Source organism: Hemitrygon akajei, chromosome 12, assembly GCF_048418815.1.
Source record: "Hemitrygon akajei chromosome 12, sHemAka1.3, whole genome shotgun sequence".
Taxonomy (NCBI): domain Eukaryota; kingdom Metazoa; phylum Chordata; class Chondrichthyes; order Myliobatiformes; family Dasyatidae; genus Hemitrygon; species Hemitrygon akajei.
The window spans coordinates 40,572,858-40,680,542 of record NC_133135.1 but is presented as its reverse complement, the minus strand read 5'-3'; the positions used below and the strand labels follow the sequence as shown (position 1 = coordinate 40,680,542).

General features: G+C 41.3%; 3 protein-coding genes across 6 annotated transcripts; 2 read left to right on the top strand and 1 right to left on the bottom strand.

Moving 5' to 3' along the window:
- Positions 1-1,446: 1,446 nt before the first annotated feature.
- On the top strand, positions 1,447-46,488 carry LOC140736624 (riboflavin-binding protein-like; the record flags this gene model as incomplete). The annotated part of the gene is made up of 8 exons (XM_073062444.1): positions 1,447-1,494; positions 3,562-3,607; positions 7,796-7,957; positions 11,474-11,573; positions 25,500-25,628; positions 28,619-28,727; positions 38,054-38,289; positions 46,372-46,488. Coding segments are annotated over 7 exons (801 nt in total), but the record flags the coding sequence as incomplete, so codon positions are not given.
- A 4,734-nt stretch (positions 46,489-51,222) lies between these two features.
- On the top strand, positions 51,223-75,177 carry ipp (intracisternal A particle-promoted polypeptide). The gene is made up of 8 exons (XM_073062964.1): positions 51,223-51,648; positions 53,197-53,628; positions 62,479-62,634; positions 66,025-66,192; positions 68,386-68,523; positions 69,197-69,319; positions 69,883-70,103; positions 73,901-75,177. The coding sequence occupies exons 1-8, from the start codon at positions 51,324-51,326 to the stop codon at positions 74,123-74,125; spliced, it is 1,788 nt and encodes a 595-aa protein (XP_072919065.1). The 5' UTR covers positions 51,223-51,323; the 3' UTR covers positions 74,126-75,177.
- On the bottom strand, positions 74,440-106,718 carry tmem69 (transmembrane protein 69). Of its 4 annotated transcripts, XM_073062965.1 has the most exons (4): positions 105,890-106,152; positions 91,598-91,801; positions 82,432-82,492; positions 74,440-81,495 (listed from the first exon to the last, which is right to left on the bottom strand). In XM_073062965.1, exons 2-4 carry the CDS (start codon positions 91,603-91,605, stop codon positions 80,797-80,799), a joined length of 768 nt encoding a protein of 255 aa, XP_072919066.1. In that variant the 5' UTR covers positions 91,606-91,801; positions 105,890-106,152; the 3' UTR covers positions 74,440-80,796. The 4 variants fall into 4 exon arrangements, with proteins under 4 accessions (XP_072919066.1, XP_072919069.1, XP_072919067.1 ...); XM_073062968.1 differs by lacking the exons at positions 91,598-91,801; positions 105,890-106,152 and adding an exon at positions 106,625-106,718; XM_073062966.1 differs by lacking the exon at positions 91,598-91,801 and having other exon boundaries at positions 105,890-106,150.
- Positions 106,719-107,685: the final 967 nt, after the last annotated feature.

Sequence of the window (107,685 nt, the reverse complement as noted above, 5' to 3'; positions counted from 1 at the left end):
GTCTATCAAACCGATTGGCCTTCTGTATCAATAGTCCACTTACTTGACTGGAATATCTATTTTGTTTGAGGTGATTAAGTGGTCTTTTCTCATACTATCACTGTTGCTGGACATGTGACTGTGGGGGGTTAGCTAGAAATTGTTTTCTGCATACGTGACAAAGATGGTATAAAACGTCTGTATCTCTGTGCTTCTACAGAGAGACCTCCGTGGCTGACTCTGTGAGAGTGCAGGAGGGTTCTCTCTTGTAGCTTGCTACTAATGAAGGTGGAAAAGAAGCAACTTGTTTCATTACATCGGGTTGATCACCGTTAACAATACATGCATGCCTCACTTAAAGTAAACACAATGTTAGACTCCCATACCTTCCTTTGAATTAACTTAAAGTTTTGAAGTTACAAAACTTAACAGAGAATACACTTAAATGTTGGTAAATGTAGTCCTATTTTTTCATCAAGGTCCTTTACATAAGCAGTTCTCTCCTCACTCCTGAGGAACCAAAATGAAGTAGTGGGGCTTCAGCCCATCAACTTCTGAATGAAAGTGAAAATGTTTCCATTAAGCCATGTTTCATATCAACTAGAAAAAATGGAACAATGCCTTGCATTTATATAGTGCCTTTGGTAAGCAAAATGATCTATATGCATGAAATAATTTTTGAAGTATGAAAACTTCTCTGATTAGAAGAGCAGGAGTCAATTTACATACAGCCACTTTCCATAAACATGAATGTAATAATGGCCACATAAACAGTTTTATTATTGGTGTTGATTAAAAGATTAATGTTTACCCAATACTGCTGTTAACTTCTCTTCAGTGACCCAAATGGTACTTTCTATTAGCAGGGCAGTTGCTATTTAAATAATCTGAAATATGGCACTCCTGATAGCACATTTTCTCTAACCTGTACTAACCTGTCTGTTTGATTTTTGTACTTGAGTTCCTGAAAAAGGAATTGGGCCCAGAATTGTCTGTGTTACATGCTAGAATTCACCAAATGAGTCTCAGCTAATATCTGATTAACTAACTGTGCATTTAAATTTGGACGGGAGGAGATGTGTTGCAAACTAACTCAGGTTGCTGAACTCTGATCAACTAAAAATCTTATATAAATGTTTGACAGATCAAAAGGGTTGAAAGTCAATCTGAACATGGCTTTAAGATGTTGCAGTATGTTTTATGGCATGGAATTGAGTTTCTCATCAAACATTGAGAAAATTTCTCATACAGTTGAATTAAAAAAGGCAAGGAACAAACTGTTTATCTACTTCAAATAAAGTGGTGAACTATTTATCTCCAACTCTTAGTCAATACTCGTAATGATGACATTAGCATTTCAGATTATCCAAAGTTCAGAAGGTACATTTATGGTCAGTGACAACCACTTCAGCAAATCATCCAATGAGAGAGCGAACAAATTATACAACTCATCCATTATAAAAGTGACGGACACATGACAAAGAGGGGTTTCCAATTCTTCTGTCACATCAACAGGTAATAGTTGGCGATGGTAACAATCATTTGTAGTTTATTATAGTTGCATTATATGTATTCAGAGCAGACTGAAGTGGGCAGTAATATATGATTGTATATTGACTGTGGATAGAAGCCTTCTGTACGTTTTCTGTCTGAACTTAAAAATGATATGAGAAACAAGGAAAAAGATTAAAAAGGGAAAAAACTTAATAAATTTAGATTATAAATATTTGAAAATGAGATTTTAATTTTATGAAGGTTTAATCATTTGATTTTTAAATAGTCAGATTGTCTCTTTTTCCTCATTTTAGCATTGTTCTCTGTAAATGAGTAATTTATATTTCTTGCCTGCTGTTTACTCTGCTATTTGGTTTCATGTCTGCAATCACTCTATCTTTGCTCAGCCCCTCTGTATTTACTCTAATCTGTTTGTTTCTCTGTGACACTATTTCTTCTGCAAATATTGCATTTTTGTGAGATTTCTTGAATGCTGGAAATATAAATCCTTGTGAAAAAAATTAACCATGTGAATTTTTGAACTGTTTCTCATTTTACTAATACCTACTCTCCAGTGCAAACATTTATTAATGGCTACTTTCTCATAGAAACATAGAAAATAGGTGCAGGAGTAGGCCATTCGGCCCTTCGAGCCTGCACCGCCATTCAGTATGATCATGACTGATCATCCAACTCAGAACCCTGTACCTGCTTTCTCTCCATACCCCCTGATCCCTTTAGCCACAAGGGCAATATCTAACTCCCTCTTAAATATAGCCAAAGAACTGGCCTCAACTGTTTCCTGTGGCAGAGAATTCCACAGATTCACCACTCTCTGTGTGAAGAAGTTTCTCCTCATCTCAGTCCTAAAAGGCTTCCCCTTTATCCTTAAACTGTGACCCCTCATTCTGGACTTCCCCAACATCGGGAACAATCTTCCTGCATCTGGCCTGTCCAATCCCTTTAGAATTTTATATGTTTCAATAAGGTCCCCCCTCAATCTTCTAAATTCCAGTGAGTATAAGCCCAGTTGATCCAGGTCATTTCAAGTCACCTGCATCCTCCTCACAGCTAACACCACCGCCCAGCTTTGTGTCATCCGCAAACTTGGAGATGCTGCATTTAATTCCCTCATCTAAATCATTAATATATATTGTAAACAACTGGGGTCCCAGCACTGAGCCTTGCAGTACCCCACTAGTCACTGCCTGCCATTCTGAAAAGGTCCCGTTTACTCCCACTCTTTGCTTCCTGTGTGCCAACCAATTCTCTATCCACATCAATACCATACCCCCAATACCGTGTGCTTTAAGTTTGCACACTAATCTCCTGTGTGAGACCTTGTCAAAAGCCTTTTGAAAATCTAAATATACCACATCCACTGGCTCTCCCCTATCCACTCTACTAGTTACATCTTCAAAAAATTCTATAAGATTCGTCAGACGTGATTTTCCTTTCACAAATCCATGCTGACTTTGTCCGATGATTCCACCTCTTTCCAAATGTGCTGTTATCACATCTTTGATAACCGACTCTAGCATTTTCCCCACCACCGATGTCAAACTAACCGGTCTATAATTCCCTGGTTTCTCTCTCCCTCCTTTTTTAAAAAGTGGGGTTACATTAGCCACCCTCCAATCCTCAGGAACTAATCCAGAATCTAAGGAGTTTTGAAAAATTATCACTAATGCATCCACTATTTCTTGGGCTACTTCCTTAAGCACTCTGGAATGCAGACCATCTGGCCCTGGGGATTTATCTGCCTTTAATCCCTTCAATTTACCTAACACCACTTCCCTACTAACATGTATTTCCCTCAGTTCCTCCGTCCCACTAGACCCTCGGTCCCTTACTATTTCCGGAAGATTATTTATGTCCTCCTTAGTGAAGACAGAACCAAAGTAGTTATTCAATTGGTCTGCCATGTCTTTGTTCCCTATGATCAATTCACCTGTTTCTGACTGTAAAGGACCTACATTTGGCTTGACCAATCTTTTTCTTTTCACGTATCTATAAAAGCTTTTACAGTCAGTTTTTATGTTCTCTGCCAGCTTTCTCTCATAATCTTTTTTCCCTTTCTTAATTAAGCTCTTTGTCCTCCTCTGCTGGTCTCTGAATTTCTCCCAGTCCTCAGGTATGCCACTTTTTTTTGCTAATTTATATGTTTCTTCTTTGGACTTGATACTATCCCTAATTTCCCTTGTCAGCCACTGGTTCACTACCTTCCCTGGTTTATTCTTTTGCCAAACTGGGATGAACAATTGTTGTAGTTCATCCATGCGATCTTTAAATGCTTGCCATTGCATATCCACCATCAACCCTTTAAGTATCATTTGCCAGTCTGTCTTAGCTAATTCACGTCTCATACCTTCAAAGTTACCCTTCTTTAAGTTCAGAACCTTTGTTTCTGAATTAACTATGTCACTCTCCATCTTAATGAAGAATTCCACCATATTATGGTGGCTCTTACCCAAGGGGCCTCGCACGACAAGATTGCTAACTAACCCTTCCTCATTGCTTAATATCCAATCTAGAATGGCCTGCTCTCTAGTTGGTTCCTCGACATGTTGGTTCAGAAAACCATCCCACATACATTCCAAGAAATCCTCTTCCTCAGCACCCTTACCAATTTGGTTCACCCAATCTATATGTAGATTGAAGTCACCCATTATAACTACTGTTCCTTTATTGCACGCATTTCTAATTTCCTGTTTAATGCCATCCCCAACCTCTCTACTACTGTTAGGTGGCCTGTACACAACTCCCACCAGCGTTTTCTGCCCCTTAGTGTTATGCAGCTCTACCCATATCGATTCCACATCCTCCAGGCTAATGACCTTCTATTGTGTTAATCTCCTCTCTAACCAGCAATGCTACCCCACCTCCTTTTCTTTCCTGTCTATCCCTCCTGAATATTGAATATCCCTGGATGTTGAGCTCCCATCCTTGGTCACCCTGGAGCCATGTCTCTGTGATCCCAACTATATTATATTCATTAATAACTATCTGCACATTCAATTCATCCACCTTGTTACGAATGCTCCTTGCATTGACACACAAAACCTTCAGGCTTGTTTTTACAACACTCTTAGCCCTTATACAATTATGTTGAAAAATGGCCCTTTTTGCTTTTTGCCCTGGATTTGCCTGCCTGCCACTTTTACTTTTCACCTTACTATTTTTTGCTTCTACCCTCATTTTACACCCCTCTGTCTCTCTGCACTTGTTCCCATCCCCCTGCCACATTAGTTTAAAGCCTCCTGAACAGCAGTAGCAAACGCTTCCCCTAGGATATTGGTTCCAGTCCAGCCCAGGTGCAGACCGGTTCCTGTTTATACCGGTCCCACCTCCCCCAGAACTGGTTCCAATGCTCCAGAAATTTGAATCCCTCCCCCTTGCACCATTTTTCAAGCCACGTATTCATCTGAAATATCCTCCTATTTCTACTCTGACTAGCACGTGGCACTGGTAGTAATCCAGAGATTATTACCTTTGTGGTCCTACTTTTTAGTTTATCTCCTAACTCCTTAAATTCACCTTGTAGGACCTCATCCCATTTTTTACATATCGTTGGTACCTATGTGCACCATGACCACTGGCTGTTCTCTCAGCCATCCACATCAGAAAAGGGATCTTTTATTTCACGAACTATGTATTTTGAATTTTTTTAAAAATTCAAATAATTTTGCTTTTCCTTTTTCAATCTTTTTATTAATATCAACATGATAAGATTAGTACATAGATAATGGGATTACAAACTTATAAAATTAAAATGAACATAAAAGGATACACAAGCAATAAGTACATTATAGTTAAGTCTTCCCAAATCATGAATGATACAAATATCATATAAATGAAACAAAAAAACTAAATAATTTATGTTGGGAAAAAAAACAGAAAAGAGAAAAAGAAAAAAAATATTAATACCCTAGGAAAAACTAAACTAACAAACTAACCACTAACTATTAAGAAAAAAAAGAAAGAAGAGAAATAAATAAATAAATAAATAAAAATGGGCTGTTTATAGTATCTATAAAAAAAATTACAAAATCATCAGTGTCCCCAACTCTGATCCTCTCTCTCTCTCTCTCTCTCTCTCTCTCTCTCTCTCTCTCTCTCTCTCTCGCTCTCTCTCGCTCTCTCTCGCTCTCTCTCGCTCTCTCTCGCTCTCTCTCTCTCTCTCTCTCTCTCTCTCTCTCTCTCTCTCTCTCTCTCTCTCGCTCTCTCGCTCTCTCGCTCTCGCTTCAAAACCAGAAAAACAAATAGGATTGGAACAGGGTCAAATTACATCATGTGAAAATGTTGAATAAATGGCCTCTAAATCTTTTCAAATTTAATAGAAGGGTCATATACGATACTTCTAATTTTCTCCAAATTTAGACATAACATAGTTTGAGAAAACCAATGAAATACGGTAGGGGGATTAATTTCTTTCCAATTCAACAAAATAGATCTTCTAGCCATTAATGTAAGAAATGCAATAATCCAACAAGCAGAAGAAGATAAATGGATTGACCCCATTATTGGTAAACTAAAGATTGCAGTAATAGGATGTGGTTGTAAATCAATGTTCAATACCGTGGAAATAATATCGAAAATGTCTTTCCAATATTTTTTCAAAAGCGGACATGACCAAAACATATGAGTTAAAGAAGCCATCTCAGAATGACATCTGTCATATATAGGATTTATATGGGAATAAAAACGAGGCAATTTATCCTTGGACATATGAGCCCTGTGCACAACTTTAAACTGTATCAATGAATGTTTAGCACATATAGAGGATAAATTAACTAATTGAAGAATTTTATCCCAATTCTCTAGGGGTAATAAAGTTAAGTTCTCTTTCCCAATCATTTTTAATCTTATAAAAGGCCTCTGAATGTATTTTCATAATTATATTGTAAACATTTGATATTACACCTTTCTGAAAAGGATTTAATTCTAACAATTTCTCCAAAATACCCAAAGAATCAAGATTTGGAAAGGTAGGAAGTACAGTGTTTAAGAAATTCCTAATCTGTAAATATCTAAAAAACTGAGATCTGGGCAAATTATATTTATTAGATAATTGTTCAAAAGACATAAAACAATTATCCAAAAATAGATCAGAAAACCATAGTATTCCTTTAGTCTTCCAAGCTGAATAAGCTTGGTCCATAATAGAAGGATGAAAAAAGAAATTGGATACAATAGGAATAGTTAAAACAAATTGATTCAACCCAAAAGAATTCCGAAATTGAAACCATATACATAAAGTGTGTTTGACTATCGGATTGTCAATTCGTTTATGCAATTTAGAAAGAGCAAAGGGAAGAGAAGTCCTTAAGATAGAACCCAATGAAAATCCTTGTACAGATTTAGTTTCCAGATTTACCCAATGAGGGCTAGGAGATAAATCCCAATCCCTTAACCAACATTTCAAATATCGAATATTAATTGCCCAATAATAAAATCTAAAATTAGGCAATGCCAATCCACCTTCCTTCCTTGCCTTCTGTAAATATCTTTTGCCTAATCTAGGATTTTTGTTCTGCCATATATATGAGGAAATTTTTGAATCAACATTGTCAAAAAAGGATTTTGTTCAATTTCCTTGCAATTCATAAAATACCAGATTTATTTTTGATTGTCACACTAGAGGAACTGCAGAAGCTGGAAATGTTGAGCAATACAGAGAAAATGCTGATAAAGGGTCTTGGCCTGAAATGTTGATTGTTCATTTCCCGCCAGAGATGCTGCCTGACTTGCAGAGTTCCTCCAGCATTTTGTGTGTGCTGTTTTTGATTGTCACTGCATTATTCCTTGTTAAGTGTTGTTGCCCCCTACTGAGATAACAAGCTTCCTCTCAGTGTTCAGAACCCTTTTCTTAACTAGAGAATGTGTCATTTAGATTTAACAATCCTATTTACAAGTGATTCAATTTGAAGCCACCATTCCCTTCAATGCCATCACATCGAAGATGCAGTGCATTCAAACTACAAAATGTATTGTAGACTCCAATGAAAAGTCATAGTTGAAAAATTATCTTGTCTCCACAGATGCTGCCTGACTGGTTAAGTACTTACAACATTACAATATTTTCTGTTTTTCTTTTTAAATTTGAACGGGGAAGATAATGTGAAATGAATCCAGGATCTGAGTTTATAGTCATCAATCTTTGTTCATTGGTGAAAACTAAGCATGGAAGCAGGATACTCTTAAGTGATTAAGAAATTAAAATTCATTACAAAATGAATCTACTGTGTGAAGTCACTTTGAACAAACAATTAAAAAAACTAATAATAATACAGGTCGATGTCTATTCTGCTATCATTTGCAGGTTTGAAGTCAATAATCAAAATGATAACTTTGCTGGGTATCTCTATTGCAATATTGTCACTGGCAAATAGTTGCAAAGGAGAAAATTGTCTGAGCGGAAAATATCACAAATCAACATCTGCTCCTGAGCCAGGAATGAGGGCGTGCCAACGTTTCTCTCAATGTAAGTTGGTGTGCAAGTAATAGATAAAATGCTGTAAAGTCATGTCATTAATCACAAAAAAGGGGAAACCAAGTCAAAATTCATATTACAAGTTATGTATTGAAGAAAACTACACATCTACCATGTCCAATCTAGTTCCTATACATCTGTTTTCATGCCTCTCCTCCTGACAAGAAAAAGGATCTTCATCTTTAATCCCAGCAGCCTTTGCAAGCAACAAATTACCCTTTATAACTTCTGGCATGTTCAATGAGATTGCACCATCAAACATCTTCTGCTCCCTTTTCCTTTCAGCATCCCAAATGGACCATTTCCTTCACAACTCTCTGGTTCACATTTATATTTCTATCAACAGCTCTCCTCTCTTAGCACTTTGCCACATAACTGAAGAAAATCTTTCCCTACCATCCATTCACCTAAACTGTCCTTGTGGAAGAAGCTGCAATTCACTTGCACTTCTTCTGATGAAGTGTATTCCATTAGGAGCTCATGATTGAAGAAACCAAAACACAGAGTTGCATTACCGCATTTCAGAGCACTCATTTACAGACTGCAGCGGCAACCCAGAGCTTCATATTGCCCATCACTTCGACTCTCTCATCCATTCTCACAATGACCCCTCTACTTGTGGCATCCTCCAATGAGGTACAATATAAGCTTGAGGAAGAGAACCTCAACTTCTGGACATGCTGCAGATTGCCAGACTCAATACCAAGTTTAAAATTTATTGGTAAATTAGTTTCTCTGGTCAATAAAGCTCTATGAAAGTACTATAAAACTCAGTTTTCTCTCTTCAGAGATAGCACGTAATCTATTGGACATTTCCAAAGTTCTAAGTTCTAAGTAAATTTAAAGTTCAAAGTATATATGTGTCACTGTAGACAACCCTGATATTTATTTTCTTGTGGGCATACTCAATAGAATAAATGAAAGACCGCCAAACTTGGGCATTCAACCAGAGTGCAGGAGACAACAAGCTGCAAATACAAAAAGAAAGAAATAATAATAATAATAATAATAATAATAAATAAGCAATAAGTATCAAAAACATGAGATGAAGAGTTCTTAAAGGTGAGTCCATTGGTTGTGGAAACATTTCAATAATGGGGCAAGTAAAGTTGAATGAAGTCATTCTCTTTCATTCAAGAGCCTGATGGTTGAGGGGTAATAACAGTTCCTGAACCTGACAGTGTGTGTCCTGAGGTTCCTGTATTTTCTTCTTGATGGCAGCAGTGAGAAGAGAGCATGGCCAGGGTGGCAGGGGTCCCTAATGATTAATGCTGCTTTGCTGCGACAATGCTGTGTGTAAATATGCTTTACCCATGATGGACTGCACTGTATCCACTACTCTTTGTAGGATTTTCCATTCAAGGATATTGGTGTTTCCAGACCAGGCTGTTATGCATCCAGTTAATATATTCTCCACTGTAAAAGTCTTAGATGTCATACCGAATCTCCGTAAACTCCTAAGGAAGTAGAGGTGCTTCCATGCTTTCTTCATAATTGCACATACGTGCTGGGCCCAGGAACCAAGGAATTTAAAGTTGCTGACCCTCTCCGCCTCTGATCTTCCAATGAGGAATGGCTCATGGACTCTGGTTTCCTTCTCCTAAAATCAACAATTAGCTCCTTAGTCTTGCTGACATTGAGTGAGAGGTTGTTGTTGTGGCACCACTCAGCCAGATTTTCAATCTCCCTCCTATATGCTGAATCATCACTATGCTTGAGTTGGCCTATGACAGTGGGGTCATCAGCAAACTTGAATATGGCATTGGAGCTGCACTTAGCCTCACAGTCAGAAGTGTAAAGCTAGTACAGCAGGAGGATAAGCACCCAGCCTTGAGGTGCTCCTTCTGATTTCAGGTTTCTGCAAAGCTCTTATCTGCATTTCACAACTGTAACCTGCCAATTTGTTTCTTTTCTCTTTTGCTTCAAGTTTGCTTTAATAATCTTCAAGCAGCAGGATCTCAGCAAATCTGGAATGTCATCCCTTCAGGGGTATTTCATAGAACTAGAAAGATTTATAGCTCAGATAACAGGCATTTTTTTTTTTACCCAACAAGTCCATACTGAACACGGTACCAATCATCTCGTATCAATTTCCTTCATCCGAGCCTTCCCCTTCGTCTACCTATCCAATTATATTATTATATCTGCTTCCACCACTTCCTCTGGAAGCTCATTCCATATACTCTCCTCCACCTGAATGAAAACATTACCCCTCAGGACCCTTTTAAATATTTACCCCTCATCCTAAGTCTATGTCCCCTAGTTTCACTACCATGGGGAAAAGATTGTTACCATCTGGCTTCTCTTGTAATTACTCATTCCAAGAAGCAACCTTCTGCCACCATCCTCTGTTGCCTACCTGTGAGCTAATTTTAAACCCACCTAACTATCTCTCCCTGGATTCCATGGGGTCTAACTGTCCAGACCAGCCTACCATGCAAGACCTTGCTAAATTCCAAACATCCTCCACTGACTTACCTCCTTCTACTTTGAGGTTAAAATAAAACACTAAAAGGTTCATCAAATGTGACTTCATTTGTATAAAGACATGCTGACTTCTCTTAATCAGACTCTGACTATCTGAATGCTGATAGATCGTGTCTCTCAAAATTCCCTTGGTAGCTTCCTCACTACTGCTATCAGGCTGACCAGGTTGTAGTTCCCTGGCTTGACCTTATTACCTATTTTAAACAGTGGAACAACATTTGGGAACTTCACCAGTGGCTAACTTTGAAGCAAGTATCTCCACAAGGGCTTCTGTAATTTCCTCTCTAACCTGCCACAAAGTCCAAGGACATACCTGGTCAAGCACTGGGATTTACCCTCTTTAATGTGCTGTAAGGCTGTAAATACCTTCTCCTTGATGACATCCAATTTCCTTTAACATCCATCTCTCCTCCCAACCCTTCTGGAATTTAGCTTGCTTGCTCATTTCTCTTTCTAATGAGGGGCCAAGAACCCAAAAATAATAACCATTTTTCTCTCCACAGATGTTGCCTGACTTGTTGGAGTTTCTAGCATTTTCTGGTTTTACAAAATTCCAACCTCTTGAATCACTATCCAATTCTCCTTTAAAATTCATAAGACAGTGCCTTTCTGTGCAAAACTTTCCATATATTTCTAAAACTTTGTATAAATTGAATATAAAATATAAAATTAACTTTGACTTTTCTTTCATCTACTTATTTCTTTGTTTCCTGGGTATAATTTGCAGAATCTTCTTCATTGTGCTCAGGTGCCTGGACTCCATCCTACTTCTACTCATGGTGACTGATAGAGAAGTCATTAGAATACCAGATTATACTCCATTGCTCTCTGTTGTAATATTGTCCTTTTTAAAAATATGTTGTTTTGATACAGATGTTCATGAGAGTTTTATAACATGTAGACTTTACAGATTAAGTAATCTCAGAAATATTTCCATGTTGTTGGTATTTCTTTTATACAAGTTTTGGAGAAGGCTAGCCAGTGGAAACCTTATTGAGGTTAATTTCCTTCTTTCAACAGCTGCTTGTTGCTTTTCCAACTATACTGAACTGCTTGCTGTAAGCCCAGTGTCTAAGATAGATAATACATATTGGGACCGATGTGGACAACTTAGTCCAAGGTAAACCAACATCTTATTCAATATCTTCAGGTTCTTTGAGTAAAAGATGTGTTCAATATAAAAAGCTGGAATGTGTTTAACTAAACCAGGTGCAAGATGTCTTGAGTTCAAACCGGAACATGGAAGACTGTGAAATTGAAATTTTTTTAAATGTCAATTTGTGTGCTGTTACCAGGATGTGGGTGCTGGATAGGCAAATAGCATTCCTTAAAGTCCTTCATCCATCCCTCATTTGCCTACCCAAAATGTAATGCTTTTTCTGGTCTCAGGACAATAACTTGCTCTTACATAGCACCCTTAATGTAAAGAACACACCAGAAAGAGGTTTCATCAGAATGAAAGAAAGAGCCAGATGAAGAATGACAAGTTATAAAAGGTGTATAATTATAAGGGAGAAGAGACATGGGATTGAAGAAAGGAATGGTGGGATTTAGTTTGTTCAGGCATGGCCATCAATAGTGATATTAAGGGAGAGGAGAATTCACAACAGGCTGGTTTGTAAAAGCAGTAAAATATTATATTTTACTTTGATTTGCTGTTTATCCTCTTGAAATATTCCTCTTGAATAGGAGCAGGAATCAGCCACTGAGCCTTGCCACTCAATATGATCATGCTTCATCTGCCCATTACTTCATCTCCATTTTGTCCCTGTTCCTCATCTCTTTTAATTCTCTATCTTTCAAAAATGTATCTCTTCCACTTGAAATACCTCCAATTATACTTCACAACTATATCTGTGACTCTTCTAATGCCCTGCATGGTTTTGACTGTTACCATTTCCCTTTCCCAACAAACTCTTCTTTTCCATGCACATCTCTATATATCTTTATCCCACATCAGGATGGTCTGAGAGCATACCATTTCTTGCTTGAAGGGAAGCCCAAACAGTTCTTCTCCACCAATCCACACATTCACCTGGCTGAATTGGTTCTCATACTGAGCAACTCTTTACTCCACTCTCATCCTCCAGATCAACGGTGTAGATTAGTCTCTTGCAAGTGTCCAAGTTATGTTTGCCTTATAGTGGAATATGTGGAAAAGTCTTTGTTCCAGTCCCACCTGTGTCCACTCTCTTAACACTTTCTCTGGTACTTCATGGACCTCATTGGTGCCACCTCCTGCCCTCAAGCCAAACTCAACAATTTCATTGTATTTGCCTCCGATTTCTGCCCTACATTCACACAGCCAATCTCCTGTAGTGCGGTGACTAGTACTGCATGCAATATTCCAAAGGTGTCCTCATCAGAGTTTTATGCAGCTACCACATGACTTTCTGACATTTATACTCAAGGCCCTGACCAATGAAAGGAAGTATGCCCTGTGCCTTCTTTACCACACGGTCAAGTTCTGTTGTCATCTTCAGGGAGCTGTCAATTTGCAACTCAAGATCCCTCAGTGCACCAATGCTTCTTAGGGTCCTGCCATTTCCGGTATACTTCCCTTTTACATTTGACTTCCCAATGTGCAACTCTTCACACTTGTCCAGATTAAGTAATTGAATTCTACAGTTTGAAGTACCTTGAATTCTCAATCTTCATTTGACATTCATCTTTAAGATTAGGTTGTTTTTTTTTTCTTTTGGAACTGAAGGATGTGCCCAACTTCTGGGATGTTTTCCTCTTCTGCATTTTACAACTCCCGTATTCTTTTTTTTTAATAGTCTTTTTTGTCGATGCTCTTCCTTTTTAATTGCTGCCATTCATTCATGAACCAGAGAGAATCAGAGAGCAATGCAGCACAGATACAAGCCCTTCAGCCCAATTAGTCTATGCTGACCACATTGTCTCCCGAGCTCGTCCCAATTTTCTGCATTCTGCACTTATCTCTCCAAGGCCTTCTCCTCCATATACCTATCCAAATGCTCCTTAAATTACACTATTCTACCTGCCTCAATCATACTCAGCATCCTCTGCATGGAAAGTTGCCCCTCAGGTCCTCATTAAGCTCATTAACCCTAAATCTATATCCCATCATTTTGGATTGTCCTGCCCTGAGGGTAAAGTCTGTTACCATCCACCTTATCTATGCCTCTCACAAATTTAAACACTTCTTTAATTTTGCCATTATTCTCCTATGTTCCAAGGAATAAAGACCTGTTGCAGTCTATCACCATGGGCATCCCAGTTTTAAATTCTAGGAGACATCTACCCTCCCTGCAGCTCTGCAAGTTCCTTTGTTCTTCTTTTCAGTTTTGGTAGAGGGACTCCGACTTGACTCTTGTGTCATGAGTTCCTGAGTATTTTCAGCATTTTATGATTTTTTTAGATTTCCGGCATCTGCAGATTTATTTATTTTTACCCCCTATTAATTAGCCTCCAGAAATCTCTGGGGTGGAGCATTCCAGAGATCCAGTGTCCTCTACAAGTGTATCTTCCCATGCACCTCCATTTTAAACAACTGTTCCGTAATCTTGTAACTATGTCCCTGTATTCAGGATTCTTCAGTTAGTGAATTCACTATCCTACCCCACTCTTTCATATGTTTCAGTACTGAGAATGGGGGGTAACCTTATGGAACTGTTTGAAATTAGGAAAGGTGTAGATAAGATGGGCAGTAACAGATCTCTCCAGGGTAGGGGAGTCCAAAATAGGGGACATAGACTGAGGGTGAGAGGGAAAAGATTTTAAAGGGGTTTGAGGGGCAACATTTTCATGCAGTGGATGGTGAGGCTATGGAATGAGCTGCCAGATGAAGTGGGTAGGCAGGTACATTAGTATCATTTAAGAAACAATTAGATAGCACATGGAGGGGCAGGGCTTAGAGGGATAATCAATGAACCAAGGAAATTGGATCTAGCTGGATGGGCACTATGGTTGGCCTTGACTTAGTGGGCTGAAGGGCCTGTATCCATGCTCTATTGGTCTAATAAAATCACTCCTCGTTTTCCAAACTCCGAAGTAGCAATTACAGATATATCTTTCGTGAAGTAGGGAGACAAGATTACATGATATCCAGGTGCATTCTATTCAGTATGCTTTGTAATTGAAGTAAATCATCTTTACTGTTCTGCTTCTTGTTATTATTGATACTAGCAATGTGCATTGAAATTAAGCCATACTTCTATGATATCATGGGAAAAGAAAAGATGAAAGTGGGTCAGCCTGTCTTTGCTATGTCAGGGGACAGAAGTGCTATTATTAAAGAGAAGGTGTTTGGGGAGCTAAAAGGTCTGGAGGTAGATAAAACTTTTGTACCAAATAGACTCCATCCCAGGGCTCTGAAAGTGGTAGCCATTGTGGAGATATGAATAATGGTCTTTCAAGAATCACTAGATTTTGGAATGATTCCAGAGGACAGAAAATTGCAAAAGTCACTCTACTCTTTAAGAAGGGAAGAAGGCAAAAGACAGCAATTTATAAGCCCGTTAGCCTGACTTAAGAGGTTGGCAAGGTGTTGGAGTCCACTTTTAACTCTGAGGTCTTGGGATAGTGGGAGTCACATGATAAAGTACTGTATGTCAAAGTCTGCATGGTTTCCTTAAAGGAAAATCTTGCCTTTTGGAATTCTTTGAAGAAATGACGGGTATGATAGACAAAGGAAAGTCAAAGTTCAAAGTATGCATACGGTATACAGTCTTGAGATTTCTCTTCATGCAGACGACCACAAAACAAAAAAACACAATAGAACATATTCAAAGAAAAAAACCACAAAAACCATCAAACACCCAAAGTGTGAAAGAAGAACAAATCATGCAAGCAATACAAAGTAAACAATACCCCACAAGTGAGTCTTCAGCGCTGTGCCATTGGCTGCACGCCATAGCTGCAGAGTTAGCTTGGCACATTAAATTGTACAAATATTTTTTTTAAAAGAGCTTTACAAAGGAACATGAACATGAACTGCAGAATCCCTGAAGCTAGTCCACAATTGTGGAGCACATTCAGAAGACCAATGGTTGCAGGCAACAGCCAGCAGTGTGGGACCCAACACTCCTGCATGTTCCACCCACCAGCAGTAGCAAGAGAGACCAGTCAGACACAGGCAGACGGCGCTGAATATCTGTTCATGTCCTTGATAACTTTATCTTGCTTAATGCTTTAATCCGTGTGGAGTAATGGAGCCAAGCACGGGTTTGTGTTCCGCCATTAGGAATCGACACAGAATCTCATCCACACCCAACAGGCTGCAGAAGCACCAGATCGTTCAGTCAGCCCAAAAATATATTCTTAAAAGGGAAATGACAGGCTGCAGTTAATCGCAGTTCAGAAGAAGAAGAGTATCCTGAAGTTTTGTAAGCTGTCTGCAAGATGTCGCTGTTGGTCACCAGTGCCATCTTGCTGTTTGCCAGTGGATGTTGTTTACTTGGATTTTCAGAAGCGCTTTGACAAGGATTTTTGACGGAAGGGGAACAAAGCACAGCTGTTAATTGCTGAAGGTACAGCCACTATTCTTCATTCCCCAGCTAGAAAGAGCATCTGATCACAGTGCCCATGTTCAATCCACATATAACCGTTGTGGATGTCCCCTCCTTCCTTGCCTGTTTCATCGAGGGTGCAGGAAACTGTGTGGGCATTAAGGATATGTTCGGGATCTAGACAAGCAAGTTCCAGATGAGGATTCGAATAGCTCCGACATCCACCCTCCTACAGTCTTTGCCATTGGAAGGAACTGCGGTGGAGCTAAGAGAAAACAGCGCCTATCAGCGACTCCTTTGCTTGCATCTTCGGAAACAGTTCTATTTCTATCTTTAATAACTTTATTTTTCTTTTGAAGACCCTGACCTGGAGTTTCATGCTGACTTCGATTCACTCTCGGGGTCTCACGATGAGCTGTTATTCGATATGCCAAGGACGCGGCCCAGATTAGCTTGCTTTTGGAGTTGCGGGATTTCGTGGCTTCGGAGGCAGGCAGACTCGTGGTCGGTGCTTCTGCAGGGAATCAGTAGGAGATGGAAGATCGGAAGCAGCAAATTCGCTGCTGGATGTGTGTCCAGAGACTCGAGCTCTTTGGGCACAGAGCTCGGAAAATGTGACACAACGGACTTGTAACATCTTAAATCAGTGAGTTGTTTGTTATGTCTCCCCTCTCGCTGTGAAACGGAGACACTGCTTTTTCCCTTATTAGGGAGGGGGGAGCGGGAGAGAGAGAGGGAGGGAGACACACACACATGTCGAATTACCGGGTGTACGAGTAGTCTTTGGGGTACTGCAGGTCTGTGTCTTTATTGATGCTTTGCTGCACGCTTCAATGCTCGGTGGGGGCATGATGCATTCTTTGTGGGTGGGGGAGGGGATCTTTGATTTGCTGCTGCTTACGCATGGGAAGGGGAGCTGGGGGGGCACTTTGGGTTCTAACATTTAACTGTCATTCGTTCTCTGGGGCACTCCTCTGTTTTTGTGGATGGTTGCGAAGAAAAAATATCTCAGGATGTATATTGTATACATTTCCCTGACATTAAATGTGCCTTTGAAATCTTTTGAATGCTGGTGAACCCAGGGTGTGTGGTAACTGGAAAAGGTCTCGCATGTCGTACCCAAAATGCATTGCAGTGATCTGCAAGGACTGCAAACGGGAAGGACACCAGACAAGGGACTGCCAGGAGAGCAAATGCTGCAACCTCTGTGGAGAGGACAAAGCCTGCCCGAGGTATCCCATGCACGGGCAACGAGAGGGGGAGCTGGCAATGGCAATGCTCAGGCAAACGCCAACGAGCCGACCATCAGCACAGAGGCCACGGCCAGACTGTGACCAAAGAGAGGCTGATCGCTTTGAGCTCCCAAAGCCGCCACTACCAGAAAACCCCTGACAAGATGAGAAGGAGACCATGGAGGAGGGGAGGGCAGAGGGGCAAAAAGAGGAGGGGCGGCCGGTGAAAGGAAGTCGCCACCCAAGCAACAATGGGCTGATGAAAATAAACGGAACAGGGGAAAAGGGCAGAGCAGCAACCTCTCCTTGTCAGATGATGAAGCCAGTGCAAGAAACTGGTGACACATGGGCAGAGGAAGCACCAAAAGGGAGAGGAAAAGGCAGGAGGGGAAAATATGGATGTACTGCTGACACCCCCCAGCTCCGGGAGACTGGGATCAGCATGGTGCCCAGTCAACACCGGCTCTGGGAAACTGGGAGTTGCGCAGCGGCCTTTCAGCCCCGGCTCTAGGAGAACGGGAGCAGCACAGGAGCCACCACCTCCCAGCTCCAGCAGTCTGGGAGCAGACCAGTGTCCTGTGCACCCCAGCTCAGAGGTGGAGGGTGTTGGTTGACCAGTGCAGGATGTTAGAGGAGAAGCAGCGACCAGCCTCCCCCCCGCCCCCCCCCCCCCAGTCTCACCACCAGCATCGCCACACCAGAGGGGGGATTATCGTCAGTACCTGACCCCACAAAATGTCCAGCAACTCACCAAGGCATGACGGCTCAGGCTGAGTGACCAGGATGAGAAATGTGCTTCAACAGCTAATCATGTATTTAAAACTGGCATCTTTGAATCTGCGCAGTGTAAAGAGAACAGTTCCATGTACCTTACAGTACCTGGCCAAGGTCCAGGCCATCGTGACTTTCTGACAGGAGTGAGGGTTGTCATGGTGGCCTATGGTCAGGTGTAATAATTGTCGTGCTTCTGGCCTGGGGATTTTGCTACGGGGAGGCAACTTCTCAATCACTCAAGTTAAAGAGGTGGTTGAGGGCGCCCCCTTGTGGCAGACATAATGCACTACAACAGACTGCTCCATCTAATTTATGTGTACATCTCACCTAGGCAGAGCGAGCAACTGGCTGTCCTTGAGCAGCTCCCACCACTGCTGCCAGCTGGTCGTTCTGGCGATAACTTCAACTGCATCATCGATGCGGCTGGAAGATCTGGCTGAACAGCACCTCCAGCTTCCTGATGGAAATGATTAAAATACCCAAGCAACAACACACACAAAATGCTGGTGGAACACAGCAGGCCAGGCAGCATCTATAGGGAGAAGCGCTGTCGACGTTTCGGGCCGAGACCCTTCATCAGGACCCGAAACGTCGACAGCGCTTCTCCCTATAGATGCTGCCTGGCCTGCCGTGTTCCACCAGCATTTTGTGTGTGTTGTTGCTTGAATTTCCAGCATCTGCAGATTTCCTCGTGTTTGCTCTTTAAAAATACCCAAGCCACAGCCACAACCCACCTGGTGACAGCTGGATGACTCGGCCTGCCCTCAGATCGATGTCCTCTTCATATCAGAGCCCATCATGGTCGGATCCACCGACATCACACCAACGTTCTTCTCTGACCACTGCCTCCTCCAAACCTCCTGTCACCCACGGGAGGACCAGAAGGCAGAGCGGGGGACATGAAAGCTGAACATATAGCTGCTGACCCTGGAGAACATTAAGAAACTAGAGAGGGAACACGCAGGCTGGAGAACCTTGAAACCCTTCTTTTATTCCCCCGTTCACTGGTAGGAAGCATCCAAGGAGAACATAAGATGATAAGACCATAAGACATTGGAGCAGTTTTAGGCCATTTGGCCCATTTAACCTGCTACATCATTTAATCATGACTGATCCATTTCCCTCTCAACCCCATAAGCTTTTACACCCTGACATCAAGAATCTATCATCATCCACCTTAAATACACCCAATAACCTAGCCTCCACAGCTGCCTGTGGCTATGAATTTCACAGATTCACCACTCTTTGGCCAAAGAAATTCCTTTTCATCTCCATTCTATATGGACATCCCCCTATTCTGAGATTTTGTGCCCTCTAGTCCTAGACTCCCCCTCCAAAGGAAACATCCTCTCCACATTCACTCTATCTCAGCCTTTCAACATTTTAATGAGATTCCCCCCTCATTCTTCTAAATTCCACCAAGTACAGGTGTACAGCCATCAAATGCTCCTTGGATGATAGGCCATTCAATCACGGAATCATTTTTGTGAACCTTCTTTGAACTTTCTGCAATGTCAGCACATCCTTTCTTAGATAACAGGCCTAAAACAGCTCACAATACTCCGTGAGACCTCACTAGGGCTTTATAAAGCCTCAACATTACATCCTTATTTTTGAAATTCTGGTCCTCCTGAACGAATGCTAAAATTGCATTTGCCTTCCTTACCACTGATTCAACTTGCAAGTTAACCTTTAAGGAATCATTGCACGAGGACTCCCAAGTCCCTTTGCACCTCGGATTTTCAAATTTAGAAAATAGTCTATGCTTTTATTCCTTCTACCCAAACGCATGACCATACATTTCCCTACACTGTATTCCATCTGTCACTCTTTGCCCATTCTCCTAATCTGTCTAAGTCCTTCTGCATCTACCTGTTTCCTCAACACTACCTGTCCCTCCACCAATCTTTGTATCATCTGCTATCTTAGCAACAAAGCCATCTATTTCATCATCTAAATCATTTATACACAGCATAAAAAGAAATGGTCCCAACACTGACCCCTGCAGAACACCACTAGTCACTGTCACTGGCAGCCAATCACAAAAGGATGCTTTTATTTCCATTCGCTGCTTTCTTCCAATCAGCCAATGCTCTAAACATACTAGTAACTTTTCTGTAAATCCATGCACTCTTAACTTGGTAAGCAGCCTCATGTGTGGCATCTTGTCAAAGGCCTTCTAAAAGTCCAAATATACAACATCCACTACATCCCCTTTATCTATCCTACTTGTAATCTCCTCAAAGAATTCCAACAGGTTCATTAGGCAAGATTTTCCCTGAAGGAAACCATGCTGACTTTGTCCTATCTTATCCTGTGTCACCAAGTACTCCATCAACTCATCATTAACAGTTGACTCTAACATCTTCCCAACCACTGAGGTCAGGCTAACTGGGCTATAATACCCTTTCTGCTGCCTTCCTCCTTTCTTAAAGAGTGGAGTGACATTTGCAATTTTCTAGTCCTCTGGCACCATGCCAGAGGCTAATGATTTTTGAAAGATCATTTTGAATGCTGCCACAATCTCGAACACAACCTCTTTCAGAACCCTAGGGTGCAGTTCATCACATATGTACTTTTAGGTCTTCCAGCCTTTTGGGCACCTTCTCTCTTGTAATGGTAACTGCACCCACTTCTCTTCCTTCACACACTACAACATCAGGCATACTGCTAGTGTCTTCCACAGTGAAGACTGACGCAAAATACTCACTTAGTTCATCAGCCATCTCCTTTTCCCCCATTATTATTTCTCTGGCCTCATTTTCTAGCCGTCCTATATCCACTCTCATCTCTTTTTTATTTTTTACATGATTGAAAAAGCTTTTACAATCCACTTCGATACTATTTGCTAGCTTGCTTTCATATTTTGTCTTCTCCCTTCTAATGATTCTTCCAGTTGCTCTCTGTAGGTTTTTAAAAATTCCCAATCCTCTATCTTCCCACTAATTTTTGCTTTGTAATATCTGTTCTCTTTTGTTTTTACATTATCTTTGACTTCCCTTGTCAGCCATGGTTATACTATTTTGCCATTTGAGTATTGCTCCACTCCTGGAATACATGTCCTGCAGCTTCCTCATTTTCCCCAGAAATTTATGCCATCGCTGCTCTGCTGACATCTCTGCTGGCAGCTCCTTCCAATTTACTTTAGCCAACTCCTCTCTCATACCACCATAATTTCCCTTACTCCACTGAAATACTGCTACATCAGACTTTACTTGCTCCCTATCAAATTTCAAGTTGAACTCAATCATATTGTGATCACTGGCTCCTAAGGGTTCTTTTACCTTAAGCTCCCTAATTGCCTCCGGTTCATTGCATAACACCCAATCCAGTATAGCTGATCCTATAGTAGGCTCAACAACAAACTGTTCTAAAAAGCCATCTCTTAGGCATTCAACAAACTTACTGTCTTGAGATCCATTTCCAACTTGATTTTCCCAATTGACCTGCATGTTAAAATTTCCCATAACTATCATTACGTTGCCCTTTTGACATACCTTTTCTATTTCCTGTTGTAATCTGTGGTCCACCTCCCAGCCACTGTTGGGAGGCCTGCATATAACTGCCACCAGGGTTCCTTTACCTTTGCAGTTTCTGAACTTAACCTACAAGGATTCAACATCTTCCGATCCTACATCACATCTTTCTACTGATTTGATGCCATTCTTTACCAGTAGAGCCATGCCTCCCCATCTTCCTACCTTCCTATCCCTCTGATACAATGTGTAACCTTGGAGATTCAGCCCCCAACTACAACCATCCTTCAGCCATCTCATAGATGCTTCAAATTCACCCCCTTGTGATCCAAAATCAGTACCGACCTGATTTTCCCAGTTTACATGCACATTGAAATCCTCCATGACTATTGTAACATTGCCTATTTGACATGCATTTTCTATCTCCCATTATAAATTTTAACTCATATCTTGGCTACTGTTCAGAGTCCTGTATATAATTCCCATCAGATCCTTTTTTACCCTTGCATTTCCTTATCTCTACCCACAATGGTTCTACATATTCCAATCCTATATCACTTCTTTCTTCAGATTTGATTTCATTTTTTTGTCAACGGAGCTGTGCCAACCCTTTTTGCTACCTGTCTGTCTTTTTAATACAATGTGTGTCCTTGGATGTTAAGTTCACAACTATAATCTTCTTTCAGCCACGACTTAGTGATGCCCACAACGCAATAGCTTCCAATCTCTAACTGCACTAGAGGATCGTTGTTATTTTGTGTACTGCATGCAAAGAAATAAAATACCTTCAGTCCTGTATTCATCATCCTTTTTGATTTTGTTCTCCTGTTACACTGCAACTCATCCCACTGACTGCATTTTTGTCCTGTCATCAGCTTGTCCTTCCTGACAGTTTCACTACATACTGCCTCTGCCAGTGCCTGTGAGTACCTCCTCTTTCAGTCCGGAAAAACACTGAAAGCCCGTGAACACTCTTTTCTAAGTCTCACTCATGGGCCAGTGATAGCCTCCTCCCTAGTTCCCAATTCAACTGAGTCGCTGGAAAAAAACCCAAGACGTTCTTCATCTGCCAAGTGTTTCAGAAAGCAAGAAGGATCAGAGGGAACTGTGTAAACTCCAGACAGAGTTGCAGTAACTTCTTCCCTGTAGTTCAAGAGGGTGGATGTGAGGGAGGAACTATGAGAGCTGAAAGGCTAGCAAACCCAGCACTTCACCACTGATTCCTTCAAGATCGTCTTCTGATCCAGGATGAGGTGTGCTCATGTTTCTTCTTCCAATAGGTTCATGGGGGGGGGGGGGGGGGGGGGAGGGCAGAGCTCCGTGATCCACAGACTTAAGGAAGTGGATGGCTTAGTAGCATCCTCATAGACAGACATATTGAAGATCTGTAGATTCTTATATGTCAGAAAGAAAGGCCACAGATACCACAGCCTCCCAGAACTTCCTGTAATCTATCATGCAGGTGTTAGATAGCTGCCATTAAAAAAAAAACCTTGCCCAGGCTTGTGCCCTGGAAACTTTCCAAGGCGCAAATCCATGGTCTATCGAGACTAACGGAGGCCTACAAAAAAGATAGCAGCAAGTGAGAGAGTCTGAACTATCCACTAACCCTGGAAGAGCTGACTAGCTCCATCCATTCCTTTGACTCAAATAAAACTCCCAGCAACAACGGCTTGCTGACCAAGTTGTACTCGGCTCTCTGGGACTGGATGGGCCCAGACTTGCTGGAAGGGTACAATGCTCTGCTTCAAGACTGCATGGGGAAGGGCACCATTATCCCCATCTACAGGCAGAAGGGGAAAAAGAGATGACCTCAAGAATCGGAGACTCAGTTTGCTCTTCAATGTGGACTATAAGATCCTGTTGAAGGCCATCGGCAACACGGTCAAGTCTGTTATGAGAATGGTGATCAACAGGGCCCAAACCTGTGCTGTACTGGGCTGGGAGATTTTTCACAGCTTTGTGCTGCTGAGGGACACCATTGCCTAGGTGCAGTACAAGGAGGTGGATGCCTGGCTGGTTAGTTTGGACTAGGAGAAAGCCTTTGACAGGGTATCACACATGTACATGATGGACATAAAATGGGATTTATTGAGGGAATAAAGAATTGGATCCAATTGCTTTACACAGACATCTGTAGTGCAGTCCATATCAAAGGGTGGGAAACAGACAGCTTCCCCATAAAGTCTGGAGTCAGGCAGGGTTGCCCACTCTCCCCTGATTTGTTTGTGTACTATACAGAACCCTTGCAGAAGCCATCGGGAAAGATGAGAGCATAAGAGGAGTGACGTTGTCAGGCAATAGGGGGACCTAATTGATAACTTCCCTGTACATGGATGATGTCACTACCTTCTACTCAGATCTGAGGCCTTTTCACAGATTGATCAGCATCTACGGCCAGTTTGAATTGGCATCGGGCCAGGATTAACCGCACGAAGAGTGAGGTCATACTCTTCAGCAACTGGCCCAACCAATCCAGTGTCCCCTGCACCATCATGGCCAATTACGTGAAGGTGCTGGGGATCTGGTTTGGAGGGGCTGAGGCATACAACAAGAACTGGCTGGAGCGACCTGAGAAGGTAAAGCAGAAATTGGGACTGTGGGGAGGGCGCTCCTATCGATAACTGGGAAGAACCTGGTCATTGGCTGTGAGGTTCTCTCAGGGCTGCAGGACTTGGTGCAGTGGTGGCCCACTCACTCCTCCACCTTGGGAATCAGCTGGTGTTGTGAAGGTTGAGTTTGGCCCCATTGCTGTGTAATGTCCCAGGCAGCTGGATGGTGCCCACTATCTGTCCTTTGTGGAAAAGTTCTTCTGGACGATCACCTAAGTCCATCAGGCAGTGGTCAGCACAGAACGTCCTGCAGACACTGCAGGAGGACGTGATGGACACAGTGGGGTGGTTCTCTGAGCTGACTGTCCAGACCATCTTGCAGAATGCCTCATCACCAGGCCCCACCAACAGACACCAAGACCTTGCCTGGCTGGTGATGAGAGGGGCCCTCCCAGTTAGATCCTTCCTGCATGCCTGAAGCATCACTCCCACAACACACTACCAGCAGGATGACTATATTGGGGAAGAAACAATGGCTCACCTCTTTGTGAACTGTGGGTTCGTAAAGAGGGTCTGGAGAGAACAGAAAGACCTGTTCGCGTGTATCCTGTGCAGTAGTGTGATGTAGGACTCTCTGATCTCCAGGCTGTTCCCAGGGACGCACAGAGAGACAAACATCAGGTGCTGCTGGTGGATCATCAGCTTGGTATAAGACACTCTATGGTCTGCCAACACATTGAAATGTCTGTGAGCGAACGCTGCCAACTGGTACATTTCAGGCTGTAGGAGTACGTGCTGAGGGATGCACTGGAGCTTAGTGCAGCCACTGAAAGGGCTTGGAAGGAAAGGACCACGGAGTAGGGATCTTCCCCATTGCAGAGGGAGCAACGAGGTGGGCGGCGGGGGTGAAGCCCCTCGATTATTGTAGCAGTTAGTGTACCACCCCAGACTGCCACATGAGAGGCAACAGTGCTATATATAATGTGTATAAATGTAATAGAACAGCAGGGAAAGCATTGGCTATGTATGTAAAGAATGAAAAGGCACTGAATGGTTTATTCTTTTCAATTTTTTTATTGTTAAAATGTATTTGATGGCTCTGAACCTATTCTCGCTGGAGTTTAGAAAAAATGAGTGGAAATCTCATTGAATATTGAAAGGCTCAGATGGAGAGGATGTTTCCTTTTGTAGGGGACTCTAGGACCAGGGCATAGCCTCAGAATACAAGAACAGAGATGAAAAGGAATTTCGTTAGCCAGTATCTATGAAATTTATTGCCACGGAAGCCAATTCATTGGGTATGCTTAAAGTGGAGGTTCTTGATGAGTAAGGGTGTCAAAGGTTATAGGGGGAGAGGATAATAAATCAGCCATGATGGAATGGCAAAGCAGACTCAATGGGCTGAATGGTCTAATTCTGCTCCTATGTCTTATGGTCCTATTGATCAGCAGACTGAAAATGTTATAAAAATATTTTTAATACCAAATTATTGTTTCCTATTTCTGGTTATATCACTATGTTGTTATTCATTACTACAGATGTGAAGAGTACATGAAAAAGGTAGATTGTTTTTACCATTGCTCACCCCTTGCCTTCAACTGGATCAATCCCAATAACTCGTATTCAATTCTTCATGTCCCAATCTGTGAGAGCTTTTGTGATGACTGGTAAGTTTATTTTTCTGTTTAAACACAATTTTGCCTTGGAGGAATTCTAATTTTAATCAAATATTGTCTTTTTCTCTCTGTTCAGACTTAAAATAAGGTTTAAATCATTTATCAGTATATATTTCACCAACATATACTCACTACTACTTACCACCTGCTACGTCGCTGGCCTTTAGCGCATCAATGAAGGTCCTTCCTCTCTGGCGGTGTCTTGGCAGGGCTTTGACCTGAAACATCTTTTCCTAGATGCTGCCTGGCCTGTTGAGTTCCTCGAGCACTCTGTGCGTGTTGCTGAAACCTCATATTATGTGGTTTGATCAAAATGAGTGAGGGAGTCTGTGAGCAATACAGTTTTTAAAATGTTTCATCTGGTATCTATCTCTTGTGATGTTTGAATTGAGTGATGTTCACAGTTTTGAAGGCGATATCAAACACATGGCTACAGTACATAATGCAAGCACAAATCTCTCTGTGCTGACAACCAATAACGCACCTCAAATCCAATCTCAGAAAGCCACCAATTCATCACCTGGCTCAGCCACTATATGAATCAAGTTGGGGTTTGCCAATTAATAAATTTTCCTGATATCCAGGTACTAATCTGGAATTATCATGAAATAAAGCAGTATGAATGTCATAGAGCACTGCAGCACTGAAACAGGCCTTCAGCCTAAGTAGTCCATGCCGAACCCTTAATCTGCCGAGTCCCATCATACTGCATCCAAACCAGAGCCCTCCCATCCATGTACCTCTCCAATTTTCTCTTAAACGTTGAAGTCAAACCTGCATTCACTCTTTCAATGGCAGCTCATTCCACACTGTCACAACCCTGTGAATGAATAAGTTCTTCCTCACATACCCTTTAAACATTTCTTCTTTCACCCTTAACCCATGACCTCTAGTTCTAGTCTTACCCAATCTCAGTGGGAAAAGCCTGCTTATATTTACCCTATCTATACCCCTCATAATTTTGTATACCTCTATCAAATCTTCTCTCAATCTTCTAAATTCTAGAGAATCTAGTCCTAACCTATTCCTTTCCCTATAACTCAGGTCCTCAAGTCCCAGCAACATCCTTGTAAATTTTCTCTGTACTCTTCCAATCTTATTTACATCTTTTCTTTTAGTAAGTGACCAAAACTGGACACAGTACTCCAAATTAGGCCTCACCATCTTCTCATACAATTTCAACATAACATCCTAACTCTTGTACTCAATACTTTTACTTATGAAGGTCAATGTGCCAAAAGCTTTCTTATGACCCAATCTACCTGTGAAGAACTATGGAACTGTATTCCCAGATCCCTCTGCTCTACCTCACTCCTCAGTGCCCTCCTGCTCACCGTGTAAGACCTACTGGTTGGTCCTCCCAGAGCGCAGCGCCTCATACAAGTCTGCATTTAACTTCATCTGCCATTTTTCAGCCCATTTCACCAGCTGGTCCAGATCCTGCTGCAAGCTTACATTGTCTTCCTCACTGTCCACTACATCCCCAGTCTTGGTGTCATCTACAGATTTGCTGATCCAGTAAACCACATCATCATCCAGATCACTGATATAGACGACAAACAATGGACCCAACACTGATCCTTGCGGCACACCACCAGTCCAGGCCTGCAGTCAGAGAGGCAACCATCTACAATCACACTCTGGCTTCTTCCGCAAAGTCAATGTCTAATCCAATTTACTACCTCATCTTGAATGTTGAGCAACTGAACCTTCTTGACCTACCTCCCATGTGGGACCTTGTCAAAGCCCTTGCTATAATCCATATAGACAACATCCATTGCCTTGCCTTCATTGACTTTCCAGACCTGGCTTAGATGTAGCACCTTTCCTGAGATCAGGGCAAACCAAAATGCTTCACAACCAATGAAGTGGCAATTAAACATATATAGCTGATGCTATAGTTTTCGAAAGGCAGCTGTGAATATATTTTAAGGCAAGTCCAAATAACAGCAAGATCATTACCTAAGGGATGCTGATTGAGAAATACCTTTGGGCAAAAAATATGGCAATTAATCCCTGCCTGAAAGACCAGATATCATTCAAAAGAGAGAACATTTGCCAGCGTCCTGCACCCTCAGTATTAAACTACAGTGTGTGCTGTTTTTTTGTGTTCAAGTCTTGACAGTGAGACTTCTGTCCCAGTCATGGCTATTCCTGCGAGACAACTAAAGCTTCTGTTTCATTGCTTGGCAGTTCTTTCAGTGTCACACGTTCTCAACTGCAGAAGCAGCCTCAAAAGACCTCCCCCTCTATCTCCATCATCAACACACCTTTACAATCATATGTTTCCTTTCAATCTCATAATTTAGCCAGCATCATTTTCAAGAGTGCCACAAAAAAATCCCAAGGTCCCAAGGATAAATTAGAGCAGATGTCATAGTAATATTGCACAGAAGGCAGGTTCTTTGTCCCAACATGCCCATGCCAGTCATCAAGTTTTCTCTGCTAATCCCATTTTCCAGCATCAACTCATGGGCATCAATGCCATGGTGTTTCAAGTGCTCACCTGAATACTTGCAAAAATGCTGCTCCAGGGAGGAGGTTCTTGTGGGTAACGAATATTCTCTATTGGTTGATAACACACCAATAGGATGAAAGTCAGCTGATCAATGGCAGTGGTTATTAAGAGAGAAAGTCATCCATTTCAGAACATCCCAAAGCACTTAACAATTAACGTTTTATTTATGAACTGTGGTTACCATTGTTATGCAGGCTTGCACAATAAGCCCCCAGAACAAAGGAATAATAACTAAATGGCATGCTTTTGAAATCTTGATGCATGTTTACATATTAGCAGGATAAATCATGGGGCCTTGTACCTCCACTTGATAAAGCAGGTGGGACCCACTTCCACATCTAATCTAGAAAAGTGCACTGGGGTATCAAAGTTAATTTTTGTTCTTACCTTAGGGTAGCATCCGACAGACAAAAACACTTCCATCTGCTCATGCTGCAATGATCAAATATTTGTATTTCAACAGGTATACAGCTTGTAGGGATGATAGGACCTGTGTGAGAAACTGGCTCTCTGATTGGGAATGGAACGATCAAGGAAATAACTGCAGAAGTGAATGTGCTCCCTACCATGAGGTAAGAATAGTAGCATTACATAAATATTACCATATGTAGTTTTAGCAGATAAATACATATATATATTTCAAAGGGGTAGAACTTGAATTGATAAATTTTATTCATTGTTAGGCAATACTCTTAGTTTGAAGTTTTAAAAATTGTTCACACTGAAAATATGAAATAAAAAGCTAAAATGCTGGAAACTCAAGATTAGGCAGCAGCTATGGACAGAGAAAGAGTCTTAACATTTCAGGTCAAGAATCATTCATCACAACCTTCCGTAACTCTTTCCAACTAAAAGTTTGCAGATTCTGGGTCAAGTGAAATACTGAAGATTGTGCTATTATTTTTAAATAATGGTGTCAGGGCATAAGGACCAAAGGTACATAAATGGAGTTAATGTGCAGAGCTGTCACATTATTCTATTTGTTGCAGAAAACCACACAATTTTTATTTCCTTTCATCTATAGTTCAAAAATTAGGGAGAGATTTACTTTTTTCTGTTCAGTAAGGGAACCTTCAAGAGGAAAGGTTAAAAAATGATGTCCCAGAGGTAATTTCCTACCTGATTTCTAAAACAGTTAGAGAAGACCTCTCCTCCACGAGCAAGATGCTGCTCTTCAGACACTTGTCTTTGGCCATTCAATTAGATCATGGTGATCTACACCTCAATTGAATATCCCTCCCATTGCAGCATATCATTTCATGAACATGTTTGTATGGGAAGCTCTAGCACAGCCCTTTAGAAAACTGCCAGATTAATATCCCTACTCTGTGTGCATGGAAAGGTTTTTTTTCCAATTTCACTATTGAATCGGGCTCAAATTCTAGTATTGTGATCACCTGTTACAGATTTTTTTCAAATTTACTTTTGATCATTTGAAAAGCACTTTAGAAGATGGCAGTCAGTCATCTTCTTAAACAGTTCTAGTGAAAGTGTTCTCACAAAGGTGCTGCATAGAGAATTCCAGAGGTTAGACCCAGTGATAGTGAAGAAACAGGTGACTTAGATGTGAACTTGCAAGTGGTGCTGTTCCTCTGAACTTGCTGTACGTGTCTTTCTTGGTGATGGAGATAGATAGATAGATACTTTATTGATCCCGAAGGAAACTACTGTGTCACAGTACATTACAAGTACACAGATAAACAATATTAGAAGATTAGTAAGAAGGATAAATAAAAAATAAGTTACCTCAGACAGTCCAACAGAGGGGATCATCACTCCCCTGGCTAGAGGTTGACTCATTATAGAGCCTATAAGAATTACCTCATATGGCACTCTTTGGAGCAGCGCAGCTGTCTTAGTCTATTACTGAAAATGCTCTTCTGTCCAGCCAAGGCAGCATGCAAAGGGAGAGAAATATTGTTCAGAACTGCCAGGAATTTCCATAGGGCCTTTTGTTCTACCACAGCATCCAGTGTGTCCAGTTTGATTCCCATAACAGAGCCAGCCTTTCTAGTCAATTTATTGAGCCTGTTGGCATCACCCATGTTGATGCCATCGCCCCAGCACACCAGCAATTTGAAGACTGTACTTGCAACATCAGACTGCAGAACATGCGCTAAGGTGCTGTTGCAATAGCCCAGGTGGGTAACTATAGTGCATTTTGCAAATGGTGCACAACTTCAATAGTTTTGGAAGAAATAATGCCTCATGTGGTCTCACCCTCCAGCCTTAGGCTTTGTAAATGGCAGAATAGCACCTGTAGCATAAGAAACTGAGTTATCCATCACAAAATACTCAGCCATTGACATACTGTTGTAGCCTTTGTAGTAATGTGGCTGGCCAGCTGTTTCTCATCAGTAGTGACCCTGAAGAATTTGGTGGCATGTCTCAGAAATAGGAATATAGTCAAATAGACTGCCTCTGGTTGGAGATGGACATTAACTGTACTTCTGTACACATACTGACCAATGCCTGGATGTTTTGTAGGACTTGCTATACACAACCATCGATATTCCTTTTATGAGATGTGAATAGAATTAAATATTATAAAGTCATTAACAAACATCCTCACTTCTGACCTTATAATAGAAGGAAGGTATTCAATAAAGCAACTGAAGAAGTTTGAGTTACGACACTGCCTTGTAGTTCCATAACTGACTTCAGTTGACCACAACCACTTCCATTCAGTAACTCATCACCTTATTTGCTGCCACACTTGATCAGATACTGCCTGCATGTCAATCCAAATCATCTCACCTTACATCCAGAATTAAGTTCTTCCATCCATGTTTTGGCCATGGTTGTGATGTTATCAGCAGATGATGACACCTGAAGAAACAGAAAATACATAGGTGAGCTCATCAGTCTCGATGAGATGCCTTGAGATCTTACACGTGATAGCACTGGTGACACAATCTCGAGTCGTTTTGCTGATGATTCACAGTAAACTTTTTGAGTGGTAATTAGCCGAAAATTGACTTGTCCTCCATTCTGGGGATTTGATTCTTCTGGGGATTTTTCCAGGCTATCTGCTGGAGTCTGTTGTTACAAAATGCACTGAAACAACTTACTTGATCTATTTTTTTTCTTCTGATAAGATGGCGGCGCGCTCAGATGCAGCAGCCACTCCGGGTCCAATCAAAGGTGTGTTTGTTTTGTCTTGTATGTCTTTTTTATGATCGTAAGTCACTGATTGATACTAGGAACATCAAGTACTGCGGAACTATCCCATCAGCAAGTTGCTTGATAGCGATGGAGCTGTACTGTTGTTATGTTGTTGCCTGGACTTCTTGCGTACCATTGTGCTGAGATGATACGCAATCTAACAAACCGAGTGAGTGATGAGATGAGGAAAAACTTCTTCACACAGAGAGTGGTGAATCTGTGGAATTCTCTGCCACAGGAAACAGTTGAGGCCGGTTCATTGGCTCTATTTAAGAGGAAGTTAGATATGGCCCTTGTGGCTAAAGGGATCGGGGGTATGGAGAGAAAGCAAGTACAGGGTTCTGAGTTGGATGATCAGCCATGATCATACTGAATGGCGGTGCAGGCTCGAAGGGCCGAATGGCCTACTCCTACACCTATTTTCTATGTTTCTATGTTTCTATTATCTTGTACATTTTTATTGCGACCACAAGACCTTGCTGGACACTGGTAACATAGAATACTGTATGTCCAGTTCATTGGTTCATCAGCGACACCGACTGTGAGGGAGCTGCAATGCCTCAGCTGTGGCAAAGACTATGCGGAAGCTGCCATGTCGCCTATTGCAACCGACCAGGGGAGGAGAGCCAAGGCGGGAAAGGAGAGAGTAGGGGCTGGCCCCTCCCATCAGTGACATTCTTTCAGTGTTGCTCTCCAGTGTTCTGTCAGTGCTGGTCTCAGAGGAAGAACAAGCTGGATCAGGAAACACAAAGTATACTGCAGATGCTGTGGTAACAAGCTGGGTCACGAAACACAAAGTATACTGCAGATGCTGTGGTAACAATCTAGTCATTGCCACTCAGGGACTTGGACTATATTATTTTTCTTTCTCTGTGACTGCATGTTTTTCTGAAATTATAACTATATAATCTGTTTGTACTGTGTAAGACCATAAGACATGGGAGCAGAATGAGGCCATCTGGCCCAACAAGTCTGCTCCACCATTCAATCATGGCTGATCCTTTTTTTTTATCTCCTCCTCAACCCAGTTCCCGGCCTTCTCCCCGTAAGCTCTGATGCCATGTCCAATCAAGAACTTAAAAATCTCTGCCTTAAATATACTCAAAGACCTGGCCTCCACAGATGCATATGGCAACAAATTCTATAAATTCACCACCCTTTGGCTAAAGAGATTTCTCTACATCTCTGCTTTGAAAGGGCGCCCTTCTACCCTGAGGCTGTGCCCTCTTGTCCTAGATTCTCCCACCATGGGAAACATCCTTTCCACATCTGCTGTGTCTAGGCCTTTCAACATTCGAAAGGTCTCAATGAAATCCCCCCTCATCCTGATGAATTCCAGTGAGTACAGACCCAGAGTCATCAAACATTCCTCGTATGATAACCCTTTCATTCCTGGATCATCCTTGTGAACCTCTTGTGGACCCTCTCCAATGCCAGCACATCTTTTCTAAGATGAGGAGCCCAAAACTGTTCACAGTACTCAAGGTGAGGCCTCACCAGTGCCTTATAAAGCCTCAGCATCACATCCTTGCTCTTGTATTCTAGATCTCTTGAAATAAATGCTAACATGGTATTTGCCTTCCTCACCACCAACTCAAGCTGCAAGTTAACCTTCAGGGTGTATGTAGTGTGTTCTTTGCTGTTGGCTGTGTGTTTTGCACTTTGGCCCCAGAGGAATGTTATTTTGTTTGGCCACATGCATGTGTCATTGAATGGTAATTAAATTTGAACTTGAACTTTAGCTGGTGTTGGAGCATCTTTGATTTATCCAGTGCTCTCAGCTGCATCTAAATTTCATGTGAAATTAATCAATATGGCTGAACACAGGCTTCTGTGATGACAAAGATCACAGGAAAAATCTGAGACTGATTAACCACTCAGTACTTCTGACAGAATATTATTGCAAATGCTTTAGCTTTACTCCAGAAATCACACTTGGACATTCTACCCCATTCACGCAAGGTGTAACACAAGTGCAGCTCTTTCATGTACAGTAATCTGTTGTCATGGGGTCACTTGCCTCTGTAAATCAGGTAACATACACAAAATGCTGGAGGAGCTCTATGGGCCAGGCAGCATCTATGGAAAAAAGTACAGTTGATGTTTTGGGCCAAGACCCTTCGGCAGGCTGCTTTGCTGCTCAGCAAACATTGAGCCCTGTGTTACATTTTCACCCAGTTGGCATTGCACTCTGAGATAATCCTGTTGCTCTTGGTAAGCTTTCCTCGACACTGGTGTGTATAGTCAGGAACAAGCGCTGGTACTTTTATCGGTTACAATCAAACAATGTGATGAATTCTTCTAGACGAGGGCACATTGTCCAGAAAGTAAAAAAAAACTACACTACATGAGAAGGAGGTCCAGGAGCCTCAGAACTCACACCATCAGGCTCAGCAACAGTTATTCCCCCCCCAACCAGCAGGCTCTTGAACAAAAGGGGATAACAAATAAACTCTTCTTGGGCTTCAAGCCAGGTACAGGTATCGATTATAACTGATATTTCAATTATATCTGCACTGTACATAAAATTGTAGATGCTTGTTCACTGGATGTATGCATTAAGAGGCATTTTGTTAGTATGCACTATGTGTTTTCTTCCAAAATTACTATATGTAGTTAAAGTGGTGTTCCTGTAAGTACAACAAGGCTAAGCAACAACTTCCATCGGAAAATACTGTTTTAAATGAAATTATCAGCCTACTCCTAACCCGTGTAAATTTCTATTTTTCCCTATTAATTCTGTTTAGACTTATCGATTATAACCAAAATTTTGATGACAAACTCTACCGTCTTCTTCAGGGATGATGGCTGGGCATGTCTTGTCCAGTGGTATTTATACCTCAGGATTCTGTCCCTCCTGATTAGTTAGTCCTCATCCAATCAGGTTTCCACTCTATCACATTGTTTACCATTAAATTCCAGTTCTTATTAGAGCGAGACTTTCATCTTTAGTAAAACCTTTTCGTCTAGTTGTATTTCAATGGTTTCCTTCACCAGGTGGTCCCAAAAGCCATTGGTGTGTCACAGTAGTTTTGTGCCATCAAAGTTGGGACTGTTCACCTGCCAGCCCTCTCGTCTCCTAATGACCGGGAGTACATTGGCAAGTCCACCACTACCCAAAGTGAACTAGTTTCATGAAGGAACACTGGGAAACAGGTCAAGAAATATAACAAACTATCCAAACAAAATGCAGCCATCCTACCATTGGACCCAGAAAGGATTGTCATCAATCAAAATGGGCAAAGCATTCACAAGGCAACTAGATTGGTCCGCGCCAAGGGGCTAAAATTCTCTCCGGTCCCCAGAGCTATCCCTTAATGGGACTACATTGGTGGAGTAGAGCAAGCAATCCAAAAACTACCACCAGATACCATGGAGGAGGTAAGAATAGAGGTATGTATGGCCAGAAAAAGAGCCGTTTTGCCAAAACCGAACATTACATTCCAGGCACGATGGCAAAATCAGCCATCATGATTTTACCAGAGAACAAAGGAAATGCAATGGTCCTGAGGTCCTCCAAGGAGAAACACAGGAAAGTCCAACAGATTCCAGATGATTCCACTTAGAGAGTTCTACAGCAGGATCCCACGGATTCGATTGTCAGGATGACCTGTACTGAAGAAGTATGCAAGGCACTTCTGCTTCAGGTGCTGGCACCACCAAGACTTTGGACATTATAGTCAGTTTCGATGTGGTGTCCTTGTTCACAAGGGTTCCCATTAAGGACTGCTTGGTTCTCCTGTGGTCAAGGTTTGATTAGGGTACTATTGACCTTCTTGAACACACCCTTGCATCGATGTATTTCTTCTATAAGAGGACTACAATGAACAAATGGACGCAGTGGCCATGGGGTCGCCCTGTCATTGGCTTTTGCTAATTTCAACATGGAGGACTTTGAAAAGAAGGCTCCAAGTTCTTTGCCTTTAAACCCCGAATGCTTCTTCAGATATCTTCATAGTGTGGCCTCACGGACTCCAGGTACGACATTCCTACAGAATAGCTACAAGGTGAAGGAAATCACCTTAAAAACTGACAGAAAAACCAGGAAACCTAACAATGAGAAGGAATCTGTCACGACTGCCTGCCTTCCATATATTTCCACAGTTTCTAGAAGGATCACGAGGATCCTGAAGAAATACCAGATTAATAGCATTCACAAACCTGTAAGGAAGCTCAAATCACAGCTTATGTGGGTCAAAGATGAGCTGGGACGCAGGTCAGCTGCTGTTTACAGGATTCCCTGTGAATGTGGAGCAGCCTATATCAGCCAGACAGGATGCACAGCGGAAACCCGCATTAAGGAGCATCGGAGGTCTATCCATTTCAGTTTCCCAGAGAAATCAGCGATGGCCATAGGATTGACGTTGATGACACAAAACTACCGTGCCACACCAGTGGCCTGGTAAAGGAAGTCACTGAAATAAAACTAGAGGAAAGGAATTTTTAACAAAGGCAAAGTTCTCACTCTAAGTAACAATTGGAATTCGATTGTAAACAAGGTGGGAAAGTGGAAACCTGACTAGATGAGGACTAACTGATCAGGAGGGACGGACTATGGGAGTATAAATACCAGTGGACTAGATATCCCCAGGCACCATCCCTGAAGAAGATGGCAGAGTTTGTCATAGAAATGTTAGTTATAATTGATAATTTTACCCGACTGGAAGTCTGAGAAGAGTTCATTCATCATATGCGCCAGGAAAGCACTAGATTCTTTTTCAAAGTGGATAATTTCACTCAGCTTCACTTGCCCTTTCATTGAAATGTTCCCACAATCTATGGACTCACTTTCAAGGACTCTTCACTTCATGCACTTGATATTTATTATTATTATTTCTTTCTTTGTACTTGCACATTGGTTGAATGCCCAAGTTGGTTGGGTCTTTCATTGATTCTGTTATGGTTATTATTCTTCGGATTTAACAAGAAGATGAATCTCAGGGTTGTTTTTGGTGACATGCATGTACGTTGATAATGAATCTACTTTGAACCCTTGAACTTTAAAGAGAAGGATGCATTTGCTCCTTTCACCAGTTAAAAAAGCTCTAACCAAGAACAAAGGTGGCAAGTGTTTGGGGTATCTTAGGGAAGCATTTATCAAGACGAGGCAGCTACCGTAGATATGCCCTCTAAACCAGAACTCCTTGAACATAGTTGCATTGTTTTGAAGTATTTTTCTTGGAATCATTCCATTGCCAAGTAATATTTACATGTACGGTACATTCACAAATAATCAGAATACTGTTCCAAGGAAGTTGCAATAACACTTAATTTCTGGAAATGTAGTTACACATTTAGAGAACATCTGTGAGAACATATTGTGTAGAATAATTTTAGTTTGATGGCCCTTCCTTGTACTGTATGTATTTGATTGTTGTGGAGAACCTCATTGCCTGGAAAATTAGTTGTGGGATTTCACCAAAGCTATGCAGTACTGTACAGAATGATTGACTTCCTTACAATCAAGTGCAATTACTTCTGGTGAGATCCCAACATTTTTAAAAAAAATGAAAAATACAGATGCTCCAAGCAAGTACAAATATCCTATTGACATTATCTGGGCCAGATGGACTTTGAACATATGAAAGCTAGCCAAAACTGTTAACTAGGATTTATGTAGCACTTCATGACAAGATATGAGCCAGTTGCACAACCTTTATAGGTCCATGGAGAGAACAGTTGCAAAGACACAAGTCAAAAGTATTGATGTTTACACCAGAAGCAGTCATGAAAGCAAGTCATCCTTAATCTCGAAAGGCAGATAAGAGAAAAAGATTATCTTGTTCATTTGCAGCTTAATATTTTAAACCATTAAAAAATCCATGCATATTAATTATTTATCTGTAATTGTTAAAGGGGCATGCTGATTAAGTATGTTTTTAAAACAAGATTCCTGCACAAATCACTTAGCACCATAAGATATATCCCTATACCACGATCCCTATGCTTTTGGTAACTACAAACCTTGCTAATGATGGTTCATCTGCCTTCAGTATTGTTTCCAGCAGGACTCTTATACTTAGGAGCCCAAGCATGGAAGTAAAAAAAAGATTAGTTTTAGACCTCAAAAGGACATAATACTATTGTTGTTATTTTACTCCATGTTTGAGGAGAAAATTGAAATCAAATACCAGAGTTTTCTTCCCATGGAGTTACATTAACTTTCTACATGTGAAATAATGGAGCTAATGGTTCACTGTTTCTCAGTTTATTTTCAAAGGGATCTGTTACTATTTTTTTGCACCCTGTAGGAATTTCACACAAAGTGGCTGTAAGGATTGCTTACAGAATAATATGAGTGTATTTCAAATTAATTAGCTATTTGTAAAGTTGTTGGAACTTTTCTGAACGTATAATCAGACATTATATATATGTAGGCCTTTATCTGTCTCCTTATTCCTATTTTTAGGGTCATAGAAAACCATAGCACAGAAATATGCCCCTCAGCCCATCTAGACCTCCCTATCCCACCCATCCATGTAGCCATCCAAGGATGCCTTCTTCGTCACCCTTTCTATTTGTGCTGCACTTTCAAGGAGCCATGGATAGAGCACCCCAAGATCCTTCTGCGCATCAATGATCCTAAGCTACATACTGTATACTTTCCTCTTATATTTGATTTCCCAACATTTCAAACTTAATGCACATGGAAATTACAAATGTTTTTATATATAATAAACTGTAGAATAGGATGCTGAACTACTCGTTAACAATCAAATGATTCTATGTGCAGATGTATAGGAATGGAAAGGACCTCTGTGAGACCATTTGGGGTGCATCTCTCAAAATGTCTTCATGCCCTTGTCACTGTCTGATGCTGGATGATAATGATAACAAAGTGATCCAGCACTTGCAGTCCCACAGCGAAGTGACATCAGACTGTACAGAAACATCCAGACAGAGATGCTTTTCGTCAGTGGCGGCAGAGGAGTCTGCATAAAAGGAGAGACAGGAGAAAGAATTAAGAAGGTACAAAATAGCAGAAGGACAACATTTGCAGAATGGTAATATATTCAAATGAATTCCTTGCGACTTGGATGAAAATTTAGCTATGCACATCCTGCAGCTTGTTATCACAGATAAAATTCAGCATTCACCTGCAAAGTATGGCCTTAGCTCACTGTATTTTAAATAATACTTTGGGTTTTTTTGCCCTTTTGTATCTGAACTAGTTACAAGTAGTGAATCAGATACTGTATATGCAACAGTTCCAACCTCCTACATTGAAGTTACTTTTCATTCCCCTTTCATAAGCTGATTTTTCTATCAAATCATTTAGAAGCATTGGTCAGAAGATACCTTTTCTCACCAGCTTATCTATGATAATCTTTATTTTCCATAAGACCATTGCATATTGGAGCAGAATTATCCCTTTTGGCCCATTGAGTCTGCTCTGCTATTCCACCATGGCAGAATTAATATCCCTCTCACCACCATTCTTTTCCCTTCTCCCTAATCAAGAACCTATCCAACTCTGCTTTAAATGTACCCAATAACAGCCTCCAAAGCCTTCTGTGGCAATGAATTCCATAGATTCACCACACTCTGGGTAAAAAAAAATCCTCCTCTCTGTTCTAAAGGGGCGTCCCACTATTCTGAGGCTGTGCCCACTGGCCTTCGACTCCCCCCACTAAAGAATATATTCTCTCCACATCTACTGTATCTCAGCCTTTTAATATTCTATAAGTTTCAATGAGATCCCCCCCATTCTTCTAATCTCCATCATGTACAGATCCAGAGCCATCACATGCTACAAATATATTAACTCTTTCATTCCCAGAATGATTCTCGTGAATCTCTTCTGGATCCTCTCCAATGCCAATACATCATTTCTCACAATACTCCGTGCAGTCTGACCCATGCCTTATAAAGACTCAGCATTACATCCTTGCTTTTATATCCTAGTTCTCTGAAAATGAATGCTAACATTGCATTTGTCTTCCTTACCACGGACTCAATTTGCAAGTTAACCTTTAGAGAAACCTGCATGAGGACTCCCCAGTCCCTTTGCACCCCTGATTTCAGAATTTTCTCCCCATTTAGAAAATAATCTATCTTTTTATCCATTCTAGTTGACCAGACACTTCCCTACACTATACTCCATCTGCCTCTTCTTTGCCCATTCTCCTAATCTGTCTAAGTCCTTTTGCAGATTCTCAACACAACCCACCCCTCCACCTATCTTCTTATCATCTGCAAACTTGGCCACAAAGCTAACTATTTCATCACTAATATATAACATGAAAAGAAGCAGTCCTAACACTGACCACTGCGAAACACCACAGGTCACCAGCAGCCAGCAAGAAAAGGCCCCTTTATTGGCTGATTGGCCTGCCAGTCAGCCAATCCTCTATCCATGCTAGAATCTTTCATGTAATACAGTGGCCTCTTACCTTGTTTAGGAGCCTCATGAGCTGCACTTTGTCAAGGCCTTCTGAAAATCCAAGTAAACAACATTCACAAGTGCCTTCAACTACTCCAAAACCTCATCCTTAATACTGAACTCCAACATCTTCTCAACCACTGAAGTCAGACTAACAAGCCTACAGTGTCTTTTCTTTTGCCTCCCTCCTTCCTTAAAAAATAGAGTAACATTTGCAATCTTCTAGTCCTCCAGAACCTTTCCAGAATCTAGTGATACTTGAAAAATCACTACTAATGCCTTCACAGTCTTTTCAGCTATCTCTTTCAGAACCCTGGGGCACAGTCTACCTGGTCCAGGTGACTTATCTACCCTCAGACCTTTCAGCTTCCCAAGCACCTTCGCCTTAGTGATAGCAACTACGCTCACTTCTGCCTCAATACTCTTGAACTTCTAGCATACTGCTGTTGTCTTCCAGTGATGACCGACACAAAATACTTATTCAGTTTGTCTGCCATTTCTTTATCCCTTTTTCTACCTCTCCAACATAAATTTTCAGCAATCCAATAACCACTTTTGCCTCTTTTTTACTCTTTATACATCTGAAAAAAACTTTTAGTGTCCTCTTTTATGTTATTGGTTTGCTTCCATTCATACAGTATTTCATCTTTTCTTCCCTTATTTCTTATTTGCTTTCTGTTGGTTTTTAAAGGCTTCCTAATCCTGCAATTTCCCACTTATTTTGGCTATATTTTATACCCTTTCTTTTGCTTTTATACTTCCCTTGTCAGCTGCCTCATCCTCCTTTTAGAACACTTCATCTTTGGGATGTATCTATCCTGCTCATTCTGAATTGCTCCTGGAAATGCCAGCCACTGCTGTTCTGCCGTCATTCCTACTAGAGTCCCCTTCCAGTCAACTTTGGCCAGCTCCTCCCACACACGTCTGTAATTCCCTTTATTCCACTGTAATACTGCTCCACCTGATTTTAGCTTCTCACTTTCAAACTGCAGGGTGAATTCTATCATATTATGGTCACTGCCTCCTAAGGATTCATTTACCATAATTCCCTAATCAAATCTGGTTCATGACACAACACCCAATCCAGAATTGCCTTTTCCCTTATTGACTCAACCACTAACGGCACTAAAAGGCCATCTTGTAGGTGTTCTACAAATTCCCTCTCTTGAGATTAAGCACCAATTAGATTTTCCCAATGTCCCTGCTTGTTAAAATCCCCCTTGAGTATTATAACATTGCTCATTTTAAACATCTTTTCCATGTCCCATTGTAATTTGTATATCACATTCTGGCTACTGTTTGGAGGGCTGAATATAACTTGATGGGAACTGCCGTTTTCCCTGGCAGTTTCTTAACTCCACTCACAAACACATCTTCCAATTCTATGTCTCTTCTTTCTAAGGATTTGATTTCCTTTTTTTTAATTTTTCCACTGACACATAGCTATCTCTTGCCAGATAGTTAAGACATGTACTTTCCCTGATGTATATGTATGAAAGTGAGACAGAAGGTAGTGTGGTGAACTACATATACCTGTCTGGACACGCCCCTTTGCTGACTGCTCCTGTGGCTCCTCCCACAGACCCCTGTATAAAGGCGATTGGAGGCACTGCTCCCCCCTCAGTCTCCAGGATGTTGTGTGGTGGTCTTTTGCAGCTAATAAAAGCCCATTGTTCGCCTCCCGTCTCCGAGAGTTATTGATGGTGCATCAATTTTATTAGCTGCAATTTTAAAACATTGAGAGCATTTTATGACCAGATAAATTGGACATTGATCCTCAAGCTCGTGAAGCAGCCATTGCCTTTGAACTCTGGTTTGCATGCTTCCAATCGTACCTGGAAGAGATTCCCGTGACTGAGCCTACTATCATGCACAGAGTTCTCCTCTCCAGGGTCAGTCCGCGGGTGTACTCCCTAATCAGGGAACTGCTGACCTACCAAGGGGCACTGGACGCCCTCAAAAGACAATACCTGCGGCCGGTGAACACCATCTATGCAAGACATCGCTTAGCGACGCAGCGGCAGCGGGCTGGAGAGTCGAGCGCTGAGTTTGTCCGGGCCCTACAGACACTCATGCGGGCCTGCGATTGCAGGGGACTGACGGCGGAACAGCATGAAGAACTCCTGGTACGAGACACCTTCGTTACGGGGATCAGGTCAGTGTATGTGCGCCAGCGGCTGCTGGAAAACACCGATCTCACCTTACAGTTGGCGATGGATCTGGCCGACATGCTGGAGGCTGCTCTGCACAACGCTGACGCTGTCCAGCCGCGTGATTTCCCGCCGGTCCCATGGATGCTGAAGACCCCACCACCCGCCAGCGAATCGACCACAGCTGCTGCCACTCGCGAGTCCATGAACTCCCTGCAACCCTCCGGCGAATCGACCACGGCTGCTGCCAGTCGCAAGTCCATGCAGTGTTACTTCTGTGGATTCGAAAAGCACCCCCGAAAACGCTGCCCAGCCAGAGAAGCTACCTGCTCCAGCTGTGGAAAGAAGGGCCACTTTGCCAAGGCCTGTAAGTCTAAACCGCGAGCAGGGTTGAGCAGCGTCGCATGCGAGGCATGGGGGTCGCCATCTTGGTCGCCGCCATCTTGCCTGCCCGCCTCGTGTGAGGCATGGGGGCAGCCATCTTTGTTGGTGCCACCTCGCCCCACCTCCGACCCACCGGTGCTTTCCAGACACCAAGACGGCGGTTCAACTCTGGCCTCCGTAACCCTCCACACCAGCTTGCAAGGTCAATGATGGACATCCTGGTGGAGGGGCACAGGACTAGCTGCCTGTTTGACACGGGCAGCACTGAGAGTTTTATTCACCTGGACACGGTGCAATGCTGCGGACTCGTGACACAGCCAGTAAGCCAGAGGGTCACCATGGCTTCTGGATCGCATTCCACAGACATCCAGGGGGGTTGTGTAGCGACATTGGTGGTGCAGGGCACAGAATATCGGGACTTTGCGTTACTGGTCATGCCTCAACTGTGTGCCCCTGTGCTATTGGGGCTCGACTTCCAGAGCCACCTGAAAAGTGTGACAATGGAGTATGACGGGCCCCTCCCACCAATCACTGTCAGAAATCCTCAGTTTTGTGGGACTTCGTCATATACCCCGCTACTGACCACACACACACACCGACCCACACATCCCACCCAGCACCATGCCAACAGCCGCGCTACTGACACCATTTGCAGCCTCTCCACCCTCAAGATCCCTCCCCCACTGCTGTTCGCCAACCTGACCCCCGACTGTAAACCTGTGGCAACTAAAAGCAGGAGGTACAGCGCGGGGGACAGGGCCTTCATTAAGTCGGAGGTGCAGCGGCTGCTCAGGGAGGGGATCATTGAGCCAAGCACAAGCCCTTGGAGGGCCCAGGTGGTCGTTGTTCGGACAGGGCAGAAAAATAGGATGGTCGTGGACTATAGCCAGACCATCAATAGGTTCACGCAGCTTGACGCGTACCTCCTACCCCGCATTGCGGATATGGTCAATCAGATAGCTCAGTACAAGGTGTACTGGACCATAGACCTGAAATCCGCTTACCATCAGCTCCCCATCCGCCCGGAGGACCGCCCCTACACCGCCTTCGAGGCGGGCGGCAGGCTCTATCACTTCCTGCGCGTCCCCTTCGGTGTCACAAATGGTGTCTCTGTCTTCCAGAGGGAAATGGACCAGATGGTGGACCATTGCCAACTGAAGGCCACGTTCCCATATCTGGATAACATTACCATCTGCGGTCACGACTGGCAGGATCACGACACTAACCTCCAACGATTTTTCCAAGCGGCCAAAGCTCTTAACCTTACCTATAACAGGGACAAGTGTGTGTTCGGAACCACCCGACTTGCTATCCTTGGGTATGTCGTGGAGAACGGGGTCATTGGCCCTGACCCCGACCGTATGCGCCCCCTGTTGGAACTCCCTCTTCCCACCACCATCAGAGCCCTCAAACGGTGCCTGGGCTTCTTTTCCTATTACGCCCAATGGGTCCCTCACTACGCAGACAAGGCCCACCCCCTGGTCAAGTCCACCGGATTTCCCCTCTCAGCCGAGGCCCGTTCGGTCTTCAGCCGCATTAAAGGGGACATTGCCAAAGCAACGATGCATGCGGTGGACGAAACCATTCCCTTCCAAGTAGAGAGTGATGCCTCTGACTTCGCGGTGGCTGCTACCCTCAATCAGGCAGGAAGGCCGGTAGCATTCTTCTCTCATACCCTTCAGGGCCCTGAAATTCGGCACTCCGCGGTGGAGAAAGAAGCCCAGGCCATAGTGGAAGCTATTAGGCACTGGAGGCACTATCTTGCTGGCAAAAGGTTCACCTTGCTGACCGACCAGCGCTCAGTTGCATTCATGTTCAGCAACCAACAGCGGGGCAAACTCAAAAATGATAAAATTTTGAGGTGGAGAATAGAACTCTCCACCTACAACTATGACATCCTGTACCGGCCTGGAAGGCTCAATGAGCCCCCTGATGCCCTATCCCGGGGAGCGTGTGCTAGCGCACAGCTTGACCGGCTATACGCCCTCCATGCAGATCTTTGCCACCCGGGGGTCACCCGATTTTACCATTTCGTGAAAGCCCAGAACCTGCTTTACTCACTTGAGGAAATCAGGACGATGACCAGGGACTGTCAAGTCTGCGCTGAGTGCAAACCGCACTTCTACTGCCCAGCAAAGGCACAACTTATCAAGGCCACCCGCCCCTTTGAGCGACTGAGTGTCGACTTTAAGGGCCCCCTTCCCTCCACCGACTGCAATGTCTACTTTCTCAACATAATTGACGAGTACTCACGGTTCCCCTTTGCCACCCCCTGCCCTGATACCACTGCCACGCCCGTCATAAAAGCCCTGTGCCAGCTCTTCACTCTGTTCGGATATCCCTGCTATATCCACAGTGACAGAGGGTCCTCTTTTATGAGTGACGAACTGCGCCAGTACCTGCTGGCTAGGGGTATTGCTACTAGTAGGACCACGAGCTATAATCCCCGGGGAAAAGGACAGGTGGAGAGGGAGAATGCCACTGTGTGGAAGGCCACACTCTTAGCCCTTAAGTCAAAGGGATTGCCGGTCTCTCGCTGGCAGGAGGTCCTCCCCGAGGCACTCCACTCCATCCGCTCCCTGTTATGCATGTCCACCAATGCCACCCCTCATGAGAGACTCTTTTCTTTTCCCAGGAAGTCTGCTACTGGGACCACCCTACCGGTTTGGCTGACGTCCCCAGGGCCAGTGCTGCTCCAGAAACGTGAGGAGCAATAAGTATTCCCCGATGGTCGAGAGGGTTCACCTACTTCATGCGAACCCCCAGTATGCCTACGTGGTCTTACCTGATGGGCGGGAGGACACGGTCTCCGTCCGCGACCTGGCACCCGCAGGAGCACCAGGCCCCTACCCCGAACACTCCATAGTGACTATGAATCCCGTACCCACCGGGGTGTATACCCATGAGACACCGCGCACACCAAGCCCTACACAGACTCCTCACGACACTCCCATACCAGGCGCCTCGCACACGCATGAGGGATTACTGACGCCTAACGGGCTGGCACCTCAAGTCAGGCCGGAGCCAACACAACCACCGTCACCGATGCAATCACCACCGGTGCTATATAGATCGCAGTGACAGACTTGACCACCTGATAGACTTAACCTGTAAATATACTTGTAAGAAACTTCGCCCCATGGGGACCCTCTTTTAAAACAAAGGGGGGGGGGGTGAATGTGGTGAACTACATATACCTGTCTGGACACGCCCCTCTGCTGACTGCTGCTGTGGCTCCTCCATCAGACCCCTGTATAAAGGTGATTGGAGGCACTGCTCCTCCCTCAGTCTCCAGGATGTTGTGTGGTGGTCTCTTGCTGCTAATCGTGGTCTCTTGCAGCTAATAAAAGCCTATCGTTCGCCTCTCGTCTCCAAGAGTTATTGATGGTGCATCAGGTAGACTGCCTAATTTCAAAAAAAAACAATTCCTGTTGTTTTATGTTACTGCAGAATGCAGGTTTACTCTATATTTTATTCTGTGCTGGCTGCAAGGATGTGCATAGCTAGACTTCAATGAAGGTGGCAAAGAAGTAATTTGAAAATCTGCCAGCTGGCTTTTCAACTGCAACATTTGGCATACTTTCAGCAAAGAATTTGGAGCAGTTCTGAGGGAAATCTGGGCCATTATGTTAATCGATAATGTTTAAAAAATGTACTGTGAACATCAGAAACTTGAAATGAAAGCAAAAATCCCTGTGAGTAACAAACAGATGAGGTAGCATTGGTGCAGAGAGAAAAGGAGTTCTCATTTCAATTCATTCATTACGTTGAAACTTTAACTCTGTTTCTCACTCCACACATGCTTTTTGAGTTGCTTTTGGCTTCCTGTGGTTTTGTTTATGATAGTCAACAACATTTTAAAGTGATTTATTTTGATTTAGTTCATAAATTAATAGAAGCAATGGCTGAACTATCTTTGCTCATTCAGTGGGTTAGCAGAGAATCACTTCTGAACTCAAGCAACTATTAGGGCAATTTGTTGACCTTAAAGTGGGATATAATTGAGACATTAATTCACAGCTTTCTTCCGGACTTGTACCTCCTGAATCAAAGCATGATTTTGATTACTTTTATTAAATTTGTACAAGACTGACTGAGACCTTTATCAAACTTATTCATATCTTTAACTTACAGCATAGAAGATCGGAGGACATTCCTAACCAGGAAGTTTTTTGAAAAATCAGGAATAATGTTTTGACAAATGTAACATTTTACCAACAAATAAACAAAGTCAGGAAAAACTTTTCACTATTATTGGCTCTTTGATTATTATATTTTAACGTTCATTACAAGTTCTGGTGGGATATTGGTATTATTGCCTGTTACTTCTATCAATCAGCAAAGGATTCTGAATTCAATTCAGAATGTGGAAAATTCCAATTCCACACTTACATTTTTAGCCATCCAAATTTACATTGTTAAGAGTCCTTTGATGCTGAGAGAATCCAAGGATGCACTGGGGCACATCATCAGTGATGTCTCCTGGGGTCATCAGGTGCCCAATGAATCACTGGCACTAGACTACCCACCATCAAGGACATTGCTACGTACCAGCAGCCATAGACCAGACACAGATTTTAATGTTAAACAAATATATTTTCAACACCTACCCAAAATATAGATAATTAAAACAATTGCTCCCCTAACCAAAGATTAACAACGCAATGCATCTTAGCTCACAAACTGTGGAGGTCTGGAAACATCCTAGGATGGCAATCCAGAAGGTTCTGGAATCCATGGGAACAGGTACAGGTGTCTGTGAGGAAAGGTTCATAAATCCACATTAAGATAACACAAAGTGACAATCACGGAAAATTCCAGAGGACGTGATCGTCACGTAACACACTGGATCCACGCAGGGATAACGAGGTGACAGTCACAGAAGATTCCAGAAGTCGAGTGGTCGTCACTTAAGTACTAGAGTCCACACAGAGATAACAAGGTGACGCCTAGATTCCAAAATCCACATAGGGATATCATAAGGTGACGGTCATGGAATATTCCTTAACACAAGTGGTCGCCATGTAACACACTGAATCCATGTATGGATTAACAAAAAGTGGTTGCCACAGAATACTCCAGAAATCTGAGTATGGATCATACAAAATGACAGTCACGTATCCAATATCCACTGTGTGCCGCAAATTATCACAATCTTCTGGACACAGAGAAATACTGGGAACACCCACTGCTGTAGTGAACTCTTCAACTAACTCAACTCAGCTCACTCTCTTGCTGGTAACTCACAGTCCGTTGCATCGCTTGGCTGCAGAAATTTTCAGAAACCTCCCGAATTCAATAGAAAAAAAATCTACCCTCGTTTGTTATTTGACACCATCCCCACGCCCCGTCCAGGCGCACCTAAAGGACGCTTATGGTTAATCCAAGCAACGTTGACATGTAACAACATATATACAGAAAGGTGCCTTACAAAGGCCAGCAATATCATAAAGGATTCGATCCACTGTTTGTCCCACTCCCATCAGGGAGGAGGCTATGTAGCATACGTGCCACCAGACTCAAAAACAGTTACTTTCCCCAAGCAGTAAGGCTGATCAACACCTCCACCCACTAACCCATCCCACTGCTTTATCATTTCCCAACAGTCATCTTATGTACAGATACTTCTGTACCTAGCTTCACTTTATGTACATACAATCAACGTATATATACAACTTGCATATTTGTTTTTAATGTGTTTTTCTAAATTATTGTGTTTTTAGCTTATTGTTTATCTTACACTGCATCAGATCCAGAGTAACAATTATTTTGTTTGCATTTATACTTGTGTACTGGAAATTATATTAAACAATCTTGAATCTTGAATACTTTCAACATATTGCTCACCCAGTCCTGAATTCATCCAAAAATCTGCTGCCTGCATCAGATTTCACCGCTGTGCTTCCCAGCTAACATTGATCAGAACATAGAAATCTACAGCACTTTACAGGCCCTTCGGCCCACAATGTTGTGCCGACCATGTAACCCACTCTAGAAGCTACCTAGAGTTTCCCGACCGCTTAGCTCTCTATTTTACTAAGCTCCATGTACCTACCTAAGGGTCTCTTAAGGGACCCTATTGTACCCGCCTCTACCACCTTCGCTGGCAGTGCGTTCCACTCACTCACTCTCTCTGTGTGGAAAACTTACCTGTGACATCTCCCTTGTACCTGCTTCCAAGCACGTTAAAACTATGCCCTCTCATGTTAGCCATTTCAGCCCTGGGAAAAAGCCGCTGACTATCCACATGATCAATGCATCTCATCATCTTATACACCCCTATCAGGTCACCTCTCATCCTCCATCGCTCTAAGGAGAAAAGGCTGAATTCACTCAACCTATTCTGATAAGGCATGACCCCCCCAATCCAGGCAACATCCTTGTAAATCTCCTCTGCACCCTTTCTATGGTTTCCACATCCTTCCTGTAGTGAGGCAACCAGAATGAGCACAGTACTCCAAGTGGGGTTGGACCAGGGTCCTATATAGCTGTAACATTACCGCTCGGCTCTTGAACTCGATCCCATGGTTGATGAAGGCCAATGCACTGTACGCCTTCTTAACCACACAGTCAACCTGGACAGCAGCTTTGCGTGTCCTATGGACTCGGACCCCACGATCCCTCTGATCCTCCACACTGCCAAGAGTCTTAACATTAATACTATATTCTGCCATCATATTTGACTACTAAAATGAACCACCTCATACTTAACTGGGTTTAATTCTATCTGCCACTTCTCAGCCCAGTTTTGCGTCCTATCGGTGTCCCACTGTAACCTCTGACAACCCTCCACACTATCCACAACACCCCCAACCTTTGTGTCATCAGCAAACTTACTAACCCATCCCTCCACTTCCTCATCCAGGTCATTTCTAAAAATCATGAAGAGTAAGGGTCCCAGAACAGATCCCTGAGGTACACCACTGGTCACCGACCTCCATACAGAATATGACCCGTCTACAACCACTCTTTGCCTTCTGTGACCAAGCCGATTCTGGATCCACAAAGCAAGGTCCCCTGAGATCCCATGCCTCCTTAATTTCTCAATAAGCCTTGCATGGGGTACCTTATCAAATGCCTTGCTGAAATCCATATACACTACATCCACTGTTCTACTTCAGACAGTTAATTCTCAGAGAGTTAATGTCTTGATTTTAAAGTATTTGTTTGCAAATCATACCATGCTTTTCTTCATCTTATCTCTTCATCTAAGTTAAATTTCCAGTTCAAATTTATTGCTATTCATCTGTACACATGTACATCGCCAAACGAAACAATGTTCCTCTGATCCAAGGAGCTCAGCCCTAGATATAACTTACACACAAGACATGATGAAATATTACCACAAAGAAATTAACAAACAATATGGGGCATTTACGACACAAGTTAAAAACTAAACAGCATAGCTATACTGGCACTTCATACATGATGAAACCTAAGTGGTGGCAGGGACTTCAGTGGTCTCACAGCCTGGGGGATAAACGTGTTTCCCACCCTAACAGTTGTTGTCCTATTGCTATGGTACCTCCTGTCTGATGGTAGGATGTCAAAGAGATTGTTCAAAGTATGTGAGGAATCATTGACAATGCTAAGGGGCCTGTGTACACAGCACTCTTAATAAGTTATTTTGGATAGGGGAAAGAGAGACCCCAATAATCCTCTCAGACGTCCTTTGCAGGGCCTTGCAATCAGATGCTTTGCAAGTCCCATACCAGACGGTGATGCAGCTGGTCAGGACTCTCTCGATGGTGCTCCTGTAAAAATTGGTTAGAAAGGGAGAGGAGTCTCACTTGCCTCAATCTTCTCAGACGTGGAGACACTGCTGTAGTTTCTTGACTAAAGAGGTGGTGTTAAGGGACCAGGTGAGATCGTTCACTATATGCCGTCCCAGAAACTTGCTCCTTCTAACTCCTAACTCTCTCCACAGAGGAGTGGTCAGCCTGCACCCTCCTAAAGCCCATAATCATTTTGTGAAATATCCGCCACAAGAGGGACTTCCTAGTGGCCAAACATTTTAATTCCGACTCCCATTCCTGTTTCGACGTGCCAATCCACGGCCTCCTCTTGTACCTTCCAGCTGGCCTCCTTCCCCTCCTCCACCTTTTTATTCTAGCATCTTCGGCATTCTTTCTCAGTCCTGAAACGTCGACTCTTTAACCCTTTTCCATTAATGCTGCCTGCCCTGCTAAATTCCTCCAGTGTTTACAGTCTGTTGCTTTTGATTTCCAACACCTGCAGACTTTCTTATGTATCACTATTTCTGTCCGCGTTGTGACTCAAGTTGTTGTGCTCACACCATTCCACCAGCCACTCTACCTCCTCTCTGTATCATTGTTATTGTTGACGAGGTCAATCACTGTCGTTTCATCGGTGAACTTGATGATTCAGCTTGAACTGCATGTAGCAGGTCAGTCGTGCTTCAGCAGCGGACTGAGCACACAACTCTGGGGAATGCCGGTGCTCAGCATGATGAAGCTAGAGATGCTTCTGCCAACATGGACTGACAGTGGTCTTTCTGTCAAGAAGTCCAAAATCCAATTACAGAGAGCAGAGTTGAGACCCAAATGAGGACAGAATTCCTATTTTCCATCCTGATCACTTTCCTTTCTAATTTATCTCCTCCCATTTCCCACACGCAGTTATCCTTTTTCCAGTCCAGAAAAAGGGTTTTGACCCAAAATGTTACTCTCCAATTGATCTCCCACACTCTCTGCAGATGCTGCCAGACCCTCCAGCAGGTTTGTTTTTGCTCCAAACTCCAACATCGTCAGTCTCTTTTGTCCGTCTTTTCTCTTCACCCTTCAGTTCTGACTACTCTCCACCCCTTTTGATATCCTTCCTACCCCCAGCCCATTTTCCTTCAGATACAGAGCATACACGTGGTTGAGACATTGTTTCTTCTGTTTACTTTGAGTGTCGTTCGGCCAGCCACAGCGCCACCTGCTGCCTTGGAAGGCACAGTACTACCTCCGGCCATTTGTTCGATTGCTCTTCCTGCCAGCCAGGGAGAGTTAGCTGATGGTTGGTAGGTAAGGGGACCGATCGCTTTTGGTAACAGAAGGCAGAGTTCGGGGCCCGGTTACGGGATGATGGCGTCCTGCGCGTACCCGCGGCCGGGACCGGGATCGGGATCGAGCCCGGTGTCGGAGCAGGCTCAGTGGGCGAGCGACACACACGCACGGACCTTGCTGGCCCAGATGAATCGCCTGAGGGCCCGCGCCGACTTCTGCGACGTGCGGCTGCAGGTAGAGCAGCAGGTCTTCAGCGTCCACAGGCTGGTGCTGGCCGCCAGCAGCCCCTACTTCGCCGTGCTGTTCGCAGGAGGTCTGCAGGAAGCCGGCAAGAGCTTAATCCAGATCCACGGCATCGAGGCAGAAATCTTCAAGCTGCTGCTCGACTTTATTTACACTGGTTGGTACCTGAAGAGATGGTGTTCAGTCGCTTCACAGACCCAGATGAAAACTGTTGGCAATAAGTTCATTGGTTTGGGGAAGAAAAACAGTAGCCCTGTCAGCACGGGGAAGAGAAGATTCGAACGCAAATCGTAGGAGAAATTCAAACCCTTCTCTTTAATCAAACTTCTGGTCACATTCTTTAGTTTCATATCTTTGGCTGTTTGGATTAGTAGTCCGTTGCAGGCAGCTGTATGGTATTATTTCAATAAAGTTACAACACAGTACTCCTTTACCCAACATGATCAAAATCTGTGTTTCACACAAGGGCAATAGGCAATTATTTGTGGAGTGTACGTTTAAGAGATATGTATGAATTAGTAAACTGAAGTGTGAGTGGGTTTCAAGTTTCCCATGATCGTGACCTATTATTCTCGTCTAGTCAATCATTTCAGTGCAGTCAACAATAGAAATTAAAATCGGGCATTGGATTCTAACAACAGGTCAAGTGGTGATCAAGAACTGTGCTGGCATCATCAGTGTAATGAGTGATGGTATGCACTAGTCAGAGGATATTCCTCAACAATGTGCTGGCTTACTTTGACACACTTCCCTTTCTGGTTATCTGTATTAACAGGAATAATAAGACCAGCAGTGTCATTAGAGCTATCTCCAAGTTCTCTTTCTTATCGGACGTATTGATCGCCATTCAGTTTTAATCTAAAGTTCCCTCTAACTTTCTGGGAGGCCACCACCACTTTAGGTCAGATAAGATAGATAGATGGATAGATAATTTATTGATCCCAAAGGAAGTTGCAGTGTCACAGTAGCATTACAAGTGCACGGATATACAAATATTAGAAGGGAAATAAGAATAGAAAATATATTTACCTCAAACAGTCTAACGGTGGGGGGGGGGGGGGGGGGGAATCACCCCAGCTATAGGTTGAATCATTATAGAGCCTGATGGCTGAGGATAAAAATAGAGCACTCTTTGGAGCAGCACCTTTGCTCAGAAATGATTAAAATTAAATTTTTGATTGTTCCACAGAACTGCTAATTATTATTTATCACTAATATTACTAATAAACATGAGGGATATATTAACGGATACACTGGTGAATGAATTTCAATAAGCGCAGTATATGCTAATATCTGTCTACTATTGAAACAAAGTGATTTCCAGTAGAGCAACTGGATTTGCATCTTTCCTTTTGGAAGGCCTATCAGAGTGAACCTGGGGTAGAGTCTATTTTGCAAAGAAGAGAAAATCTGCAGATGCTGGAAATCCAAGCAACACACACAAAATGTTGGAGGAACTCAGCAGGCCAGGCAGCACCTATTGAAAAGAGTAAACAGTCGACACTTTGGGTGGGTCTCAGCCCAAAATATCTTTTTTTTTACTCTTTTTACATAGATGCTGCCTGGCCTGGTGAATTTCTCCAGCATTTTGTATGTGTTTCTTCTATCAGTATTGACATTGGAACTTTACCCTCACAACAGGCTATTGTAAGCTTCAAATGCAAGACCTTTAATTTGTACTTTCTTTTGTTTACTTTGTCCGCAGGTGTCATCAATGTCAGCATAAAAAATGTACAAGAGTTGATCCTTGCTGCAGATATGTTACAGTTGACTGAAATTGTGAACATGTGTAGTGAATTTTTGAAAGGACAAATTGATCCCTTGAACTGTGTTGGAATTTACCAATTTGCTGAGCAAATTGCCTGCCATGACCTTGCAGAATTCAGTGAAAGTTACATTTATGTCCACTTTTTGGAGGTCTGTAAAACTGAGGAGTTTATGGGATTAGCAAAAGATCAATTGGTTAAAATTTTAAAAAGTGAAGAACTCCAGATTGAAGATGAATATCAAGTTTTCACAGCTGCAATGGAATGGGTTCTCCAGGATATGGTGAAAAGGAAAAAATATGTGATTGAAGTTCTGGATCCTGTTCGATTCCCTTTGCTTTCTTCACGGAGATTATTCAAATATATTGAAGGTATTGTACGGATTTGAGTATTTTGTATTTCCTAGCTGATGTTGCTGATCTTTTCACAATAACATTCTGAAAAGAAACATGATAAATGTGGAAGTTGTCGTGCACAAATTGTTTGCTGTATTACCCAAAACATAATTGGAGATTATGTCTAATGTGTGGATTCTTCACATTTCAAAGGAATATATTTTTCTAGAGCTCTTTACACACAGATGCTTTGAAAATTATGATATGTTGCAGCCCACATAGCTCTTAGTCATATGATACGATTATTAAATAAGTAGTTTCCCTATAGAAATAATTATTGCTCACAATCTACATTGCACACTACTTTCCACTTTCACTTTGGATCTTCTTGCTAGTGTGGTTTCAATTACATTGAACTTGCAAATTCCCCACATATTGTTAGAATGGGTCCAACTCCAGACCCATGATGTTCTCTTATCATTGCTATTGTCAACAATATCACCGGTTGACTTCTCTTAACCATTTGTTGTTAAATTATGCTACTATGTCACCCCTTGCTGGGAAATTTAAGTTCTTGTGTGAGCTCAAATACCATCCATAAATTTGCTGCTGATATAACCATTGTTGGTAGAACCTCAAATGGAGACAAGAGGGGCTATAGGAGTGAAATATACCAACTAGTGGAGTGGTGTCACAGCAACAACCTGGCATTCAATGTCAGTAAGACAAAAGAGCTGAATGTGGACTTCAGGAAGGGTAAGATGAAGGAACACATACCAATCTTCACAGAGGGATCAGAAGTAGAGAGTGTGAGCAATTTCAAGTTCCTGGGTGTCAGGATCTCCGAGGACCTAACCTAGTCCCAGCATATAGATGCAGCTATAAAAAAGGCAAGGCAGCAACTAAACTTCATTAGGCGTTTGAAAAGATTTGTTATGTCAACAAAAACACTCAAAAACTTCTATAGACGTACTGTGGAGAGCATCCTGACAGGCTGCATTACTGTCTGGTATGGGGTGGGGACATCTTCAAGGAGCGGTGTCTCAGAAAGGCAGTGTCCATTATTAAGGACCCCCAGCACCCAGGGGCATGCTCTTTTCTCATTGTTACCATCAGGTAGGATGTACAGAAGGCAGACACTCAGTGAATCAGAAACAGCTTCTTCTCTGCCATAGGATTCCTAAGTGGACATTGAACCCGTGAACACTACCTCACTTTTTCAATATATAGTCTGTTTTTGCATGATTTTTAATCTCCGATATACATTAATTGATTTATTTATTTATTCTTGTATGTTTTGTATTACATTAAACTGTTGCTGCTAAGTTAACAAATTTCACAACACATACCAGCGATAATAAACCTGATTCTCATTCCGAGTTATGATACCTATCCTGTTTCTATTTTGTCTTTTAAGTTTTCCCTTCAAGTTATATTCAACAAGGTTTCATCTCATTCTGAGACTCCCATTCATTAACATTTCCAAAGGAATATCATAAACACAAGAAAGTCTGCAGATGCTGGAAATCCAAAGCAACACACACAAAATGCTGGAAGAACTCAGCAGGTCAGGCAGCATCTATGGAAATGAATAAACAGTCGACGTTTTGGGCTGAGACCCTTCTTCAAGCCATAATAGGTCTACAACGGATGCAATCTTACTAGCTCTCCACTCAGTTTTGAATCACCTGGATAATATTAATACCTATGTCAGCCTATTACAGCTCAGCCTTCAACAGAATCATACTTCCAGTTGTAATCAACAAGCTTTATAATCTGTGCCTCTGTACCTCCCTCCGCAACTGGATCCTTGACTTCCTCACCAGGAGATCAGAGTCTCAGTGGATTGGAAATAACATTTCCTCCTTGCTGCTTAGTATACCACTCTTCTCTGGATACCCAAAAATCTATGTGGCTAGGCACAGCTCAAACGCCATCTATAAATTTGTCGATGTCACAATATTGTTGGCAGAATTTCAGATGGTGACAAAAAGGCACAGAGGAGCGAGATAGATCAGCTGGTTGAATGGTGTCACAACAATAATCTTGCACACAACGTCAGTAAGTCTAAGGAATTGATTGTGGTCTTCAGGAAGGACGAGTTGAGGGAACATGCATAACTCCTTATCGAGTAATTAGCAATGGAAATGGTGAGCAATTTCAAGTTTCTGAGTGTCAATATCTCTGAAGATTTATCCTGGGCCCAACATATTGATGCAATTACAAGGAAGACATGACAGTGGTTATATTTAATCAGGAGTCTGAGGAGATTTGATATGTCACCAAAGACACTCGCAAATTTCTACAGATGTACCATGGAGAATATTCTAACTGGTTACATCACCATCAGATATGGAGGGGCCACTGCACAGGATTGGAAAAAGCTGCAGAAAGTTGTAAACTCAGCCAGCTCCATTATGGGCACTAGGCTCCTCAGAATCGAGGATACCTTCAAAAGGTGATGCCATTATTAAGGACCTCCCTCACCCTGGACATGCCCCCTTCTCATTGCTACCATCAAGGTGGGGGTACAGGAGCTTGATGACGTGCACTCAGCGTTTCAGGAAGAGCTTCTTCTCCCCCACCACTAGATTCCTGAATGGACAATGAACCCATGAATACCACCTCACTTTTTCCTTCTTTTTTTGCACTAATTATTTAATTTAATTAAATTTTTATATACTTATTGTAATTTATAGTTGTTTTATTATAATGTATTACAATGTACTGCTCCCACAGAACAACAAATTTCACAACATATGCCAGTGATATTAAACCTGATTCTGAGGTAATGTTGCAGCTCTATAAAACCCTGGTTGGACCACACTTGGAATATTGTCTTCAGTTCTGGTCACCTCATTAAAGGAAGAATATGGAAGCTAAAGAGAGAGTGTAACAGCATACTGCCTGGATTTGAGAGCTTTCCAGATGAGGATAGGTTGCACAAACTAGGGTTTTTCTCTTTAAAGTGGATGAGGGTGAGAGACAAATTGATAGAGGTGTACAAGATGGTAAAAGGCATAGATTGAGTGGACAGGCAAAGACTTTTTCCCAGGGCAGAAATAGTTAATACAATGAGGCATAATTTTAAAATGATTGGAGGAATGTACAGTGGTGATGTCAGAATTAAGTTTTTTTTACACAGAGTGGTGGGTGGTGGTAAAGGCAGATATATTAAGGAAATCTTTAAGAAATCTTAAAGTTTGGCACATGGATGATGAACAAAAATTGAAGGTGAGGTGGGAGAGTAGAATTAGATTGACCTTAGAGTAGGTTAAAAGGTCGCCACAATATCATGGGTCGTAGTTACTGTGTATTACTGTGCCGTAATGTTCTATGAGTTTTTCAGACAGATCATGTTGAGCTAAGATTGATGTTAATTCAATCATAAAGTCTGCTGCCATGCAAGATCCTACTTATTTGACTTAGAGCTACTTCAAATGACTATCATTTAGTCCCAACAAGTGACCCAGCATTTGGACCTTGTGGTAATGAAGTAAGATGATGCATTTCTGGGTCAAAAACGGAAATGCCAGTCAAGTAATATCTGCGGAAAACTTTTTTTTTGCCTGTTAAGCTGCTGTTGTTTTGGGCAGCACTGAAAGTCCACAACTCTGTCTATCCTTGACTAATTTTGGTCTTGGTTTTGGTCTTGCGATGTTCATGGCCCCCTTCATTATGACAGTAGCTTTCTCTCAATTTTCCCTACTGTCAACCATGCGAGCACCTGGTGGAGACTTAGGAATACTATCACATACAGATCTAGAAGGATTCTTCATTGCTGTTTGACCAGTCAAGGTTGTTAGCCCTGAGCTGAACCTGGAGGACTGGTGGACCACTCTTAGCCCGACACTACCCTTTGACCTGTTTGGCATATGTGACCCTACAAAGAGCCAAAGCATAAAGCCCTGACTGCAGCCAACATAGCTCTTGGGGTCATTAAGGTGTACAAGCCTCCAAACCACAACAAGGTTATGGTCCTCTTGGAGGATCTGTAGAAAGAGAACCCAATCAAAATTTCAGGTCGAAGAGCCTTCATCAAGAAGCAAGGAAGAGAGAAAGCAATTTAGTTTAAGTAACAGAGAAGGTGGAAGGCATTGGGTGGAATAAAGGTGTCAGTAATACAGTGAAATGACAGTTTAGCTCCTTTGTGTAACATTTTGCTAATGTTGTGAAGTCTGGGTGATGCTTTCTGGTCTGACTAACTGGTATATTCAGGGCAGACGAGAATATACAAACAAAAAGGAGAGAGGAATGGCCAGTCCTCTGTTGCATTAGGAGTTTGAGGAGATTTAGTTTGTCACCTAAAACACTCGAAAACTTCTACAGATGTAACCATGGAGAGCACTGACAGGCTACATCATTGTGTGGTACGGGGGTGGGTAGGGGGTTCTACTGTACAGGATTGAAAGAAGCTACAGAAAATTGTAAAATTAGTCATCTCCATCATGGGTATGAATCTCCGTAGTAACCAAGGCATGTTCAAGGACCAGTGCGTCAGAAAGGCGACATCCATTATTAAGAACCCCCGTCACCCAAGACATATGCTCGAGATATTAAACCTGATTTTGAAATAAAAAGTAAGAGCAAGTTATCTAAGTTGAAAAATTCGCTAGTGAGCCCTGCAGACTGCAACATGCCCAGACAAAAACTGAGTCATAGAGCAATACAGCATGGATTCAAGTCCCTTCAGCCTGATGGGTTTATGCCAGCTATGGTGCCCACTCAGCTAGTCCCCAGTTTCCTGCATTCAGCCCGAACTGAGATGAAGTCCTTCGAGCTTGTAGTAGTCCATACATGAGCCAGAGATGTCAGAGTGGAATGGTGAATAAAAATGGCAGGCTTTCTATCTATAGTGGGGTTGGGTCCAAAATTCACTGCCTGAAAGAGTGGTAAAGGCAGGATTGCTTATCATGTAAAGTCAAATTTGCCTGTGCTGCTTAAGAGCTGTGACATGGAGATCTACAAACCTAGTTTAGGAAGTTGAGATGAGGTTGGGCAACTCCTCTGATCTACAGAACTGTGCAAAAGTCTTAGGCACATATACAGTATATAGCTAGGGTGCGTAAGACATTTGCACGGTACTGTATTTGTCAACAAGGAGCGGAGAGCGAGTGTAAATCTGGCAGGAGCAAAGGATGTAGGAAATGGCAAGGGTGGATTGCTGCAGGGGGAGTGTGGGACAGGTGGCAGAGAAGGACTGTCAAGGGCAAAGAATGGCACTTGTGCATAAGCGCACAGCCCTGAGACACCAGTCAAGGTCATTTGATTCCAAACAATGTCTCTTTGATACCTCCCTCTTCCTTCCCCCTTTTCTGAACCATGATTCCCCTTTCCCTGGCCCCTTTCCACCTTCAGTCCACAATAGAGACCCATTATCAGAATCATGTTTATCATCACTCATATATGTCATTTTCTGCAGCAGCAGCAGCAGTACAGTGCAATACATAAAATTACTACAGTACTGCACAAAGGTCTTAGGCAGTTCTGTTCACTTTGCATAATGTTAACATGCTTCTGTAGTCAATACACTTGTACATTTTTGGATGACAGAGATTTAGTTATCCTATAAGCCTGTTTGAATATGGTATTTTGCGTATTTGCAAATTTGATTGGATAATTCCATCCATAAGTCCACATTTGAATCTTTCTGTCAGTGTGTGATCCAAGAATTACAATGTCGTGATGTTTTTCATTACAATTACTCCATCGCTGATCAATTCCCCTGACTTCTGATAGTTGTCCTGCACTTGCATCACTACATAATTTCTGATGGCTTGAAGTTTGAAGTGATTTTGCAGCTTTTCTGCTATTTTGTTAAATGAGACATTGAATGTAGTAGAAGATTAGGTTGATTTGCAAGCATTATAAAATTATTTGGCTCTCTTCTAAAAGGATCACATTGCTTTCATGTATGATCTTATGGGAGAATCTTTATTGATGTCTTCAATTTCAGTAATGTTTTTGGCCTAGAAAATAAATCAGTCTTTTTGATATATGAGCTACAAGGCTCTTGGACTTTGTTGTGGGCTCTGAGATAGCTATTGCTTTCAGGGACTGGTTTGTTATTTTGTATTGTCAACTGCTCTGACAGTTATGAAGCAAGTAATTTATGAGCAGTCAATTTTGTGTTTGTACTATGTTTTTGCATGCTCACCTCAGCACTTTAACTTGGCATGAGTGAGTTTTTCACGTGAGAAGATAATTCTTATTGAGATTTAACTTGTCACTTGATGTTTATTATCCTTTATTATGAAACCTTGATTACCAATGCAGAACATGCATTCTCTGTGGTTTTCTATTATCAAACTAAATCCAGTTTCAGAATGTGCAGAGAAATAGATAAGAATTTCCTGGAGGACAAACTATATCCTTTCTCGAGAGATTTTCACCAACTACCACTGAAATATTCTAAAAACCCAGTTTTGTGATACAATCTAAAAGAAAAAAACCCTCAAAAGTAGCAGTTATTGTTTGTGGAAAATAGTGTGTGTACTAAAGCTGTGAAGAAATTTTAATTTCCTTAAATTGCACAAGTTGCCTTGTAAGTGAAGACCATTCCTTCACTGTGCACAGGCGGAGATGCTAAAATTTACAACAGAGATACAGCGTGAAAGAGGTCCTTCCAGCCCGACAAGCCACACCATCACACAAACCACCTATTTAGCACTAGCCTAATCACAGGACAATTTACAATGGCCAATTAGTTTACTAACCAGTACCTCTTTGAAACCAGAGCACCTGGAGAAACCCATGTGACGTGGTTAACAAGGTGAATGTACAAACTCCTTGCAGTCAGCGGCAGAACTCTGGAATGCCTTGAGCTGCAGTAACATCACGCTAACTCCTATACTACCATGGCATACTGCCTTCCCATCGGATAGCAAATCAAAGTACTAACTAAAATAGTCATGTTTTTACTGTTAGATTTTTTTAATCAAATACAATTATTAATGCATTTGAATTGCTTGTTTTGTTTCAATTTGCTGTACTGGTACACTGGCAGTATTCCACCATTTATGTATAAGGCCTGGTGCCAGGCAAATAACCTCTTCCTCAATGTCAATAAGACAAAGGAGATGGTTATCAACTTCAGGAAAACTCAAACCACTCGCACCTTTCTTCACATTGGCTGCCCAGCAGTGGAAACTCCTGGGAGTGCACATCTCACACAACCTCTTGCAGTCCCAGAACACACCCTCCACAGTCAACACCTCTACTTTGTGAGGAAGCTGAAGAGTGCTGAACTCTATGCATCAATACTCAGGACCTTCTATGGATGCGCAGTTGAGAGCATCCTAAAATGCTGCATCACTGTGTGGTACGAAAACTGCACTGCAGCGGTTAGGAGGGCCCTACAGTGGGTAGATAAATCTGCCCAACGTATCACTGGCAACAGCCGACCCACCATATATAGAGAAAGGTGCTGGGAAAAGGGCCAGCAATATCATGAAGGATCCCAACCACCCAGCTCATCGACTGTTGGTCTCACTCCCACCAGGGCAGAGGCTATTCAGCATCCGTGCCAGGATCATCAGATTCAAAACCAGTTACTTTCCCAACCCAATCAATATGTCCAATCATTAACCCACCAAATATTGACGACCTACCACCATTTTATCAATTCCTATCAGTCACCTTACGTACAGATACTTCTGAACCGAGAGTCATTTTATGTACATACAATATATGTATATAAAAAAAGATGATCTTATTTATTTTTTGCATTTTCATTGCATACTTTATCTAGAGTAACAATCATTTCACTCTCATTTACCCTTCTATATTGTCACTCTTAAGTATACAACTTTGCATCTTGAATCTGAAATTATTGTAATATCCCTGTAAAAGAATTATTCCTAATACAGGAATATTGAATCCAATTGAAAAGTATCCCTGTCTCAAGGATACGGAGACATGGACACTTCTGAGCAGTGTCTCAGAAAGGCAGCGTCCATTATTAAGGACCTCCAGCACCCAGGGCATGCCCTTTTCTCACTGTTACCATCAGGTAGGAGGTACAGAAGCCTGAAGGCACACACTCAGTGATTCAGAAACAGCTTCTTCCCCTCTGCCATCTGATCCCTGAAATGGACACTGAATCCTTGGACACTACCTCACTTTTTTTAATATGCAGTATTTCTGTTTTTTGCACATTAAAAAATCTATTCAATATACATATACTTGTTTATTATTTTTATTTAATTTTTTTTTCTTTTAGATTATGTATTGCATTGAACTGCTGCTGCTAAGTTAACAAATTTCAGGTCACATGCCGCTGATAATAAACCTGATTCTGATTCTGATTCATACTCAAATCATTCCTTTGATCTCATGGTCTCTAGGATGTGGTGCATTTACTATTTGAGTGAAATGAGGCTCAATTCAATTAATCTTTATTTCCATAATATTAAAATAAACACTTTATGCATTTGAACTTTGTTGCTTTCCTGTCCTATTCCGTCCAACCACAAGTTTATTATTCTTCATGAGGTCTCTCTTTTTAGCATACCCAGCCACTCCTTGTGCAACATATTTTATTTAATTAAAGATAATAATGTAACTACCATATACAATTTGAATTGCCTTGAAGATGTTGTAACCCAGCTTTAGGCAATTCAGATCCTATGTGGATTGTTACGTTTTGGTTCTTGGATTTACACTGTTACTCACATTAGGATACTTAATTAGGTAGAAGCAGCCCAATTTTAGGCCGCTAAAAAACCAAGAAATAAATGTCCTTAACATTGGCGTCAATGAACTCATTACCAACTGGTTTAATCTGTCTGGGTTTACAAGTTGCAACATACATGCCTGAACTAGTTTTGAGTATGTGTTGAAGGCTTTGGTATTATATTTTATGCAAATCTTTTTTCACCCCACCAGGCATTACTGATTTTAGTCTACGAGTTGCTCTGCAAAAGTTGCTGGAGGAGTACAGGGAAGTCACTAAACCTCAGAAAGAGATTAAGTTTGGAAAAATGCCTCCTGCATCAAAGATTCGTCCTCGGAGGAAAGCCCGGAAGTTCCTCTATGCCATAGGTTACCAGCTTTACTATCATTTCTGTAATCAAATGTAAATACATTTCAGTGCCCGATGTCACATCATGCCAGGGTGCAATTGATAAATTGCCACACTTACAATGCCAGAGGGAGAAGTGTTGATGGTATTTGGAGATCAGGCCAGAATGAACAATTACATGTGTCAAAGACATAACAGCCCTTTAGCCACCAAATCCATGTTGAACTTCAACCACTCTTTTGATTTTAATTTGACTAAAATTAGGATACCTGAAAATGCAGCAGCTGAAAATTGATTCATCAGGATTAGATGTAGAATCCATTTATTTGAACTTTGTTTATACACTTCTCAGGCTGAGTTGCCTCTGCAGGAATATTGGCATTGTTTTTCTTCGTACAGATGGGGCCTGGTTTGAAGTGTATTTCCAGAATGTTCTGGGTTTTATTGTTAAGATTTCCAGTATTTGCAGTTGTTTGAAATTTTCACTTGTACATTGATGTTGTGCATTCATCTTTAAACACAACCAAATATTATTCTCTTTTTTTCCTGAAATTTCTTAAATTGTCTTATGATAAGTGATCTGCTCTATTACTTGATTTTTCACATCTGGAAGCAGCATTTCCAACAATAATTACTTTTAAAGTCATGGAGCACACAAACAGGCCTTTTGGCCTATATGGTCTATGCCAAGCTGTTATTCTGCATCATTCCATCAACCTGTACTTGGACCATAGCCCTCCATACCCTTCCCATCCATGTACTTAACCCAAATTTCTCTTAAATATTGCAATCAAACTGCATCTACCATTTCCACTTGCAACTCCTTCCACATTTCACCTTTCACCCTTAACCTGTGATCTCTAGTTCTAGTCTCATCCATCCTCAGTGAAAAAAGTCTTCATGCATTTACCCTATCTATACCCCTCATAATTTTGTATTCCTTTGTTAATTCTCACCTTATTCTCCTATGCTCTGGGGAATAGAGTCCTAACCGTTTCAACCTTTCCCTTGAACTCTGGACCTCAAGTCCCAGCAACATATAAATTTTCTCTGTATTCTTTCAATCTTATTGATATCTTTCCTGTAGATAGGTGACCAGAACTGTAAACAATATTTCAAATTTAACCTTGCCAACATCTTATACAACTTCAACATAACATCCCAGCTCCTGTACTTTGATTTAGGAAGGCTGATATGCAAAATGCATTCTTTTCAACCTTATCTCCCTGTGAATTATCTCCCTTTCAAGGAATTATGGATCTGTATTCCCAGATTCCTTTGTTCCACCACACTGCTCAGTGTCCCACTGTTCACTGCGCAAGTCATATCCTCATTTGTCCTCCCAAAGTGCAAACACCTTACACTTACCTGCTTTAAAGTTTATCTTGCATTTTCAGCTCATTTTTCCTTGATAGCTTTCCTCAGAGTACATTACACCCCTTATCTTAGTTCCATCTGCAAATTTGCTGATCCAGTTTACCAAATTATCATCTAATCCCTGAGACACATTGCTAATTACAGTCAGAGAGGCAACCATCTACTACCACACTGTTGCTTCTCCTGCAAAGCAAATGTTGAATCCAGTTTACTATTTCATCCTATACACCAAACAACTGAACCTTCTGGAGTGGCTCCTGGGAAGCCTTTGTCAAAGGCCTTGCTAAAGTCTATGTAGACAACATCCGCTACCTTTTCTCCATCAACTTTCCTGTTAACCTCCTTGATAAACTCTATAAGATTGGTTAAACATGACCTACCATGCACAAAACTACATGGATGATCCTCTATCTAGCCCTGTCTGTGCAAATACTTATACATCCTGTCACTTAGCATAGCTTCCAATAATTTACCCACTGCTGATGTCAGACTCATCGGCCTATTAATTTTCCAGCTTATTTTTGGAACCTTTCTTGAACAATGGAATAATATTAGCTATTCTCTAGTCTTCTGTCACCTCACCCCTAGCTAAGGACATTTTAAATAGCTCTGCCAGGGCTTCTGTAATTTCTGCAGTTGCCTCCCACAAGGTCCATGCAGACATCTCATCAGGTCCTGGGGACTTATCCACCTTATTTTGCCTCAAGACAGTAGGCACCTCTCTTCTGTAATCTCGTTACAGTCCATGACATCACCGCTGTTTTAACTTTTATAGACTCCATGTCCGTCTTAGTTCAAAAAGTCCATTCAAGATCTTCCCCTTCCCTTGCCTGGATGAACTAAAATATAAATCAAGTTTCAACAAATGCACCTTTGTTTGATCTTTAATTTGTTAGTGAGAAAGAGCTCAGAAATTGGGTAAGTTTTAGTAATACTCTGTTTGTTTTTTATCTACTTGTTATATATGTAGAATAATTAAATGATCATCAAAAGCATTCTCCCCATCCCCCTCAACTAAGACCCAGTGCCTTATTTCTGTGAAGGTGCAAACAAAGATGGAATTCCAATCGTCATTAACCTGACATAACTGTCAGATATTAATCAAGAAATCTCATCCCTTTGTTGATACGAATCCTCCCATTTTGTAGTGTTTGTTATTCACGTTTCCGATGAGTCGTCTCCAGAAGCAGATACTTCCTCACAAGTTTGTGTCAGATTTTCACATTTTATTGTCTTGAAGTGTAGAGCTGTCTGAACAAAATTACTGGTACTTGCCACATAAACCATGAAAAACTAGAAATTAAAATTTGTTTTTTGCTTCTCTTTTAGTTCACTGAATGAGGTGTTTTATTTATAAATGTATATTTGAAAAATGATATTGTCATGAAAAGTAGTTGACTGCAATGACATCTAGTTTCAATAACATCAAGGTGCAGTCAAAAGTTTGAAACATTAGGTTCAGATTTTCAGATTAATGTACACCAGGGTGCAATGAAATTCTTTGCTCATGTGAAGCTCACAGAGTAACCAGAAAACATAGTAATAATTAACACAGCAATTTATAGCAAAAGTGCATAACAACACAGTGGTGCAATGGTTTTAGTGAAATCTGAAGTACTGCAGAAAGAAATTCTGAAGTAACATAACCAAGGGAGGTAGAGTTAGTTTGAGAACATGGCAACAGATCAGTGGTGTGAAACAGATGATTGGTTTAGAAGCCCTTTTGTTATTTCACAACTAGTCATGATCAACACACCTTGTCACTTGCATACCGTGTTTTATCACAAGAATCCAAGCCAGTGACTTTCATTTGAGAATTTAAACTTAACATGACAGATGGTATTTTTTAAAGTTTAATTTAATTATTAAATAAAATAATTTTGAATATGTTGTTTTTTGGTCCTGAAAAAAATAGTCCAGTTGTCCAGTTAGCACATAGAAGTTGGTTTTAAAACACTTACGGAAATGAAACTCTGTAAAGAATCTGACTGGGATTTGTTTATATGTTTAATTTCTTTCCTTGATTTTGCAAGGTGGTTACACACGGCTTCAGGGAGGTCGGTGGAGTGATAGCAGAACTCTTAGCTGTGTGGAACGTTTTGATTCATTCAGTCAATACTGGACCACAGTGTCATCACTGCACCAAGCTAGAAGTGGGCTGGGTGTTGCAGTACTCGAAGGAATGATCTATGTAATAGGTGGTAAGTACAGATGTCCCCCGCTTTACAAAAGTTCGCTTTGCGCCACTTTGCTTTTATGAAAGACCTATATTAGTACCTGTTTTCGCTAACCGAAAGAAATCCGAAGAGGACTTTCACTTTTACGATAAAAGGTGCCCGCTTTAAACTTGTGCTTACCCCAAGAAAGACTACCATGACTGTGAAGCCTTGCGCGGGCAGGTGTGTGCGCATGCGTGTAGGTGCCGATTTTTTTTCTACTAAGCGGTTTTTCGTTGAATCTTCCTGATTCTGGTAAGTGAAACTACACTGTACATACATTATTTCTACTTTATATAGGCTGTGTATTTATCATATCATTCCTGCTTTTACTATATGAAAGTGTTATTTTAGGTTTTATGTGCTATTTGGTAGGTTATTTTTTGGGTCTGGGATTGCTCAGAAATTTTTCCCGTATAAATTAATGGTAATTGCTTCTTCGCTTTACACCATTTCGGCTTACAAACGGTTTCATAGGAACACTCTACTTACGGATAGCGGGGGAAACCTGTACCATTGTTACAATGTTTCCTTAGGAACAACAGCAACAATATCTCCACATGTAGAAAATAGTTTCTAAAGTTTGTATGTACTTGATCAAATTGTGAGGTGTCAGCAGGGTACTCTATTTCTGACCTGTGGCAGAAGTGCATTTTCTTCTTTCTTCAATTGCCATAGTTGATATTTCAAGGAGTTTGAACAGATAAGACCCAAAAATCTTCTGTGCTCTCAATTTTTTTTCATATAGTCATTGATTTTTTTTCCAGCTAATTCGTTGCTTCTGGTAATTGGGATGTCCATTTTTCACAGGTTGGTGGGGGAAATTAGTCTGTTAGAAATTTCCCAGTGAGTACCAGAACCATTAAAAACATTTAAGTCAGAAAATGGGTACTTGGGAGAATTTGAGGTGCTATGGACAAAAAAATAAGTTACTTTGGTACTGTTATAGTTTCTCTTCCATCAAAGATTAAAAGCAATATCGTTTATATTTTTGATCAGTCAAAATTTTAAGTTCTTCATAAAAATGGACATTTTAAATAGTTGCTTAACTTTACCATAAATTCAAAAGAAACAGATTACATTTTTAATTATACTGAAGAGGATAAGCTATAAAAGCAGTGTGATTAGCTATACTAGATATGTTTAAAGGTTCAAAGGTTCATTTATGAGGGGTGGTTGATAAGATAAGTTGATAAGGTGGTTTGAAGTTAATAACTCATCTCTTTCTCCCTTAGGCCCCAAACTTATCAATCACCCTTGATGAGTTATTAACTTCAAACTTTCCGCATAATCACTGAAAGAGTTGAACTGCATGTCCATGTAACGAGAGCTGTAAAACTCATCTCCTTCTACCTCAGGCCACAAACTTATCAATCACCCCTGCTGTGGACACTTTCTAGAGGTCCAAGATCCGTATGCTCCAAGACCGCTGGACTAAGTGTGTAAATGTAGGAGGGGACTATGTTGAAAAATAAATGTGCTAGGTTTTCTAAAATTGACTCCTTCTACCTTAGGCCACGAACTTATCAATCATTCCTCATATTATCAAAGTATACAACTCTGAAATTCTTCTTCTCCAGATAGCCATAAAGAAAAGAAAGGCAGCACAATCATCAACTCCTAAATACCTTCTCGCCACACCAAAAAACAAAAATGGAACAGACACATTGACCCCCAAACTCCCCTCCCCCACACACAAAAAAATGAGAAAGCTCAGGCAAAAAGACAAAGAATACAAACAAATCATAGGACTAAAAAAAAGTCCACCTCTAAAATGCAGAAAACTTGGGCAACATTCTCCCTCTCTGTAGCAGAGCATTCCCACCAGCGATAAAAACGCAGTCTCCTCTCTGTAACAGACTGATCTCGCCAGCGATATAAAGCAATCTCCCTTCTCCATATCAGAACGATCTCACCAGCAACAAAAAGGTAGTCTCCCTCTTTGTGCAGGATTGGGCCTTCTCACCACGAGGTTCTCAAACACTGCCTCTGCCTCCCGGAATCCTCTTGGAGACTGCAGAGCGCTGAAACATCTCAAGAATCTACAAACTGCAAATCACAGACTCTAACAGTTCCAGAATCACATTCAAGGTGAAAAACAAACATAAATGACATAAAAGACGTGAAATATATGGTTTCATGATCTATCCAAATGTGATGCATTAACATTTTTTTAAGGTGAAAGTGATTCCATGATTTTTGACTGTGCTGAGCGCTATGATCCAGTTACTAAGCAATGGGCAGCAGTAGCCTCAATGAATTTTCCTCGATGTGGACTTGCTGTATGTGCCTGTCATGCTACTATTTATGCACTAGGTAAGAATGTAAACTCATGTTTTACAGTTACTTTATAAAACTGCAATAAAAGTAATCATTGATAATGCAGAACTAGTGCAATGAAATATCCTTTCGTTGTGAATAAAAAAATCTTCATTCAGTTTTGCATACTGCTGTAAGTTACAACATAACCATGCCAACTTTGTAAATTGCATAAATTGGCAAGTAATCGCACTGGCTAATATTAGATGGCATACAATAACCAAATTTTGAACAACTGAAATATGGGATCTTCAATGGTAATTTGCTTCAAATTTTCAGCTAAACCACAGCCAAATTGAAATGAGCTTAGTTTTTCTGTTGTAAATATTTTCTCTCTTAATTGCAGGAGTATGTAATTTAACACTGTTTCTTTTGTGAGTGTAACTTAATAAAAAAGCTAATAGGGAGTCAGATGAACACTTACACGCAAGTACCATTCAGACCTCAAGACTGATACTATCGAAAGGGGGCAGGTTGTCCACAATAAACAAGGAAGTTGTGAATTGAAAACATTAAAAATAACATGAAGACTTTATTAAGAAAATTTAAAAATGTATTATTTTAATTTTGCTAATTAACAAGTGTTTTGAGTGAGATGTGTTAACAATGTAACATTTTTAAAGAATCTCCAAATCTTTTCACACAGTGTGCATCTTTTAAATATTTACAGGAGGTTGGGTTGGAGCAGATATTGGGAAGACTATGGAAAGATTTGATCCTTCTGAGAATAAGTGGGAAGTTATTGGCGAAATGGTTATCCCTCGATACTTCTTTGGTTGTTGTGAAATGCAAGGTATGGCATTATCTCCCAGTATATAATTTCTTGTGGGTGTGAGCAAATGGATTTTAATGGCATTTTCTGCTTCTATATAATTTCTTTTACCAGGTCATTTTTCTCTCAATATGTGGTTATTAAAACTACTTGCAATTGATTTTACTATTTTAGATGGTAGTATTTATTGATAAACCTAAATATTGTCTTTGTTATACTTTTATTTTCTACATTTGGAATACAGTAAATAAAAGTATAATAAGTAAGGTACAATAGATTTTTAATGATTTTTAAAAATTTTCCTCCATTCCTTCCAGCCATCCTTTACCTGAGCTAAAATACAAACAGGTATTTCTTGATTTTGAGGGATTGGCTTTGAACTGAAGATAAAATTCATTTAAATGTAAAAATAATTAGAACAATCCTCGATCATGTTCGCATGCAAGCAAATTTTTCAGATATCAATTAGGAGAAATACATTTCATGAATGCAAAGCTTATTTCATTAAGATTGATGATTAATTTCATAAAAATAAATGGAAACAAATTATCAACATGCCAGAAATATCTGCAATTGCTCCACAGGCTTTATTTATATTGTTGGAGGTTTAAGTGACTCGGGGTCAGAGCTCTCTTCAGCTGAAATGTTTGATCCTATTACAAAACGTTGGACAACATTAGACAGTATGAAAACGAGAAGAGCTTATGTTGGAGTAGCTGCTCTGAATGACTGTATTTATGCTGTTGGAGGGTGGAATGACACTCAAAATGCTTTACGTACAGTTGAAAAGTATTCCCTTCAGGAGGTGAGTGTGATTTGCTTATTATTAAGAAAGATGACATTGTATTCCCAAAAAAGAAAGATAAAATTACGTTGCATGTTGTTTGGTAAGATCACAGTAAGTAAATACAATATTTAGTGCAGTACTGTTAAGATTCATTAAGGCTTTTTTTAATATCTCTGGCCCCATTCTAGCAGAAGCCATTTTATGAATATGAAAACAGAGCCACAGTAATAGAAACATAGAAAACCTAGAGCACAATACAGGCACTTTGGCCCACAAAGTTGTGCCGAACATGTCCCTATTCTAGAAATTACTAGGCTTACCTATAGCCTTCAATTTTACTAAGCTCCATGTACCTATCTAAAAGCCTCTTAAAAGACCCTATCGTATCCGCCTTCACTACCGTTGCCGGCAGCCAATTCCACGCACTCACCATTCTCTGAGTAAAGAACTTATCCCTAACATTTCCTCTATACCTACTCACCAGCAGCTTAAACCTGTATCCTCTTGTGGCAACCATTTCAGCCCTGGGAAAAAACTTTTGACTATCAACACGATCAATACCGCTCATCATCTTGTACACCTCTATCAGGTCACCTCTCATCCTCCGTTGCTCCAAGGAGAAAAGGCTTAGTTCACTCAACCTATTCTCATAAGGCATGCTCCCCAATCCAGGCAACATCCTTGTAAATCTCCTCTGCACCCTTTCTATGGCTTCAACATCCTTCCTGTAGTGAAGTGACCAGAACTGAGCACAGTACTCCAAGTGGGGTCTAACCAGGGTCCTATATAGCTGCAACATTGCCTCTCGGCTCCTAAGTTCAATTCCACGATTGATGAAGGCCAATACACCATATGCCGCTTTAACCACAGAGTCAACCTGTGCAGCTGCTTTGAGCGTCGTATGGACTTGGACCCTAAGATCCCTCTGATCCTCCACACTGCCAAGAGTCTTATCATTAATACTATATTCTGCCATCATATTTGACCTACCAAAATGAACCACTTCACACTTATCTGGATTGAACTCCATCTGCCACTTCTCAGCCCAGTTTTGCATCCCATCAATGTTCCGCTGGAACCTCTGAGAGCTCTCCACACTATCCACAACACCTCCAACCTTTGTGTCATCAGCAAATTTACTAACCCATCCCTCCACTTCCTCATCCAAGTCATTTATAAAAATCACAAAGAGTAAGGGTCCCAGAACAGATCCCTGAGGCACTCCACTAGTGACCAACCTCCATGCAGAATATGACCCATCTACAACCACTCTTTGCCTTTAGTGGGCAAGCCAGTTCTGGATCCATAAAGCATTATAATTTCCTGGGCTATCTCTACTCCCTTTCATGAATAAGGGAACAACATCTGCAACCCTCCAATCCTCCGGAACCTCTCCCATCCCCACTGATGATGCAAAGATCATCACCAGAGGCTCAGCAATCTCCTCCCTCGCCTCCCACACTAGCCTGGGGTACATTTCATCCAGTCCCGGCGTCTTATCCAACTTGGTGCTTTCCAAAAGCTCCAGCACATCCTCTTTCTTAATATCTACATGCTTAAGTTTTTCAGTCTGCTGCAAGTCATCATTGCAATCACTAAGATCCTTTTCCATAGTGTATACTGGAGAATTCATTAAGTACCTCTGCTATTTCCTCCAGTTCCATACACACTTTCCCACTGTCACACTTGATAGGTCCTATTCTTTCATGTCTTATCTTCTTGCTCTTCACATACCTGTAGAATGCCTAGGGGTTTTCCTTAATTCTGCTCGCCAATGCCTTCTCATGGCCCCTTCTGGCTCTCATAATTTCCTTCTAATGCTCCTTCCTAGTTGCCTTATAATCTTCTAGGTCTCTAACATTACCTAGCTCACTGAACCTTTTGTAAGCTTTTCTTTTCTTCTTGACTAGATTTATTACAGCCTTTGTACACCATGGTTCCTGTACCCTACCATAACTTCCGTCTCCTTGGAACGTACCTATGCAGAACTCCACACAAATATCCCCTGAATATTTGCCACATTTCTTCCGTACTTTTCCCTGAGAACATCTGTTTCCAATTTAAGCCTCCAATTTCCTGTCCAATAATTCCTGCCTCATAATTCCCCATATTCCAATTAAACGCTTTTCAAACTTGTCTGTTCCTATCTCTCTCCAATGCTATTGTAAAGGAGATAGAATTATGATCACTATCTCCAAAATGCTCTCCCACTGAGAGATCTGACACCCGACCAGGTTCATTTCCCAATACCAAATCAAGTACAGCCTCTCCTCTTGTAGGCTTATCTACATACTGTGTCAAGAAACCTTCCTGAACACACCTAACAAACTCCACCCCATCTAAATCCCTCGCTCTAGTAATAGGCCTAAATAGCAGAAGTAGGAAGCCACAATTTAAAATATTAATTGGGGTTATAGGGTGCTCACAAGTTGTGCTTCTGCTTTGCTGTCTTGCTTTGTCAGCTGCCCTCAAAATCTCTTAATCTTGTCAAATCCTTCAAGGACTCCAGCATCATTGTCTACTTTGATAAGCTGAAATTAAGGCAGATACTCGGGAATGTTCCCTTGGTCTCCGTAATGTATCTACTGAACGTACAACTATTGAGGGATTAAACTACTTTCCATGCATTACAAGTTCTGCAGATATCTTTTTGTAGCTCAGCAAGTGCATTGGATAGAGCAATTCAACACTTGCTGTATATATGGATATAGGAGCCCATTCATTTCATGAGATCCAGACCAGGTGAGCAATCCCATTAGTATGAATCTCCCCCTTATTTCCTTGTACATTATTGCTTCTTCCACAAGCCCATCAACTTTCTTTTGATTCTTTCTGTCATTAACCTACACTGAGGTAATCTATAGTAAAAAATCAACTTACCAGCAGTTCTTTGCAATTTTGGAGGAAACTGAACGAAACCCACATGGTCACATGAAAAACACACAAAGCACACTGAGGTCATGGTGGAACCTGAGCGCCAGGAACTGTCAGAAAGTTAGTGGTGACTACACCATTGTGCCAGCCTCATACATGATAAGGACCAGAGTTCAGTCGTTATTTTACAGTATTGAATGGCATCAGCGGGAGGTTGGAATGTTCAGTACTACGCATTTTATTCCCTAGCTATTGTAAAACGACATTCCTGGCTATTGTAGACAATATGCTGCTTGGTTAAGTAATTGGGGTTTGTTAGAGATTTTATTTATTGCATTCAAATAAACAAATATGTTCTAGTTGTATGAATGGGGTTATGTTTTCATCTACACTCCTTGTTCTTTTGAACGACTAGGGGAATTTGATGATCAAGCATAACATTTTTGGCTGTAATCAATTTGACACTGGGATGTTTTTCCTGTATGTAGGATGAATGCATTTAGACATTCACCTAACCTTAAAAATGATGGCAGGGGAATACCCATACCAACCTAACCTGACACTCCACTTACTTAGACTGAAAGCAATGGGCGTGAAATGTTGAACCATTTGACTCGCTTGGGAACGTTGCAGTAAATGCACTGCCTTTATGCTCTGCCATTCACCTGGCATTTTGCGCTGCTATGATTTTGCATGCAGGAAGTCTAGATAGAATTTTGATTTTTCCTTTTGCCTTAATGACTAATTTCAAAATGAAAAACAATTATCAATATAATTGAAAAAATGAAACCTTTCTGAAAATTAGAAATGTGATTACTGTTGTAAATTTCTGAAGTAACACCATGACAATATCTGATAAAATACATACATGTAGGAAATTTGCTTAACTTTATGAATTCAGATTTCCCTTTTTTTGTTCTCTTTTCCCATTTCTTTTTCAGGAGAAGTGGTTTGAGGTTTCTTCTATGAAAGTAGCAAGAGCAGGTGTTTCAGTCATTGCTGTTAACGGGCTGCTTTACGCAGCAGGCGGTCGAACATCAGGCAGAGATTCCTCAGCTCCGGTTACTCTCGACTCTGTAGAAGTGTATGATCCTCATACTGACACTTGGATGGAAATTGGGAACATGATAACTAGCCGCTGTGATGGCGGTGTAGCAGTGCTTTGACTGTTGATGACTTCCTAAGATTCTAAGAAAACTGTCACAGAATGCAGAAGATTGTGACATCTTGAATTGTCATCTTTATTGAGTCAAAGGAAATTTTCATGAGTTTACACAGCTACTTAACGCAGTCTCGAGTCACTGTCGTAAAACCTAAATATAAAGTGTAGGCACTGCAGGCGAGCACCTCCTTCACTTGATGAGTTGTGGCTGCTGTACTACCTCACCTGCTCTCTATTCCCAATTACTTTAGTATTTAAAAGTATTTCAATTCTGGTCTTAAATATTATCAGTGATTGAACATACACTGCTCACAAGAATGAGAGAATGGCATTTATTTAAAACCATTTGGAGGGAAAAGTTACATTTGCTGCAATGTAAAATAAAGATGTCACTCACTTTGTACACAGCACACTTGCACAAATATACATGGGACAACGTCATGATCTGTTTCAGAGAAATTAAATGTGGGATGAATGTTGGCCAGAAAATTCTCTTTGAAATGGTGTCATAAAGGAACTTCAAAAAGTGAAGCAATGGAATATTAGCCTGGACTGATATAATCCAGAATTTGGAGTGGAATTTAAATGCTCATCTCCTGAAAGAGACACACACTGGCAATCAACTAACACAGCTGCCGCAAATAGAACTTTGATCAATTAATTTTAATTTAATACTGTAAGTTGAAGTACAGGAAAAACTTGAAGCATTATTCTTTGTACAACATTTAATTTATAGCATATTATGTTAATGTTTTGAGTGAAGTTTTCAGAAGATCACAGATGCAGCACGTAAACAGGCCCTTCAATCCACTGAGTCTGTGTTGGCTGTCACCCATTCACTTGCACTAATCCTACATTAAAATCGGGGCACGTTCAGTTATCTAATTGAGCCAGTGCCTTTTAGTGATATCCAGTATCCACATTATATTTGGAGATGATTTTGGATTTTGATGTCTATTATAACCTTACTGTACACAGCTGCATTGTGAATTTAATGGAAGGGTTAGTATTAACAGGCAGTCTTTTGTATTTTTTTAATAAATGTATTAAACCATATTTAGTTGCTTTGCAGTTATATGTCTAGAGGTATAAAGTAGTGCTGTTTGATTGTATTGAAAACTATTGAAGGGAATTTATAGATTGTGGGACTATATTTCATGATTGTTTTTCAATCATCCTATAAACCAAACCTCTCTATCCTTGCCATCCTGTGGTCTTGTAACCCCAAATGGTAAGTGGTCTATCAGTACTAGCTATCTCTTAATCTACCTTAGTTAATTCGATTTGTGACAACAATTGACAAGACTGAGGAGGTGCAGTTTATGTAGCTGACAGTGCCATGGCAAACTGAAAATCACTGCATATTATTGAAAGAGTTCTGCATTACTGTTTGTACAAACACCTCAAATGAGGAAGCAATGACCTTACTTTGATATTCAACTTCTGTGTCAAAGAAACAGCACTTTTCTAAACAAATGAAGAACAGTTTTACACTTGTTAAACATTTTGAATTTACCCTCGTCGATCACCTTAATAAACATCCTTGCATTCCTGACAAAATGGCATATAGAATAGTACAGCCCAGGGACAGGCTCTTCAGCCCACAATGCCAATCTAAACCTCTCCTACCTGTTTCCACAAGCTCTTTCTCCCTCTATTTCCTGGCTGTTCATGTATCTCTCTAAATTTTTATTCAATATTATGATATCTGCTTCCACCACTTTCCTTGGCATTGTGTTCCAGGTACCTACTACTTGTTTATGTAAAAAAAAAATGGAACCTGGCTCCCAAATATCAATTAAACTTTCCCCATCTCACCAAAATATCTGACATTTCCATCCTTCTCATTCTACATCCAGTAGTTACTTTATTAGGTACACCTGCTTATTAATACAAATATCTAATCAGCCAATCATGTGGTAGAATTCAATTCATAAAAGGATGCGTACATAATCAAGCAGTTCAGTTGCTGGCCAGATCAAATATCATAATGGGGAAGAAATTTGATCTAAATGACTAACCGTGGAATGATTGTTCATGCCAGACAGGGTGAATTGAGTATCTCAGAAACTGCTGATCTCTTGGGATTTTCATGCACAGCAGTCTCCAGAGCAGGGATTCCCAAACTGGGGTCCACAGACTCCTCGGTTAATGGTAGGGGTCCACGGCATATAAAAATGCTTGGGAACCCCTGCCCGAGAGCTTACAGAAAGTGATGCAAAATGCAAAACAACAACCAATGAGCAGCAATTCTGTGGGATAAAATGCCTTGTTAATCAGAGAGATCAATGGTAAGACTGGTTCAAGCTGACTGGAAAGTGAGAATAACTCCAATAGCCAAATGTTACAACAGTGTTTTGCAGAAGGGCATAATGCAAATCTACAACATGTCAATTCTTTAAGTGGATAGGCAACAGCAGCAGTGACGTTAGCCAGTCGAGCGCAAAAGGTTTAAAAAGACCGCCATATCCAGCGGAGTGAGGGTCAGCAGAGTGATAGGGCTTTGGCTCAACAGGCTTAAGCAGTAACAGGCCGAGGCGAAGCAGGTTTAACTGTGTTATTTGCGGAAAGGAGGAAGTATGTGTGTGAGGCCAATTTTCTGTGCTCAGTGTCAGATGTGGGAGGTCCTGGAGTTTCCCAACCTCCCAAATGGCCATATCTGCACAGTGTGTCAAGCTGCAGCTCCTAAGGGACCAAATTAGGGAACTAGAGATGCAGCTCGATGACCTTCGCCTGGTCAGGGAGAGCGAGGAGGTGACAGAGAGGAGTTATAGGCAGGTGGTCACACCAGGGCCATGGGAGACAAACAAGTGGGTCACAGGAGGGGGAAGGGGAACAGTCGGGTACTAGAGAGTACCCCTGTGGCTGTACCCCTTGACAATAAGTACTCCCGTTTGCATACTGCTGGGTGAGGGGGGGGGAACAGCCTAACTCAGGGAAGCAACAGTGGCTGTGCCTTTGGCACAGAGTCTGACCCTGTGGCTCAGAAGAGTAGGGAAGGGAAGAGGAAGGCAGTAGTGATAGGGGACTCTATAGTTAAGAGGTCAGACGCATTTCTGTGGATGCAGGAAAGAAACTCGGATGGTAGTTTGCCTCCCAGGTGCTAGGGTCCGGGATGTTTTAGATCACGTCCAAGATATCCTGCAGTGGAAGGGAGAACAGCCAGAGGTCGTGGTACATATTGGTACCAATGACATAGGTAGGAAAAGGGAAGAGATCCTGAAAAAAAAACTACAAGGGGTTGGGAAGTAAGTGGAGAAGCAGAACCGCAAGGGTAGTAATCCTGGGATTACTGCCTGTGCCACGCAACAGTGAGAACAGGTATAGAATGAGGTGGAGGATAAATGCATGGCTGAGGGATTGGAGCAGGGGGCAGGGATTCAGATTTCTGGATCATTGGGACCTCTTCTGGGGTAGGTGTGACCTGTACAAAAAGGACAGGTTGCATTTGAAACCCCGGGGGACCGTTATCCTGGCGGGGAGGTTTGCTAAGGCTACCAGGGAGAGTTTAAACTAGAATTGTTGGGCGGGGGGGGGGGGGGGGGGGAACCAAACTGAAGAGACTGCGGAAGAGGCGGCTGGCTCACAAATAGAGAAAGCTAGGAGACAGTGTGTGAGGGAGGATAGCTAGGTGATAGAGAAGGGATGCGCTCAGATTGAAGGTTTGAGATGTGTCTAATGCAAGGAGTGTTGTGAACAAAGTGGATGAGCTTAGAGCGTGGATCAGTACTTGGAGCTATGATGTGGTGGCCATTACAGAGACATGGATGGCTCAGGGACAGGATTGGTTACTTCAAGTGCTGGGTTTTAGACATTTCAGAAAGGACGGGGAGGGAGGCAAAAGAGGTGGGGGCGTGGCACTGTTGATCACAGATAGTGTCACGGCTGCAGAAAAGGTGGACACCATGGAGGGATTGTCTACAGAGTCTCTGTGGGTGGAGATTAGGAACAGGAAGGGGTCAATAACTTGACTGGGTATTTTTTATAGGCTGCCCAATAGTAACAGGGATATTGAGGAGCAGATAGGGAAGCATCTTGGAAAGGTGTAATAATAACAGAGTTGTTGTGATGGGAGATTTTAATTTCCCAAATATCGATTGGCATCTTCCTAGAGCAAGGGGTTTAGATGGGGTGGAGTTTGTTAGGTGTGTTCAGAAAGGTTTCTTGTCACAATATGTAGATAAGCCTACAAGAGGAGAGGCTGTAGTTGATCTGGTATTGGGAAATGAACCTGGTCAGGTGTCAGATCTCTCAGTGGGAGAGTATTTTGGAGATAGTGATCATAATTCTAACTCTCTCTCTTCATTGGAGAGGAATAGCAACAAACAAGTTAGAAAAGTGTTTAATTGGAGTAAGGGGAATTATGAGGCAGGAAATTGGAGGCTTAAATCGGAAATAGATGTTCTCAGGGAAAAGTACAGAAGAAATGTGGCAAATATACAGGGGATATTTGTGTGGAGTTCTGCATAGGTATGTTCCAAGGAAACGGAAGTTATGGTAGGGTACAGGAACCATGGTGTTCAAAGGCTGCAATAAATCTAGTCAAGAAGAAAAGAAAAGCTTACGAAAGGTTCAGAGAGCTAGGTAATGTTAGAGGTCTAGAAGATTATAAGGCTAACAGGAAGGAGTTTAAAAGGAAATTAGGAGAGCCAGAAGGGCCTTGGGAAGGAGCCCTTCTTCCATGAGAAGGCATTGGCGGGCAGGATAAAGAAAAACCCCCAAGGCATTCTACAACTATGTGAAGAGCAAGAGGATAAGACATGAAAGAATAGGACCTATCAAGTGTGACAGTGGGAAAGTGTGTATGGAACCAATGGAAGCAGCAGAGGTACTTAATGAATACTTTACTCCAGTATACACTATGGGAAAGAATCTTAGTGATTGCGGTGATGACTTGCAGAAGACTGAAATGCTTGAGCATGTAGATATTAAGAAAGAGGATGTGCTGGAGCTTTTGGAAAGCACTAAGTTGGGTAAGTCGCCAGGACCGGATGAGATGTACCCCAGGCTACTGTGGGAGGCAAGGGAGATTTCTGAGCCTCTGGCGATGATCTTTGCATCATTAATGAGGACGGGAGAGGTTCCAGAGGATTGGAAGGGTTGCAAATGTTGTTCCCTTATTCAAGAAAGGGAATAGAGATAGCCCAGGAAATTATAGACAAGTGAGTCTTACCTCAGTGGTTGGTAAGTTAATGGAGAAGATCCTGAGAGGCAGGATTTATGAACATTTGGGGAGGTATAATATGATTAGGAATAGTCAGCATGGCTTTATCAAGGGCAGGTCGTGCCTTATGAGAATGATTGAATTTTTTGAGGATGTAAATTTAAGAGCTGAGAGGTAATGTTGCAGCTATATAGGACCCTGGTCAGACCCCACTTGGAGTACTGTGCTCAGTTTTGGCCGCCTCACTACAGGAAGGATGTGGAAGCCATAGAAAGGGTGCAGAGGAGATTTACAAGGATGTTGCCTGGATTGGGGAGCATGCCTTATGAGAAAAAGTTGAGTAAACTCAGCCTTTTCTCCTTTGTGTGAAGGAGGATGAGAGGTGAGCTGACAGAGGTGTACAAGATGATGAGAGGTATTGATCACGTTGATAGTCAGATGTTTTTCCCCAGGGCTGAATTGGTTGCCACAAGAGGACACAGGTTTCAGGTGCTGGGGAGTAGGTACAGAAGAGATGTCAGGGGTAAATTTTTTACTCAGAGAGTGGTGAGTGCCTCGAATGGGCTGCCGGCAACAGTGGTGGAGGCGGATACGATAGGGTTATTTAAGAGGCTTTTGGATAGGTACATGGAGCTTAGAAAAATAGAGGGCTATGGGTAAACCCAGTAATATCTAAGGTAGGGACATGTTTGGCACAACTTTGTGGGCCGAAGGGCCTGTATTGTGCTATAGGTTTTCTATGTTTCTAAAAGACCACAAACTCACACTCAGTGGATTTAAATACCATATCAGACAGAGGCTCAGCCTAAATGAACAGACAAATGTGGATAGAAATAAACTAGTATACATATGGTTTTGTGAACAAAAATTACTTGGAGTAAATACAAGCTTTGAAATGCAAAACACACAAGAACATCTATGGGTTGTAATCTTTTGCTTTGCTGGTAGGATGGTGTTTCCTGGCACATGATTTCCCAGCTGATAAGCAGGAGCATCTCACCTAGCTGCTATCATCTCTCAACATAAACAATGACCCTAAATTTATAGGTTTCTGACTGCAAAACTTCTTTTAAACTATCAGCGAGATTATAGTGTTGTATGTCTTTAACGTATCTTTAGATACTGATATACAAATATTGGCCAAACCTTAATGTTATATATAGTTTGCATAAATAATTGGCTTTAACATATGGATTGCGGCCAGTAATAAAGACACCAATGGATGCTCTTAAACAACAAAAATTTCTTTAACCTAAAGACATAAAATTGATTTCATGTTTAAATTATCACCAATACTTGCAACAAGTATTGGACTCAAACTAAAAAAGGGATATAATGAATGTTAATCAAAAGATTCTTACAAATAGTATAGGTGTGAACTAATTGTTAATCACCACATTTGGTTTTCTCCACACACAATCAGTTTGCTTGAATTAAGAAGATGATATTGTCTACTGTTACCCAATTTGAAGAACTCATGAAATCACTTTCCTTTAATATCGTTTTCCCATTTAAACTAACTTTTTCTCAGGATATGTACTTTTTATTATTATTGAAGCAACCAAAGAGAAAGTTGCTACCACAGTCAACACAGTTCGAAGTGCTCTGAGCCAACTGGGATAACCTGGGAGTAAATTTAAGTCATAATGTAATGCTATACCAAGACCCATGATAATCATAATTGCAGCCTCACTGAAATTGTCACGAAAGAGTAGGGCTATCCAGGCAAATAAGGAAGGAACCACGCTATTTCCCAGATTCAGCCAGTCAGGTTTTGCAGGACTGTTTTCTGGAATTGAAAATCCCCATCGTGCTCCTCCAAGGAAAGAGAGTATTGCTGCTCCATATGCTATTTGGGCAAAAGCTAGTTCAGGGAAATACATTTCTGAAATGGCCATGAAAAGAGGAACAGAGACAAAAGGAATTAATCCACCAGAAGCAAGATAGAGAGCAGGTTTGGGAGTGTTCTTCAGTTCTTTAAAGTCATATCTTAACAAGTCCAATTCACGTTTTTCTGGGTCCTCTACTTTCTTAATCTTGGATGCTGGAGAGGACAGATAAAACGAGCTCGTCTGAATCAAAAAAGGTGCAGATTTTTGCAGGTATTTCATGTTTTGCTGCAAGGTAATTCTTTGCATATAAGGGATTGATAAACAATGGGAAGTAATTTTTCTTGATTCATTTAGAAACAGTGATGTCAATTTCAGAATCTGGAATATAAAGTAAAAATGATTAATAGAAATAGTATGTGTGGTCGATTTAGCATCAGAGTTTGTTTTAGCTGCAACATGCATAGAAACTTATTTCTAAAACTCGAGACATATTGTTATCACCATATTTTTTTTAAATCCCACTCTTCCTCAAACTCAGTTGGCAAAAATACCATTATTTTCTGAATGAGAAATACAAAGAACTTTTCAAAATTAAAAACCATATAAAATTAGTTCCCCACATGAAATAGTTCAGGACTATTTTTGTTTAAATTTCATAGCAGTGAATTAAAAGATATATTCAGTTTTGGTTTGGTCTGTTGGATAATTCATAAACATAAAAGTTATTAAACAACTATATAGGATGTGTTGTTTCTATGTACTTAAAAATCATAAGTTTAGATTGCCGTATATACTGGCCACATTCATTTGCAAACGTAGAACAGATATTTCCTTCAGTCCACCAATGAACAATTTATTTCTAATGATTGCACTTCTACAGCCACATCTGCCAAATCAAATGGCAAATTACACCTCTGGAATAAAGTTACAAAGTCAGGCAACCTTGCCAACGATCCTACCGTCCACTATGTTTATTCAGCAACTTACATTTTCTATAGTTTCAATTCTGTTGATATTTCTCCCAGCTAGTCTCATCCTAACATATTTTATTGGTTAGTAAATGTCTTAATATTATATTAAGTTTGAATGAGTATTTCAGGTTCTTGAGAGCACATATTTATCTTTCAATAATACCCTTACCAATGATGACAAATTACAAAATTCCAAATGTTCTCAATTATGCCTCTGCAATTGTATAATTAACAGCATTTTTTCTACTGCATTATTACTGGAAAAGTAACATGTTTTAACATTCCTCTGAACTCCAGTCAGTGTAGTGGTGAAATTTCCATTCTCGAAATGTTTAACACTTACCTTCTTGTTGGTTTGAAAGCAGCTCCGCATCAAAAGAGCATACATATTGAGTCCTGGATGCCTGCAGAAATGAAATCAAATCTTCATATGTCTCTACATTTGAATATTATCATTCTCCAGTTAAAAGGAAAGATGTTTAGAAAATTAAGTGGAGTGGGTTCATAATTATTGGTAATAAGTATTAACTTGATTGATTCCTGTAGCTTTAAACACTTTGATTTCAGATTACTAATGTTATTGTATGTTTCTATAAATTAAACTTAGCTTCCTTTGCCCCAATGGCCCCATGAGCTCGTCCTATTTGGTCTGTATTCTTCTAAACCCGTGGTTCCAAAAGGGGGCGACATCACCCTGCTGGGGGGCAGGGTTTGATAAAGATAAAGGGTGCAGTGAGGGGGGCACACATAGCAAATGACTACAATATTCATTCTGACGAAGGGTCTCGGCCCGAAACGTCGACAGCGCTTCTCCCTATAGATGCTGCCTGGCCTGCTGTGTTCTACCAGCATTTTGTGTGTGTTATTGTTTGAATTTCCAGCATCTGCAGATTTCCTCGTGTTTGCACAATATTCATGTAATCATCTCATCTCTTGCTAACCCACTGTTCTCTGAGACTTTGCTCAAAATGCATTATAGTTGTTGAAAAGCAATGTGACACTTCTGTATTTGGCATATCATGGGAAGTCTAGACTGAAGAAATCATGCTATTTCTGGGCCAGGCCTGCACATTACTGCTGTTCACCACTGTAGTACAGTGTTAACTAGTACGATTTCCATACCAAATCACACAGTGACACAACTCCTGTAATTTAGGGTATGGCATTCATTGGGGTAAAGTTCAGGATCTGTCCTTTCATTTGGCCTTGACCACATTTGAAGGCTTCTTAACATTTGAAGAGAATACACTCTGAGAAAGCAAAAAAAACTTGGCTTACTTTCAGTCACTTTGTGAAAACTTTCAGATTCAGAAGTCACTTCAAGATTCAAGATTCAAGATTCAAAAACTTAATTGTCATTCTAACCGTACATCAGCTCTGCAGGGCAGAATGAGACAGCGTTTCCCAGGAGCAGTGCAATCATAACATAACAAGTGCAACACTAAATAATAAACATAACAATAAATAGTAAAACACAACAGCCACATGTCAGTTAAAAGCAAGTTATAAGTGTCCAGTGCAAGTTAAAAGTGTCCAAAGCAGAGTCAGGTAAAGCAGCTATTTAGCAGTCTGACTACCTATGGGAGGAAGCTGTTTAGTAGCCTTGTGGTTTTAGTTTTGATGCTCCTGTAACGTTTACCTGATGGCAGAAGAACAAACAGTTCATGGAGAGGGTGTGAGGGGTCTTTAATGATGTACCATGTCTTCTGGAGGCATCGACTCTGAAAGAGGTCTTGGACAGAAGGTAGGGAGACCCCAATAACGTTCTCTGCTCCCCTAACCACCCTCTGCAAGGCTTTTTTGTCGGAAGCACTGCAGCTGGAGTACCAGGTTGTGATGCAAAAGGTCAGCACACTCTCAACCACACCTCTGTAGAATGTAGTTAAAATGTTAGTGGGGAGTGATGCTTGTTTAAGCTTCCTCAGAAAATGCAACCTCTGCTGGGCTCGTTTCACAATCCCAGTGGTGTTCCTGGACCAGGTGAGATTGTCCGAGATCTGCACCCCAAGGAACTCGAAGTTTTCCACTCTCTCCACTGTGGAGCCGCTGATGCTGAGGGGTGTGTGCTCAGGCTGAGACCGCCTGAAATTGACGATCATCTCCTTGGTTTTGGTGACATTAAGCATCAAGTTGTTGTCACTGCACCAGCTCTCTAGGTGTTTAACCTCCTCCCTGTACATTGTTTCATCATTTTTGCTGATGAGCCCCACCACTGTGGTATCATCAGCAAATATAATGATCAGGTTCTCCTTGAATCTGGCTGCACAGTCATGTGTTAGCAGTGTAAACAGCAATGGGCTAAGTACACAGCCTTGTGGGGATCCAGTGCTCAGTGTGATGGAGTCAGAGATGTTCCTGCCAACACGGACTGACTGTGGTCTCTCTGTCAAGAAATCCAGAATCCAGCGACACATGGCAGTGTTAAGGCCAAGCAGCGACAGTTTCTCCACTAGTCTCTGCGGGATGATGGTATTGAACGCTGAACTGAAATCAATGTACAGGATTCTGGCATATGTGTCTTTGTTGTCCAAATGAGAGAGAACTGTGTGCAGTGTGGTGGATATTGCGTCTTCTGTAGAGCGATTTGGACGATAAGCAAACTGTAGAGGATCCAGCGATGAGGGTTATGGTTCTTTTTATTTTTAATTTTCTTTTTCTTTTTATTTTTCTTCAAAACATAACAATGATGAGTAAACACAAAGTGCACTACAGATGCTGTGGTCAAATCAAGACGTACAAAAAAGCTGGATGAACTCAGCAGGTCAGATGCTGCCCGACCTGCTGAGTTCATCCAGCTTTTTTGTATAACAATGATGATTTGTGTGCTTCATATAACATTTCAATGTTCATTGCTAAACCTGGAAAATCCCTTACAACTGGAGAACTGATTCTGCCGGCAGTAAGGGAGGTTCTGAGTATGGTTTTGCAAAAGTCACCAGACCAAGTAATTAAAGCAAGTGCATTCAGTGACAACTCTGTTCAAAGATGAACAATGAAATATCTGGAAAGGTGGAAAACACATTGTGCACCAATTTGCTCTGCAGTTAAATGAGTCAACTTTGCCAGGGAACAAATCTTCGCTTCTTGGTTATTTTCGCTTCATAAAAGATGAAAGTATGATTCAAGAGTTGTTATTTGCAAGGAGACAAGAAACCGATATGGAGGGGGAGTCAAGATTTCAGGTCGTTAAACAAATTTTCAAAGAGGAGGATATTCCTCTCACCAACATTCTTATCATTGATGATTTCCCATTGGTTGTACAAACAAGGCACCACCATGGGTTATTACTTTCTTGAAAACATTTGTACCTAACATATTTACCATTCTGTGTAATTCACAGACAACACTGTGTCACAAAAATCCTAAGTGATCAGCGACACATATCATTAAATACTGTTATCACAGTGGTAATTAGAATCAAGACCTATGCTCTCCATTCTTGAGTATTTTGAGAGCTTTGTACTGAAAATGATGAACTGTTTGGATGCTTGCAGTGGCACACGGAAGTCAGATAGCTCTCAAAAAGGAAAAGGAGCTGCGTTTTTTTGAAACTATAATAAAATTCTTTGAAGACTCAAATCGTTCATTCAGTGTCAACTCAAGAATATTAGGCATGACATTGCTTTTTTGTCAAAATTATTCACAAAGTTAAATGAATTCAGTCTTCAATTGCAAGAATACGATGTGAATTTTATCAAGGTCAAATCAGTTGTCTCCACATTTCTGTCTCAGTTAACCCTATTTAAGTGCAACATCGGTCATTGCAACCTTTGCCAATTTTTGAGCCTTTCCGAGTTGGAAGAGAACAAAAATACCAAATGATGATCTTGAAGTATACTGTGCCCACCTGGGTGAGCTGCATAAAGACAAATAAGAGAGATTTCAGGATGTTCTCGTGATCTAAATTCCATATTGAGTAATAAATCCCTTCCTAAACACTTGGAATGAAAAATTAACAGGAAGGAAGGAGGAAGAACCAATCTCACTACAAAATGACATTGAGCTGAATCAGAGGTTCAAAAATTCATCTCATGACTTTTGGTTGCAGAAAGCAATCTCTGAACACTATCCTACACTGTGGAAAAAGGTCAAGGTGTTCTCTACTGCCTTTCCAACAATGTATTTAGTTGAAGTCAGTTCCAGTGCAGTCACCAACTTCTTTCAAAGCAACAAAACAGACCACGGATTACTGAACATGGGTATACGAGACTCCTGAATAGCATTCCGCATGATTTTGAGAAGCTGATATCACAGCACCAAGCCATCCATCTCACTGAAAGGTGAAAAAGCAATGAACTGGTGAATAGTTGGTCTAATAATGCACTCTCTAGCATTGATGATAAAAATTGTTTTACTATAATTAAAGAAATAATTGTATTTGTAGCTTCAAACAGATTTGAATATTTTTTGCACATGATTTGTCACTGCTTTAAATTTGCAATTCCTATTTTCTCTCACTGTGCATTGTAAATCAAAAATCTTTACTGTTTTTATGTAATGTCTGGAAAGGGAGGGGGCTCTGGGGATGTGGTCTGGGAGCCAATAGGGCGACAGTCCAAAGAGGTTTGGGAACCATTGTTAGAAACCTTTCCAATTCATGTGTTTGTCTAAAAGCCTTTTAAACATTGTAACTGTATGCACCTTTACAGTATCCTACGGTAGCATGTTTTACATATTCACTTATGAAAAAGTTGCACCTCCGGTCTGTTCTGAATCTTTTCCCTCTCACCTGACCTCTAGTTTTAGACTCATCCACCCTGGGAAAAAGACAATGGCCATTCACTCTATCTATCCCCTCGTAATTGTATAAACCTCAATAAAGTCACCCCTCAGCCTCCTCCACTCTATTGATTTCACAGTTCTGAAACACAAAGCAGTTCCAAATAGCAGTGTGTTCCATGTTACAAATAACTACTAGCTTCTACACAGCTATCATCCATATTGTAATTTTACACAGCAGGGGGAAACCTATTATGGCACTTTGTATACATTTTCTACTCCAACTGCCAATGTCATTGGCCCATTTAAATAGCCTCTCTTGAACAGTCATCGTCATAAGAGAAGTAGAACACAGTAGAGCACTGGTCCATGCTGAAACCTCTTAAGCTGCCTGCTCCCAACAACCTGCACTGGGACCATAGCCCTCCATATCCCAACTATCCATGTACCTATCCAAACTTTTCTAAATGGTGAAATTGAGATCGCATGGTTCACTTGTGCTGGCACCTCATTCCACATTCTTTCGACACTCTGAGTGAAGTTTCCCCTTAAACTTCTCATCTTTCACCCTTAACACATGACCTCTGGTTGTCGTCCCACCCAAATTCAGTGGAAAAAGCCTGCTTGCATTTACCCTATCTATACCCCTCATAATATTGTAAACCTCTATCAACTCTCCTCTCAATCTTCTACATGCTAAAGAATACAGTCCTAACCTATTCAATCTTTCTTTATAACTCAGGTCCTCCAGACCTGGCAACATCCTTGTAAGTTTTCTCTGTAGTTATTAAACCTTCTTTACAGTTTTCCCGAGGTGGGCAGCCAGAACTGCAAACACTACTCCAAATTAGGCCTCAGCAACGACTTATATAACTTCAACATAACATCCCATCTCCTGTACTCAATACATTGATTTATGAAGGCCAATGTGCCAAAAACTTTCTTTACAACTCTATCTACCTGTTACACCACTTTCAATGAATTATTGACCTGTATTCCTGGATCCCTTCGTTCTACCACATTCCTCTGTGACCTACCATTCACCGTGTAGGACCTACCCTGCAAGGCCTGACCGAAGTGCAAAACTTCGCACTTGTCTGCATTAAATTTCATCTACTATTTTCAGCCCATTTTTACAGCTGATAGTGATCCTCCTGCAAGTCATGATAGCCTTCTTCACTGTCCACACTACACACCCAGCTAGGTTTCATCTGCAAATTTGTTGATCCAGTTAACCACAATATCATCCAGATCATCGATTAAGACGACAAACAACAGATGACCCAGCATCAATCCCTGCGGCACAGCACTGGTCACAGGCCTCCAGTCAAAGAGGCAACCATTTACTACCACTCTCTGGCTTCTCCCACAAAGCTAAAGTCTCATCCAATTTACTACCTCATCCTGAGTGCCAAGCAACTGAACCTTCTTGACCAGTCTCCCATGTAGGACCTTGTCAAATGCCTTGCTAAAGTCCACAGAGACAACGTCCACTGTCTTGCCTTCATCCACTTTCCTGGTAACTTCCTTGTAAAACCCTATAAGATTGGTTTGACATGATCGAACGCGCACAGAGATATGCTGACTATTTTTAATCAGTCCATGTCTATCCAATCCATTCCCTTAGAATACCTTCCAATAACTTTCCCACAACTGATGTCAGACTCGCTGGCCTATAATATCCTGGTTTACATTTAGAGTCTTGTTAAACATCGGAACAACATTGGTTATCCTCCATTCCTCTCTCCTGTTGCTAAGGATGTTTTAAATATTTCTGCTAGGACCCAGCAATAACTGCACTTGCCTCCCGCAGGGTCCGTGGGAACACCTTGTCAGACCCTGGGGATTTATCCACCATGATTTGCCTCAAGGTAGCAAACACCACCTCCTCCTCCTCTAATCTGTACGGGGTCCATGAAGTTGATTTCGCTTTGCCTCACTCTATAAATTCTGTGTCCTTCTCCAGAGTAAATATAGATGCAAAGAATTCATTTAAGATATCCCCAATCTGTTTTATCTCCACAGATGGATGACCACTCTGGTTGTCCAGAGAACCAATTTTGTCCCTTGCAATCAATCCTTTTGCTCTTAACGTATCTGTAGAATCCCTTAGGATTCTTCTTCATCTTGTCTGCTAGAGCAACTTCATGCCTTCTTTTAGACTTCCTGATTTCTTTCTTAAGTGCTCTTTTGCATTCCTTATACTCGATAAGCACCTCATTTGTTGCTCCTTGCCTATACCTACTATGCAGTTCCTTTTTTCTCTTAACCAGGGCCTCAATATCTCTTGAAAACCAAGGTTTCCTCCAATGTCATCTTTACCTTTTATTCTGCAGGCACGAAGGCCTCCCATTTTCCAAGTGCAGTTTTGCCAGAAAACAGCCTGTCCCAATCCACACTTGCCAGATCATTTCTGATACCATCAAAATTGGCTTTTCTCCAATTTGAAATCTCAGCCTGCAGACTAGACCTATATTTTTGCATATTTACTTTGAAATTAATGGCATTGTGGTCACTGGATGCAAAATGTTTCCCCTACACAAATGTCTGTCACCTGCCCTGTCTCATTCCCTAACAGCAGGACCAGCATCACACGCTCTCTCATTGGGACCTCTATGTACTGATGAAGGAAACTTTCCTGAACACATTTGACAAACTCTATCCCATCTAGTCCTTTTACATTAGGGATTCCCAGTCAATATGTGAAAAGTTAAAATCACCTTATGTTTCTTGCAACAGTTTGCGATCTCTTTACAAATTTGTTCCACTAAATCCCTTGGAGTGTTGGGTGGTCTGTAATATAGCCCCATTAATGTGGTCATACCTTTCTTATTTCTCAGTTCTACCTATAATGCCTCACATATTGAGTTCTCTAGTCTGTCTTGACAGAGCACTGCTGTGACATTTTCCCTGGCTAGTAATGCCACCCTTCCTCCGTTAATCCCTCCTGCTCCATCATGTCTAAAACAATTGAACCCTGGAACACTGAGGTGCCAGTCCTGCCCCTCCTACAACCAAGTCTCACTAATGGCCACAACATCATAATTCCACGTGTTGATCCGTGCCCACCTTTTCTGTGATATTTCTTGCACTGAAATCTACGCAGCTCAGGATACAACATGATCAACCTTTTGATTCGTGACTTTGAGGTCTTACCAGCTTCTGCTTTCACAAACTCTCCATTAAATGTTCTAGCAATCTGGTTCCCATCCCCTTGCAACTCTAGTTTAAACCCCACCATGCAGCATTAACAAACCTTCCCACTTGGATGTCAGTACCCCTCCCGTTTGTGCAAATTGTCTCTTCTCTACAGGTCCCACTTTCCCTGGAAGACAGCCCAATGATTCAAAAATCTTATGCTCTCCCTCCTACACTAACCCCTTGGCCACTTATTAAACTGCATCATCTTCCTAATTCTGGCCTCACTAGCACATGACACAGGTAGCAATCTTGAGATCACAACCCTGGAGATCCTGCCCTTTAACTTGGCATCTAACTCCCTCTGAAGAACCTCATCACTAGTCCTACCCATGTCATTGGTACCTACATGGACCATGAGCTCTGGCTGTTCAAGAATGCTGAGGACTTAATCCAAATGTCCCGAGACCTTGCACCCAGGAGGCAACATAACATCCAGGAATCTTGTTCTCGCCCACAGAATCTCCTGTCCATTTCCACAACTAACCTAGAGCTTTTCCTTTCTTTGGTTTCTCTGACAGTAGTCTCTCTTTGCTGAACCCTCGAAGAGCTAAAGCCTCAAGATCACCACTCAGATGGCAGCTGCCGTGCTTGCCCCTGCCTTCCTTTAATTTGATCTTGCTAATCAATCTCAAACATGATGAGTCGTGGTCAAAGCTCTATCATGCTGCCACAATCCGCTGCTTCCTCTTTTCTACTCAGGCAATGGACTTGAGTGAAATCCCCTCTTCTGAATCCTGATGTCCACATTGGCCACTGGTCAAAGCTCTATTACGCTACCGCAACCTGCTTTTTCTACCCTTTTTCTACTCGATAGTGGACCTTAGTGAAATCCCTTCCGCTCAAACCTCTGATGTCCAGATGGGTCACTGGTCAAAGCTCTATTACTGTCACTTCTACTTGACTAACTGCTGCCACCGATATTTCTAGAAGAATCAAAGCCAACAATGGACACTTAACCAAAACTGACACCTCAAAGGAGTCCCAAGAGAATTTTGTCTTTTGAATTAAATGTTGAATTACGACCTGGTCTGTATTGAACATAGCAGATCATGTTACAGTTTTCATATTAAGCAATAAAGTTTATTTGGTATTGGGTTTAATATTTATGCTTCAAATATTGCTACAACCAATTATCCAAACATCTGAAACCTTTGTACCTCATTTAGTTGCCAAACAGAAGCCAGAGTCAGAATTCTTTAACAAGAGGACAACAGTCAATATTTTTGTTTTTCTACTGCCTGCTAGCTTTTGCAGGTAACCTCCACTCCATCTGCCAGAAGCAGAATTTCCCGGTGGCCAAACATTTTAATTCCTATCCCCGTTCCTGTTCTGACATCAGTCCACAGCCTCCTCTTTTGCCACGATAAAGCTACTCTCAGAGTAGAGGAGCAACACTTCATATTCCGTCCAGGTAGCCTCCAACCCGATGGCATGAACACTGACTTCTATTTCCAGTAGTTTCCCCCTCCCCCTTCTTTTATTCTCCACTCTTTTCTCCTCACCTGCCTCCCACTTCCCCCAGTGCCCCTCTTTCCCTTTCTCCCATGGTCCACTCTCTTATCAGATTCTTTCTTCTCCAAGTCCCTTACCTTTCCATCCATATGGCTTCATCTATTAGCTTCCAACCAGTCCTCCTGCCCCCTTTTTATTCTGTCTTTTCCCTTTCTTTCCAGTCTCGAAGAAGGGTCTTGATCTGAAATGTCGACTGTTTATTCTTTTCCATGGATGGCGCTGAAACTGCTCAGTTCCTCCAGCATTTTGTGTGTGTCGTTTTAAGTGTATCAAATTTAGATCTAAGACGTAGGAACAGAATTAGGGCTTTTGGACCATTGATGCTGCCCCACCATTTAATCATTGCTGATCTGTTACCCCTCTCAACCGAATTCTCCCGCCTTCCCCCATAACCCTGGATCTCCTGACTAATCAAGAACCTATCAACCTCCACGTTAAATATACTTGATGCCTTGACCTCCACAGCTGCCTGTGGCAATGAATTCCACAGATTCACTGGTAAATGAAATTCCTCCACATCTCTGTTCTAAATGGACGTCTCTTTAATCTAAGGCTGTGCCCTCTGGTCCTCCTAGATTCACCCACTATAGAAAACATCTATCCCACATCCATTCTAGCCAGACCTTTCAACATCCGATATGTTAAAACGATATTCCCCTCTCAATCTCCTGAACTCCAGCGAGTACAGGTCCAGACTCATCAAATGTTCCTCATCTTAACACTTTTATTCCCAGAATCATTCTCATGAATTTCCTCTAGACCCTCTCCAATGCCAACACATCTTTCCTTAGATAAGCGGCCCCAGACTGTTCACAATACTCAAAGTACGGTCTGACCAATGCCTGATAAAACTTCAGCATCACACCCTTGCTCTGCAACTCTAGTCCACCCAAAAAAGATGTTAACATTGTATTTGCCTTCCTTACCACTGACTCAACCTGCAAGTTAACCTTTACGGAATCCTGCACAAGGACTCTCAAGCCCTAAGCACCTCTGATTTTTGAATTTTCTCTGTTTAAAAGCTAGTCTACTCCTTTATTCCTTCTACCAAGTGCATGACCATTCACTTCCCAGCACTATGCTCCATCTGCTACTTTGCCCATTCTCCCAATCTGTCTCTCCTCTGCAGTCTCCCTGCTTCCTCAACACTACTTGCGCCACCACATATCTTTCCATCATCCGCAAACCTGGCCAAAAAGTCATCAATTCCGTCATCCAAATCATTGACATATAGCATGAAAGGAAGTGACCGACCCCTGCAGAACACCACAAGTCATCAGCAGCCAACAAGTCCCCCTTTATTCACACTTTTTGCCTCCTGCCAGTCAGCCAATCTTCCATCCATCCTAGTATCTTTCCTGTAATATCATGGGCTCTTATCTTATTAAGCACCCTCATGTACCACACATTGTCAAAGGCCTTCTGAAAATCAAAGTAAATAATGTCCACTAACTCTTCCTTTTCTAGCTTGTCTGTTTTCTCCTCAAAGAATTCCAACAGATTTATCAGGCAAGATTTCTCCTGAAGGAAGCCATGCTGACTTAGGACTATTTTATCATGTGTTTCCGAGTTTCTCGAAACCTCATCCTTAAAAATGCCCTCCAACATCTTCCCAACCACTGAAGTCAGGCTAACTGGCTTATAATTTCCGTTCTTCTGCCTCCTTCACTTCTTAAAAAAAATCTCCTTCTACCTTAGGCTATGAACTTATCAATCATCTCTGATGAGTTATTAACTTCAAACTTTCTGCATAATCACTCAAAGAGTTGAACTGCATGTGCATGTAACGAGAGCTGTATAACTCATCTCCTTCTACCTTAGGCCACAAACTTATCAATCACCCCTCATACACTGCATCCACTTGTATACCAATGGCCCCATCCTCAACCCTATCATTCCAGTTCCCAACTGCCTGCCAAAATAGTTTAAATCTCCCCAAAAGCTCTAGAAAACCTCTCTGCAAGGATATTGGTTTCCTTTGGGTTCAGGCGTGACCTGTCCTGTTTGTACAGGTCATACCCTCCCCAGAAGAAATCCAGAAATCTGAAACCCTGCTCCGTTCACCAATTCCTCACCCATGCATTCATCTGCCAAATCATACTATTCTTACCCTTTTAGCATGTGGCATAGGCAGCAATTCAAATTACTACCCTGGAGGTCCTGTTTTTCAGCCTTCTACACAACTCCCTATATTCTCTCTTCAGGATCTCCTTCCATTCCCTATCTATATCATTGTTACCAATATGTATCACGACCTCTGGCTTCTCACGCTCCCATTTTAAAATGCTATGGACCCAGTCTGAGACATCCTTGACCCTGGCATTGGAAGGCAAAATGCCATCCAGGTTTCCTTTTCACATCCACAGAATCTCATGTCTAATCCTTTAACTATGGAATTGCCCATCACCACTACAGTGCTCTCTCCACTCTGCTCATCTGAGCCACAGAGCCAGACTCAGTGCCAAAGGCCTGCTTGCTGCAGCTTCTCTCTGGTAACTGTACCTAAGCAGTATAATTAGTGAGGGGAACAGCGACAGAGGTAATCTGCACTGGCTGTCTATTCCCTTTCCCTCTCCTGACAGTCACCCAGGTACCTGCTTCCTGCATTTTAGGGGTGACCACCTCCCTGTAGCTCCAATCTATAACATTCTCATTCTCCTGTGTGGTGCTGAAGGTCATTGAGCTGCAGCTCCAGTTCCTTAACATGGTCTATAAGAGTCTGCAGCTCGATGTACTTCGTATAAATGTCGTTATCAGGGAAATTGGAGGTCTCCCAGAGTTCCCACATCTCACACAAAGAACATACCACAAACTCGGGATCAACATTCAGTGCACAGCTATGTACTAACAGAGAAAGAAAGCAAAAAAAAAACACATAAATTTACTTAAAACCTCTTCCTGTCTTTGCCTGTTGATCCAAAGCCAGACTTCTCTAATACTGCCCCACTCCAACAATGACCAATAATTTAACAATACCATGAAAGTTGTCCTCTGCTGTGTGAAGAAAAGATTTAGCTTGCACAGCGACTATACAACGGTCACTCCCTCAGTTCCAAAAAAGGGTCACTGATGTAAAACATTGACTTTGTTTCTTTCTTTTCTTTCTTTTCAAATCTTTTTATTAATTTTAAGAAAAACATAAGTAAAATATGAGTACAAAATATTTGAGAGTACACAATTAATAGTTTAAATAAACAATCAGATATGTATTAATCAATATATAAAGTCTCCCAAACTCATAGTATTAATGTAAAGGAATTAAGAAAAAGAGAAAAAAGAAGAAAAAAAAACCCCAAAAAACTAAGAGAATTTTAAAAAAAAAACTAATAAAAAAAAACTAACCAACATGGGCAATTGCATAATGTTAAATACATACAGTAGTGCCGATAACTCCGAACCTCCATCCACACAATTCAGGATAGTAACAATAAGGTTCAGGATCAGACCATTTAATTCATATGAAAATGTTGAATAAATGGTCTCCAAGTTTCCTCAAATTTAACTGAAGAATCAAAAACCACACTTCTAATTTTTTCTAAACTCAAACAGGAAATAGTTTGAGAAAACCACTGAAATACAGTTGGAGGGTTAATTTCTTTCCAATTCAGTAAAATAGATCTTCTAGCCATTAATGTAACAAATGCAATCATTCGTTGGGATGAAGCGGATAAACGCTTATTATCTATCATTGGTAGACCAAAAATTGCGGTAAAAGGATGTGGTTGGAAATTAATATTTAAAACTCTTGAAATAATATTAAAAATATCTTTCCAATAGTTTTGTAAACAAGGACAAGACCAAAACATATGGGTCAATGAAGCAACATCAGAATGACATCTATCACAGGTTGAATTAACATAAGAATAAAATCGAGCAAGTTTATCTTTAGACATGTGAGCTCTATGTACAACCTTAAATTGTATTAGAGCATGTTTAGCACAAATAGAGGATGAGTTTACCAATGATAAAATTTTTTCCCATTGCTCAGTAGATATAGGACAATGCAATTCTTCCTGCCATTCCTTCTTAATTTTTTCTGATACATCTGGCTGTGCATTCATAATCATATTATAAATGATAGCTACTAAGCCCTTTTGACAAGGATTGAGAGCTAAAATTCTTTCTGTAATGTCCAATGGACATTCTTTCGAAAAAGACTTTAATTCATTATACAGAAAATTTCTAACTTGCAAATATCTAAAAAAATGGGTTTTAGATAAATTATATTTATTAGATAGCTGTTCAAAGGACATAATGTTATCATCCAAAAACAGATCACAAAAACATGTTATACCTTTTGTTTTCCATAAGAGAAAAGCTTGATCTATAGATGATGGTCGGAAGAAGTAGTTAGATATTATAGGACTTGACAACATAAACTTATTCAAGCCAAAAAATTTACGAAATTGAAACCAGATTCGTAATGTATACTTGACAATGGGATTAGTTATCTGTTTATTCATTTTGAGTAACGAAAAAGGAAGTGAAGATCCTAAGATTGAGATCAATGAGAAATCTTGCACAGATTTACATTCCAAATTTACCCATTGTGGGCCAGCAACTGTAGTCGATTCTTGTGTCCAAAATATCAAATACCGTAGATTAACTGCCCAATAGTAAAATCTTAAGTTTGGTAGAGCCAAGCCGCCCTCCTTCTTAGGCTTCTGTAAATATTTTTTACCTAGTCTAGGATTTTTATTCTGCCACAAATACGAAGATATTTTAGAGTCAACCATATCAAAAAAAGATTTAGGAATAAAAATTGGTAATGCTTGAAATAAATATAGAAATTTAGGTAGTATCATCATCTTAATGGCATTAACTCTGCCTACCAAAGACAAAGATAGTGGGGACCACCTATTAGCAAGTTGCTTAATTTGATCTATTAAAGGTAAAAAATTAGTTTTAAATAAATCTTTATGTTTTTTAGTAATTTTAATACCTAAATAAGTAAAATAATCTGTAACAATTCTATATGGTACATGATTATAAATTGAAACATGCATATTTAATGGAAATAGTTCACTTATTAAAATTCAATTTATAACCAGAAAAATTACTAAATTGAGCAAGCAAAGAAGAAATAGCAGGAATAGATCTTTCAGGGTCAGATATATATAATAACAAGTCATCCGCATATAATGATACCTTATACGTCGTCTCCCCACAGGTAATACCTAAAATATTGGGTGATTCACGAATGGCTATAGCCAAGGGTTCTAAAGCAATGTCAAATAATAAAGGACTTAAAGGACAACCTTGCCTCGTACCCCGAAATAATTGAAAGAAAGGGGATCTTTGATTATTGGTAAAGACCGAAGCTAAAGGTTTATGATATATTAATTTAATCCATGATATAAATTTTGAACTAAAATTAAAATGTTGCAATGTATTAAATAAATATGACCATTCGACTCTATCAAATGCTTTTTCGGCATCTAAAGAGATGACACATTCTGGTATTTTAAATGAAGAGGTATAAATAATATTAATTAATTTTCTAATGTTAAAAGATGAATAGCGATTTTTAATAAATCCAGTCTGATCCTCAGAAATAATCCGAGGCAATATATTTTCTAATCTAATAGCCAAAATTTTACTAAAAATTTTAAAATCCGTATTCAGCAAAGATATAGGCCAATAGGATGCACATTCAGTAGGGTCTTTATCTTTTTTAAGAATTAAAGAAATAGAAGCTTCATAAAAAGATTGTGGTAGTTTGCCTATACTTAATGCATCTTTAAAAATTTTACAAAGCCAAGGAGAAAGTATGGAAGAAAAGGATTTAAAAAATTCTGCAGAAAAACCATCTGGACCCGAAGCTTTACCCGAGTTCATTGAAAAAATAGCCTTTTCTATTTCAGACTCCGTAATAGGTGTATCCAAAAATACACTATCCTCAACAGTTACTTTTGGAATATTCAATTTCCTTAAAAATTCATTCATTATAGAAGAGTCCTTAGTACATTCTGATTGATATAAGGAATTATAAAAATCTTGAAAGGCTTTATTTATCTCTTTATGATCAATCGTCAGAGTACCATCTTGTTTGCGAATCCTAGTAATCTGTCGCTTATCCGAAGCAATTTTCAATTGGTTAGCTAGTAATTTACCAGACTTATCTCCATATGTATAGAATTGAGCTTTCGATTTAATTAACTGACTTTCAATCGAGGAGGATAATAGTAAACTATGCTCCATTTGAAGTTCCACTCTTTCTTTATAAAGTTCTTTGCTAGGGGTCAATGAGTAGATCTTGTCAATTGCCTTAATTTTATCAACTAATGTTAATATTTTAGAATTAGTTTGTTTCCTAACTCCAGCAGAATATGAAATAATCTGTCCACGAATATATGCCTTAAAAGTATCCCACAAAATTCCACTAGAGATCTCTGCTGTAGAATTTGTTGAGAAAAACAAATCAATTTGCTGTTTAATAAAGTTGACAAAGTCAGAGTCCTGCAGTAAAACAGGATTAAACCTCCAACCTTTAGTGCTAATATATGAATCCGTCATCTTAATAGATAACTTCAAAGGTGCATGATCAGATATAGTAATAGAGTCATATTTACAATCCATAACATTTGTAAGTAAATGCTGATCAATGAAAAAGTAATCAATTCTTGAGTAATTATGATACACATGGGAAAAGTATGAAAACTTTGTCATTAGGGTGGACTTTGTTTCTCTTCCTGCTGATGTAGACTGGCCTGCTGAGTATTTCCAGCATTCTATGTTTTAGACTTACAGCATTCGCAGTTCATTTGATTTCTCACAAAATAAAAAAAAATCCACAATGATCAAAGTGAAAAATAAACAGAATGACTTAGGTGCATGCATTGAGATGGACAAACAATAATGGCATGAAGCAAAAGAAGCAGGGCTAGTAGAATTGTAGTTATACATTATTAGAGAGTGTGTGAATGAGTCATTAGAATCAAAGTTCTTTAAAAACTCTGTAGGAAGGCTCTGTTTGCCAGCAGATGAAAAGAGCACATATGATAAGTTTTATAATGAGATGACTCAACCTAAACACCAACCTATATTTATTAATGTGTGGTCAGATACATCACTTTTCATGATTTCAGTCAGTTGAATAAATATTTCCAAACACAGCAGATTATGGACTTGACAACACTGGTAATCAGTGAGAATGACAATGATTACAGACAGGAAAAGTTCTCAGGGAGGCAGCTACCTACAGTCATCACATTAATATCCAAAACCTGTGATTGGCTGCATAGAGAACTGCATTGCGGATGTCGCTGTTTATTAAACACATCTATATTCGGGAAAATCAGAAGCCATGGCTAACAGACATGGCTGACAGACTGGGAAGCTGACTTTAGATTGGGGGATAAGGCAGCTCTCAGGTCAGCAAGAACTGTGCAGCATCAGGAAGGCAAAACAGGATTATTCACAGAGAACATACAACCATTTCTGTGACATGAGGCGCATGTGGTGGGGTATTCAGGCCATAACAGACTGCAAGTCCGCTCTGCGCATCAATAACAGTGATGCTTCTCTTCCTGATAGGCTGAATGTCTTTTATGCTTCATTTGATGCACAGTATAACGTGCTGGTGAGGAAGATCCCCTTCTTCTGAAGGAGCAGGCACTCTGTGACAAAGACCCCTGCTCTGGTCAGCCCGCATACAGCTGCGGAGCCTGCTAAAGTACCTGGTCAGGTGCTAAGCCCAGTTAACAGAGGTTTAACAGACATCTTCACATCTCTCTGGAACAGTCCACTGTCCCTTCAAGGGCTTCAAAGCAGCCACCATTATCCCAGTGTCCAAGAGGCCGACAGTAACTTGTCTCAACAACTACTGTCCAGTGGCACTGACCTCAATAATAGATACCTTCTTCCGCTACATTGGACCCCTTCCAGTTTGCTTATTGCTCAAATCAGACCACTTGATGATGCTATTGCCTCTGCACTCCATTTCGTCCTGTCCCACCTGGAAAATGGTGCCTAATATGCCAGGATGCTGTCTATCGACTTCAGCTTGGCATTTAATATCATCGCCCCTCAGATGCTGGCGGATAAACTGTCCTTGTTGGACTCCAACACCTCTCTCTGTAACTGGATCCTGGACTTCTTGGCAGAAAGGCCACAGTCAGTCTGCACTGGCAGAAACATTTCTAGCTCCAGTACACAGCACAGGTGCTCCCCAGGGCTGCATGCTTAGCCCACTGCTCTTCAAGCTGCTGACACATACCTGCACCTCGAGATCTAGTTCAAACCAAATTATCGTTCACTGATGATACCACAGTGGTTGGCCTCATTAATGATGATGTTGAGACAGAAAGAAGGTAAAGTTCAAAGTAAATTTTCTGTAAAAGTACCTATACGTCAATATTTTAAACCCTGAGATTCATTTTCTTGCGGGCATACTCAATAAATCCAGAAACCGTTGTAGAATCAATGAAAGACCCCACCATCTGGGCATACAACCAGTGTGCAAAAGACAACAAACTGTGCCAGTACAAAAGGGAAATAATAATAATAAATAAATAAACAATAAATATCCAGAACATGAGATGAAGGCAGTCCTTGAAATTAAGTCCATAGATTGAGTCTAGATAGCAGCAGCAAGAGGAAAGCACAACACGGGTGTTGGGGGATCCCTGATGATGGATAATGCTTTGGCTAATGGAATGGTGCAAACACAACTTGAGTCTCAGTGTGGACAAGACCAAAGAGATGATTGTGGACTTTATGAAGGTGCAGGCTGACCACTCCTCACTGCACATACATGCCTCTTCCGTGGAGAGAGTTTGGAACACCAAGTTTCTGAGAGTGCACATATCGAACGATCTCACCTGGTCCCTCAACATCTCCTCTTTGGCCAAGAAGGCACAGCATGGTCTCCACTTCCTGAGGAGATTGTAGTGAGTGTGGCTCCTACCCCTTCATTTTAGCCAATGTTTCTAGGAGCACCATTGAACATCCTGACCAGCTGCCTCACCGACAGGTGTAGGAATTGTAAGGCATATGATCTCCATTCCCTTCATTGGATTGTGAAGACTGCTGAGAGGATCACTGGAGTCTTTCTTCCACCCATCAGAGATATTTATCAGTAGTGCTACATACGCAAGACTCTTAACATTGTCAATGATCCTTCCCAACCGTCCAACAATCTGCTTAACCCACTACCATCAGGCAGGTGGTACTACAGCATTAGGACAAGAACTAGGATGGGAAACAGCTTCTTCTGCAAGAACAGGGAAAAAGACAAAACAAGTTAGTTGAAAGTTACAGAGTGGCTGAGGAGGGACAATGGTGCAAAGGAAACATCCTAAAGGTAGTCGTCTGCTGAAGGCTAGATCTATGGCATTCAAGTCTGGTGACCCAGGCCTGTACCAGAAAACCAGGTATGATTTGCGGAGGGCTATTTCAAGGGCGAAGAGACAAGTTTGAACAAGGTTGGAGGCAACCTCAGATGCACGGCAACTTGGGCAGGGTTTGCAAGACATTACTTACTACAAAGAGAAACCCAATAGCATGAATGGCAGCGATGCTTCACTACCAGATGAACTCAACATCTTCTATGCATGCTTTGAAATGGAGAATACAACTACAGCTGTGAAGATCCTGGCTGCACCTGATGACCCTGTGATCTCTGTCTCAGAGGCTGACGTTAGGCTGTCTTTAAAGGCGAAAGGTTCTGATAGAGTACCTGGTAAAGCTCTGAAAACCTGTGCCAACCAACTAGCAGGAGTATTCAAGGACTTTTTCAATCTCTCACTGCTATGGGATGAAGTTCCCATTTACTTCAAAAAGGCAACAATTATACCAGTGCCTAAGAATAATAATGTGAGCTGCCTTAATGACTATCACCCGGTAGCACTCACATCGACAGTGATGAAATGCTTTGAGAGGTTAGTCATGACTAGACTGAACTTCTGCCTCAGTGAGGACCTGGACCCATTGCAATTTGCCTATTGCCACATTAGATTGTGGCACAATCTATTGCCTATTGCCACAAACGGCAGACGCAGTCTCAATGGCTCTCCACACAGCTTTAGACCATCTGGACAACACAAACACCTATGTCAGGATGCTGTTCATCAACTATAGCTCAGCATTTAATACCATCATTCCCACAATTTTGATTGAGAAGTTGCAGAACCTGGGCATCTGTACCTTCCTCTGCAATTGGATCCTCGACTTTCTAACCAGAAGACCACAATCTGTACGGATTGGTGATAACATTTCCTCCTCATTGACAATCAACACTGGCACACTTCAGCAGTGTGTGCTTAGCCCACTGCTCTACTCTTTCTATACCCATGACTGTGTGGCGAGGCACAGCTCAAATACCATCTATAAATGTGCTGACGATACAACCGTTGTTGGTAGGATCTCAGGTGGTGACGAGAGGGCGTACAGGAGTAAGATATGCCCACTAGTGGAGTGGTGCTGCAGCAATAAGTTGGCACTCAATGTCAGTAAGACGAAAGAGCCGATTGTGGATTTCAGGAAGGGTTAAGACAAAGGAACACATACCAATCCTAAATTGATGTAGTTATAAAGACGGCAAGGCAGCGGCTGTACTTCATTACGAGTTTGAAGAGGTTTAGTATGTCAACAATTACACTCAAAAACTTTGAAAATGGATAATCGCTTCGCTTCTTTTCAGCAGCTCTCTGTTAAGTTCAACCTGCCTAACACTCATTTTTTCAGATATCTCCAAATCCGACACTTTATTGCTCCTTTAATTCCTAACTTTCCTGAAATGCCTGCGAAAAATGCTATGGACCTATTTCTTTCCATTAATCCACTAGGTAAAGGTTTAATATCAATTATCTGAGATAAACTAGCAGCCTTACGACGGGCCCCTGTGGATAAAATTAAAATGGCCTGGGAGCAGGATTTAAATATCTCCTTATCCGAGGAGAGCTGGGACTCAGTTCTCAAATCAGTTAACTCACCCTCTCTTTGTGCTCGCCATTGCCTTTTACAGTTTAAGATTGTTCATAGAGCCCATATGTCTAAATCTAAACTATCTCGATTCTACCCTGGCATTAGTCCGCTCTGTGATAAATGCAAGAGGGGCGTGGCCTCTCTCATCCATATGTACTGGTGCTGTCCTAGCTTGGAGAAATTCTGGAAAGATGTCTTCACTACATTATCGGGTATTCTGAATCAGCACCTAGAACCAAACCCCTTAATTGCTCTGTTCGGTTTTTGGGGCGAGACAGATTTATGTCTGGGTCCGACCAAATGCCGAATACTATCCTTTGCCTCTCTCCTGGCGAGACGCTTGATCCTCCTTAGATGGAGAGATGTTGCCCCGCCCACTCATGCGCAATGCAATGGCCTGCTTGGACCTCGAAAAAATTCATTATTCAGTTCTTAATTCGAATCTAAAGTTCCATAAGGTCTGGGGACCTTTTATCGAGTACTTTCATAACCTTCCTCTTGACTAGGGTTTTTTTTTTCTTTTTTTTTCTTCTTTTCGGTCCCTTGCTTTCAGCTCCCTTTTTTTTTCTGGTAGTAGGCATTATTATCCTCTGTTGCTAAGTGTATTCACAGTCTGGGAGTTTGACTGTCCTGACTTATACTCTTTATATTGTGTTGTGGTTGGTCTGGAGTTGTTGTTTTTTTTCTTGTGTTGTGGGGCTTGGGGAGGGCACTAAGCTTACTTGTCTTTAATTTAGGTGCTTTTTTGTTAAATTCTCTTCCTTTGTAGCATATTGTTATTGTATGCTTAATTTTGCACTGTATTAATGCTCCTCATTGGGATTTGGGGTTTTTAATTTGTAAAATGTTTTGGAAAACTAATAAAAAATTTTTTTAAAAAAACAAAAAAAAACACTTTGAAAATGTACCACGGAGAGTATTCTGACGGGCTGCATCACTGTCTGTTATGGGGTTGGGGGTGCTACAGCACAGGACCAAAAGAAGTTGCAGTGGGTCATAAATCTAGTCATCTCCATCTTGGGTACAAGCCTACAAAATACCCAGAACATCTTCAGGGAGCGGAGTCTCAGAAAGGAACATTCATTATTAAGGACCTCCAGCACACAGAGCATGCCCTTTTCTCACTGTTACCATCAGGTAGGAGGTACAGAAGCCTGAAGGCACACACTCAGTGATTCAGGAACAGTTTCTTCCCCTCTGCCATCCGATTCCTAAATGGACATTGAATGCTTGGACACTACCTTACTTTTTTAATATACAGTAGTTCTGTTTTTTTGTACATTTTTTAATCTATTCAATATACATATACTGTAATTGATTTACTTTTTTTTTCTCTTCTATATTATGTATTGCATTGAACTGCTGCTGCTAAGTTAATAAATTTTACGTCAAATACCGGAGATAATAAACCTGATTCTGATATGGCCAGACGATAATTGTGTGACGTTTAACTACTGTGGAAGCCATGTGATGGCTTATGTGGCGTTCAATGTAGGAAGTTAGAGGAGAGAAAGCAAACCTAATGATTTGCAGAAGCTGTGAAATGCAGGTTAGAGTTGTAGAAAATACTCAGCAAATGAAGCAGTACAAGTGATGAGAAAATATTGTAAAAAACTTCAGAAGGATAATCTACAGCAGAACTTGATTCTTTATCACAATGACAATCCTGGGGTTTTCTCACCATAGTACTCCACCAGGCTGCATCTACAGCCCTCTACTCTACTCCATCTACATTCATGACTGAGTGGCCAGATTCTGCTTTAACTCCATCTACAAGTTTGCAGTTGACACCAGCACATTGGGTCGAATCTTAAATAACAAGTCAGAATACAGGAAAGAGGTGGAGAGCCAAGTGAGATGATGTCACAACAACAACCTTTCCTTCAGTATCAACAAAACTAAAGAGCTGGCCACTGATTCAAGAAGGCAGGCAGTGTTCATGCTCCTTTTTACATCAACAGTACTGAGGTCAAGAGAGCTGAAAGTTTCAAATTCCTAGGAATGAACATTACTGATAGCCAGACTTAATCCAACCAAGTGAACACCATGGCCAAGAAAACACGTCAACACCTCTACTTTCTTAGAAAGCATCCTATCCCGGTACACCACAGCTTGGTATGGCAACTGCTCTGCCTGAAACTGCAAAAAAAAAAATGCAGCCAGTTGTCAACATAGCTCAGGGCATCATGAAAAACCAACCCTCCATTCCATGAACTCTGTCCACACTTCTCGTTGCCTTGGACAAACAGCCAGCCTGGACATTCTCCCTTCTCCACCACTCCATTTGGTCAAAAGACAGAAAGGCCTAAAACCATGTATCACCAGACATCATAGGACTATTGAACAATAAGATGAAGTCTTGACCTCATAATCTATCTTGTTATGGACTTACACATTATCTGCCTGCACTGCACTGCTATAACTGTTAACACTACATTCTGTTATTGCTTTTTCCTTGAAGTGTGAAATAATCTGTATGGATTACATGCAAAACAGACTGTTTCACTGTACCTTGGAACATTTGACAATGATAAGCAATCTACCAGTTTTATTTCCAACATATGTTCATTTTGTCCTGCCACCACCTTTTCTCATCTTCTCATGCAACCCAAGACTAGTTTGTTTTCCATATTTCACCAGTGTACCTTCCAGATACTTGCAGACTATTCTTCAATGGGTTGATATGGCTGATTCAGTCCAAAAGGCCAAACTGTCTACTGCTGTTTCTAAATCCAGCAAATTGCCACCTATGTATAGTGGAGAGCATACTGACTGGTCTCGTCACGGCCTGGTACAGAGACTGTAATATGCAGGATCAAAAGCAAATGCAGAGGCTTATTGACTCCCTCACGGACAAAACCCTCCCCTGCAAGGGCATCTTCAAGAGGGGGTTCCTCAAGAAGGTGGCATCCATCAATAAGGACCTTCGCTATCTGGGCCATACTCTCTCCTCAATACTACCATTGGGGAGGAGTTCGAGGAACCTGAAGCCCCACTTTCAACATTTTAGGAACAGCTTCTTCCCCTCTGCCATTTCTGAATGAAATACCTTGCTATTTTACTTTTGCACTATTTATTGTAACTTATAGTAATTGTTATGTCTTGCACTGTACAAAACCACATATTTCACGATACCTTACGGAAAATGAACCTGATTCTGATCCTTTCCCTAACCATATATTGCATTCTCTGGTACTCAGCCAGTGGACGAGACCTAGTTCTTTCAAGCCAAGGTCTCCTTTCAACCAGTGAGTCACCCTCTGGCCGTTACTGTGCTCACCTAGTGCACATAACTGATCTGTCCTGGGTCACCCAATTGCTTGTGTGGTCATGGAAGGTGAGTATTACCGATCCCTTATTGGCCATGAGCAGCGCTCAGCTGATGGGTGTCGCAAATTTCTCCTTGATCGGGATCGAGATTATGGTAAAACGCACATCCTTACCTCCGCCGTCAAAAAGACACGATCAATTATCCAAAGCGCAGAATTAAATAATATGCAAAATGAAAACACCAATCCGACCCACGCAAATATCAGAGCAAGCGAGGAGTTCCCGTCCAGATCAAGTGACCGGCCAACGGCACCAGCATCAGAGTTCTGTTCCGGGCGTGCAGGAGTCACTCGGCCGTGAACTGTTTGATTTGATAAGTAGTTGTTCATAAATTGAATGACAGGGAATTTCAATTCTATTTCTTCGTGGAAGGGAAAAGTATTTTAAAAGTGCCGGTGATTTTATCTTTGCATTAAAATATAATAAATTTAAAAAAAAACAGTCACACAAACGCATGTGTTTCAGTTCAATATTCTCCGATTAATATTTATTCTGCTGATTCCCGTCACAAAATTCATGACTACTGGAAAATTGTGATCCATGCCGTTTGTACCCCTTTTTAGACAGGCACGACAAACAGTGAACATTTCAAAAGTACCGCCAACAGTTTCTTGACAAAAAACACCGAATCCTCTGGGGGCACATGTAAATAAACATTTGTGTTTCATTCTGGACCACATCGTCAGCAATGAGGCCTAAGTTCCACTTAGTCATTTCTGATGAGCATGCAACATTGTTCATCTTCCCATAACCAACATTCTGAAATTGATAGCTCCAACCTGACAGGAAATTAATAGGTTTTCAGGGTGCTCTGAGAACTTCGTTTAATTACTTTCTGATAATCTTACCACCTGATAATCTCATGGGTTCAAGATGACTTTGTTTTCTCTGCAGTTCTGTGTGTGCTGTGAAATCTGACGAGGCAAATGTGGAACCCATTGACTTCTTTTAACCCCTGCGCTGTAAACAGGAGAAGCTTCACAGGTTAGATGGGTGGGTAACTTGGGAAGTGGCTGACTCCTTCTGCCAATTACTTTGGCTTTAAATAGGCTTGAGGTTGTCGGCTGTGAATGTTCCTTCTTTGAGCTGTCTATCAAGCCAACATTGGCTAAGCAATTGGCTAAGAAAAAATACTCTGTTGGATATTGCTGCAATTTTCTTCAGTTTTCATTTTAAGTCCTGTTTCAATTGTCTGTGGGGCATGTACTTAAGTAATAGGCTACCAAGAACAAGCCCCACAGCATATCAATTTTAACTGTTGATGTCTACATGGATCTGTATGAAAAGTACACAGTTAGGACCAAAGTTTCTTTACACTTCTGAAGATAGCAGCACAAAAAGACTTCAGAACAAAAGAAAACATGCTGCCTTGCATGTCAATCTGTTTCAATTCTGTTTTTAAATGTGGAAAAGTTTTGGTTTCTATAATTCATTTTACTTATTAAAAAATATGCATGTGCAATTGCATGTGCAATTTATGTTTCTACAAAATCTGGATCAACAAAGTTCCAAATTGCCTATTTTGATATCAGGTTACTTACTGTTATCTTCTGTCTTATCTCTTCTGTTGTTGCTGAGTGCCACTGAGTCACTGTCTCAGTGACCTCATGGTGACCTTATAGATAGTGTAGTTGTCCTTTGGGTTTTTGCAGCAAGATACAGAAGGAGATTGCCAGGCCTTTCTTCCATGCAGATACTGCTGTATGGAACCCAGCCAGATTCGAACTCAGGACCATCTGCCTTGAAGTCTAGTGCTGATGCCACCACACCACTGGCCAGCCCATCTCTCCTATTCTGGGGATCTATTTTAAAGCAAAGCAAAATCCCTTTCAACAGCTCATAGCTGTCTAGGTCAATCACCAGAAACAAGGGCTCAAAATTCCAGTGAAGGATTTTGAACCAGAAACAG

Bases quoted from the DNA above. Each gene is read 5' to 3' on its own strand.
- ipp (XM_073062964.1), top strand. From the start codon at position 51,324: ATGATGGCGTCCTGCGCGTACCCGCGGCCGGGACCGGGATCGGGATCG. The intron at 51,649-53,196 runs GTTGGTACCTGA...CTTTGTCCGCAG, and splicing joins GCTCGACTTTATTTACACTG to GTGTCATCAATGTCAGCATA. The intron at 68,524-69,196 runs GTAAGAATGTAA...AAATATTTACAG, and splicing joins TGCTACTATTTATGCACTAG to GAGGTTGGGTTGGAGCAGAT.
- tmem69 (XM_073062965.1), bottom strand. The intron at 81,496-82,431 runs GTAAGTGTTAAA...TTTATATTCCAG, and splicing joins GCTTTCAAACCAACAAGAAG to ATTCTGAAATTGACATCACT.